This window comes from Rana temporaria, chromosome 9 (assembly GCF_905171775.1).
Source record: "Rana temporaria chromosome 9, aRanTem1.1, whole genome shotgun sequence".
Classification (NCBI taxonomy): Eukaryota; Metazoa; Chordata; class Amphibia; order Anura; family Ranidae; genus Rana; species Rana temporaria.
In genome coordinates, this window is record NC_053497.1 from 14,127,847 (window position 1) to 14,272,025 (window position 144,179).

Consider the following 144,179-nt stretch of genomic DNA (forward strand, 5'->3'; position numbering starts at 1 on the left):
CTAACTAATATTAGAAGACTACGGTAAGACATTCACCCATTGCCCTGGGGACTTTGAAGGATTTCAAGTGTATGTCAGGGTGCAATTAAGCCACACAAATCATTGTTTTACTCCGCTTTGGCCAGATGCACATGCAGAACAGATGTAGGTGTATATTGCAAACATAGCTGAATATTATAGAGCCATTAATTCCAAACTGCATACAGCTGTTTCAGGCTTTGTAGCCATCATCAGTGCAGCCCATGGAAACCATTTACAAAAAGTGGGAGGATGGGGCAGGGACCCTAGAGTTATCCTAATGATAAAGGAGTTGTACTTGAGTGACACATCTGGATTCTGGGCTGGCAGCTCCTCCACACCAAAAGATTTACAAAGTTTCAATGCGATCACAGGGCCAACATGTTTGGGGTCAGAGAACACCCCCCTTCAGCAGGGCTTTAGACTTGGAAAATAAAGTCTGCTGGACTGAGTTAGAAATACAAAATATAGGGTACTAATACCGGATAGTCAGCAGTAACCGAAACCAGCTCATAGTGACTGACCCCCGAAATGCATTGGATTTATAATAAGTACTTTTCACTTGAAACTTAAATTGGTGGGCAATCTCGGCCCTCCAGCTGTGGTGAAACTGCAAATCCCATCATGCCTCTGCCTCTAGGAGTCATGCCTGTGATTGTCAGGGTCTTGCAATGTCTCATGGGACTTGTAGTTTCAAAACAGGTGGTGGGTTGGTGATGGTCATGTCCATGAGGGACACACAGACCTCTACAGACTAGACAATGGCACCCTCACTGCCGTTAGGTATCAGGATGAAACCCTTGGACTCATTGTCAGACCCTACGCTGGTACAGTGGGTCCTGGGTTCCGCCTGGGGCAGGACAATGCATGGCCTCACGTGGCGAGAGTATACAGCCAGTACCTGGTGGATGAAGGAATTATTACCATTGAATGGCCCTCCACACTCACCTGGCCTAAATCCACTAGAACACCCTTGAAACATTATGCTTCAGTCCATCCGACCCTGCCAGGTTGCACCTCAGTCTGTTCAGAAGCTCAGTGATGCTCTGGTCCAGATCTGGGAGGAAATACCCCAGTACACCATCCGTCGTCTCATTAGGGGTATGCCCCGACATTGTCAGGCATGCATACAAGCACTTGGGGGCCATACAAACTACCGAGGGCCATTTTGAGTTGCTGCAAAATGAACTATTTGGATTTCAGCAAAATGGACTAGCCTGCTGCATATTTTTTTCACTTTGATTTTCGGGGGGGCTTTGAATTCAGCCCTGTAGGTGGATAATTTTAATTTCCATCAAATGATGTGCCATCCTTTCATTCCTAACACATTACCCCGTCCACATCAGTATAGATATCCAGCATCCAGATGTATCCCCATTGAGATCTGATGTGTTTTTAAAGTGTTCCTTTAATTTTAGTTTTTAATCAGTGTTTAAAAAAACATTTGGCCTTGCTACTTTCATAGCAGGTGCTGCTGTAAATTTGGAGGGGGGTCAGAGAGTTAGTTGCCTCTGATCATGTTTATTTGGCTAAATTTAGGGCCTCTGCTCTGGCTGTACTGTGTGTCCATGGTTGTTATCTGGGGAACCTTACACCCCCAGACAACAGGTGGCAGCAGTGAGGTCAGGGTCGTGTGGATGCTTCTCCTCGGCAGCCAATCAGGAGGGTTGGTCGCCTCGCTGTGCATGCTGGGGAGAGGTATTTAGGGGGCAGACGCCATTGGTTCGGGGTCGTCGTCCTCGCCGCCATCTGCCTGGGCAGTCGTCCCACCACCCCTACTTAAAATCCCGCTGGTGAAAGGGCCGAGAATGACACCCCTTTACTACCAGAGTAATCGTCACAATGCAATGTAACCCGTCTCCTGGCTGGTTGGCTGATTTAGCAAGTGACACATATACGGTATTCATTAGCAATGGCAATCTACCATATCTTCTTATGGCCAGCATACTGTTCCTTAGACTCTTTACTGTATCTTCTCTAACCCGTGCAGTCCCCTGATTTAAGCCCTGTTCTTTTGATAAGCCATGCACGCGCCCCTTTAGAGACTTCAGACCAGGCTTTTCAGATGAACAATAAAGATCTTTTATTGAGGTAGTTGCAGGTAACACACAAACAGGTCTTAAAGATATCTTCCACACATGTCCATAGCTCTCTGGTGCCCAATAAAGCTATCATACCTTAGGCAGTTGGCAAGATCATAAAAGCCATCCTTTCAAGGCAAGAGTCTATTTGGGCAGTAAATCTACACAAGGTAGCAAGCAATTCCTTAGAGCAGGGGTCCCCAACCCCCAGGCTGTGACCTGTTGAAGGCTGGGCCGCACAGCGGGAGGTGAGCAGCGACCGCGGCCCACGATATCACAGAACGTGGTGACCGCTCACCTCCCTCTGTGCGGTCATGCCTGTGTGTCTTCTTCTGCCCTGTCGATGATGTCATCCTATCAGCAGAGCAGGGGGACGGAAGTAGCTGGAGCTCTGCACAGAGAGCGGGAGTCTTCTCATATTAACCTACAGGTAATCACCTGCTTATAAATATGATAAGTTGGGCAGCTCCCACCCTCCATCCATATCTGCAGCTCCTCCCGCCTCCCGCCCTGCTGATAGTATGGCATCGTGTGTGACGGGAGACCCTGAAGAGAACACACAGGCTGAATCCTGCCTCAGCCCTGCGAAAGGTAGGACTATGCAAGGGAGGCAGAGAGTGAAAGGGGGCACTGTAAAGCCTCGTACACACGATAGGTTAACCAGAGGACAATGGTCTGAAGGACCGTGGTCATAGGTTAACCGATGAAGCTGACTGATGGTCCGTCACGCCTACACACCATCGGTTAAATAACCGATTGTGTCAGAACGCGGTGACGTAAAACACGACATGCTGAAAAAAACGAAGTTCAATGCTTCCAAGCATGCGTCGACTTAATTCTGAGCATGGGTGTTTAACCGATGGTCGTGCCTACTAACGATCGCTTTTGACCTATCGGTTAGGAATCCATAGGTTAATTTTAAAGCAAGTTGGCTTTTTTTTTAACCTATGGTTAAATAACCTATGGGGCCCACACACGATCGGTTTTGACCGATGAAAACGGTGTGTACGAGGCCTAATTAGAGGGAAAAAGGGTGGGGCATAACTGCAAGGGGCACTGTGATGGGGGCGGCTGTGATGTAAAGGGGCATTGTGATGGGGGGCGGCTGCCAGAGGCAGTTCTAGGTTTTGTGAGGCCTTAAGCAAAACTTGGACACAGGGACCATAATGGGTAAAAAAAATTCAAGCAGAGGCAAATTAGATGGTCGCGGGGCCCCTGTGAGTGCGAAGCCTTAGGCAACCCCTAATTTGCCTAATTAAAGAGCCACCTCTGGCGGCTGAAATGTAAAGGGGCATTGTGATGTAAACAGGACTGCAGTGAAATGCATATGTGCCCTTTAGAATGCAGTCCCCTTAACATCACAACCCCCTTTACTTTACAGTGCAAACCCCTTTACATCACAATGCCCCCCTTACAGTGCAATCCCCTTCCCAACACAGCCCCCCTTTACAGTGCGGTCCGTGTTACATTAATGTAAAGGGGATTGCACTGTAAAGGGGCACTATGTAAAGCGGGGCTGTGATGTGAAGGGTAACAGAGGACACTGTGGGACTGCCTTAAAGGGGGAACTGTGATGTAAAGGGGGACTGTGGAGACTGATATGAAGGGGAGACTGTGCTGTAAAGGGGGGGGGGGGATGTGGTGTGAAGGGGGGCTGAGGACCGACTCTGTGAATATCCCATCACCAACTGCCACTGCAGTTGACCTGAATAACCCCAGAGGATAAACATAGCAAAAGAAAAACTTTTATCCCTTTGGAGGCACCTGCTTACAGGCATGTTCCTTAAAAAAAAGAAAATCAATTGTGGCAAAAAAAAATCGGTATGGAGTGTCAGATTTCCAAAAATGGGTCATTTCGGGGGCCATACCTACTGTGCTGACATTTTTGATTAACCACTTCCCACCCAACGTCAAATGACGTCACAGATTTTGAGCAGTGATATCTGAATGACGTCTGCAGTTACAGGTGAGCTGGAGAAGGAACCGACCGGCACCGGATGATGACCATAGAGATTTCCAGTGGGCCAGATGGTCCCCGAAGTCTCTATGATCGTTCGGAGGCCGAGCGTGATGTTATGACGTCACGCCCGGCCTCTGCATTTGAAAAAATTCCGCTGCCTCGACTGGGAAGCTGAGATCTTTTTTATTTTTTTTATGTCAGGCTTCCCAGCCTAGAGGAGAGAGGTGGGGACTTATAGGTCCCATATCTCACCGTAAAGAGGACCTGTCGTGCCATATTCCTATTACAAGGGATATATAAATTTCTTGTAATAGGAATAAAAATGATAAAAAAAATAAAATTTTGTTTAAAAAGTAAGCAACTAAATATAAAAATAAAAGTAAAATGATCAATGAATTTTTTTTTTCTTTTAAAGTGCCCCTGTCCCCTGTGACGGTATCGGTATGATATCCCCGTCAACGTTCCCTTCTTCCCATAACGAAAATCACCCCAATATTCCACGAGGAGGGATATCCCTGGAATCGCCCAGAAAGCCACACATGAGACCAGCTTACTGCTTGAACAACACAGGCTTTAATGTTATAACACACACAGCTTATATGTGATTTCCAAAACTGTTACAATGACAAATCTCCGCCCCCCTCACACTGGGGCTTCCATACAGATTATAGGCAGACACGACGGGGCCGATGCTGAAAACACATTTTCTTTAGACAATGACATCAATGACGCTGAGCACTAGCTGTACTGAATACATCAACCAGACCGCTCGACCCCGCATATAGAGAGATAATTACCACAATGAAGCAATCAGAATAATTAACACAAGCCACTTAAACCCAGCTCTCCTTCACACAACACAATAGATCAATTAACCTTTCGAAATAGTGAGGGGACATTAGCACGTCAATAACCTGTCAGAGGAATGAATCACATGAAATTCCTTTCTACCTCTACCCATGGCTAGCAGGGAGCAGTACACTGAGACATATAGGCAAATGTATCACAATGGCCCCCCTTTTGCTCCCTGCTCCGGCAAACCCGGTTGGACCTTCCCTGGTCCAGTAGGGTTGACGGGTTCAGAGCTTTTAGTCCGAGGTTAACTCCGTTTGGCATGACTGACCTCCCTTGGCAACTGCTTCAGACTCAGGTATGTCACCGGGTCGTCAGATCACACGCCGGTCAGTCCCCAAGTCTTTGTGCGATCTGCAAAGTCACCAGAAGTCAGTGTGAAGACAGCGAATGGGTCTGTGCGCCGCCGTCTAGGTGTCCCACTATGGGAGGGGGCAGGTTATGGCTCTGAAGTGACAATCCCAGGAGATTCATAAAAAGAAAAAGTTATATTTGTTGAAATGCTGTAGCACTGGTGCTCAGAGTTGGGGGGGGGGGGAGGGGACTCAGAGCCCCATAAGGTCAGCCACCCCCTGCTCCCTCCGCAGCCGCCGGTTCTCCTCTTTGAGCTTCTCCAGCTCCATCTCCAGTTCATGGAGCCTGGGGGGGTCAGCCCGCTGTGACCTCAGGTGGTTGTTCTCCTCCTCCATGCGGCTTATGCACTCCTCCAGCTCTATGTACTCACGGATCAGATCCTGCTTGCTCATGTCCTGCAGGCTCTCCACGTGGTCCTTCATCATCAGGAACTGGGTAGTGGTGTAAGGGGCCACCGGTGGGCCCTTGGCGAACATCTCGGCCCGCATCTGGGGCGCCCGCTGCGATTCCATCTCCTCCAGTCGCTTCTTCTCCTCCCAGGTCCGCTGGTTATATGACTTCCAGGACCTCTTCTTCTTGGAGGGTAGCTGGCGGTGCCTCTTTCTGCCCAGCTCCCTCCAAGGCCCCTCCGGCTCATGGCTGTCGCCCATGACCAGCTGACAATGGTGTTCCCTGTTGTCCGTAATAACAGATTGTACCATGAGGGCTTCGTAAGGGGTGCCCAATGGTTCTTCCTGACCCAGCTCCTGGGGATCCCAAGCTGAGTCTACACAATGGGCTGCTGCTGGTGGGCGGTACCCAGGTTGAGACCAATTTGATCTGGTGTTGTCATTCATGGGGCAATTCTGCTTGAAGTGACCCAACTGTTTGCACCGGAAGCAGCGTTGTTCGTTGTCCTCCTGGCGTGGGTAGCGAGGGCTATATGTCATCGGTCTGTTAGGCGGTTGGTATCTAGCGGCTGGTGGGTGTGAGGGCGCCGTTGGTTGTGGGGGTTGTACCCGTGGTGTGACCTGGTTTGTCTTGCGAGTATCCGCATATTCATCCGCCAACTTCGCGGCCTCTGGTAGAGTCATGGGCCTGCGATCTCTCACCCAATCCTTGACGTCCGTCTGGATGTGATTGTAAAATTGCTCCAGGAGCATTAGTTGCAAAATGTCCTCTGCGGTGGTGGCCTGGCTGCTGTTAACCCAGTTAGAGGCCGACAGGGACAGCTGGCATGCCCATTCTGCGTAAGAGTCTTCCGTGGTTTTGCGTGAGTCCCTGAACTTCTGTCGGTGGGACTCTGGGGTTACTGCATAACGAGCCAGGAGCGCTTCTTTAACCCTGGCGTAGCTATGGATATCCTGATCTGGCACGGTCCGGAAAGCATCAGAAGCTTTGCCTGACAGTTTGCCTGACAATATTGCAACCCAGTCTCTTCTAGCTATTCGGTGCAGGTTACATTGTCGCTCAAAGTCTGCCAGGTAGTTATCAATCTCACAGTCCTTTTCATCAAAAGCTTTAAAAGCGCTAAACGGAATCTTCCTTGCGTCTGCTGTGCTGTACTCACTGTTCGTAGAAGGTGCGGCTGCTTGTTGGACTGCTGCCAGTTTTAACTGTAGCTCTGCGTCTCTTATTTGTTTATCCTTCTGTAGTTCTGCGTCCCTTATTTCTTTAGCCTCCTGTAGCTCTGCGTCTCTTATTTCTTTAGCCTTCTGTAGTTCTGCGTCTCTTATTTGTTTAGCCTCCTGTAGCTCTGCGTCTCTTATTTCTTTAGCCTTCTGTAGCTCTGCGTCTCTTATTTGTTTATCCTTCTGTAGCTCTGCGTTTACTAACATGTCCATCACTTTCAGCACCACATCCGGCGTTGGGTTCGGGCCGAACCACGCTAGCTTCTCTCTCATTAGCTTGTTGGTTGGTGACTCCTCCTGAATCACTGGTGTCTCCATCTCTTGTACTGCTGGCGTTGCTGCAATCACGTCCTCCTGGTCTAGCTCCATTAATTCTGCTATGATGACCCGCTTGGTTTTGTTGCTAGCAATCCTTCCACGAACTTCCAGTAGTTCTTTCAGTGTATTTCTTTTAAGCAGGGTGTAGCAGCCTTCCATTCACTGTTCCCAGTGTCTGCTTGGAATCCGGGTGTAAAGGAGAGTAGAAGGGAAGATCCCGCTGCTGCCAACCAATTTGTGACGGTATCGGTATGATATCCCCGTCAACGTTCCCTTCTTCCCATAACGAAAATCACCCCAATATTCCACGAGGAGGGATATCCCTGGAATCGCCCAGAAAGCCACACATGAGACCAGCTTACTGCTTGAACAACACAGGCTTTAATGTTATAACACACACAGCTTATATGTGATTTCCAAAACTGTTACAATGACAAATCTCCGCCCCCCTCACACTGGGGCTTCCATACAGATTATAGGCAGACACGACGGGGCCGATGCTGAAAACACATTTTCTTTAGACAATGACATCAATGACGCTGAGCACTAGCTGTACTGAATACATCAACCAGACCGCTCGACCCCGCATATAGAGAGATAATTACCACAATGAAGCAATCAGAATAATTAACACAAGCCACTTAAACCCAGCTCTCCTTCACACAACACAATAGATCAATTAACCTTTCGAAATAGTGAGGGGACATTAGCACGTCAATAACCTGTCAGAGGAATGAATCACATGAAATTCCTTTCTACCTCTACCCATGGCTAGCAGGGAGCAGTACACTGAGACATATAGGCAAATGTATCACATCCCCGCTTACAGAAGTGAACGTATACGTAGGTCGCTATGTAAACGGCGTTCAAACCACTGCTCACCCGGCATTACAGCGTCAAGTCAACATCGGAAGAAGAACAGAGGGAGAAGACAGCGGAGAAAACGGGCAAAGGAGCGTGCAAAAGAGCGTGAGGACAGCAGGAGGAGACCCAGCAGAAGACAGCGGACAGAGGGAGAGGAAACGGAGAGGGCAGAGAATACCCGTAGAGCGGAGAAGAACCGGAGAGGGCTAGAAGAAATCAGTGGAGGAGGCAGGAGAGCCGGAGAGGGGAGAAGACCCGCAGAGGGCTAGAAGAAATCAGTGGAGGAGGCAGAAGAGCCGGAGAGGGGAGAAGAACCGGAGAGGGGAGAAGACCCGGAGAGGGCTAGAAGAAATCAGTGGAGGAGGCAGAAGAGCCGGAGAGGGGAGAAGAACCGGAGAGGGGAGAAGACCAGGAGAGGGCTAGAAGAAATCAGTGGAGGAGGCAGAAGAGCTGGAGAGGGGAGAAGAACCGGAGAGGGCTAGAAGAAATCAGTGGAGGAGGCAGAAGAGCCGGAGAGGGGAGAAGAACCCTGAGAGGGGAGAAGAACCGGAGAGGGCTAGAAGAAATCAGTGGAGGAGGCAGAAGAGCCGGAGAGGGGAGAAGAACCCTGAGACGGGAGAAGAACTGGAGAGGGCTAGAAGACATCAGCGGAAGAGGCATAAGAACCGGAGAGGGGAGAAGAAGTCAGAAGAGACGACAGAGCTGCTTAATAAATTACTTTAAAAACCTGTGTACTGTGTTTTCTTTTTGACACTTTTTTTCCAGGTGAATGGGTAGGGGTACGATGGGTACGAGGGGTACCCCATACGCATTCACATAGGGGGGCCGGAATCTGGGGGCCTCCTTGTTAAAGGGGCTTCCAAATTCCGATAAGCCCCCCTCCCGCAGACCCTGACAACCAATGGCCAGGGTTGTCGGGAAGAGGCCCTTGTCCTCATCAACATGGGGGCAAGGTGCTTTGGGGTGGGGGGCGAGGGCCCCCCTGCCCCTAAGCACCCACGCCCCCATGTTGAGGGCATGCAGCCTGCTAAGGTACAGGAGGGGAGGCGATGGCTCGTCCCCACCCCCTTTCCTGACCTGCCGGGCTGTGTGCTCGGATAGGGGTCTGGTATGGGCTTTATGGGGGGCCCCCACACCGGTGTGGGGGGTTCCCCTTAAAATCCATACCAGACCAGAAGGGCCTGGTATGCTACTTGAGGGGGAACCTGTGCTGTTTTTGTTTTACATTTTGCGTGGAGTTCCCCCTAAAGATTCATACAAGACGCAGTGCCTGGTATTGTCGGGGGTTAGAAAGTCGGATCCCTGTTCATTGAAGTCGGACGCATGTCGCAGGGCAAGGTCGGATCCAAAGTGGTATGACTGTCGCGTTGTACCAGTGTGAACCTGGCCCTTCATCTATAGTTGATCATAAATTATTGATCACACCTCTCTTTCCAGTATGTAATCTCATAATCTGATTGATTGAAATACGATCATATTGATGAACAAAGTGCTGCTGATTGATGCAAAATAATTGATAATATTCTGCCCTGGCCAATCAACTCAGTTTGATCCAATCTGATTGGAAGGGAAGTTATGATTATTACATTCTTTACAGACTTGATCAGATTGCACATTGATCAGTGTTTTAAGCCTCTATGGGCACCATATATCAATCAAAGGGAAGTTATGACTATTCCATGATTTATGCATTAGATCATTTTGATTGAAACCTAAATCAATCGGATAAAAAAAAATAATAATAATTGATTTGATCGTATTTCAATCAATCAGATTATCAGATTACATACTGGAAAGAGAGGTGTGATCAATAAGGGAAGGTCTGGCTCTTTGACTATTTGGAAATTTGATAATTTTGATCGATTGGATAATAGGATCAAAGAGTGTGTGGTCACCATAATGAATGGACTTTGTGAAGACATCCCCTGTATTATATTACAGGATTGGATTGCATCAATGTGAAGGACGGGAAGAATTGCACAGGTTGGGGTTAACCCGGCCTGAGCTGTGCAGCTCTCTGGCTCCTCCGGAGTGCGGAATTCTGGAAGATGTAGTTTTATAAGCAATGAATAAAATGACTCGGCTTCAATCCCGACTACAATTCCCCGCATGCCGCAGGGCTCCGGGCTGTCAGAGGCCGTCTGCCTCCACTCAGTGCACACAAAAGGCCCCTCTGCAGCAGGTAGGGAGAGAGCCGGAGAGACATACAAGGAATATTGTATGTATCATATCCCGGGAATGCTGTATGGATTATATCCTGGGAATATTGTATGTATCATATCCCGGGAATATTGTATGTATCATATCCTGGGAATATTGTATTATCATATCCTGGGAATATTGTATGTATCATATCCCGGGAATGCTGAATGGATTGTATTCTGGAAATATTGTATGTATCATATCCTGGGAATATTGTATGTTTAATATCCTGAGAATATTGTATGTATCATATCCCGGGAACATTGTATGTATTATATCCCTGGAATATTGTATAATCATATTCTTTGAATATTCAATGTATAATTTCCCGGGAATATTGTATTATCATATCCTGGGAATATTGTATGTATTATATCCCCGGGAATATTGTATAATCATATTCTTTGAATATTGTATGTATCATTTCCAGGGAATATTGTATGTATCATTTCCAGGGAATATTGTATGTATCATATCCTGGGAATATTGTATGTATCATATCCTGGGAATATTGTATGTATTATATCCTGGGAATATTGTATGGATTATATCCTGGGAATATTGTATGGATTATATCCTGGGAATATTGTATGGATTATATCCTGGGAATATTGTATAATCATATTCTTTGAATATTGTATGTATCATATCCTGGGAATATTGTATGTATCATATCCTGGGAATATTGTATGTATCATATCCCAGGAATATTGTATGTATCATATCCCAGGAATATTGTATGTATCATATCCCAGGAATATTGTATGTATCATATCCCAGGAATATTTTATCATATCCTGGGAATATTGTATTATTATATCACTGGAATATTGTATGTATTATATACAATATACCCAGGATTCGTCACATACAATATTCCTGGGATATAATACATACAATATTCCCGGGAATATTGTATGTATCATATTGCTGGAAGTCACCCCATTTTCCCATTTTAGGAAAATACAGCATTATAGCCACTAGATGGGGATAACATCATAGAAAATACACATATTAGACACATTAAGGGGATTATTTACAACGACTGTGTGAATGCATAAGCTTCTGCATTTCTGATTTTTGTTTTGTTTTTAATAGACCCCAAGGTTTTTGTAAGACTAAAACTTTATCCTTTTGGGTGGAGTTGGCAATGATTAAGGTCTCCGTAAGTGGTGGTTAAGTCACAGTTAAGTCACGCTCTCCACCTCATCCAATCAGAGAACACTGCATTCATTCAGGGGAAATACACATATTGGACACATTAAGGGGATTATTCGCTCCGGCTGTGAGAAAGCTGAGGCATTTGCAATGTGATTTTTTTAGACTTCAAAGTGTTTGTAAAACCAAAACTTTTCTTTCCTTTGGGATGAAAGGAGTAGGGAATGGTAAAGGCCCTGTTAGCCAAAAAAAAAAAACAGAAACAAATAAATAAAAAGATCTTGGGCTAGATTCAGAGAGAATTTACGCCGGCGTATCTATAGATACGCCGCGTAAATTCAAATCTGCGCCGGCGTATCTTCTTTTTGTATTCAGAAAGCTAGATACGCCGACATTAGCCTAAGATACGACTGGCATAAGTCTCTTACGCCGTCGTATCTCAGGGTGCATTCTCACGCTGGTCGCTAGGTGGCGCTCCCGTCGTTTTCGGCGTAGAGTATGCAAATTACCTAGTTACGCCGATTCACAAACGTACGTGCGCCCGGCGGTAGTTTTTTACGTCGTTTGCGTAAGGCTTTTTCGGCGTAACGTTGCTCCTGCTATTAGGTGGCGCAGCCATTGTTAAGTATGGACGTCGTTCCCGCTTCGAAATTTGAATTTTTTGCGTCGCTTGCGCAAGTCGTTCGCGAATAGGGCTGGACGTAATTTACGTTCACGCCGAAACCAATACGTCGTTGCGGCGTACTTGAGAGCAATGCACACTGGGATATGTACACGGACGGCGCATGCGCCGTTCGTAAAACACGTCAATCACGTCAGGTCATCACACATTAGCATAAAACACGCCCCCCTTCCACATTTGAATTACGCGGGCTTACGCCGGCCCCATTTACGCTACGCCGCCGCAACTCACGGAGCAAGTGCTTTGTGAATACTGCACTTGCTCCTGTAAGTTGCGTCGGCGTAGCGTAAATACAATACGCTGCGCCGCCGTAACTAGGCGCGCAGGTACATGAATCCACCCCCTTTTTGTGATGTCTTGCCAACATATTAAAACTAATATATGTCTTCTGGTAGGTTGAACAAGCAAGACAGAATACTTCATGAATGTTCCAGATTATTCCAGAATATGGAGGAGGATGCGCCTTGGTGTTATCCTACCGATAAAGATGGGCTCAGTACCGGTGACTGGGGAACAAATGTACTGGATGCGTTGAAGAGCCATATTCAGGTTGAGAAGGACGGTCCCAATACCCATTTACAAGAGCAAGGGGAAAGGTTGGTATCAACGCATACTAGCGACACTGATGTAAAAAATGGAACCTATATGGCAGATAACATTTTACCCTCAAGGTATAACTACGGAGCTAACAGAGCTGGTAGGAGGATGAAGTACAGAGCCTGGTCGGGTCACCGGCAGTACGTGTGTCTGGACTGCGGTAAGTGTTTTACGCACAGTTCCACACTGGCGACACATCAAAGAACCCACACCGGTGAGAAACCATATCCATGTCCCGACTGTGGCAAGTGCTTTACTCGGAGTTCAACTTTGGCTACTCACCAAAGGATCCATAGTGGAGAGAGGCCCTACGCCTGTATAGACTGCGGGAAGAACTTCATCCAAAGCTCGCACCTCGTGCTACACCAGAGGATACACACGGGTCACAAGCCCTATTCCTGCCAGGAGTGCGGCAAATGTTTCAGTGACCGGTCCCATTTCGTCATTCACCAGAGAACTCATACCGGAGAGAGGCCGTATTGTTGCAACCAGTGCGGCAAAAGGTTTAGTAGCAACTCCAACCTGGTGGCCCACCATAAACTCCACACGGAAAGCACCATTTATATCTGTAACCAGTGTGGGAAAAGTTTGAGTAACCGTCTAACGTTTGCCAGCCACCAGAAGACTCATTTGGCCGAAAAGCCTTTTGTGTGCGTGGAGTGTGGGAGGGGATTCACCCGTAAGCTACAGTTGGTGCTCCACAAACGGATACACACGGGGGAGCGGCCCTTTGAGTGCCAGCAGTGCGGCAAACGTTATACTCGCAAGTCCTATCTGATTATTCACCAGAAGATCCATGTGGAGGAGGTTCTTTATGTATGCAGTGACTGTGGAGAGCGCTTCCCTGAGCATGCCAGTCTTAAGAACCACCAGATATCTCAACATGGAGCTCAGGTCAAAGTCTGATGAAATTGAGGACATAACGGTGCCTTATGTATCAAACTGTCAGCACTAAGGATGGTCTTGACTGCTGAGAAATAGGGATGAGTGGAGTAATTAGTATGAAATGAAAGTGTGTCTAAAACTAAAAACAAAAATATAATACAGTATATTGCAGCTAATGCCGCATACACACTATCACTTTATGTGATGAAAAAAAACGACATTTTCTGTGAAGTAAAAAACGACGTTTTTGAAACTTAAATTTTCAAAGACGAAGTTGCCTACACACCATCGTTTTTCACAATGCTCTAGCAAAGCGAGGTTACGTTCACCACATTTTTCCATTGAAGCTCCCTTCATAACTAGCTTCTGGGCATGCGTGGGTGTAAAAACGTCGTTTTAAACGTCGTTTTTTGCTACACACGGTTAATTTCTGTGACGTAAAAAATGACGTTTTGAAAAACGACACATAAAATTGAAGCATGCTTCAATTTTTTTTGGTCGTTTTTTACAAGACATAAAATGACGTTTTCCCCCACACACGGTCATTTAAAGTGACGTTTTTAAAAACGTCGTTTTTTTTCATCACATAAAGTGATGGCGTGTACGCGGCATTACAAGTTCTTAGATGTGGTAGCTGCTTTCATTTTTTAAAATGTTTTACTCTTTTCTTACCCTTTATTTTCACCTGGTAATCCTACAATTAACACCTTTTGGCCTTTGTAGCTATACTCACTCCTACACTATAGAGGGAGCCATATTTGTCACCCAGGCTGGGCATCAAACATGTCTTCTTCTCTTAGGCCCGTACCCATCCCTATCCCTATGTCCCTAACCCATGTAACTACATAAGGGCTATCTTGTATTGTAAGGCCAAGGTTAGAACTTACCAAAACTACCTTCATTTCCACAATGGCTCCAAAGCATTTAGCCAAAATGGCAAAATCTCAATTTTGCTTATCCTTACTAAGAAGCGTAGGCACAATTCTGTACCCCATCCCTATCCCAAAGGTATGGTCTTATCCCAAGTAACTACAAAAGTGCTATCTTGTGTTGGAAGGCCAAGGCCATAACTTTTTGAACTAAAACCACCTTAAATTTTCCTACTGGCTCCAAAGCATTTTGCTAAAATGGCTAAATCTCCATTTTGCAGTAAGAAGCATAGGCACAAAGCCATGACCCATCCCTATCCAAAAGGTATGGTCAGGGCCGGACTTACCATTGGCCTTGACTGGGCTCAAGCCCAGGGGCCCCACCCAATAGGGGGCCCCCTTTAAAAAAAAAAAAAAAATTTTTTTTTTTTTTTTTTTTTTTTTTTTTTACTGGTCCGGAGGTCCCCAGGGGCCCGGAGGCCCCCAGGGCCCCGGACGGCAACCCCCCTTTTTTTTATTTATTTTTTGTAAAAAAATGTTTTTTTTTATATATTTTTTATTTTTATATATATAATATTATATATATATATATATATATATATATTTAATTATTATTATTAAAGGGCCCAGGGGTCTCCAGGGCCCTGGATGGCAACCCCCCTTTTTTTTATTTATTTTTTGTAAAAAAATGTTTTTTTTATATATTTTTTATTTTTATATATATAATATATATATATGTATATATATATATATATATATATTATTATTATTATTAAAGGGCCCAGGGGTCTCCAGGGCCCCCGGATGGCAACCCACCTTTTTTATTTTTTTATAAAAAAAAATTACATTTTTTTTTATATATATATATATATATATATTTTTTTTTTTTTATTAAAGGGCTCAGAGGTCCCCAGGGCCCCATGTGGCAACCCCCCCTTTTTTATTTTTTTTATAAATGTTTATTTTTTTATTTTTGTTTATTTTTTTATTTTTTATTAAAAGGCCCAGAGGTTCCCAGGGCCCCCCGGATGGCAACCTCCCTTTTTTAATGTATTTTTTATAAATGTTTTTTTTTTTTATTATTAAAGGGCCCAGAGGTTTATTTTTTCTTTTTATTAAAAGGCCCAGAGGTCCCCAGGGCCCCGGATGGCTACATATATTTATATATATTTGTTTTCTTCTTTATTTCTTCTTTTTTTTGTAAAGGCCCCCCCGCTTCTCAATTTGCGGCAGCCCCCACGCTTCTCAATTTCAGGCGGCAGCACCCCCACCCCCCCTAGGTTCTCTGCTTCAGGGGGCCCATGCCTTAAGCTGTGCAAGGGGCCCCAAAATTCCTGATCGCGACCCTGCGCATACCTCCCAACACGCACGGATTCTGTGGGACTTTCCCGCACAGACAGCTTCTTCCCGCAGTCCGGCAAAAGGGTTAATTTTCCCACACTGCAAGAGGAGGCAGCACGGAAGCAGGAGGAACCGGAGTGGTGTGTGGAGGACTGTGGCTGCTGAAGGGAAGATAGCCGAGAGCCGGGCTAATGACAGTCTGTGGCCCCGGCTGTTGGCACAGGTGAGAGGCACTCCCCCCCTCAACAACTGCAAAATCCCCCCCCCGCTCAACAACTTTAATGCGCTCCCCCCCGCTCAACAACTTCAATTCGCCCCCCCCGCTCAACAACTTCGATCCCCCCCAATTCTCGGCTCCAGGGGGCCCCTTCAACACTCAAGCCCAGGGGCCCCCACCACCCTAAGTCCTGCCCTGGGTATGGTTCTATCTCAAATAACTACATAAGGGCTATTTTGTATTGGAAAGCCAAGGCCAGAACTTTGTTGGACTAAAACCTCCTTCATTTCTCCACTGACTCCAATATCCTCATTGTGTTCGTCCCTACTAGACCTTTCATTCTCCATTGACTCCAATTCATTTTTGCCATCAAAATCTCCATTTCACGCATCCCTACCAAGGAGCATAGGCACAAAGCCATAAACCATCCCAACTTCTTGGCTCTTGCTCCTGTAATTATAGTACACAGGCACTATCTTAACTCAACAGAAAATGGTGGAAGATGTCACCTGGTTCGTCACACAACCTTATGTTTGTCTTGGTGTCAAATAGACCAATTTTAAGAGTCCAAAGTCCTTTAATAATAATGAGTAACATGGAAACAAAGGCAGTCAAAGGATTTCAGGAGCCAGCAATCCCCTTTTTCAGGGCTTGAAAAAAATTGTCCTGATGAAGGACTAAAGGACTTTGAACTCATGAGATGATGATTCAAAGTTCTTGAGTTGAGTGGCTCCCACGATTTCTGGGTTCCTCAGTTTGCTGCCCAATGTGCACTGCCAAAAAATGTGTTCATTTTCGTTTTTATTCGTTTTTTAGCTTTTTTCGGAAATTTGGGAAATTAGAAAAATCGGAATTCGAAAATTAGAAAATTCTGAATTCAGGAATTCGGAAATTAAAAAATTCGGGAATTCGAAAATTCAGAAATTCAAAAATTCAGAAATTCAAAAATTCGGAATTCGTAAATTTGGCCCCCTTCCTGACGCTCTCCAGTGCTCTCCGCCATTTACCGGAGCCGTCGGCAGCGGTGGAGGCAATTGGGTCCTGTCCCTGGGCTGACATGGAGACGAGTGAGGGGAAGATGGCCCCACCCATCTCCATATCATTGCAGGGCAGAAGTGACGTCAAAACTTCACTTCCGCCCTTAGCTCTTAAAGGGACTTTTTTTTTTAATGACATTACATTTTTATTTTTTTTTGCATTTTAGTGCAATTATGAGACTTTTTGTCCCCCGATCTCATATTTAGGAGGACCTGTCATACTTTTTTCTATTACAAGGGATGTTTACATTCCTTTTAATAGGAACAAAAGTGACCCCAATTTTTTTTTTTTTTAACAGTCAAAATAAAAAATGTAAACCAAAATAAATACATTTTTTTTTTTTTTTTTTTTAAAGCACCCCATCCCGATGAGCTTGTGTGCAGAAGCGAATGCTTACATGAGCAGCGTCCGCATATGAAAACGGTGTTCAAACCACACACGTGAGGTATCGCCGTGATTGGTAGAGCGAGAGCAATAATTCTAGACCTCCTCTGTAACTCAAAACATGCAACCTGTAGAATTTTTTAAACTTTGCCTATGAAGATTTTTAAGGGTAAAAGTTTGTCGCCATTCCACGAGAGGACGCAACTTTGAAGCGTGACATGTTGGGTATCAATTTACGCGGCGTAACATTATCTTTCACAATCTAAAATAAAATTGGGCTAACTCTACTGTTGTCTTATTTTTTTATTCAAAAAAGTGATTTTTCCCCCAAAAAAAGTGCGCTTGTAAGACCGCTGCGCAAATACGATGTGACAAAAAGTATTGCAACGACTGCCATTTTATTCTCTAGGGTGTTAGAAAAAAATATATATAATGTTTGAGGGTTCCAAGTAATTTTCTAGCAAAAAAATAATCTTTTTAACTTGTAAACACCAAATCTCAGAAAGAGGCTCAGTCCTTAAGTGGTTAAAGGGACAGTGTAAAAATAAAAAATAAGTTAAATGATAATATATTTTTTTAAAGGGCCCCATCAGTCCATGTTTGCGCGCAGAAGTGAGCGCATACGTAAGTCGCGCCCGCATATCTATTTATTCTCTAGGTTCTCTGCTAAAAAAATAAATATATAATGTTTGGGGGTTTTAAGTGATATTCTAGCAAAAAATACAGAAAACAAATGTCAGAAAAAAACAGGGTCAGCAAGTGGAAAAAATGGCACCCCCATTTGTTTTCTATGCAGCACCATGCGGATGCAGGAATGTGTGCGATTTACACGCACTCCCGCATATATGTGAATGTAGCCTAATACTTCTGTGCAGAGATATATTACCAGGGATGGTGCAAAAAAAATAAAAAATACGGTTTCTGGGTGAAGGTTACATGGCAGGCGGGCAGTTTGACAAGTTTTTTTTTTATGAGGATTTCCTTCTTGTCTTCAGAAAATACCTTCCATGTATTCCTTCACTACACACTACTTACATCCTCACCTACACACAGGTGCCTGTCAATCCAACTCCTCCTCACCGCCTGTTAATACTACTTCTCCTCACCGCCTGTCAATACAACTCCTCCTCACCGCCTGTCAATACTACTCCTCCTCACCGCCTGTCAATACAACTCCTCCTCACCGCCTGTCAATACTACTCCTCCTCACCGCCTGTCAATCCAACTCCTCCTCACCGCCTGTTAATACTACTTCTCCTCACCGCCTGTCAATACAACTCCTCCTCACCGCCTGTCAATAGTACTCCTCCTCACTGCCTGTCAATACAACTCCTCCTCACCGCCTGTCAATACTACTCCTCCTCACCGCCTGTCAATACAACTCCTCCTCACCGCCTGTCAATACTACAACTCCTCACCGCCTGTCAATACAACTCCTCCTCACCGCCTGTCAATACAACTCCTCCTCACAGCCTGTCAATACAACTCCTCCTCACCGCCTGTCAATACAACTCCTCCTCACCGCCTGTCAATACAACTCCTCCTCACCGCCTGTCAGTACAACTCCTCCTCACCGCCTGTCAGTACAACTCCTCCTCACCGCCTGTCAATACTACTCCTCCTCACCGCCTGTCAGTACAACTCCTCCTCACCGCCTGTCAATACTACTCCTCCTCACCGACTGTCAGTACAACTCCTCCTCACCGCCTGTCAGTACAACTCCTCCTCACCGCCTGTCAGTACAACTCCTCCTCACCGCCTGTCAATACAACTCCTCCTCACTGCCTGCCAATTCAACTCCTCCTCACCGCCTGTCAGTACAACTCCTCCTCACCGCCTGTCAATACTACTCCTCCTCACCGCCTGTCAATACAACTCCTCCTCACTGCCTGTCAATACTACTCCTCCTCACAGCCTGTCAATACAACTCCTCCTCACCACCTGTCAATACAACTCCTCCTCACCGCCTGTCAATACTACTCCTCCTCACCGCCTGTCAATACAACTCCTCCTCACCGCCTGTCAATAGTACTCCTCCTCACTGCCTGTCAATATAACTCCTCCTCACCGCCTGTCAATACAACTCCTCCTCACCGCCTGTCAATACAACTTCTCCTCACCGCCTGTCAATACAACTCCTCCTCACCGCGTTGAGGAGGTGTTGTATTGACAGGCGGTGAGGAGGAGTAGTATTGACAGGCGATGAGGAGGAGTTGTATTGACAGGCAGTGAGGAGGAGTTGTATTGACAGGCGGTGAGGAGTTGTATTGACAGGCGGTGAGGAGGAGTTGTATTGACAGGCGGTGAGGAGGAGTTGTATTGACAGGCGGTGAGGAGGAGTTGTATTGGCAGGCGGTGAGGAGGAGTAGTACTGACAGGCGGTGAGGAGGGGTTGTATTGACAGGTGGTGAGGAGGAGTTGTATTGACAGGCGGTGAGGAGGAGTTGAATTGACAGGCGGTGAGGAGGAGTTGTATTGATAGGCGGTGAGGAGGAGTTGTACTGACAGGTGGTGAGGAGGAGTTGTATTGATAGGCGGTGAGGAGGAGTTGTACTGACAAGCGGTGAGGAGGAGTTGTATTGACAGGCGGTGAGGAGGAGTAGTATTGACAGGCGATGAGGAGGAGTTGTATTGACAGGCGGTGAGAAGGGGTTGTATTGACAGGCGGTGAGGAGGAGTTGTATTGGCAGGCGGTGAGGAGGAGTAGTATTGACAGGCGGTGAGGAGGAGTTGTATTGGCAGGCGGTGAGGAGGAGTAGTATTGACAGGCGGTGAGGAGGAGTAGTATTGACAGGCGGTGAGAAGGGGTTGTATTGACAGGCGGTGAGGAGGAGTAGTATTGACAGGCGGTGAGGAGGAGTAGTATTGACAGGCGGTGAGGAGGAGTTGTATTGACAGGCAGTGAGGAGGAGTTGTATTGACAGGCGGTGAGGAGTTGTATTGACAGGCGGTGAGGAGGAGTTGTATTGACAGGCGGTGAGGAGGAGTTGTATTGACAGGCGGTGAGGAGGAGTTGAATTGACAGGTGGTGAGGAGGAGTTGTATTGGCAGGCAGTGAGGAGGAGTAGTATTGACAGGCGGTGAGGAGGAGTTGTATTGACAGGCGGCGAGAAGGGGTTGTATTAACAGGCGGTGAGGAGGAGTTGTATTGACAGGCGGTGAGGAGGAGTAGTATTGACAGGCGGTGAGGAGGAGTTGTACTGACAGGTGGTGAGGAGGAGTTGTATTGATAGGCGGTGAGGAGGAGTTGTACTGACAAGCGGTGAGGAGGAGTTGTATTGACAGGCGGTGAGGAGGAGTAGTATTGACAGGCGATGAGGAGGAGTTGTATTGACAGGCGGTGAGAAGGGGTTGTATTGACAGGCGGTGAGGAGGAGTTGTATTGACAGGCGGTGAGGAGGAGTTGTATTGACAGGCGGTGAGGAGGAGTAGTATTGACGGGTGGTGAGGAGGAGTTGTATTGACAGGCGGTGAGGAGGAGTTGTATTGACAGGCTGTGAGGAGGAGTTGTATTGGCAGGCGGTGAGGAGGAGTAGTATTGACAGGCGGTGAGGAGGAGTAGTATTGACAGGCGGTGAGAAGGGGTTGTATTGACAGGCGGTGAGGAGGAGTAGTATTGACAGGCGGTGAGGAGGAGTAGTATTGACAGGCGGTGAGGAGGAGTAGTATTGACAGGCGGTGAGGAGGAGTAGTATTGACAGGCGGTGAGAAGGGGTTGTATTGACAGGCGGTGAGGAGGAGTTGTATTGACAGGCGATGAGGAGGAGTTGTATTGACAGGCGGTGAGGAGGAGTTGTATTGACAGGCGATGAGGAGGAGTTGTATTGACAGGCTGTGAGGAGGAGTTGTATTGACAGGCGGTGAGAAGGAGTATTGACAGGTTAGGTGGTGAGGAGGCCCCCATGCCGCCTTTCATATGCTCTATAAAGAGCGATCCGAATGCGATTCCTCTCACTGTTGCGACTGTGGGACAGGAAGTGAAGGGAAATCTCCTCAATGGGGACACAGATGGCAAACAAAGTTAAAGTCTTATGTTATCCTATTGAAAGTTCCTTCACTTCTACTCTACAGCTGACGCTCAGGCAAAAATATAAACACACATATGGAAGTTGTTTTATTTAGAAAATTATTTGTAATCCTGGTCATTACTGAGCTTTACACAACGACAGCCCAATCACATCAACACGGAGCCTAGCAACGCCAAAGCCCCGCCCACCACACAGCGGCGGCCATTTTGTCGGAGCTCCGTTACCTGCTGTAATAGCCCGGAGCGCCGCGGACACCATAGAAGGGGGCGGGCTCGGCCTCTAGCGAGCGGAACGCTGTTGACAATGTAACCGGATGAGGTGACGAAACGTGTGGGCGTGGCTCCGGAGGCTGCCAAGCTTGCTGTTGCTGGTTGGCCGGGCTCGGTCACATGCTTTCTTCTTAGAGAGTGAGGTAAGCAGAGAATGTATATAATGACATATAGCGATGTGATATGATATATATCGGGGTCTGGGGGAGGGGTATGGCTGGGAAGGAGTGATGGACATATCAGGACCACCTCTGAGCCCCTCCATACTGTCTATGTGACCGGCTCAATATGCCCACCCAGGACAGGGGCTGGGCTCAGTGTTGGGTGGAGTGAGGGCAGTTTGGAGCCCCTGTTAGGTTGTTAATGCCCTCTGGGACCCCAGGAGAGAGATTTCTGCTCACTTCCTGTCCTGGTGACAACAGTCCCATCAGACAGGAAGTGGGGGAGGTCTGTATTGGAGACACCAATGGCCGGGGGGGGGGGGGGGTGGTAGTGGGTGCGTTGTTGCTGAGTGTGTGGTCCTACAGGGGGCGCTCTGTATTTTGCCCCCCCCCAAAGAGGTTCCTATAAGGAAAGGAGCGTCACCCAGAAAATGCCCGTCCTGAGGAGTGCGATTTGTTGGTGGTTTAAAGGCGGCGGTGTGTCTGTGGGGCGTCCGAGGGGCTCATAGAGCGATTTATTGTGGGTGGAATGTTCTTTTATATTTCGCATATGGATGAAAATGGGTAAAAAAAAAAAAAAGCATAATAATAATAATAATAATAATAATTATTATTACTATTTATAATAATATTATTATTATTATTTGCTTTTATTATTATTATTATTATTATTATTTGCTTTTATTATTATTAATGCAATGGTCTTGCATTGAAGTCAGTTGGGGGGGGGGGGGGGTGGTTGTTCTTGCATTGAATAATAATAATAATTATTATTACTATTTATTATAATAATAATAATAATATTATTATTATTATTATTATTATTAATAACAACAATATATATTTTTTTTAAATCTAGCAATGAAATATGTTTTTTCATTTTTTTTTTTCCTTTTCTATATTTTTATATGCTGTATTTTCCTCTATAAATGAGGGGGGGGGAAATCTAGGTGTGTGTATATTAATTTTTGATATATATATATACACATATACTGTATATAATAATTTTATTTCTTGTATGGATAAAAATTGATTTATAGAATATTATAAAAACAAATCTATTTCTATTTTTATTACATAGAGATATATTAGATATATTAGTGGTGCACCGAAATGAAAATTCTGCACTAAAAATTCAGGATGCAAAAACCAGAACTGGAATGGACAGTTTAAAAAAAAAGAAAGAAAAAAGTCTTAAAGATTTAACCACTTCCCCACCGCGCCATAGACAAAAGACGTCTACAGCGCGGTGGAGTTATTCTGGGAGGACGTCCCTGGGACGTCCTCCCAGAATGCTTCACTCGCTCGCCCCCTGCGGCGCGCTCCCGGAATCATCTAGAAGACCCGGCGCATCACAGATCGCGGTAAATCGCCGCTGATAGCGGCGGTTTACCACGTGATCGCTCCGTCAAATGACAGAGCGATCACTTGTAAACAAACCGGCGTCATGTCATGACGCCGGTTCCTCCCTCTCCTCTCTGTACCGATCGGTACAGTGTGAGAGGAGAGGGGGGAGAGCGGGTGGCAGCAGCAGCTGCTGTGGGATGGATCTGTGACAAATGCAGTCACAGATCCAGCCGTCCATCCCTGCGCAATACTCTGCAATAAAATCAATACTCTGCATTTAACCCCCCATACTCTGCAATACTTCCATACCCCCCATACTCTGCAATAACCCCCCCCCCCATACTCTGCAATAACCCCCCCCCATACTCTGCAATAACCCCCCCCATACTCTGCAATAACCCCCCCCATATGCTGCAATAACCCCCCCCATATGCTGCAATAACCCCCCCATACGCTGCAATAACCCCCCCATATGCTGCAATAACCCCCCCCATATGCTGCAATAACCCCCCCCATATGCTGCAATAACCCCCCCCATACGCTGCAATAACCCCCCCCCCCCCATACGCTGCAATAACCCCCCCCCCATACGCTGCAATAACCCCCCCCATACGCTGCAATAACCCCCCCATACGCTGCAATAACCCCCCCATACTCTGCAATAACCCCCCCCCCATACTCTGCAATAACCCCCCCCCCATACTCTGCAATAACCCCCCCATACTCTGCAATAACCCCCCATATGCTGCAATAACCCCCCCCCCCCCATACGCTGCAATAACCCCCCCATACTCTGCAATAACCCCCCCATACACTGCAATAACCCCCCCATACTCTGCAATAACCCCCCCATACTCTGCAGCAACCCCCCCATACTCTGCAGCAACCCCCCCATACTCTGCAGCAACCCCCCCATACTCTGTGCAATAACCCCCCCCATACTCTGCAGCAACCCCCCCATACTCTGCAATAACCCCCCCATACTCTGCAATAACCCCCCCATACTCTGCAATACCGCCAATACTCTGCAATACCCGCTAATATGACAGAAACAAGATTTTTTTTTTTTTTACAGAATTGTCAGTGTTTTTTCTTTTTTAGCGCAAAAAATAAAAACCGCAGAGGCGATCAAATACCACCAAAAGAAAGCTCTATTTGTGGGTAAAAAAGGACAACAATTTCAGATGGGTACAATGTTGTATGACAGAGTAATTGTCATTCAAATTGTGAGAGCACCGAAAGCTGAAAATTGGTCTGGTTAGGAAGGGGGTTTAAGTGCCCAGTGGTCAAGAGTTTAATTAATATGGCTGGTGTTTTGGCATTGAAGTCAATGGGCCTCAATTTTGTCTTGAAGTCCATGGGGGTGTTCTTGCATTGAAGTCAATGGCAGGGTTTTTTGCATTGAAGTCAGTGGGGGGGGGGGGGGGTTGTTCTTGCATTGAAGTCAGTGGGGGGGGGGTTGTTCTTGCATTGAAGTCAGTGGGGGGGGGCGGGGGTTGTTCTTGCATTGAAGTCAGTGGGGGGGGCGGGGGTTGTTCTTGCATTGAAGTCAGTGGGGGGGGGGGGGGGTTGTTCTTGCATTGAAGTCAATGGGCCGTGATTTGGCATTGAAGTCAGTGGGATGCTGAATGCCATTATTGACACTTTTTTTATATCGGCAAAACGCTGATAACCGTATTTTCACCCGATAATTCACTTCCTGTTTGGTGAAACCATTGTCACCGGGACAGGAAGTGAGGGGAGATATTATCTAATGGAGCCACAGAGAACAGTAAAGGCCCAGCAGGTGTCCCATTGGGGAGATCTACCGTCACTTCCCGTCCTGCTGGCCCAACAGGAAGTGAGGGGGAGGTCCCATCTTAGGCAGTTGTCACCGGAAAGTGTTCCCAATGGAAGATTTGTTCATCTTCCACTCAAAACATTGGATTTTCCCTTCAGTGATGATGATGGTGATGAGAAGGAATCTCCCCAGCAGGGACACAGACAGGGGGTGTAACCCTTCTTCTTCTTCTTCTCCATCCAGAACTGAAGGATCCACTTTATCAGATTGTTGTCATTGTGGCTTTTCTATCTCTTCTTCCATGTACTTCTCTGATGTGTCACATTTAATGTTCCTCTGTTGTCACATTTCTGTACATTTTTAGGTCCCGGCGAGGAATACAAACGATGACATCATCAGAAGATTGAAGCTGTGGAACGTTCCAGCCAGGTACACTTTATAAGACGATCGCAAAACATTTCTTTCATCTGTATACAGATTATCTACTTAAAGGGGGAATACGCGCCATCTGAGCACCACAAACCAAAGACGCGAACCGCTTCTTGCATGCACTATAGCCGAATGACGGCTACAGAACGGGCTTACTTTGCCGGGAGGGGTGTACATGGACGTCCTCCCGTGATCATGCTGCCTGCACACCCAGTGATCGCCGAGTCCTTCGGACTTAACTGATCACAGATCAGGGTAAAGGGCCAATCACAGCGGTCCTTCACCACGTGATCAGCTGTCAGCCAATGAGAGCTGATCACAGGATGTAAACGCAAGTCTGTTATCCGCTTTTCTTTTCTCGCGCTGACCACCTGAGGAGAGAAGCAGAGAGATGATAACTGGCTTGTGTTAACGGGACATCGGCACTGATAATCAGGCAGCACTGATTGGCACCACACCATCAGTGCCCATCAATGCCGTCTATCAGTTAAATGAGTATTTTTTTCTCCTGCCATGGCGGGCCAGTGCCCGCCAGGGAAGGAGAAAAATATACTCATTTACAAAAATCTTGTAACTTTTTTTTTTTCAAAATTTTCGGTATTTTTTCAGCAAATGAAAAAAATAAAAAAACAGTAGCGATTAAATATCCCCAGAGAAAGCTCTGTCTCAAAAAAACAAACAAAAAAAAAACAATTAAAAAAAAAATGATAAAAATGTTGGAGGGCACTGGCGGGGCGGCACTGGCAGCGTGCAACTGATACTGGCAGGCGACACTGGGGTGGCACTGGTGGGGCAGCACTGATTGGCAGGACTGATGGGCACAGATAGGGAGGAACTGACAGGCATCGCTGATGGGCACTGGCACAACAGTTGGGCACAAGCGGGCATCACTGGTGGGCACTGGCAGGCATTTCTGATGGGGCTTCACTGATAATCAATGCATCCCTCCTGTCAGGGGAGTCTCTTATCTGCTCTCCTCACATCCTGTCAGCGTGAATAGATAAATGCTGGAACTGCCACTTCCTGTTTACACTGTGGTCAGCTTTGATTGGTCACAGCTGATCACATGGTAAATTGCCTCCGTCATAGGCTCTTTACTGTGATCAGAGTTGCAGTGTTTCCAGGAGACGCACAACGCCACAGATCACCGCGCACAAGCTGCATGTTGTGAAGGACGTCCGATGATGAAACCCCCACCTGGCCGTCATTCTACTATAGGCCGGGTGGGAAGGTGTTAATGCATAAAATGTATTCAGATCAAAAACCTTCTGCTTCTACTTTTTTTAAAAGAATGAAAATGACTTTTTGGATCCACGAATGAGTTAAGTGAGGGGGAGACACACGAGTAAGACGGAGGAGGAGTAATGTGATTCAGGATCACTGATATCGTCCTGTGACCCCTCCTGATTGGTGGACGGGGAGGACGATCTCTCTTCTTGTGAAGTTGTGTCAGCGTTTTCAGATGAAGCAGGAAACGTCTTTTCCTTCCTCTGGTCTTGTAATAAGTGGAGAGTGATGATAGATTTATTTTTTTCTAAAGAAAAAGAAGAAGGAACTTCAATATGGACAATATATAAGATGTACAAATGTATTCCCAACAATCATCCTGTGCAGGCTTGTGGCTTTCAGGTCTCCATACAATTCCTCTGTCGTGTACATGGAAGTCTGTGTCCTCTGGTAGAAACATTCAGACCTCAATGTGCGTTTACTGAGGTCAGTGCGCCATTCCCGGCAAGTGTCCGATGTGAAGAGATGCACGGCGTCCCCCGGAGGTTTTCACGTAAAGCCCAGACTCTCTGTGAAGGGTCTCCTATGGCTTTCCATGAATCTCCTGTCCAGGCAATCTCATTTATAACAATAGGGCAGGGGGTGTCCAAACTTTTTTCAAAGAGGGCCAGATTTGATCAAGTGAACATGCGCGAGGGCCCACCATTTTGCCTGAAACCATAAAAATTTGGTCTAAGTGTGTTCGTTCGAGCTCTGAGGCCCCGTACACACGAGAGGATCGATCCGCTGAAATTTATCCGCGGACCGGTTTCAGCGGATAGATCCCCTGGTGTGTACAACCCAGCGGATATTTATCCGCAGATTTTTTTCGGGCCGATGGATTTCCAGCGGATCAAAATTTCTTAGCATGCTAAGAAATCTATCCGCTGGAATCCAGTCCAGCGGATTGATCCCCTGGTCTGTACAGACACAGCGGATCAATCCGTCCGATTCCATCCCTCGCATGCGTGGAAGTCCTTATATTACAGCGTCGCGCACGTCGCCGCGGAGGGAATTCCGCGCGGATTTTGATCTCATGGTTAGTACAACCATGAGATCAAAATCCGCCAGAGGATTTATCCGCGGAAACGGACCTCCGGACCGTTTCCGCGGATCGATCCTCTCGTGTGTACTAGGCCTAATACACGGCCCAACAAGAATTCTCTTGACTTTGTGGCTGTGTGTGGTGAAGAGATGAGCTTGGCCATATTATTTGGATATACCGTATTTATTGGCGTATAACACGCACCTTCACTTTAAGAGGAAAGTTTCAGGATTTTTTATTTGTCATTTTAAATAAAGAACTGTGAAGCAAAATAAGGGTTAGTGCCCATCTGTAGCCTCACAGGTGCCCATCTGCGGATCCACCATTGCCATGAATGTATCCTCACCATTGCCGGGAATGCACCCATCATTGCCGGGAATGCACCCATCATTGCCAGGAATGCACCCACCATTGCCAGGAATGCACCCACCATTGCCAGGAATGCACCCACCATTGCCAGGAATGCCACACCATTGTGGCCCCGGCGCTGGGAGATCGTCAGGGGCCACAAAAGATATATAAGTCCAAACAACCAGGCGGGCCATTCAAAACCGTAACACGGGCTGCGATTGGCCATGCCTGCAAAAGGGACTTCATTCACACGCTTATGCGACTTGTCATGCGACTTTGGACACATAGCGGGTTGATTTACTAAAACTGGAGAGTACAAGATCTTGGTGCAGCTGTGCTTTAACCAATCGGCTTCTAACTTTAGCTTGTTCAATTAACTTTAACAATAAGACCCCTTTTTACACTGAGCCGCCCATAGTGTCAGCGGAAAAACGCTGTGCATTTAACCCCCGCTAGCGGCCGAGAAAGGGCTGAAGCAGCGCATTGCCAGCAGTATAGCCAAAGTGCCCATTGATTTCAATGGACAGGAGCGGTATACACACCGCTCTTTCACCGCTCCAAAAATGCGGCTAGCAGGACTTTTTTTTTTTTTTTTACCGTCTTTAGATAGATTTTTTACTCCAAAAGCATTTTATTAAAATAAAATTAATAAAAAAATAAAGTGTTTTTTTTTTTTAATCATTGATTTATATCCACCCTGATATCCACAGACAGGCAGGGCTGGTCTGGAGAGTCTGTGTGTGTGTCCTCTCCCCTGTGTCCTCTCCCCTGTGTGACAATAGATGTGAGCCTAAATGTCGTTTTGTGTTTGTTGGCCAACAATTCTTTGCCGTTTTGTATGCAAGACAAGTTCCTGGCCAACGCCGTTCGGACAAAAGTCCTACGCTTTGTCCGATGAAAATCCGATCGTGTGTACAGGCCTTAAAGCGTTGTAAAGGTTTTTTTCTTTTTTTTTTCTAAATGGGTTCCTTTAACCACTTAAGCCCCGGACCAATATGCTGCTAAATGCCCAGGGGCGTTTTTACAATTCTGCACTGCGTCGCTTTAACAGACAATTGCGCGGTCGTGCGACGTGGCTCCCAAACAAAATTTGCGTCCTTTTCTTCCCACAAAAAGAGCTTTCTTTTGATGCTATTTGATTGCCTCTGCGATTTTTTATTTTTTGCGCTATAAACAAAAATAGAGCGACATTTTTGAAAAAAAGACAATATTTTTTTACTTTTTGTTATAAGAAAAATTGAATAAACTAAATTTTAGTCAAACATTTAGGCCAAAATTTATTCAGCCACATGTCTTTAGTAAAAAAAAATCGCAATAAAAAAAAAAGTAGCTTCCTAGCGGCAACAGAAAAAAATGATCGCTTAGTGACACTGGCAATAGGGGGTGAAAGGGTTAACTAGGGCGGTGATCAAGGGGTTAAAACTTTATTAGGGGGGGTACGGGGCTACACTGGTCCTAACACTAACTGCCTGTCACAGTAACTGTCACACTGACACTAAATGCAGTGATCAGTACCTATATGATCACTGCTATTAGTGACAGTGTGATAGGCACATTAACCCCTTGCGATCACCCCCCTATGTGTACTGGTGTCAGTGTAGTGTTGGTGCGACTTACTGTGACTCTTCTCTCATCTCGGCGGTTTGAAAATACTGCTGAGAGGAGAGCTGCATCACTTCCTCTGCCTATGTTTACATTTTACAGGCAGAGGAAGTGACACGGCGGCGGCTCACAGGATTGGCTGGGAGCGATCACGAGGGGGCGGACAGAAACGAACAGCCGCCCCCTCAAGACGGATCGCTCCCGGAGGTAAGCCGCACGCAGCGGAGGGGGTCCCGATCTGACCCCCGACCCGCTAGAAGGCAGGGACGTATATATACGCCCATCTGCCTGTACGTGCCATTCTGTGGACGTATATAGGCGTGCGGCGGGCGTTAAGTTAGTGCATTGTTGGTTCACTTACCTTTTCTTTCCATTTCCCTTCTAAATGTTTTTTTTTTCTGAAGTGCTGCGAGACGGCACAAGATAAAATTTTTTCTGAATCGGTCACCTGGGCTAAAATCTTAATTTCTTTTGTTAACTTTATCACATCCAGTAACTAATGCAAAGGTAATGCTAATAATGGAATAGTTTTGCATTCTGTTGTAAACCTGTTTTTTTATCTTAATGCGTCCTATGCATTAAGGTGAAAAAACACCTTGCAGTGTCAGGGCCCCCAGCCCCCCGTTTTACTTACCTGAGCCCCGAATTTCCGTATGCGCGATCCCGCCATTGCTCTCTCCACAGGTTCTCGGGTCATAGATTGATGGCAGCGCAGCCATTGGCTCCTGCTGCTGTCAATCAAATCCAATGATACGGGGGGGCGGGGCCGAGTCATGCTGGACACGGGAGAACACCCGCAAGGTAACCCCCTTGGGAGAGAGCTTCCCAGAGGGGGGTTAGCTGATGTGGGGAGGAGCCAAGAGCCGCCATGGGACCCCAGAAGAGGATGTTCGGGGCCACTTTGTGCAAAACAAACTGTACAGTTGAGGCAAGTATGAGAGACGTGTGTGTGTGGTGTGTTTTTTTTTTTTTTTTTTTTTTTTTTTATCGCACCTATAGTATAATTTTTAAAGTGAACCTGAACTCAAAACGTGATGTTAAAGCGGAGCTCCACCCTAAAACTCCCGCTGATCGGAACCTTCCCCCCCTCCGGTGTCACATTTGACACCTTTCAGGGGGGTGCAGATACCTGTCTAAAGACAGGTATTTGCACCCACTTCCAGCCACACAGTCTCGGCCAGACTGCGGGCATGACGTCACCCCCCCGTTGTGTTCTGGGAACACTCGGCTCCCAGTCCACAGCGGGAGCCAATCAGCAGGCTTAGCACGACTCACACATGCGCCGTAGAAAACTGGGCAGTGAAGCCGGAGCGCTTCACTTCCTGGTTCCCTCACCGAGGATGGCGAGGGGGGGGGGGGCAGCAGAGTCCTACGTAGAGGTCGACCGATATATCGGCCGATATTTGGCCGTTTTTTATCCAAATTAGGCCGATATTTTACATGGCCACTAGCATTGCCGCGGCTCCGGAGCTAGGCCGAAGCCGCGGCCTTTCCTGATGCTGTGACCACGGCGGCAATCTGCGGATTGCCGCCGTGGTCACAGCATCAGGAAAGGCCGCGGCTTCGGCCTAGCTCCGGAGCCGCGGCCATCTTGGTACACCCAGCGCGGCGGCCCTCCTCTCTGTTTACACCCACAGAGGAGGAGGGGCCTGCACTCTTGGGACACACACCACTCTCTGGTGTCTGTACTACGGGGGCAGGGGGGGGGGTGTCTATACTGGAGGGAGAGGGGGTCTGACACCATTTTCTTTTTTTTTTTTTTTTTTTTTTGCACCAGTGCCACCTGCCGGTACCAATTAGTGCCACTTGCCATCCAGTGCCATCTGCCAGTGCCAATACCAGTGCCACCTGCCAGTACCAATTAGTGCCGCTTGCCATCCAGTGCCATCTGCCAGTGCCAATACCAGTGCCACCATCCAGTGCCAATTAGTGCCACCTTCCATAGAGTGCCATCTGCCAATGCCACCTGCCAGTGCCAATACCAGTGCCCCCATCCAGTGACACCTTACAAGGCTTTAATATTAACATATCTCATATCAGAGTAGAAAAGTTTGATCCAATCACGCTTGCTCGTCGACAGGTTTCACTAGAAATTAGCTTCCTCAGGACAATACTGGGTAGGTACTGGTATATTTTGAAAAACGGAGACAAAAGATTGTGTATAAGTATTACATATAGTATATATTTGTATAAGCACAACAGTGATTATTTCACTGTATATCAAAGAAAGACACACAAACACCACACAGAACGTATACACGGACACACACATGCTTGCCTGGTAGGTCTGTGTCCAAGGATAGGGGAGACGCCACAAAACTGGACAAACATTGAAAAGTCTATAGTTTCGAGTATAGTACAATGATACAAGGGCATGAAAGATTGTTTATGATGAACCCAGGAAATAAGGTGCCACTATGGAGCCAGGTTCAGACATGTATATCTGGAAAAAGCAGAAAATGATATGGATAATATTTCCCAAACATTAAAAGGGAGTCGTGTGCATATACAGTGGCACCTTGGTTTATGAGTAACGTGGTTATAAACACTTTACAACCACTTTATGCTACAGGTAAGCCTATATTAACCACTTGACAACCGCGCCTATTCTGGCACTTCTCTCCTTCATGTAAAAATCACTTTTTTTTTTTTTTGCTAGAAAATTAATCAGAACCCCCAAACATTATATATGTTTTTTTTTGTTTTTTTTTAGCAGACACCCTAGGGAATAAAATGGCGGTCATTGCTACTTTTTCCCGCACAGTATTTGCGCAATCATTTTTCAAACGCCTTTTTTTTTTTAGGGAAAAAAAAAAACATTCATGAATTAAAAAATAACAAAACAGTAAAGTTAGCCCAATTTTTTGGGATAATGTGAAAGATGATGTTACGCCGAGTGAATAGATACCTGACAAGTCACGCTTTAAAATTGCGCACACTCATGGAATAGCGCCAAACTTTGGTACTTAAAAATCTCCATAGGCGACGCAATACATTTTTTTTTACAGGTTACTATTTTCGAGTTGCAGAGAAGGTCTAGTGCTAGAATTGTTGCACACGCTCTAACGCACGCGACGATACCTCACATGTGGGGTTTGAACTGCGTTTACATATGTGGGCGGGACTTGCATGCGTGTTCGCTTCTGCGCGCGAGCTACCAGGGACAGGGGCGTTTAAAAAAAAAATTAAAACATTTTCTTTTTTTTATCACTTTTATTCCTATTACAAGGAATGTAAACATCCCTTGTAATAGGAATCACTGTGACAGGTCCTCTTTATGGAGAGAGGCGGGGTCAGTAAGACCTCACATCTCTCCTCCAGGCTTACAAGCACGAGATTGTGAAAAAAAATTAACGTCGTGCCCGGGCCTCCAACAGTCATCTCTATGCTTCCCAGCCAACGCCGGACGATTTTGCTCTCCGGGCCCCTGATGGCACGGGAGAGCCCGGAGAAGCATCGGATGGCGGCAGGAGGGGGGGTTGTCCCCTCCCGCTGCCTATAAGAACGATCAAGCGGCAGGACTGCTTCTTCTTCTTTTTTTTTTTTTTTTTTTTTTTTTTTTTTTAGAATCCTGACTGAGTGTCTCGCAAAATGAGCAGAATTCAAGCTAATGGGATGTGCAGTACCGCATTTGGCCAGAGATGTGGGGGCGCCGATGACACTCAAAACGGTTCAGAGCCATTCGGAAATACTCAAATTCTCTGTTTCTGAGATCAGCCGAGCTGTCCCCAAGTATTTCTGAGGCTCTCCAGCACCCCCCCCCCCCCCCCTCCTGGCCACATGCGGTATTGCATGCCATAGAAGTCAATGCGGAACGAATTATGTTAGTTTCCATTGACTTCTATGGGAAAACTTGATTTGATATGCGAGTGCTTTGGATTATAAGCATTCTCCTGGAACGGATTATACTCGTAATCCAAGGTTCCGCTGTATATGGTCCACTCAGGATCGAACGATGCTAGAAGTAGTTTTTATTTACTATATAGTAGTAACTATACCAATTGCGTATCAGAGAGCAGGATTCAAGCCCGTGATGGAAATGTATACTTCCATACACTGTGGCATAACCCATCGGCCAAGGAAGATGTCTGGAAATATAGATATGTATTTTCCTCTCATGTGTGCCCTCAAAGTCCACAGATTTTTTTGAGTTTCTCAATCTATATACCGTATATACTCGAGTATAAGGCGAGTTTTTCAGCACATTTTTTGGTGCTGAAAATGCCCCCCTCGTCTTATACTCGAGTCACCTTTTTGCGCCTGATCTCTCAGATTTTGGGGACCCGGTACCAACTGGCCGTAGGTCCCCTGGACCCCAAAGTTGGCACACATATAGCCCCACTCTTCCTCTACAAGTGTGCAAAGTTTGTTGGCCGGGCAGCACAGATTTTTTTCAAAGCTGGGCACCCCTTCTATATACTCCCATGTTAAACGTAAATCTAGTCATGGGCACAGTGGGGCATGCACATGGGCACAGTGGGGCATGCACATGGGCACAGTGGGGCATGGGCACAGTGGGGCATGCACATGGGCACAGTGGGGCATGCACATGGACACAGTGAGGCATGGGCACAGTGGGGCATGCACATGGGCACAGTGGGGCATGCACATGGACACAGTGAGGCATGGGCACAGTGGGGCATGCACATGGGCACAGTGGGGCATGCACATGGACACAGTGAGGCATGGGCACAGTGGGGCATGCACATGGGCACAGTGGGGCATGCACATGGGCGCAGTGGGGCATGCACATGGACACAGTGAGGCATGGGCACAGTGGGGCATGCACATGGGCACAGTGGGGCATGCACATGGACACAGTGAGGCATGGGCACAGTTGGGCATGCACATGGGCACAGTGGCGCATGCACATGGACACCCTAGGCTTACACTCGAGTCAATAAGTTTTCCCATTTTTTGGTGGTAAAATTAGGTGCCTCGGCTTATATTCGGGTCGGCTTATACTCGAGTGTGTGTGTGTGTGTGTGTGTGTGTGTGTGTGTGTGTATATATATATATATATATATATAATAATTTTGGATGTTGGCATGGTGAAGGTCCTCTTCTTATGGTAAGTTAATAATGGAGATCAGCTGAGGGGAAGCGCGGGGAATACCGGTGACTTTTTTTGGATACGGTCTCCAGAATTCAATGCCAAGCTGTAAACATTCCACACCCTCCTTCTATCTCAATGTCTTTATTATACGAGTGTGAGTTTCCTGTGTGCCTCTCGGAATGCTCTCAAGCAGGGATACAGATGTATATGACAATGAGTGGACTTTGTTCATCTACAGCAGGTGTACATTCATGTTTTTCTGTTCCTACATTTTTATAGTAAAAAAAAAAAAGTTGACTCGTCTTCTTCAAGGCTGTGCTTGTTTTGTAGATTGCCAGCTCTGTGGGTCAATTTTGGGGTACGATTAGAATGGATAACAAGGGCTTCTCCCGGGCCAGCCTCAACAGTTTCCAGAGCAGCACCAGTGATGAAGACATGGTGGAGATTACAGAAGGATCCCTCGATTTTAACTTATCCGATGATGTCCCACCGATCGATCGAGAGCTGTCTCAAGGTAAGGAATGCTGCACAATGTATAAGGTAATGGTAAACAATGTGTGTGCTTTTCTGGTGAAGGAACTCTTCTGTCTAGTTTATTTTTTCTGCTGCTTGCATCAGAGCTGAGATCTCTTGAGAGGAGTACTGAGGAAGGTGCTGTGATTCTGAATGCTGTTCCTGAAGCCTTGGACGCTCTCTTGAATTTTTAAGGGTACTGTGATTTTTTCAGGAAGCCATAGGGCAGGGTTCGACAAAATCCGGGCGCCCGGTCGCAATTGCGGCAAGAAATAGCAACCTGGCACCCGGGGAGCTTAGGCCAGCAGAAGGCCGCAGAAGGCCGCAAAGCCACGGCCTCAATTACCAGCCAGGGAGGTGAGGGCGCACAGAGACACATGATACCCCATCCTGTGTCTCTGTGCTCCCCCACCGTGCCAGCCGGTAATTGAGGTCTAGCCTTTGCGGCCTTCTGCAGGCCTAAACTAATCGGGGCACCCAGGCGCAATTGCGACAAGAAATAGCAACCTGGCACCCGGGGAAGCTTAGGCCAGCAGAAGGCCGCAAAGCCGCGGCCTCAATTACCAGCCAGGGAGGTGGGGGCGCACAGAGACGCAGGATACCCCATCCTGTGTCTCTGTGCTCCCCCACCGTGCCAGCCGGTAATTGAGGTTGTGGCTTTGCGGCCTTCTGCAGGCCTTAACTAATCGGGGCACCCAGGCGCAATTGCGACAAATAGCAACCTGGCACCCGGGGAAGCTTAGGCCAGCAGAAGGCCGCAAAGCTGCGGCCTCAATTACCAGCCGGGGAGGTGGGGGCGCACAGAGACACAGGATACCCCATCCTGTATCTCTGTGCCCCCCCAGCCGTGCCAGCCGGTAATTGAAGCCGCGGCTTTGCGGCCTTCTGCAGGCCTAAGCTTCCTTCTGTGATCTGGCGCCATCTTGTGGTGGCCGTTGGCATGACAAGTAAACCTAATTCTAATGTGTTTTTTTACTGCCATCTCCTTCCCTCTAATTAAAGCCCCCAAACATTATATATATTTTTTATTCTAACACCCTAGAGAATAAAATGGCGGTTGTTGCAATACTTTCTGTCACATTTGCGCAGCGATCTTACAAGCACTTTTTTGGAGAAAAAATACACTTTTTTTATTTAAACAATAAGACAACAGTAAAGTTAGCCCATTTTTATTTTTTTTATATTGTGAAAGATAATGTTACGCCAAGTAAATTGATACCCAACATGTCACGCTTCAAAATTGCGTCCGCTCGTGGAATGGCGACAAACTTTTACCCTTTAAAATCTCCATAGGCGACGTTTAAAAAATTCTACAGGTTGCATGTTTTCAGTTACAGAGGAGGTCTAGGGCTAGAATTATTGCTCTCGCTCTACCAATTGCGGCGATACCTCACATGTGTGGTTTGAATACATTTGTGGGGGCTACTCACGGATGCGTTCGCTTCTACGCGCAAGCTCGTCGGGACGGGGTGCGTTCTCTGGCTCCTAACTTTTTTAGCTGGCTCCTAGATTCCAAGCAAATTTGTCAAAACCTGCCATAGGGCATACCGGGCATATGCCTGGTGGGCCGCGACGGCCCGCAGTGGCCCGTGGGCCGTATGTCACATCTCCCCCCAGTGTAACATGCAGGGGGTCCAGAACTGTTAGGGGGGTGTCTGTGTAAAAAAACTGTGGGGATCTGTGTAATGTAAAAGGGTCCAGAGGTGCACGGTGCTGTGTAAAGTAAACGGGTCCAGAGGTGTGGTGCTGTGTAATGTAAAGGGGTCCAGAGGTACAAGGTGCTGTGTAATGTAAAGGGGTCCAGGGTGCTGTGTAATGTAAAGGGGTCCAGGGGTACAAGGTGCTGGAACCCCACATCCCATCGTTAACCCCCGTGCACTGGTAGGCACTACACAGGCACTGGTGGGCACAGATGAGGCGGCGGCAGCTCTCCCTGTTTGGGACCGATGTCCCTCTGACAGAAGCCGGTATTTGGCCTTTTTTTCCCCGTCTCATGCTGACAGCACAAGGGGGGGGAAGCTGATTACGATCTTCTGTTTACATCATGTGATCAGCTGTCATTGACTGACAGCTGATCACGTGGTAAGGGGCCAGGATCGGCCCCTTACTCTGATCTGTGATCAGTCGAGTCTCATTGACTCTGTGTTCAGGGGGGGCACGCAGGCGGCGCAATCTCGGGAGGACGTACATGGACATCCACCTCACAATTAAGACCCGTGCTGTAGCCGGTCTTTCGGGGGCTAAAGCGCCCCATCCCCTCGTTTTCGCACGCAGAAGCAACCCCTTACATAAGTCGTACCCGCATATATAAATGGCGTTTAAACCACACATGTGAGGTATTGCTGTGATCGTTCGAGTGAGAACAATATTTCTAGCAATAAACCTCCCCTGTTACTCTAAACTGGTAACCTGTAAAAATCTTTGAAGCGTCGCCTATGGAGATTTTTCAGTACTGGTTCCATTCCACGAGTGTGCACAAATTTATTATTAGTTTTTTTTCTAGTACTGTTTGTCTAAAGGCAGCCATACACGGTTCAAATTTCGAAAATCGTATCAAAGAATTTTTCATACGAATTTCGCACCGTTAGTGGGGGCTGCAGCAACAGCCGATTTTCGTGCGGCAAACAAATTTGAGAAATCTGACATGTTGGAAATTTTTTGAAAAACAAACGATTTTCTGATCAATGATGGGAGAATCGTGCGAGAAATGTAATAGAAAAAAAAACGCGAGAAAATGTGCGAGAAACGAATATTCCCCGGAGAGAAACAAATATTCCCCGGAGAGAAACTAATATTTTGTCTGCTGAATTTCGAGAATCAATGGTGGCATTCATTGGATCACAAAAAAAATAAAACTTTCTGATTTTGAAAAGAAAATTTGTTCGAAATTCGACCGTGTATGGCCTGCTTAAGGATTAGTTCCTGTGACGCCACTTTTCTCGTACCCAAAGGCAGCAGCCCAGCCCCCCCCCCCCCAAAAGACAGGGGGTCACCACCTTCTACCGGTGTAGTGGGGCAGAAAGCATCGGAATAGAACTCTTCCAATCTGCCCACACCATCACCCAACCATTGCCCCACAACCAACTGAGTCAGTACAGCATCATCTTCAACCCTACAGAAGTTCACTTTTTCCACACCAGTCTTCCCCCGCCATTTTACAAAAGAGTCCTCCGCTGGCCCGTCTGCATCATGCAAATGCATGATCATGTTCAAAAATATGGGATGCAGTGCTGCACCCCTGACAAGCCCATAAGGCACCCCAAGGTTCTGCAGCTGGTTGAGAAATGCTGGCTTAAAGGAGTTGTAAAGGCAGAAGGTTTATTTATCTTAAAGCGGAGTTCCGGCCACAATTTTAAAAATAAAAACTTTTTATATATAAATACCCCTGTAATACACAAGCTTAATGTATTCTACTACAGTTAGTCTGTAAACTAAGGTCCGTTTTGTTAGGTTGTTACAGCATTTAGACACTTTATAAAATACAAATTGACTGGGGCCATCTTAAGTGTGGGCATCATGAAGCCAGACTGTATGACTTCCTGGATTTCAGCCTTGATCTCGCACATGCTCAGTGCTGCACAAGCATGTAATAGTTTCAGGTCAGGTTTCCATAGCAACGGGAGGAACTTGCTGCCCCTTGTCTATGCAAAACTCTCCTCCCCTCCTTCCTCCAGGAACCAGTAAATATACTAAATCATTTGTTATGTAGATATATCTGCACAGAAACAAGATTATATATATATATATATATATATATATATATATATATATATATATATATATATATATATATATATATATATATATACACACATACATATACTAGACATTTGCGCCGTCAATAAATTCATTTTGTTTAGTTCCGTTTCGCATTAGCCGTTATTTTCGTATTTCGTGCCCGAAACTCAATTCAGATTCGTACGAAATACGAATTTTCGTTAGATTCGTTCACTTTTCGTAACAATTACCCACATTCGTTATGATGAATTTTTAAAAAACTGGACTAATAGTATCTGCTGTGCTCATTATGAGGGGTTCCCACCATCCCTGTGCTGTGCTGACTTCCTGGCGCTGTAGGGATTATGGGAACCCCTCATGAGCACAGCAGGGGTACAAACCCAGGAAGTCAGCACAGCACAGGGATGGTGGGAACCCCTCATAATGAGCACAGCACGAATACAGCCCGGGAACTCAGCACAGGGATGGTGGGAACCCCTCATGAGCACAGTACAGGGATGGTGGGAACCCCTCATGAGCACAGTACAGGGATGGTGGGAACCCCTCATGAGCACAGTACAGGGATGGTGGGAACCCCTCATGAGCACAGCAGGAGTACAGACCCGGGTACTCAGCACAGCAGAGGGATGGTGGGAACCCCTCATGAGCACAGCAGGAGTACAGCCCCGGGAACTCAGCACAGTACAGGGATGGTGGGAACCCCTCATGAGCACAGCACAGGGATGGTGGGAACCCCTCATGAGCACAGTACATGGATGGTGGGAACCCCTCATAATGAGCACAGCAGGAGTACAGCCCCGGGGACTCAGCACAGCACAGGGATGGTGGGAACCCCTCATGAGCACAGCACAGGCATGGTGGGAACCTCTCATAATGAGCACAGAAGGAGTACAGCCCCGGGAACTCAGCACAGTACAGGGATGGTGGGAACCCCTCATGAGCACAGCACAGGGATGGTGGGAACCTCTCATAATGAGCACAGAAGGAGTACAGACCCAGGAACTCAGCACAGTACAGGGATGGTGGGAACCCCTCATGAGCACAGTACAGGGATGGTGGGAACCTCTCATGAGCACAGTACAGGGATGGTGGGAACCCCTCATGAGCACAGTACAGGGATGGTGAGAACCCCTCATGAGCACAGCACAGGCATGGTGGGAACCTCTCATAATGAGCACAGAAGGAGTACAGCCCCAGGAACTCAGCACAGTACAGGGATGGTGGGAACCCCTCATGAGCACAGCACAGGGATGGTGGGAACCCCTCATGAGCACAGTACATGGATGGTGGGAACCCCTCATAATGAGCACAGCAGGAGTACAGCCCCGGGGACTCAGCACAGCACAGGGATGGTGGGAACCCCTCATGAGCACAGTACAGGGATGGTGGGAACCTCTCATGAGCACAGTACAGGGATGGTGGGAACCCCTCATGAGCACAGCACAGGGATGGTGGGAACCTCTCATAATGAGCACAGAAGGAGTACAGCCCCAGGAACTCAGCACAGTACAGGGATGGTGGGAACCCCTCATGAGCACAGTACAGGGATGGTGGGAACCCCTCATGAGCACAGTACAGGGATGGTGGGAACCTCTCATGAGCACAGTACAGGGATGGTGGGAACCCCTCATGAGCACAGTACAGGGATGGTGAGAACCCCTCATGAGCACAGCACAGGCATGGTGGGAACCTCTCATAATGAGCACAGAAGGAGTACAGCCCCAGGAACTCAGCACAGTACAGGGATGGTGGGAACCCCTCATGAGCACAGTACAGGGATGGTGGGAACCCCTCATGAGCACAGTACAGGGATGGTGAGAACCCCTCATGAACACAGCACAGGGATGGTGGGAACCTCTCATAATGAGCACAGAAGGAGTACAGCCCCGGGAACTCAGCCAGCATCTCTTTGAATCAGGGGTGGGGGAAAGGGTACAGCATGTGTTAGTAGGCACTTTGGGAGGAGAGAGGACATGTGCTGGGGGAGGGGTGGGGGCAGATTTTCCTAAAACGCCCCCTAGCACATACCCTCTCCCCCCACATAGATCACTGCAGGAATTCATTTATATCAGCTCCCCCACGCAAGTGTCATCTATAGTCTGTCTGTTTACTTGCACACAGACCTTTAGCACAGCAGCATCCCACCTCCTGCCTGGCTCCTCCTCCTGTCTGTGTACTCAGAAGGTGTCAGATCGGAGGAGGCGTGGTAGGGGCGGGGTCATCGGCATACACAGTGTATGCCGATGACCCCGCCCCTACCACGCCTCCTCCGATCTGACACCTTCGTCTGCATTGCTAGTGAGAGAGGCAGCTGACGGGAAGCAATGTCGGCTGCCATGAAGAGCTGGGCTAAGATCGTGTGGGACAGCAAACACCCTGCACAAACTGCGGGGGGGGGGGGGGGGGTTGTGCCCACATTAGCCCGCCCCTCCTAAGCAAGTGCACCACCCCCCTGAAGCAGGACATACATAGAGCGGTGGGCGGGGCTTTAACCATCTCTCCGCCTACGCCCGCCCACCGCTCGCTCGAGATTTCTTTCAATTGCGGTGGAAGTACCGCGATACTTCTGAGGAATAGCAGAGCTGGGGATGACGCTGCGAGGCCTCTGCCGCCGCGGCGGGAGAAATAAACGAAAAACAATAGCACAGTGAGTATTTAGAAATAAAAAAAAAAACATGCCAAATATATTTAAGGGGGCAGTATTACATCATATGATACAAACTTAAAAAATAGGGTGGAACTCCGCTTTAATGCATTCTATGCATTAGGATAAAAAGCCTTCTGTGTGCAGCAGCCCCCTAATACTTACCTGAGCCCCATCTCTATCCAGCGATGTCCATGAGTTTCTCCTCCCATCATAGATTTTCCTTCCTTATTGGCTGAGATGCAGCAGTGGCGCCATTGGCTCGCGCTGCTGTCAATCAGTCAGATAGCCAATCAGGGGAGTGAAGGGCCAGGGCTCTGTGTCTGAATGGACACAGGGAGCTGTGACTTGGCTCAGGTGCCCCCCATAGCAAACTCCTTGCTGTGGGGGCACTCAACGGGAGCAAGGGACTGTGCAAAACTACTGAAACAGAGGAGGCAAGTATAACATGTTTCGTTTTTTTTTTTCTTATAAAAATAACAGACTTTACAATCACTTTAGAACACAGAGCATGAGTGCGCCTTCCTTGGTAAAGTTTGTTGATAGAGAAGTACAGAGGTTTTTTTTTTTTTTTTTTCAATCATACTTACCTAGGCAGATTCCCGATTCAAACGCTGAGAAGCAAGCGATCAAACGCAGCCATTCGTTCGGGTTCTCATGGCTTCCTGAGCAGAGAGCTGGTGACTGTCAGTCACCACTGTCTGCTCTCCCCCGCTCCACTCACTGGAGTGCTGGACTGTGGAGGGGGCGGGGGGTGGGAATGTGCGCCTCGGGCTCTCAATGGCTCGTGAAGAGGCTGAGAAAGGTGCCTGTCCAGGCATGTAGGCAGATCCCGACTCCATTCTTGCGATCTTGCCCGAGTATGGGCAGGTTCTGCGACGGTTGATGACAGTGGGCTTCAGCCCGCTGTCTGCTGAAGACGGGTCATAGGAGTGCAGAATGAACTGCACTGCTGTCATCCACAGGAAAACTACAGCCATACGAGCTTTTAACAATACAATTGTTCGAGTGTTCTAAGAAATGTTCCAAAAAAAATGCTGATCTTTCTTTTTTTCTTTTTCCTTCCTTTCCCTTCCTTCCTTTTTTTATTTTTTCCTTCCTTTTTCTTTTTTCTTTTTCCTTCCTTTTTTTTTTCTTTTTCCTTCCTTTTTTTCTTTTTCCTTTTTCCTTCTTTTTTCTTTTTCCTTCTTTTTTCTTTTTCCTTCTTTTTTCTTTTTCCTTTTTTTTCCTTCTTTTTTCTTTTTTCTTTTTTTCTTTTTCCTTCTTTTTTCTTTTTTCTTTTTCCTTCTTTTTTCTTTTTTCTTCTTCCTTCTTTTTTCTTTTTTCTTCTTCTTTCTTTTTCCTTTTTCTTTTTACTTTTTCCTTCTTTTTTTCTTTTTCCTTCCTTCCTTCCTTTTTTCCCTTTTCCTTCCTTCCTTTTTTCCCTTTTCCTTCCTTCCTTTTTTCCCTTTTCCTTCCTTCCTTTTTTCCCTTTTCCTTCCTTCCTTTTTTCCCTTTTCCTTCCTTCCTTCCTTTTTTCCCTTTTCCTTCCTTCCTTCCTTTTTTCCCTTTTCCTTCCTTCCTTCCTTTTTTCCCTTTTCCTTCCTTCCTTCCTTTTTTCCCTTTTCCTTCCTTCCTTTTTTCCCTTTTCCTTCCTTCCTTTTTTCTTTTTCCTTCCTCCTTCTTTTTTCTTTTTCCTTCCTCCTTCTTTTTTCCTTTTCCTTCCTCCTTCTTTTTTCTTTTTCCTTCCTCCTTCTTTTTTCTTTTTCCTTCCTCCTTCTTTTTTCTTTTTCCTTCCTCCTTCTTTTTTCTTTTTCCTTCCTCCTTCTTTTTTCTTTTTCCTTCCTCCTTCTTTTTTCTTTTTTCCTTCTTTTTTTTCTTTTTCCTTCCTTCCTTCCTTCCTTCCTTTTTTTTTCTTTTTTCTTTTTCCTTCTTTTTTTCTTTTTTCCTTCTTTTTTTTTCATATACTGTATGTGAGAAATGTTAGAATTGGCCTGGGGGTCAGGTGGCTAAAGAAAAAAATAGTGCGTTTGCTGTCACTTTAAATCTGTTGGCTAATTGAGGATTGGTCGGTACAGAGAAGCATGGCTCAGGTTATACAATATAAAGGAAACCGGCACAGGGCAGTTCTATCAGATTACAGTTCTTTTTTCCGCAGACCTGATCACTGGACCGTAGCCGTTTTACTCCGACCTTTATCATGACTTGGGTAAAGCAAAGTATGGAAAGGATAAGAAAAGAGAAGCTGAACTCCAGGTGAATATAAAATACACAAAGCAGAACTAAAGTCCCGCTGTCAGAAACTGCGAGCAGGCAGCTGTTTATTGCAGAAGACATATACAACGTGTCTCTTGTAATAAAATGCACCTACCTTCCTGTCTTCTACCCAGGAGCAGCTCAGGTTACATCGCTGGCACATTCCCTGGGTGTCAGGGTAACTGCGCATGCACAGGAGTGACGTCATCGTGCCAGCTAATGAAAACGGCGCCAAAGACCGTCACCCAGCAGAAGATTGAAGAAGGGAAGGTCTGGACAGCCGCACTCCAATCAAAACGCATTTATTGTGCAAAAATAACAAAAGTACTAACCCAGGGTTTGACAAATTTGCTTGGAATCTAGGAGCCAGCTATAAAAGTTAGGAGCCAGAAAACGCACCCCGTCCCGACGAGCTTGCGCGCAGAAGCGAACACATACGTGAGCAGCGCCCGCATATGTAAACGGTGTTCAAACCACACATGTGAGGTATCGCCGAGATTGGTAGAGCGAGAGCAATAATTCTAGCCCTAGACCTCCTCTGTAACTCAAAACATGCAACCTGTAGATTTTTTTAAACATCGCCTATGAAGATTTTAAAGGGTAAAAGTTTGTCGGCATTCCACGAGCGGACGCAATTTTGAAGCGTGACATGTTGGGTATGAATTTACTCGGCGTAACATTATCTTTCATAATATAAAAAAAAAAAAATGGGGATAACTTTACTGTTGTCTTATTTTTTAATTAAAAAAAGTGTAATTTTTTCCCAAAAAAGTGCGCTTGTAAGACCGCTGCGCAAATACGGCGTGACAGAAAGTATTGCAATGATCGCCATTTTATTCTCTAGGGTGGTAGGATAAAAAATATATATGTTTGGGGCTTCTAATTAGAGGGAAGAAGATGGCAGTGAAAATAGTGAAAAATGACATTAGAATTGCTGTTTAACTTGTAATGCTTAACTTGTAATACCAACGGCCACCACCAGATGGCGCCGGCTCACAAAAAAGTCGCCATGATGCCATTTCTAGTCGCCATGGCGACCTGGCGCCCGGGATTTGTCGAGCCCTGTACTAACCACAGCAGGGTACAGTATAAACTGACGCGTTTCACACTCTCAACAGCGCTTGGTCAAAGCTGTACTTTTGTTATTTTTGCACAATAAAGGCGTTTTTATTGGAGTGCGGCTGTCCAGACCTTGCCTTCTTCAATTCCTATATGCATGGCCTGCACCTGCTGCTTCCACCTTGAAGAGAGTGCTATCTCTATACACCTACCTGGAGCGGTGGTCCCTTCCCCCACCCAGCAGAAGATGCGAGCGCTGACGAGGGACGGGGACCGTTGAAGGAAAGGTAAGTTTAGCTTCACTTTTACCCAGGGCTCGACAAATCCCGGTCGCCAGGTCGACTAGAAATAGGGTCCTGGCGACTTGGCTTGTGAGCTGGCGCCATCTGGTGGTGGCCGTTGGTATTACAAGTTAAGCATTACAAGTTAAACAGCAATTCTAATGTAATTTTTCACTATTTTCACTGCCATCTTCTTCCCTCTAATTAGAACCCCCAAACATTATATATATTTTTTATCCTAACACCCTAGAGAATAAAATGGCGATCGTTGCAATACTTTCTGTCACGCCGTATTTGCGCAGCGGTCTTACAAGCACACTTTTTTTGGGAAAAAATTACACTTTTTTTAATAAAAAAATAAGACAACAGTAAAGTTATCCCCATTTTTTTTTAATATTATGAAAGATAATGTTACGCCGAGTAAATTGATACCCAACATGTCACGCTTCAAAATACGTCCGCTCGTGGAATGGCGACAAACTTTTACCCTTTAAAATCTCCATAGGCGACGTTTAAAAAACTCTACAGGTTGCATGTTTTGAGTTACAGAGGAGGTCTAGGGCTAGAATTATTGCTCTCACTCTACCAATCGCGGCGATACCTCACATGTGTGGTTTGAACACCGTTTACATATGCGGTCGCTGCTCACGTATGTGTTCGCGCGAGCTCGTCGGGACGGGGCACGTTTTCTGGCTCCTAACTTTTTTAGCTGGCTCCTAGATTCCAAGCAAATTTGTCAACCCCTGCTTTTACCGCTTCCCGACCATCCGCCGTCATTTATACGTAGCTGTACGTCGTCACGGAAACTCGCTTTTGCAGGTTCTCCCATTGGCCGGCGGGGGAGCCAATCAGCGGGTCCGGCAGAATCGATGTCTGCCGGCCACCCGTGATCGTTCCCCACAGTGACAGAACGGGGATCTGCCTGTGTAAAGAAGGAAAATCTCCGTTCCGACAGGAGATCACACAGATCCTGTCTTTGTGCTATGCAGGAAGAAGGATCTCTGTGTTGTTCCAGTGAGCCCATCCCCCTACAGTTAGAACACACAACCAGGGAACACATTTAACCCCTTGATCGCCCCTGATGTTAACCCCTTCCCTGCCAGTGTCATTAGTACAGTGGCGGTGCATATTTTTTAGCACTAACTGTAATAATGTCACTGGTTCCCAAAAAAGTGTCAAAAATGTCAGGTGTCTGATCACAATGTCGTAGTCCTGCTAAAAATCGCTGTTCGCTGCCATTACTAGTAAAAAAAAAAGAAAGAATAATAAAAATGCCATTAATCTATCCTATAGTTTGTAGACGCTATAACTTTTGCGCAAACCAATCAATATACGCTTATTGGGCTAGATCCAGGTAGGGGCGCGCATTGTTAACGGCGGCGCAGCGTATCGTATTTACGCTACGCCGCCGTAAGTTAGAGAGGCAAGTGCTGTATTCACAAAAGCACTTGCCTCCTAAGTTACGGCGGCGTAGCGTAAATGGGGCCGGCGTAAGCGCGCGTAATTCAAATGAGGATGAGGGGGCGTGTTTTATGTTAATTCTTGGTGACTCTACGTGATTTAAGTTTTTCCCGAACGCCGCATTCGCCGTCCGTGGAATTTCCCAGTGTGCATTGCTCCAAAGTACACGGCAAGGACGTCATTGGTTTCGACGTGAACGTAAATTACGTCGAGCCCCATTCACGGACGAGTTACGCAAACAACGTAAACGGGAACGACGGCCATACTTAACATTGCGTGCGCCTCCTAATAGCAGGAGTAACCTTACGCCGAAAAAGCCGAACGTAAACGACGTAAAAAAATAGCGCCAGGCGTACGTAAATTTGTGAATCGGGGTATCTAGGTCATTTGCATATTCTACGACGGAAGCGCCACCTAGCGGCCAGCGTAAATATGCATCCTAAGATACGACGGTGTAAGAGACTTACGCCAGTCGTATCTTAGGCTAATGTCGGCGTATCTTGCTTTCTGAATACAGAAAAAAGATACGCCGGCGCAGCTTTGAATTTACGTGGCGTATCTATAGATATACGCCGGCGTAATTCAATGCTGAATCTAGCCCATTGTGTTTTTTTTTTTTTATAAATAACAAATATGTTATTTTCCTGCTCTGTGTAATGGTTTTGCTGACTTCGGCCCCTATCCTCTTCTTGGTCGGCCCTCCTGGCTCCTCCTTCTTAAGAAATGCCCCCATTTGCTCTGGGGGCACTCGTGTGCTCGCTCCTGAGCCCCGCTCTGAGCATCCATAGGAGACACAGAATGGGACTTGGCTCCGCCCCACACTTCCTCCTCACTGGCTGTGATTGACCGACACGGTAGCCAATGGCTCCTGCTGCTGTTTTTCAGCCAATGGGGAGGCAGAGACCCGAGACAGCAGTTGCTCTCCTGCACATTGCTGGATTGGGTAAGTATTGGGAAGGGGGGGGGGGGGGCTGTTGGTGGGGGGGCTGCATGCTGAAGGCACAGAATGCATGAAGTTAAAGCGGAGTTCCGGCCACAATTTCACTTTTTATATATAAATACCCCAGTAATACACAAGCTTAATGTATTCTAGTAAAGTTAGTCTGTAAACTAAGGTCCGTTTTGTTAGGTTGTTACAGCATTTAGACACTTTATAAAATAGAAATTGACTGGGGCCATCTTAAGTGTGGGCATCATGAAGCCAGACTGTATGACTTCCTGGATTTCAGCCTTGCAGATCTCGCACATGCTCAGTGCTGCACAAGCAGTGTCAGATCAGGTTTCAGCACCTGTGCTGTCCAAGTCACATGATTCTTCGAGACTGGGGAGTGCACAGACTCCTGGAAAGTTACACCCACTACATTCCCAGGAGTCTGTGCGGTGCGGTGTAGGTTAGGAAGCATTAAGCACCTAGGTGCAGGAAGAGGGAAGATTAACTATTCTGCCTAGCAACAACACTTTGAAGGCATCTAAAAAATATATTTTTTTTTCTTAAAGGACTAATGACATTTTTTTAAAACTACTGATGTAATGTTATATTTATGGGTGGAACTCCACTTTAAGAAAACCTTCAGCCTTCACATCTCTTTTAAAGGAGCCAATGAGGTGCGCTTTAGCGCTTGTATGCTAACACGGAACATGCTAACAGGAGAAGAGAGCCGAGTGACAGTGAGAGGAGCTCATCAGTCTGCTGCTTCTCATTTCACTATCCAATCACAGGTTGGGGGAGGGAAAAGACCTGTAAATGTTACATAACTGCAGCAGAGAAAACCAGGTCTCCCGTGCTACCAGACAGAGCTGTGTCACTTTCAGGACTGGCTGGACAAGATCCAAATCCTTTTGGCAGGCAAAGCGGATCACATACGTATTTTATTTGTGGATTTGGCTTTTTGCCCGGAGTTGGGCTTTAGGACACTTTGAAGACATTTGTTTGTGCTTAAGTGAATGGCAGAGGATGAATGATTAATGAAGTGGAGGAGGGGGAGGGGACTGAGATTTAACCTTTAGTCGGACGGGATGTTGTGGATGTGATGGTGCAGGATGAAGACGGGACAGTATGGAGAAATGCTGGGGGTGGCTGCAGACATTAATGGTGAGCTTTGAGATCTGGCCATATAGATATGAGATCTGGCGGTGTGTAGATATGAGATCTGGCGGTGTGTAGATATGAGATCTGGCGGCGGCGTAGATATGAGATCAGGCGGGGCGTAGATATGAGATCTGGCGGTGTATAGATATGAGATCTGGCGGCGGCGTAGATATGAGATCTGGCGGTGTGTAGATATGAGATCTGGCGGGGCGTAGATATGAGATCTGGCGGTGTGTAGATATGAGATCTGGCGGCGGCGTAGATATGAGATCTGGCGGTGCGTAGATATGAGATCTGGCGGCGGCGTAGATATGAGATCTGGCGGTGTATAGATATGAGATCTGGCGGCGGTGTGTAGATATGAGATCTGGCGGTGTGTAGATATGAGATCTGGCGGTGTGTAGATATGAGATCTGGCGGTGTGTAGATATGAGATCTGGCGGCGGCGTAGATATGAGATCTGGCGGTGCGTAGATATGAGATCTGGCGGCGGCGTAGATATGAGATCTGGCGGCGGCGTAGATATGAGATCTGGCGGCGGCGTAGATATGAGATCTGGCGGCGGCGTAGATATGAGATCTGGCGGCGGCGTAGATATGAGATCTGGCGGCGGCGTAGATATGAGATCTGGCGGCGGTGTGTAGATATGAGATCTGGCGGTGTGTAGATATGAGATCTGGCGGTGTGTAGATATGAGATCTGGCGGTGTGTAGATATGAGATCTGGCGGTGTGTAGATATGAGATCTGGCGGCGGTGTGTAGATATGAGATCTGGCGGCGGTGTGTAGATATGAGATCTGGCGGCGGTGTGTAGATATGAGATCTGGCGGCGGTGTGTAGATATGAGATCTGGCGGCGGTGTGTAGATATGAGATCTGGCGGTGTGTAGATATGAGATCTGGCGGTGTGTAGATATGAGATCTGGCGGTGTGTAGATATGAGATCTGGCGGCGGCGTAGATATGAGATCTGGCGGTGCGTAGATATGAGATCTGGCGGCGGCGTAGATATGAGATCTGGCGGTGTGTAGATATGAGATCTGGCGGTGTGTAGATATGAGATCTGGCGGTGTGTAGATATGAGATCTGGCGGTGTGTAGATATGAGATCTGGCGGTGTGTAGATATGGGATCTGGCGGTGTGTAGATATGAGATCTGGCGGTGTGTAGATATGAGATCTGGCGGTGTGTAGATATGAGATCTGGCCATATAGATATGAGATCTGGCGGTGCGTAGATATGAGATCTGGCGGTGTGTAGATATGAGATCTGGCGGTGTGTAGATATGAGATCTGGCCATATAGATATGAGATCTGGCGGTGCGTAGATATGAGATCTGGCGGTGTGTAGATATGAGATCTGGCGGTGTGTAGATATGAGATCTGGCGGCGGCGTAGATATGAGATCTGGCGGCGGCGTAGATATGAGATCTGGCGGCGGCGTAGATATGAGATCTGGCGGCGGCGTAGATATGAGATCTGGCGGCGGTGTAGATATGAGATCTGGCGGTGTGTAGATATGAGATCTGGCGGTGTGTAGATATGAGATCTGGCGGTGTGTAGATATGAGATCTGGCGGTGTGTAGATATGAGATCTGGCGGCGGTGTGTAGATATGAGATCTGGCGGCGGTGTGTAGATATGAGATCTGGCGGCGGTGTGTAGATATGAGATCTGGCGGCGGTGTGTAGATATGAGATCTGGCGGCGGTGTGTAGATATGAGATCTGGCGGTGTGTAGATATGAGATCTGGCGGTGTGTAGATATGAGATCTGGCGGTGTGTAGATATGAGATCTGGCGGCGGCGTAGATATGAGATCTGGCGGTGCGTAGATATGAGATCTGGCGGCGGCGTAGATATGAGATCTGGCGGTGTGTAGATATGAGATCTGGCGGTGTGTAGATATGAGATCTGGCGGTGTGTAGATATGAGATCTGGCGGTGTGTAGATATGAGATCTGGCGGTGTGTAGATATGGGATCTGGCGGTGTGTAGATATGAGATCTGGCGGTGTGTAGATATGAGATCTGGCGGTGTGTAGATATGAGATCTGGCCATATAGATATGAGATCTGGCGGTGCGTAGATATGAGATCTGGCGGTGTGTAGATATGAGATCTGGCGGTGTGTAGATATGAGATCTGGCCATATAGATATGAGATCTGGCGGTGCGTAGATATGAGATCTGGCGGTGTGTAGATATGAGATCTGGCGGTGTGTAGATATGAGATCTGGCCATATAGATATGAGATCTGGCGGTGCGTAGATATGAGATCTGGCGGTGTGTAGATATGAGATCTGGCGGCGTGTAGATATGAGATCTGGCGGCGTGTAGATATGAGATCTGGCGGCGTGTAGATATGAGATCTGGCGGGGCGTAGATATGAGATCTGGCGGGGCGTAGATATGAGATCTGGCGGTGTGTAGATATGAGATCTGGCGGGGCGTAGATATGAGATCTGGCGGTGCGTAGATATGAGATCTGGCGGCGGTGTGGAGATATGAGATCTGGCGGCGGTGTGGAGATATGAGATCTGGCGGCGGTGTGGAGATATGAGATCTGGCGGCGGTGTGGAGATATGAGATCTGGCGGCGGTGTGGAGATATGAGATCTGGCGGCGGTGTGTAGATATGAGATCTGGCGGCGTGGAGATATGAGATCTGGCGGCGGTGTGGAGATATGAGATCTGGCGGCGGTGTGGAGATCTGGCGGCGGTGTGGAGATATGAGATCTGGCGGCGGTGTGGAGATATGAGATCTGGCGGCGGTGTGGAGATCTGGCGGCGGTGTGGAGATATGAGATCTGGCGGCGGTGTGGAGATATGAGATCTGGCGGCGTGGAGATATGAGATCTGGCGGCGGTGTGGAGATATGAGATCTGGCGGCGGTGTGGAGATCTGGCGGCGGTGTGGAGATCTGGCGGCGGTGTGGAGATATGAGATCTGGCGGCGGTGTGGAGATATGAGATCTGGCGGCGGTGTGGAGATATGAGATCTGGCGGCGTGGAGATATGAGATCTGGCGGCGGTGTGGAGATATGAGATCTGGCGGCGGTGTGGAGATCTGGCGGCGGTGTGGAGATCTGGCGGCGGTGTGGAGATATGAGATCTGGCGGCGGTGTGGAGATATGAGATCTGGCGGCGGTGTGGAGATATGAGATCTGGCGGCGTGGAGATATGAGATCTGGCGGCGGTGTGGAGATATGAGATCTGGCGGCGGTGTGGAGATCTGGCGGCGGTGTGGAGATATGAGATCTGGCGGCGGTGTGGAGATATGAGATCTGGCGGTGGTGTGGAGATATGAGATCTGGCGGCGGTGTGGAGATATGAGATCTGGCGGCGGTGTGTAGATATGAGATCTGGCGGCGGTGTGTAGATATGAGATCTGGCGGCGGCGTAGATATGAGATCTGGCGGCGGCGTAGATATGAGATCTGGCGGCGGCGTAGATATGAGATCTGGCGGCGGCGTAGATATGAGATCTGGCGGTGGTGCGTAGATATGAGATCTCTCGTCGGCAAGATATGATTCTTACTTCACCAAGAGAAGGGGGATTAGAACAAAAAGTGGGGGAGGGGGTTTATGGTGCGGCATAAATAATGATCTGTTACTATACTCAAAAAATTCTTACAGGGATTCTAAAGGCATTTTTTTTAAATAACAAACATGTTCTACTGCCCAGATCCTCCTCTTCTTCTGGGGTCCCCCCGCCAGTGTTCATGGCTGCTTCTCCTAGCCAAGTGCCCCCCCTGCAAAGCAAGCCTCTTGTTCTGGGGACACTTGTGCATGCTTGCTCCCGAGCCGGCTGTGTGTGTCCATTGCCTTACACAGCAAGGGTCAACCCTGCCCTCTGCTCTCTCCTCACTGGTTGTGATTGACAGCAGCAAGTCAATGGCTTTCTGTCCAGTAAGGAGAGAGTGAGTGAGTTGAAAGAGCTGCTGCTCTCCCACCATATCACTGGATCAAGATCGGCTCAGGTAAGTATTTAGGGGCGGCTGGTGGGGGGTTGGGGGGGATCTGCATACAGGTTTTTTTTTTTTTTTTACTAGAGATGCATTAAATGAAAATTTTGGGGCTGAAACCAAAAATTACAGTTATTTTTTTATTTTATTTTTTTTAACACCAGGAAACCTCAATGCAGGCTGTAAAGTTGATCCAAGATTTACTTTATAATACTGTATGTGTAATATATATTAATATCATTTGTGCTCATAAGTTTACATACCCTGGGGCAGAATTTATGATTTCTTGTCCATTTTTCAGAGAATATGAATAATAACACAAAAAACTTTTTTTTCACTCATGGTTAGTGTTTGGCTGAAGCCATTTATTCTCCATCAACTGGGATTACCGTATTTATTGGCATATACTGCGCGCCGGCGTATAGCGTGCACCCCAAGCTCTGGAGGGAAGTTTAGGGAAAAACTTACATTTTGGATGTCTTGCCCGGCGTCCAACGGCGGCCTTGTGCGGGTCCGTCCAGCCTTGTGCGGGGTCTGTCTGCTGTCTTGCCCGGCGTCCATCGGCAGCCTTGTCCGGCGTCCGTCTGCGGCCTTGCGCGGGGTCCGTCGAGCCTTGTGGGTGTCCGTCTGCGGCCGGGTCTGTCGAGGGGTTGCAGCGTCCTGTGTTCGAATTTGGCGCGCTGTGAAGAGCCGGATTTCCTGCGCACTCGGCTTTTCTCGGCTTCTCTCGCGTGGCTGCGGGCGGAGCCGAGCCTAGCCCAGGGCGCAGTACACTCAGCTCGGACAATGTCGGAGATAGCGGGGATCCGCAGAGTATCGGCGTATATCGCGCACCCATGATTTTCTTCTGATTTTAAGGGGAAAAAAGTGCGCGGTATACGCCGATAAATACGGTTCTCTTTTTATATCATAATGGCAACAGAAACTACCCAGATAACCCTGAACAAAAGTTTACATACCCCGGTGATTTTGGCCTGATAACATGTGTGGTTTTATTGCCAAAGCTGAAGTTAGAAGCTGATTGGTTGCCACGTGTAGCTGTCGCAGATTCCGAGTGCTCCTGTACCAAGAGTTGAACCCCAATGTTTTCATTCTGTAATGACTGTGTCTGTCTGCAGGCTTTCCATCCTATAATGGGAATGGAGTCCACGGCTCAAGCAAGGTGGCGACGGATTTTCTGGAGGTACCTGGGGTGGGAACGTATGAGGACTTTAATACGATCGATTGGGTGCGGGAGAAGTCTAGAGACCGAGATCGACACAGAGAGGTAAGATAGGTGTGTGTGTGTGTGTGTACAGTATATACAATTCTAATGTAATTCCTAGACCAGTAATGACCTGTAACACTTTCTTCTACAGATCCTTAGTAAGAGTAAAGAATCCACGTGGGCACTCTTGCACAGTGTTAGCGATGCTTTCTCGGGATGGTTGTTGATGCTGCTGATCGGTTTGTTTGCAGGTAAAGGACTTGTCCCCAATAGATGCACAACCTTTTGGATGATTGTAAACAATCGCCTTGTGAAACAACCCATTTTCAAATTGAAACGAAAGGCAAAACATTTATGTATAGCTATAAAAATGTGTGTATATATATATATATATATATATATATATATATATAAATTCACATTCCCTCTGTTCTCAACTGCATAAGAGCTGGGGGGAGGAGAAGCAGCGGCACAATGGTTTTCCTAGTGAATCGCTGTTGGGGGGGTCATTTGGAGTGCAGGCTAATGGGCGCGTACACACGATCATTTTTCGGCATGAAAAAAACGTTTTTAACCACTTAAGACCCGGACCAAATGGCAGCTAAAGGACCCGGCCAGGTTTTGCGATTTGGCACTGCGTCGCTTTAACAGACAATTGCGCGGTCGTGCGACGTGGCTCCCAAACAAAATTGGCGTCCTTTTTTCCCCCACAAATAGAGCGTTCTTTTGGTGGTATTTGATCACCTCTGCGTTTTTTTTATTTTTTGCGCTATAAACAAAAATAGAGCGACAATTTTAAAAAAAAAACTATATTTTTAACTTTTTGCTATAATAAATATCCCCCAAAAATATATAAAAAAAAACTTTTTTTTTCCTCAGTTTAGGCCGATACGTATTCTTCTACCTATTTTTGGTATAAAAAAAAAATCGCAATAAGCGTTAATCAGTTGGTTTGCGCAAAATGTTATAGCGTTTACAAAATAGGGGATAGTTTTATTGCATTTTTATAATTTTTTTTTTTTTTTTTTAATACTTATGGCGGCGATCAGCGATTTTTTTTTCGTGACTGCGACATTATGGCGGACACTTCGGACAATTTTGACACATTTTTGGGACCATTGTCATTTTCACAGCAAAAAGTGCATTTAAAATGCATTGTTTGTTTATTGTGAAAACGACAATTGCAGTTTGGGAGTTAACCACAAGGGGGCGCTAATGGGGTTATGTGTGACCTCATGTGTGTTTACAACTGTAGGGGGGTGTGGCTGTAGGTGTGACATCATCGATTATGTATCCCTATAAAAGGGGTCACACGATCGATGACGCCGCCACAGTGAAGAACGGGGAAGCCGTGTTTACACACAGCTCTCCCCGTTCTTCAGCTCCGGGGACCGATCGCGGGACTCCAGCGGCAATCAGGTCCCGCAGTCCCAGTCACGGAGCTTGGGACCGGGTCGCGGGCGCGCGCTTGCGACCCACGGCTGGACAATAGCACAGCACGTACCTGTACGTACATGTGCCCAGCCATGCCATTCTGCCGATGTAAATGTGCAGGAGGTGGTCCTTAAGTGGTTAAAAAATGTAATTTAAAATGATGGTGTGTGGGCTTCACATCATTTTTCGGCTTCTAAAAAACGACAAAAAAAAAAATTCGAATATGCTGCAATTTTTAAAGCTGTTTCAAAGGATGTAGTTTTTCGGGTTGTAAAAAATGATCGTGTGTGGGCTAAAATGACGTTAAAAACCTGCGCATGCTCAGAAGCAAGTTATGAGACGGGAGCGCTCGTTCTGGTAAAACTACCGTTCGTAATGGAGTAAGCACATTCATCACGCTGTAACAGACAGAAAAGCGCAAATCGTCTTACTAACACAGAATCAACTAAAGCAGCCCAAAGGTGAATGGAACTTCCCCTTTATAGTGCCGTCATACGTGTTGTACGTCACCGCGCTTTGCTAGATAATTTTTTTAAACCGATGGTGTGTAGGCAACGTCGTTTTAATGATGAAGTTGGAAAAACTTCGTTTTTTGGACGTGCTGAAAAACAAAGTTTTTTTTTTTTTTTTTTTTTTTCATGCTGAAAAATGATCGTGTGTACGCGGCATTACACTTTCATAATATGAATATGACAGAAGTGGTAGATAGTCACCAGTATGATCTGCTTTGATTTCAGGTTCTTTAGCTGGTCTGATTGACATTTCCTCGCATTGGATGACGGACCTGAAGGAGGGGATTTGTATGTCTGGCTTCTGGTTTAACCATGAGCAGTGTTGCTGGAAATCGGTGAATGTGGAATTCGCAGACAGGAATAACTGTCCGGAATGGAGAAGTTGGTCCGAGTTAATCCTTGGAGGGTCAGAGGTGAGAGCTTAGAAGGATATTTGATTTGTATTCTTGGCATTGGCATGTACCTGTGTTCTACTGGGGGGGGGGGGGCGGCTGCCTTATCCAAAAGGTTCTAAAATTAAAGAATTACAGGGAAAGCTTTTTTGGCTGTATGTCTCCTATGGATCACAGAAGTACAGTTTGCGCTGCACTCCTGTGACCCATTTTCAGCAGACTGCGGGCTGAAGCCCGCTGTCAGCTGACGTCACAGAGCCGGTCCAGGCTTGGGCAAGACTGCAACCATATAGTCGGGATCCGCCCACATGCCTGGACTGGCACCCGGCTCAGGCTCTCGGCAAGCTGCTGAGAGCCTGAGCCAGCTGCCCCCGCCACAGCCCAGCGCTCCAGTGAGCATGGGGGAGGGGGGCAGAGCATAGAGCCAGTGAATAACATTCACCAGCTCTCTGCTTAGGGAGCTCTGAGAACCAAGCGATCAGCAGTGTTTTATCGCTCGGTTCTCATTCTTAGAGGCGCCAGGGGACAGATGCAGCATCCACCTGGGTAAGTATGATTCTTGAAAAAAAGAAAAATCCCATAGTTCTTTTTTTAGTCCCCAGTTTATATTAAAGGAGTTGTAAACCCTCGTGTTTTTTTCACCTTAATGCATCCTATACATTAAGGTGAAAAAACGTCTTCTAGTGATTGGCTACCTAGCTCACCCCCCATTTTTACTCACCTAAGCCCTTGAATTTTCCACGGCGGAGACGCGCTCTTCCTCTGCCAGGGCTCCTGATTGGATAGATTGATGGCAGCGCAGCTATTGGCTCCCGCTGCTGTCAAAACCAATGACGTGGGGGGCAGGGGCGAGTCTTACATTCAGGGACTATGGATGTCGAATGCTGGACATGGGAGCGCACCCTGCAAGGTAACCCCCCAGGAGAGCGCTTCTTCTAGGGGTCATAGGATGCGGGAAGGAGCCGCCGAGGGACCCCAGAAGTCGATCTTTGGGGCCACTCTGTGCAAAACGAACTGCACAGTGGAGGTAAGTATGACCTTATTTGGGGGAAAAAAAGGTTTGTGTGGTCAAGCTTGTTTTTGGTCATACTTCTCATTTGGGTCACTTGTGTAATTTCATCATAAAGCTGCTCCAGGCGCTGTAAGCATCCTGATCATATTGTCAGGATCCACACAGTGACCTGTTTGAAAGCTGGCTCAGGTTCTCGGAGCTCGGCTGAGAGCCAAACTCAGCTGCCACCAGCCCCCTTTTCCAGCCTGGCACTCCAGTAAACACTGTAGGGGCAGAGCAGAGAACAATGACTGACAGTCACTGCTCTCCGCTCCAAGCTGACCAAGAACTCATCAATCAGGGGTCATGTGATCAGTCCATTCTCTGGCTTGGAGCCTACAGAGACAGCTGCAGTTGACACGTGATATCGCACACCTCTACAACGCAGGTGTGTGAACTATCAAAAACATAATAATAATATAGTCTTGTCTTTGTGTTGGGACTGCTCTAGGCATAGCTGCCCAATGTAGCCCAACACAGCAGGTGTAAGCGGGATCTAAGAGGGAAAAGGATTATATTTATGTAAAAAATGGGGTTGGGACTTTATATGAGGCATGTGGTTTGGGTCACCACAGGCCTCCATCCCTGTAAGGATAAAATATGGACGGTTGGGACTTTAAATGAGATGCGATTAGCAATATGCGATTAAGTATAAATATATATATATATAATGGCAAATGTAAAAATTCTTACCATAAAGACCAGGCTCAAAAATACCAAACCAAAGAAGCACAAAACCAAATTAGTCTGTCTAACTGTATGTAATTAAAACAGAGGTTCAGTTGCAGTCATTTGCAAATGTCTGGGAAGCTGCAGGCCACGTCACGGCACTCTGTGTAACTGCAGTCCTAACTGTGATTTTTAAGGCCTCCAAAGGAGGAACCCAGGTGTGCTAATTAATAGACAGGGAGCAGAAAGCAACATAGAACCGCCCCTATCTATGGTTGGTCTGGCAAATGAGAGCACTGAAAAAACAAAATACAAAAAACAGGGGTGAAACCAAAAACATGCCTACCAAACCAAAATACCACCAAACTGGGTGCGGACCACATCAAACTGGGTCAGCTAGTCAAAAAACGACAATGCATGAATTAACTTGTTGGTGGTAGATCTGTGGAGGCAATGTGTGACACTCCTGGAATCGCATCTCCATCCCTGGTTATTTTTGAGCCTGGTCTTTATGGTAAGAATTTTTACATTTGCCATTATATATATATATATTTATACTTAATCGCATATTGCTAATCGCATCTCATTTAAAGTCCCAACCGTCCATATTTTATCCTTACAAGGATTATATTTATTTCCTGTTGTGTCTCCAGGACAGGAAGTGGAAAAGCAGATTAACCAACATGCCACAACTGCATGCATATGAGTTGTGTTCGGTGGTGGTAGTGCCCACCGAATGTGACAGGGAACATAGTCTTTGCTGAGGACATGCAGGAGTGGACTGTGGAGTGTGAACCTTTGCAGCTTAAAAGCGGAGTTCCACCCAAAAGTGGAACTTCCGCTGATTTGTCGCCTCTCCCCCTCTGGTGCCACAATTGGTACCTATCGGGGGTTCCCACTTCCGGTAAACCTGCGTCACAGGCCATGACGTCACCGTGGGGCTCCCTCCTCCTCCCCCTGTCGCCGTGTCAGTAGGAGAGAGGAGCGGGGGCCTCGCGCATGCGCAATAGGGTTCCCGGCGTGAAGCCGTAAGGCTACACTGCTAGGTTCCCTAACCAGCAAATGGCTTCTTGTTATAAAGTTATTTTTTTTTTTTTTAGTTTTAGGTTAAAATTGTATGCATTTCTTTTTACACTCTTCTGTAAATTTGTTGGGTGATTATCGGTCTCCTTTATTACTTTTGTCATCTAATAATTTTTCTTTTTTTGGTGTTTGTAGGGGGCGTTCCCTTACATCTTGAATTATGTAATGTACATCCTGTGGGCTCTCCTCTTCGCCCTCCTTGCGGTCTTGTTGGTCCGCAACTTTGCGCCGTATGCCTGCGGGTCCGGTATCCCTGAGGTAGGTCTCTCTGAAGCTCAGCTGTTGTTCTTGGGTGTTCCCTCTCTTCTAGTTGCATTCCTCACAGTGAAATAAAACAGGAATTGGACACTCTTATATGCCATCTTGACGTTTTTAAAGGATCAGCTCATCCTTTACAAAAAATAAATAAAATAAATGCAATTTTTTTGCAGGTAAAAAGATGTGATTTCTTTATCGTACATCACGGGACACAGAGCGGCATTCATTACTATATGGGTTATATGGAGTACCTTCAGGTGTAGACACTGGCAATCTCAAACAGGAAATGCCCCTCCCTATATAACCCCCTCCCATAGGAGGAGTACCTCAGTTTTTCCGCCAGTGTCTTAGGTGTTAGTCATGGTTTAGCTTGCCTCCACATCCTTGGGATTAGGTGAGCTAACCGGTTCTGTCCAAAAAAGCCTCAGCGCTAAAGTGGTCAGTAACCGGACCCCAAACCCTTGGGGTATAGCCCATAATGCTTTTCTTTTTAGAGAGCTGGACCCTGGGCCCAGAACTTAGAAACCTTTGGGTGCCTAATGTTTCTGTTGCCAGAGTGCTATATGGGCCCAGGACAGTGGATCCTTCATAGGAACCCAGGGCCTGAAGGTCTAGACATCCCCACCGAGATGGGGGAAGATTGGGCCTCTTGCTTGGCAAAGTCCTGCGGCATGGAGCAGGTAAGTGAGGGGAAAACTTGCGGAACTTGGTTCTTAGCAGGTTTTTTCTGGGGGGTCACAGGGGACATGCCTAAAGTTATGCACTGCATCTGGCAAACTAGTCACATATCATAAAGATAGGATGGCTCTATATGTATTATTCCCCATAAGATGTGACCTCCCTTGTAGTGTTGGAAAAGCATTGAGTGGGGCCTGTGTGATATAAAAGTATATGTGTGTGTCAGAGAGCTGTGCTTACCTGCAAGGCGATGCTCCATTCAGTCTTCCTCCTCACGGCCTGCAAAGCAGGCAAAACGCTGACCTCCTCATGGTTCCAGGCTGCAGTTTGCTGGAGCAGAGAGGTCCCTTCCTCCCAACCCCACCCCCCCCCTGTCGGGAGGGGCATTTCCTGTTTGAGATTGCTGGGGGGGAAGGGCGGGTCAGTGGCTTAAGGAAGGGGCGGCCCTTCCTTGTTTGTTCCATATAGCTCATTCAATACTTTGGAACTGAGGAGGAAAGACCAGAACGGCAAGCACGGGGCGCCGAGGACACACAGTGGCCAGAAAGAATATTGCAGTCTTCAGAAAGACTGTTTTCAAGCCTAGGAATAGGCTGTTTCTTTTCCATCTCATAGTTTTTCTTGCAATACTACTCAGGGGGACAGAATGTTTTTTCTTTCCTAGATTTGAAAAAAAAAAAAAAAAAAAAAATTTTTTTTTTGAAAAAAAAAAAAAAAAAAAAAAGTGTCATCTAGGGGAGAGGAAGCATTTTTTTATCCCCCAAACAGGTGTTTGGGCATTTAACTATTTATAAGTCCCAGGTACCAATAAGTAGCAGGTGTACCTCGGTATTGTACCATGGCATCAAAAAACAAGGGTACAAGAGGTGGGGATTCCCCCAGAGAGTCTGAGGTCTCGGACAAAGCTATGCCGCTGCTTTCCCCACAGGGAGCCTTGGGGCCATCGGGATCTGGGGCTGGAGCTGACGCGGGTCAGTCCAGCCCTAAGATGGTCACGGAGGAGGTATTACTCACCTCTTTAAAAGAGATGCAGAAAAGCATGGGTAAAATGATAGCCGCAGCTATGCGGGGCAGTAAGCGGAATAGATCTCCGTCGCCCGAGCGCGGACCCTCAGAAGAGGAGGTCCTTTCCTCAGGGGAATTGGACGACCTCTTGGACAAGGACCAAGTAGGTTCAGGGATCGAGGATCCGGATACAGAGGAGTCTGGGGCAGTCTCCCTGAGGGAGAGCTGGTGGATTCAAGGATTGTCGGACTTGGTCCATAGGACATTCAACTTGCCAGTACCAGATCTCCAGGTATCGACGGTTTCAGCTTTGGGCTCACTGAGGGCGCCTCAAAGCAATGCTGTGTTTCCGATCCATCCTCTATTAGAGGGAGTTTTGTTCCAAGATTGGAACAAGCCAGATAAGATCTTCTTACCACCTAAGAAGTTCTCTGTCCTATATCCTATGGAAGAAAAATTTTCCAAAAGATGGGCTACTCCTGCAGTGGACGCAGCCATCTCATGTGTTAACAAATCGTTAACATGCCCTGTAGAAAACATACAGGTGTTCAAGGATCCAGTTGATAAGCGCTTGGAAGCACTACTTAAGAACTCCTTCACTACTGCAGGGGCAGTAGTACAGCCAGCTGTGGCTGCGATTGGGGTCGCTCAAGCATTATCGGATCAATTTAAGCAGATGCTTAAACTTATTCCTGCCCAGCAGGCAGAAGAATTTTCGGATGTCCCTAAGGCCATATGTTTTACGGTAGACGCAATCAAGGATTCTATCCAGCAAGCGTCACGTTTATCGTTATCCCTTATCCATATGAGAAGACTCTTATGGTTAAAAAGCTGGGAGGCTGAGCCCCCATGCAAGAAGCTCCTGGTAGGGTTCCCCTTCCATGGAGGACGACTCTTCGGAGAAGACCTAGATAAATACATTCAGACCATTTCAAACGGCAAGAGTACTCTCTTGCCAACTAAGAAGAAGGTTCAGGGGCCTGCGTTTTAAACGACAGTATTCCCCTGGGCAGGGGCCCTCTAATGCCAAGCAGTATCGACGGCCTCCTGCAAAAGCAAACTTCGGCTTCAACAGCAAATCACAAGGACAGGCTGTTAGAGGCAAAAGGCAGTGGTTTCGCAAACCAGCAAAACCAGCCCCCAAGCCAACCTTATGAAGGGGCGCCCCCACCCACGAAGGTGGGGGGAAGGCTGCGACTCTTTTCAGAGATTTGGGAAGCCAGCATTCCCGACGAGTGGGTACGGTCTTCCGTGGCCACAGGCTACAAATTAGATTTCCTAAGGTTTCCTCCTCCTCATTTCCAGAAGTCGAGGATTCCAAACGATCCGGAAAAGGGAGCCGCATTAAGATCGGCATTAGATCATCTACTTTCCCAGGAAGTAATAGTAGAGGTACCAGTCCTGGAACAGGGGCTGGGTTTCTACTCCAACCTATTCATCATCCCAAAATCCAATGGAGATGTCAGGCCAATTTTGGACCTAAAGATGGTAAATGCATATCTAAAGATCCGCTCATTTCGGATGGAATCCGTGCGGTCAGCAGCTGCCACACTCCAGAAGGACGACTTCATGGCGTCCATAGACATAAAGGATGCCTACCTTCATGTTCCAATTTATCAGCCACATCAAAGATATCTACGCTTCATGGTGGCTTCGCGTCACTTCCAATTCGTGGCGCTTCCCTTCGGGTTGGCTACGGCCCCCCGGGTGTTCACGAAGGTCCTAGCTCCGATCCTAGCCAAGCTAAGGATCCAAGGGGTCACGATCCTAGCATACCTGGACGACCTCCTAGTCATAGACCACTCGTCTCCCGGCTTGGAGCGAGCAGTGGCCCTCACGGTCCAATACCTCGAGAGGTTCGGCTGGGTCCTAAATCGAGAAAAGTCAGCTTTCCAGCCCACAAGGCAGTTGGAATATCTCGGCATGAGATTAGACACAGAACAACAAGGAGTGTTCCTACCTCTGAGGAAGGTAAAAGCCATCAAGGAATTAATCCTACTGGTTCTAAGCACTCGCATCCTACAGGCAGCCATCCTGTCAGCATGGAGCAGAAGGCCACAGGCCTTGGATATCCCGTTGCCGCTCTTATCAAGAGTCCGACAAAGTCTGTGTTGGTGGTTAGACCCTCAGAATCTACTGAAGGGGAAGTCTTTCAGCCCAGTGGCTTGGAAGATAGTGACCACAGATGCCAGCCTGACGGGCTGGGGAGCAATTTTGGATGGTTGCACTCGCCAAGGTACTTGGGCAAAGCCAGAGAAGCAGTTGCCCATCAACATCTTGGAGCTCAGAGCTGCTCGACTAGCCCTCAGGGCTTGGACGTCAAAATTGCAGGGGTTCCCGGTGAGAATTCAATCAGACAATGCCACGGCCGTGGCATACATAAATCACCAAGGGGGAACCAGGAGTCAAGCCGCTCAGAGAGAGGTGAGCTTGATTCTCCTATGGGCAGAGGCGCATGTGCCCTGCATATCGGCAATATTCATTCCAGGAGTGGACAACTTTCAGGCGGACTTCTTAAGCCGCCAGACTCTATGGCCGGGGGAATGGTCTCTGCATCCACAAGTCTTTCAAGCACTCTGCCAAAGATGGGGAGTGCCGGACGTGGATATCATGGCATCGAGACTCAACAAGAAACTAGACAGGTTCATATCCCGCTCAAGGGATCCGATGGCCTGCGGAACCGATGCGTTGGTTTGCCCTTGGCATCAGTTCAAACTTCTTTATGCGTTTCCCCCGCTCCAGTTACTACCCCGCCTGCTGCGCAGGATCCGGGTGGAACACATACCAGTCATCCTGGTAGCTCCAGCATGGCCCAGAAGGGCATGGTACTCACTCATCCTAAAGATGGTAGTGGGAGACCCTTGGACTCTTCCTCTACGGCCAGACCTGCTATCGCAAGGTCCGATCCTCCACCCTGCCTTACGGCATCTAAATTTGACGGCCTGGAAGCTGAATCCCTGATTCTCAGGGGTAGAGGTCTGTCTCAGAAAGTAGTCTCTACCCTAATCAGAGCCAGGAAACCGGTCTCTAGGGTGATTTATTACAGGGTCTGGAAGGCCTATGTAGGCTGGTGTGAGTCCAAGCGATGGCTTTCTCGCAAATTTACCATCGATAGAGTATTAAGTTTTCTCCAGCTAGGAGTGGATAAAGGATTGGCATTAAGCACAATCAAAGGACAGATTTCTGCTCTGTCAGTGTGGTTTCAGCGGCCGCTGGCCACCCACTCGCTGGTTAAGACCTTCCTTCAAGGGGTCTTACGTATTAGACCTCCAGTTAAATCCCCGCTTTGTCCGTGGGATTTAAATCTTGTTCTGTCAAGTTTACAGAAACAACCGTTTGAGCCGTTGGCTGAAATTCCTTTGGTTCTACTGACAAGGAAGTTAGTATTTTTGGTTGCCATAGTTTCCGCAAGAAGAGTTTCGGAGCTAGCGGCCTTATCCTGTAAGGAACCATATCTTGTTTTTCATAAGGACAGGGTCGTTCTCCGCCCTCATCCTTCCTTCCTACCGAAGGTTGTATCCAGTTTTCATTTGAACCAGGATTTGGTATTACCATCCTTCTTCCCTAAACCTACTTCCAGAAAGGAAGGGTTGCTGCATACCTTGGATATTGTCAGGGCCATGAAGGCCTATCTTAAAGCTACAAAGAAGATCCGGAAAACAGATGTGCTGTTCATTCTACCGGATGGGCCCAAGAAGGGGCAGGCAGCTGCAAAGTCCACCATTTCTAGGTGGATTAAGCAATTAATCACTCAGGCCTACGGCTTGAAAGGGTTGCCTCCTCCAGTATCATTAAAGGCTCATTCTACTAGAGCCATGGGCGCCTCCTGGGCAGCACACCACCAGATCTCTATGGCTCAAGTTTGCAAGGCGGCAACCTGGTCTTCTGTCCACACGTTTACAAAATTCTACAAGTTGGACGTAAGAAGGAATACTGATACTGCCTTCGGGCAGGCAGTGCTGCAGGCTGCAGTTTGAGACCCTCGGATTCCGGGGGCTCCTCTTTTTTGAGTTAAATTTAAAATTTAAAATTATTTTTCTCAACTAAGTTGGATTTATTATGATTTGAGTATATCTCTAAATTAAATCCTTTTGTCTTGGAGATGTTCTCCCTCCCCTCATTGTAAGCATTGCTTTGGGACATCCCATATAGTAATGAATGCCGCTCTGTGTCCCGTGATGTACGATAAAGAAAAAGAGATTTTTAATACAGCTTACCTGTAAAATCTTTTTCTTGGAGTACATCACGGGACACAGAGCTCCCACCCCTCTTTTTTGAGGACCATTTTGGGAGGCATACTGCTTGCTACAAAACTGAGGTACTCCTCCTATGGGAGGGGGTTATATAGGGAGGGGCATTTCCTGTTTGAGATTGCCAGTGTCTACACCTGAAGGTACTCCATATAACCCATATAGTAATGAATGCCGCTCTGTGTCCCGTGATGTACTCCAAGAAAAAGATTTTACAGGTAAGCTGTATTAAAAATCTCTTTTTTTACCATTTTATTTATTTTTTTGTTGGGGACCTGTAAAGCATTGCACTTGCAATCAGCAGTTCCACGGGTGCAATGTCGGGCTCCTGCAGACTTTCAATGTAGCTGTCTGCCTAAACCTCCGATACAGGCCGGCGGCTACTTCCATTCAGGAAGAGTCAATGAACTATGAGGCTGCTCACCATCGCCCTGGTAGTTTATTGAGGGCTATTAGCTGTCAGACACAAAGGCTGTTGTTACTTGTAGTCTATTCGTTCAAAGAAATCTGTGAATGAATGACACAGCCATTTGGGCGGGGAGGTGTAGAGCTGCAGAAGCAGGAACATGTTTCACCCTAAATAATAGTGGTGCCCCAATACTGGTATCAATGGGAAGAATTGTGTCCCATCATTGGTGTCAGTGGGAGGAATTGTGTCCCATCATTAGTATCAGTGGCAGGAATAGAGCCCCGTCAGTGGAAGGAATTGTGTCCCATCATTGGTGTCAGTGGGAGGAATAGTGTCTATTTGTTGTTGTCAGTGGGAGGAATAGAGCCCCATCATTGGTATCAGTGGGAGAAATAGATCCCCATCATTGGTATTGGTGGGAGCACTAGAGCTCCGTCATTGGTATCATTGGTACGAATAGTGTCCCATCATTGGTGTCAGTGGGAGGAATAGTGTCCCATCATTGGTGTCAGTGGGAGAATAAGTGTCCCATCATTGGTGTCAGTGGGAGGAATAGTGTCCCATCATTGGTGTCAGTGGGAGGAATAGTGTCCCATCATTGGTGTCAGTGGGAGGAATAGAGCCCCATCATTGGTGTCAGTGGGAAGAATGGTGTCCCATTGTTGGTGTCAGTGGGAGGAATAGAGCCCTGTCATTGGTATCATTGGTACGAATAGTGTCCCATCATTGATGTCAGTGGGAGGAATAGTGTCCCATCGTTGGTGTCAGTGGGAGGAATAGTGTCCCATTGTTGGTGTCAGTGGGAGGAATAGTGTCCCATCATTGGTGTCAGAGGGAGAAGTAGTGTCCGATTGTTGGTATCAGTGGGAGCGACGTATTGCAAAAAATAGCTTGGTCATGAAGGGGGGGGGGTAAATCTTCCGGAGGTCAAGTGGTTAAAGTCAAGGAAATGAGGTCTGTAGGACTTTGGGACATGTGGATCTTTTGCCCATAAGATTTTTAAATATGTCTTTAGTTCTGCTTTAGGTTCCTATCCTTTGGGAATAAGCCCCAACCATTGCCTCCTTATCCAATGAGTGGCCAGTAATGGTGCTCTTCTTGTCAGGAGAATAGTGGGCGGGGCTTCAACCCAAAGCCAACAAGTTGCCGCTCTGATTTGTTTGCATGTTCTTTGCCTTTTTAGATTAAGACAATATTGAGCGGTTTTATAATCCGAGGATACTTGGGCAAGTGGACGCTGATGATCAAGACCATGACCCTGGTGCTGGCTGTATCATCCGGCCTGAGCCTGGGGAAGGAAGGACCCCTTATTCACGTGGCCTGCTGCTGTGGGAACATCCTGTGCCACCTTTTCACCAAGTACCGTAAAAATGAAGCCAAGAGAAGAGAGGTAAACCTTGCAACGTTTGAATTTTTTTTTTTTTTTCATGCTTCCCCATGTCCATCGTTAAATATGGACCTCAAATTGTGACGATTTTGTAGACAGGAGAGAGTTTACTATCTACATCTTGAACTGACTGATCTCAGCTCAGGGATGACACCGTCATATAAATCCTGATGCTTGCGCAGTCCTTGGAAGTTGCAGTCTGATCATTGGAGGAGAAGAGACTGAGGAAATCCCTGCTCCTGCATGCAGCAGACTGATGACATCATCTCAGCCTAATTGCGACCGCGCAATTGTCAAAAGCGACGCAGTGGCGAATCGCAAAAACTGGCCAGGTCCTTTTACCTGCATAAAGGTCCGGGTTCTAAGTGGTTAAACAAATGTCAGAAAAAGATTTGTACTTTAAGTGGTTAAACTTCCTGCATTTACAAACAGAAGTTTCCTCTAAGAAGGAAGTTGGTAACAACGTTTCATGTTGTTACAAACTTTGCAGACTGCCCGAATTTTTTTTCTTTACACACAGAAGTTTATCCCTTTTCAAGGGCTCTTTCACACATGCGAACCGTATGTCCGTTTTTCATCCATCCATTTTCAGATGAAAAACGGACAAACATTTATCCCTATGGGATTGTGGATGAACATCCGATCTCCTAGGTGTCCGCTATGCTCTGTTTCTGCAGACGGAGGAAAATCCTATTTTTCCATCTGTCATCGGATCGGATGAACACGGACAGACGGTCCATGTTCATCCCTCACAGGATCCGTACGTGTGAAAGGTCCCTAAGCATTGGTTACAATGTTTCCTGTTTAACCACTTAATCCCCGGACCAATATGCAGCTAAAGGCCCAGGCCAGGTTTTGCGATTCGGCACTGCATCGCTTTAACAGACAATTGCGCGGTCGTGCGACGTGGCTCCCAAACAAAATTGACGTCCTTTTTTTCCTACAAATAGAGCTTTCTTTTGGTGGTATTTGATCACCTCTGCGGTTTCTATTGTTTGCGCTATAAACAAAAATAGAGTGACAGTTTTGAAAAAAATTCAATATTTTTTACTTTTTTCTATAATAAATACCCCCCAAAAATATATAAAAAAACATTTTTTTTCCTCAGTTTAGGCCGATACGTATTCTTCTACATATTTTTAGTAAAAAAAATCGCAATAATCGTTTATCGGTTGGTTTGCACAAAATGTATAGCGTTTACAAAATAGGGGATAGTTTTATTGCATTTTTATTGTTTAAATTTTTTTTTACTACTAATGGCGGCGATCAGCGTTTTTTTTTTTTTTCGTGACTGCGACATAATGGCGGACACTTCGGACAATTTTGACACATTTTTGGGACCATTGTCATTTTCACAGCAAAAAATGCATTTAAATTGCATTGTTTACTGTGAAAATGATAGTTGCAGTTTGGGAGTTAACCACAGGGGGCGCTGAAGGAGTTATGTTTCACCTAGTGTGTGTTTACAACTGTAGGGGGATGTGGCTGTAGGTCTGACGTCATCGATTGTGTCTCCCTATAAAAGGGATCACACGATCGATGCAGCGCCACAGTGAAGCACGGGGAAGCCATGTTTACATACGGCTCTCCCCATTCTTCAGCTCCGGGGAGCGATCGCGAGGCGGCAGCTCATCCCCGATCGCTCCCACGGAAGAACCGACCGCCGCATGTACCGGGGGGGGGGGGGGGGGCCCGATCGGACCCCCGACCCGCGGAAAGGCAGGGACGTACAGGTACGCCCATATGCCTGTACGTGCCATTCTGTGGACGTATATATACATGCGGCGGTCGTTAAGTGGTTAAAAACTTGACAGACTGTCCGGATATTTTCTTTTGACAGCTGAGTGAGCAGATAAGTCTCTCCACTTGTTATATGAAAGAATCGACAAACTCTGCATTGGAGATCGTCGGGGGGGTTGAATCGCGATCACGATTTTTTAACGATTAATTGTGCAGCTCAACTCTGGCAGAGCTCATCCTGTTCCTCCTTGCACAAAGGAACAGATAGATACCAGTCCTGCTGATGGGTTAAGGACCTTCTACGGCTCTGTCCAGCTCTCCTAGAGTAACTGCCTGTCTCCTGGAATCTCCTCCATGCTCCTGAGACTGTGGTGGGAGACACGGCAAACCTTCTGCCATTGGCAGGTACTGATGTGCCATCCTGAAGGAGGTGGACTTCCTGTGCAACCTTTTATAGGGTCCAGGTATAGCCTCGTGCTACCAGTAGTTACACTGACCCTAGCCAAATGCAAAACTATCGAAAAACAGTCAGAAAAGAGGAGTAGGCGGAAAAAATTGTCAGTGGCCTCCACCTATAAAACCATTCCTGTTTTGGAGGTCGTCTCATTGCCCATCTAGTGCACCTGTTGTTCATTTTATTAAAACCAAAGCAGCTGAAACTCATTTACAACCCCCTCTGTGTACACCCCTCTCCCCCCTCTGTGTACACCCCTCCCCCGATCTGTGTACACCCCTCCCCCGATCTGTGTACACCCCTCCCCCTCTGTGTACACCCCTCCCCCGCTATATACTCCCCTCCCCCTCTGTTACCAGATCAATTTCCCAGGAGTTTCATAAACTTGATGCTATACTCTAATTAAAAAGTGTTCCTTAACTATTATTTTTTGAGCAGTGTATATAATTCTGTGTCTGAAGATCTTCAACTGCTATACACGGTTAGTACATTTGCCTTTTGTACATTTTGATTATTGGTGACACTTTTTTATTTTTTCTTAAAAACCAGGTGCTATCTGCTGCAGCTGCTGCCGGAGTGTCGGTGGCCTTTGGTGCTCCCATCGGAGGAGTCCTTTTCAGTCTGGAGGAGGTAATTTCATTTTTAAAGTGTGAAATAAAAAAAACAAACATATTTTGCCCATTGTCTGCAATATATGCACATTTCCCCATTTTATTTCATCCCTTGAACTATGCTGCAGGTACAGAAAAAACTTTTGATGGGCCAGAAATACTGTGTGCTCCTACCTACCTCTATGACGTGACAACACAGCTTTGAATTCCTAAGTATGTGGTGTCAGCCCTGCCTACATCATTTCTGATGGATTACAGAGAACACAGACCTCTCCTCCCCCTCCTCATTGAGATAACTACTCCTCTTATTACCATAACCTTTTTTCACTTCCATAAGCCCCCTCTCCTCATTTTCATAAATCCATCAATCCCTCCTCATCAGCATAACTCCTCCCCCTAAACAACCCCCACAACAACTCCTCCGCTTAAAAAAAAAAAAACTCAAACTCCTTCTAGCCTCCTCCCCTCTCCATTGCCCCACCTTATCATCTACTTCCCATTTCTCACCTCCATAACCTATTCCTCATTATCTCCTCCTTCCTCGCATTCATAACCCCTCCTCCTCACCTCCAAAACCCCTCCTCCTTCAAAACTGCTCCTCCTCACCTCCATAACCCCTCCTCCTCACCTCCAAAACCCCTCCTCCTTCAAAACTGCTCCTCCTCACCTCCATAACCCCTCCTCGCCTCCAAAACGGCTCCTCGCCTTCATAACCCCTCCTCTACAACACCACTATATATCATTTTTTTTTTTTTTTTTTTTTTTTATTATCAAAGGGAAAACTGGTCCAAAATAGTAAAAAAATAAATAAAAAAATGTAATTAAAATTTAGCTGTATATTTCTTGCTTCTACCATAACCTATCATTGGATTCCCCTACTCCTGATGAACGCAGTGATACCACACGTCGTGTATGTTGTTGCTTGTACCTGTAGTACAGCCCAAAAAACAATACTGCACATTTTGCTTTTGCTTTTTTTCCCTACCGAAAACACACGGATACTAAAAACATACTACAAAAAAAAGTACTGACCCCGACCTCTTCCCAAACACAAACCCTGGCACTGACCTAGATCAAACCTTGATCTAGGTATTTTTTCATTTTTATCTACATACCTTTTTTTTTGGTCTGCAAAATTTCAAGGGGTATGAATACTTTTTCAAGGCACTGTAACACAAGTTTAAAGAGACCCTATCGCCAACATAAAAACTTGCAGGTAAAAGCACATAAAAATCAAATTATATTAAATTCCTTTGCATTGTTTTTTCTTTCCACAAATTCTTTTTGTTCATTTGCAATGTCCCTGTGGACTTGTCATGAAATTTGACAGCTTCAAAAGAGTCGGATCCCTAGCACCGCCCCCTCCTTCCGTGCACATCATAACTTTCTTTTCTTTTGGGAGTATCTAATTACTGACTGTGTTGGCCCAGCTCCTCCACCCCCCCCTCCCTACATAACCTTTTATGTAAACCATAAAAAAAAACTCCTGCGCACAGATGTGGTGTCCAGACCCCGATGATTCTCACTCGCTTTAAGTCTGAAAGGAGATCGCCATGGTTTGCTGCCCTCTTAGGTCTCTTTTACACGGAGCGGATCCTTAATTGATCTGCTCCGCTAGCCCGTTTGGCTCAGCGGGGATCCTCCGTAAATCCCCGGTGAGCTGTCGGCGGACCCCACACACTGTGCAGAGACCGCCCTGTCTTTCCTCCGCTCTCCCCTATGGGGATTCGGATGAATACGGGCCGGACAGAAGAAAAATAGGGTTTTCTTCCGTCCACAAAAGCGGATCTTTGCGGACGCGGATGGTTGCTGACGTTAGCGGATGCATCATCCGCTAACGTCTGCAATCCCATAGGGATACATTACAAGTCCGTAAACGGACTTGTAATAAACGGACCGTTTGTCCCTACGTGTGAAAGGGCTGGGGATGCTCTGATATCATAGTACAAATGCAAAAAACACAGAGGGTCCCCCAGCCTTGCACATTACCTTAGTAAAACATTTATTGATAAAAAAACATAATGGATGTATACGCACCACTGTGAATCAAAAACTCATCAAAGACAATGTTGCTGGATCTACTGCACACGTGCTCCTAGGCTCTGGAAAACACCACCTGGTTCTATTTGGCTTACGAGTTTCCAAGGGCCTCCCCTCTTCATCAGCCAGATGAAAGCTTACATGGTTCCAAGGGTATCACCTCTGCATCAGAGCCAGGGGAAGCTTACACGTTACTGTTGTAATATATGTTGTAATATATGTGGAATGTTGAGAGATATATATATATATATATATATATATATATATATATATATATAGGGGAGGGCTGGCAGGGGGGGCAGGGTGGAAATCTCCTCCCGGGCTGGTGACACTATGCACAGCCACCGGCCGCCACTACCAAATGCTGTTTTTGCAGAGCAGGAATATGCCTGCTGGAGCTCTGTTAACACAGGTCATGGCCGCTGCTCACCTCCCACTGTGCAGCCGTGCCTGTGTCAGCTCCGAGGTAGATGGCTGCAGAGCTGAGCTATGTCTCGTCTTACACATAGCTCAGCCTCCATCCCCTGACATCCTTCTCTCTCTACACAGACACGAGGACTCTGATGTAAGGGGAGGCTCTGTGCGGACTCTAATATAAGGGGGGCCTCTGTGCGGACTCTGATGTAAGGGGGGCCTCTGTGCGGACTCTGATGTAAGGGGGGCCTCTGTGCGGACTCTGATGTAAGGGGGGCCTCTGTGCGGACTCTGATGTAAGGGGGGCCTCTGTGCGGACTCTTGTGATCATGAAAAATCTTAGACTGTTTTCCTCGATCCATCACTTTTCCACACTCTATGGGCCATTTGACTGGACTTGCCCCCCAGGCCTAAGGCTGCCAGCCCTCCCCTGTGTGTATATATATATATATGTGTGTGTGTGTGTGTGTGTGTGTGTGTGTATTGTATTATATATTGTAAGTCCAAAATTGACCAGGCCAGATTTCAGTAACCTGTAATTACATGTTGCACATCAAAATAGGCTTGTCTATTGTCAATATGCAAAAAGACAGGATGGGTCCATTTTTACACATCAAACCAATCAAACAATTACTCAGGCCACATGTAATCTAATTACTTATTAGAGGGAGCTTATTAGTATGCAAGGATGCATACTAATTAGTGACTCCGGCTGGAGTGACAATTACCTGTCACTCTGAAAGACGGGATGTAGATCAGAGACGACCAATCAAATTATATCACTACAGTTACCAGGGGTATCTCCTCTATATCAGAGCCAGGTCAAGCTTACGTGTTTCAAAGGGTATCCCCTATTCATTACAGCCAAGTGAAACGTGTTTCAAAGAGTATATCTCCCTTTATCAGAGCAAGGTGAAGCTTGCATGTTTCGAGAGGTCCCCCCCTTCATCAGAGCCAGGTGAAGCGTACATATTTTCAGGGGTATCCCCCTTCATCAGGGCCTGGTGAAAATTACATTTTGTTCCAAAGGGTATCCCCTCTTAATCAGAGTCAGGTGAAGCTTGCGTGTTTCCAGGGGTATCCCCTATTTATCAGAGCCAGGTGAAGCTTGCATGTTTCCAGGGGTGTCCCCTCTTCATCAGAGCCAGGTAAAGCTTACGGGTTTTGAGGGATTTTTCCTCTTGACCAAAACCAGGTGAAGCTTACATGTTTCCAGGGGTTTCCCTTCTTCATCAGAACCAGGTGAAGCATACGTGTTTTTAGGGGTATCCCCCTCTTGTATACTCAAAAATGACTGAATTACAAGATCCTCCAAAATCATCTACTGCATGTGCTCCTAGCCTTAGGAAGACCCCAGCTAGATCTATTCAGCTTACAAGTTTTAAGGGGTATCACCTCTTCATCAGAGCCAGGTGAATCTTATGGGTTTCAAAGGGTATCCCCTATTCATCAGAGCCAGGTGAAGCTTGCGTGATTCAAGGAGTATATCTCCCTTTATCAGAGCCATGTGAAGCTAATGTGTTTTGAGGGGTTTCCCCCTTCATTAGATCGACCTGAAGCTTGCATGTTTTCAGGGGTATCCCCTCTTCATCAGAGCCAGGGGAAGCTTTATATGTTTTCAGGGGGCTATCCGCCCTTCATCAGAGCCAGATACAGCTTGTGTGTTTCCAGGGGTATCCCCTTTTTCATCAGAGCCAGGTGAAGCTTGTGTGTTGCAAAGGGGTATTTCCCTTCATTGGAGCCAGGTGAATTATACATGTTTCGAGGGGCATCCCCTATTTATCAGAGCCAGGTGACGCCTGAGTTTTTCGAGGGTATGTCCACTTCATCAGAGCCTGATACCTCTCGGAACGTGTAAGCCAGTATAGATTCAGGTGGCATCTTCCTGAGCTAAGGAGCACGTGCAGTGGATCAAGCAATATTGCCTTTGATGAGTTGTGATTTCCAATTGTTTGTGAGTTTTACCAGTAATTGGTTTACCAAGGTAAGGTTGGTGCTCCCTCTCTTTTTTTTTTTTTATATATAAACTCTGAGTTTGCTGCAGCTGCTGACATCACTTCCAAGAAGGTGGTGCACAGCAGCAGTCTCTTGGCTTTTGGATATGTACACAAGGGAGGCTTCTACAGGTAAATAATATGCCTAGGAAAATGTGTGTATCCAGGACGCTCCAAGCATTTGAATCCTGACAGATAAAGTCTGTGTTTGGAGAGGGTAGAAAATCTTCACACCCTAAATTTAGGCAACACTCGGGGAGACGAGCAATCTCTAATGGAAACCGAAAAACAAAACAAGGCGCCTAAGTGCAGAAATATAAAACTTTTAATATCCCCTAAAGGGGTTAAAAACACTTACAAGATAGTGGATGAAACAGGCATGTAGCAGGTAAGTGCGTCCAGGAGATGTTCCAGTGGCAGGGCAGTCCCAGTCTGTGATAGTAAAGCTTCCAGGGAAGTCCACGAGATAACAGCCGACTTGTGCTGTGAATGTTCAGAGGACGCAATAACGCTGGAGCCTGGGGATGACATCGGAGGAAGTGAGACAGAAACCAGCATGGAACACAAACAGGAAGTGTGTCATAGAGGCGGGACGCGTTTCGGAACAGCTCATTGGTTTCGTCTGTGTTGTAATGGGGGCGGCACTTGTGGACAGCAATCAAATAGAAAGCAACACAGTGTTTTAGCAGCAGAGCGCTGCCAAATGACTATACACGGTTTACACACACAGATAAAAATAATAACTGATAATAATTCCCCTGTTTTAACTGTAATTTATATGGATTTTAACCACTTAAGGACCCCTTCACGCCGATATACGTCGGCAGAATGGCACGGCTGGGCACATCCACGTACATGTACGTGGCTCTTTAAGCCCAGCCGTTGGGTCGCGGGCGCGTGCACGCGACCCGTTCCGAAGCCGCGGGACTCGCGGACCCGATCGCCGCTGGAGTCCCGCGATCGGTCCCCGGAGCTGAAGAAAGGGGAGAGGTGTGTGTGTAAACACAGCTTTCCCGTTCTTCACTGTGGCGCCATCATCGATCGTGTGTTCCCTAATATAGGGACACACAATCAATGATGTCACACCTACAGCCACACCCCCCTACAGTTAAAAACACAGATGAGGTCATACTGCAATTGTCATTTTCACAGTAAACAATGCATTTTTAATGCATTTTTTGCTGTGAAAATGACAGTGGTCCCAAAAATGTGTCAATTGTCCGAAGTGTCCGCCATAATGTCGCAGTCACGAAAAAAATCACTGATCGCCGCCATTAGTAGTAAAAATAATAATAATAATAAAAATGCAATAAAACTATCCCCTTTTTTGTAAACGCTATAAATTTTGCGCAAACCAATCGATAAATGCTTATTGCGATTTTTTTTTTTTACCAAAAATAGGTAGAAGAATACGTATCGGCCTAAACTGAGGAAAAAAAAATGTTTTATAGATTTTTGGGGGATATTTATTATAGAAAAAAGTAAAAAATATTGCATTTTTTTCAAAATGGTCGCTCTATTTTTGTTTATAGCGAAAAAAATAGAAACCGCAAAGGTGATCAAATACCACCAAAAGAAAGCTCTATTTGTGGGAAAAAAAGGAGGCCAATTTTGTTTGGGAGCCACGTCGCACGACCGCGCAATTGTCAGTTAAATCGACGCAGTGCCGAATCGCAAAAACTGGCCGGGTCCTTTAGCTGCCAAAAGGTCCGGGTCTTAAGTGGTTAATATTGTCAAAAATAGATTATGTTTATTATTTATGCCATACATCAGTTTTTCCCCAACAAAAAATGAGTATGCAGACTGAGCAAAAAGTAGTATACAGATTCTGTCTCATTATTCTGTCCAGTTATGGTCCTCCTTCTTTCCTTTTTTTTTTTTTGTTCCATTGTTATTTTTATTTTTATTTTTTTATTATTTTTTATTTAAATTTGTATCTGTGTGTGTAAACAGTGTATCGTCATTTGGCAGCGCTCTGCTGCTAAAACACTGTGTTGCTTTCTATTCGATTGCTGTCCACAAGTCCCGCCCCCATTACAACACATAGACTAGAAGTCTAGCTCTTATGGAACCATCGTCACTGGCTGAAGAAGGAACCAATGAGCTGTTCCGAAACGCGTCCCGCCTCTGACACACTTCCTGTCTACTTCCTGTTTGTGTTCCATGCTGGTTTCTGTCTCGCTTCCTCTGACGTCATCCCCAGGCTCCAGCACTATTGTGTCCTCTGAACATTCACAGCACAAGTCGGCTGTTATCTCGTGGACTTCCCTGGAAGCTTTACCATCACAGACTGGGACTGCCCTGCCACTGGAACATCTCCTGGACACACTTACCTGCTACGTGCCTGTTTCATCCACTATCTTGTAAATAATATGCCCAATCTACCTTAAATGCTCATATAATGTTATTGGAAGATTGATGTTGAATAGTCTTGCAACGGCATCCCTTTACATGTTTGTCCACATTGACTTTACTGTGTTTACAGCCTTTATTTTTCTTGTAGGTGAGCTATTATTTTCCCCTGAAGACACTTTGGAGGTCGTTCTTCGCTGCGTTGGTAGCAGCTTTCACGTTGCGCTCCATTAATCCCTTCGGAAACAGCCGCCTAGTCCTGTTTTATGTGGAGTTTCACACTCCCTGGCATCTGGTTGAACTTGTCCCGTTCATCCTCCTTGGGATATTTGGAGGTCTGTGGGGCGCCTTCTTCATCAGGGGGAACATCGCTTGGTGCCGTCGAAGGAAGACCACGAAGCTGGGCCACTATCCGGTGACGGAGGTCTTGGCGGTCACGGCCATCACAGCGGTTATAGCGTTTCCCAACGAGTACACTCGAACGAGTTCTAGCGAACTGATCTCTGAGCTTTTCAATGACTGCGGGTTGCTGGACTCATCCAAACTTTGCGATTACCGTAATGACTTCAATAGTACGAATGTCGGGAACCTGCCTGACCGATCAGCCGGTAGCGGAGTCTACACTGCCTTGTGGCAGCTGTCGTTGGCATTAATATTTAAAGCCGTCATCACCATCTTCACATTCGGTATCAAGGTAAGGGGTGGTGGGGTGGTATGCTATTTGTATGTGACTTTCTAACAGCTGTTCTTTCATCTGTTGCCACCCATGTAACACACATGCGGGGGGGGGGGGGGGCAGAAGGGTGGGCTTTACCACGCATATGCGTTGCTGGGTGGCCTATGTTTCTGTGTTGAGTGCCAACGATCAGTATCCTAAGGGACCAGCTCCTGATCATTTGATCACTGTGTCAGCCAATTACAGTGATCATATGATTGATACTCCTCCTGCCCCCTCCCAGGGCTTCAGAACTTTGAACCATTCCCCCCCCCCCCCCCCCCCCAGGCTACAGCGAAATGATGGCTGGGCGGGACGCTCGTCGATCCAGGTGGACGTTATATGATGCACGGCAGCTCGATCTGTCACCGGTTGACACAGCCGATGACTGATCACTGTACCGGCCCGCTGCCGGGGCCATGTCACCGCTGTAACCAATTGCAACAGGTCACATGTTGTAAACAATGGATGGCTTCCTTTCATCGGATCTATTGTGTACAATTGTGTTGCTAGCTGTGATTGGTTACAGTGATCACATGGTACTGACTGGGCCAATCACAGCACATCTGTGCCATGTGATCAGCTGTGGCCAATCACAGCTAATCACAACAAAACAAACCTGAATGAATCAGTTTTGTCTGCCTTATGCCTTGTCTTAGGGCTCTTTCACACGGAGGGGATCCGTATTGATCCGCTCCGTTAGCCCGTTTGGCTCAGCGGGGATTCCTCCGTAATCCCCGCTGAGCTGTCGGCGGACAGGGCGGTCCCCGCACACAGTGCAGGGACCGCCCTGTCTCTCCTCCGCTCTCCCCTATGGGGAATCGGATGAAGACGGACCGTCTGTCCGTATTCATCCGATCCGTTCCGCCGGACGGAAGAAAAATAGGGTTTTCTTCCGTCCGCAAAAGCGGATCTTTGCGGACGCGGATGGTTGCGGACGTTAGCGGATGCATCATCCGCTAACGTCTGCAATCCCATAGGGATACATTACAAGTCCGTAAACGGACTTGTAATAAACGGACCGTTTGTCCGTACGTGTGAAAAGGCCCTAACATTGAACATTATGGGGCTCTCCCCCTCTCTCTGTTTTTCATTCAGTAAAATGCTTGCTTATAGCAATATAATTCACTGCTCTAAGCAAACATAATGTGTAAAAAATAAAAATACTGATGTCCTCACCCGAGGCGATTCTTCAATCGCAGGCATCGGCAAGTAAAGGGAAATAGGAAGTACAGTCTCCTACTGCACATGACCGAGCCGCGCTGCCTCTTGTCCTGCTGCTTTGTGGGACCTGTGATGTGTCCTAGAAGACTGCGGGTGGGGGGCAACCTCTGGCTCAGATCACCATGCAAATTCAAGCAGGAAGTTGAAGTGGGTACCTGTCAAAACCAGGGACCCACTGCCCCCCCCCCCCCCCAAAAAAAGGGCCAAATGTGGTAGTGGAGATCTTTGGGTGGAGCTCCGCTTTAAAACAAATTTTCACTCTCCATGAGAAGTTGCCCGCCCATCCACCCCTCCTGCCCTTCTTTGCATAAATCGGGTAATATTAGTGGTAGTCAGTGGTGTGTGCCCCCCCCCCAAATGCTGGCGATTTGTTGGTGAGTGCCCCATAACGTTGGTGCTTGGTAATTATGATCAGTATTTATACAGTGCTGACAATTTATGCAGGGCTTTACATACTGCACATTCACATCAGTTCCTTCCCTCATGGTAATTACAATCTAAGGTCCCTAACTCCTATTCATACATACTAGGGGCCAGTTTAGAAAGGAGCCATTTAACCTACCAGCATGTCTTAGGAGTGTGGGGGTAAACCAGAGAACCCAGAAGAATCTCCAACAGACTATCAGGTTTCAGTGGTAGTGAGACCTTGTAGAAACGCCATTCCGGGGTTCCCCAGGATGCAGAGTCTTAAAGCGGAGTTCCGCCAAAAAATAAATACATTTGTAGCTGCTGACTTTTGATAATCAGACACTTGCCTGTCCCATGGTCCAGCGATGCGGGCGTACGCAGCCCCGCTCCTCTCCACGGCGCCGGCATTCTTACTGTGGGCGCCCGGCTGTGGCTTCACAGCTAGGCATGCACTGCGCATGCACAAGCCGTGAATGTTGCGGCAATCTTCTGGGACCTGCGACGTGTCCGAGAAGATTGCAGGGATGGAGTGGGAAAAGTGAACTTACTTCCGGAGCCCGGAGAGGAAGTGGGAGCTGGATGCCTCTAAAAAGATGGTACCCCCCCCCCCCAAAAAAAATGACAAATGTGGCATGTCAGGGGGTCACCTTCACTTAAAGCATAAGTTCCATTTTTGGGTGGAACTCCGCTTTAAGCCCCAGCCTGCTTTTTCACCAGGGCCCCTGATGGTGGTGAAACCCATGACCCTAATGATGATGGGTAGAAGTGCTAACCTCAAAGCCACTGTGTAACCCTGTAAGCCCCCTTTCCTTCTCAGTGTGTACCCTCTTGATGCTCAGTGTGCCCCTTCTGTTGTTAGTGGGAGCAGTGTTACTTGCACTGAAGGATCGGGGGAGAAGCGAACTGCAGCAGAGGTGTAAGGGGAAGAACTATTGACATTTTATTGTTTTCATTTGTGATCACTGTGGCTGGTTCACAACAATCACAAGGTACAGAGCTACTCTGAAAGGCTCTTTACGGTTTACCTACCTTGTCTAATGACAGAACTATCATAAGGAATTGTGTGCACATCTGCCACACGCACAAGTTCTAAATAGAGTGTCATAAACGGCGCTCCAGAAATAAAGCACACAACTACCCGCTAGAACTGAGCAAGACACTTGGATAAGCTATATATAAGAAATATCTTCAGGATAACAGATCAAAAGTCTAGTTGACTTTGTCCAACTACTACTAGTTATTGCTCAGAGAAGTGTAATAGCTCCCTATACTTATTGGCATTGTACAGATCTCCTCCTTCCCCCTCTCTCCATAGAACTGTACTGGTGGTATATTCTATTATTTATCTGTTCTGGTGGTAAGGGGTCATTTGTTGAATAGATGGCGGCTTTCTACTAGCGGTGATCAGATGAATCCGCTTTGTGTTTTGATTTCTGTTTGTAAAACGATATGGTTACGTCATCGATTTCTTTGTATGTAGGTGCCTTCAGGTCTCTTCATCCCGAGTATGGCTGTGGGGGCCATAATGGGAAGAATCATGGGGGTCAGTATGGAGCAGCTGGCGTTCCACCACCGTGATTGGTTCCTCTTCAAGGGATGGTGTAGCCAAGGAGCCGACTGCATTACTCCGGGACTATACGCCATGGTGGGAGCAGCTGCTTGTCTAGGTAAGTGCTGTTCTCAACTTGCCCTATTCGTCCTATTGGGAGTGTTGCAAAGAGTACTAACTGGTCGTAAGTTTGGTTTGCCACCAAAGTTAAAGGAAGAAGCATCATAAAACTGCTGCAGGTATAAGGTAGGTTCAAGAAGGCTGTAGATATGGCCATTCTGGTAGTCACTTCTTCATAGTACTGAATCTTGCCCACCCATTCTTGCCTTCTGCACATTCCCAATGGTTAGCCTATCAGTGTGGTTATTGGAATGCAAGTGGGGGACGTGGCAGCAAGATCTGACACTACCTGGATGTCTCAGAGCTATGCCCATCAGAACAGAGCTGAGTCTCTGTTGGGAGTAGGATGAGCTGAGCTGCTGGGAGTGGGGAGCAGGGTGAGCTGAGCTGCTGGGAGTGGGGAGCAGGGTGAGCTGAGATGCTGAGTCACTGCTGGGAGTGGGGAGCAGGGTGAGCTGAGATGCTGAGTCACTGCTGGGAGTGGGGAGCAGGGTGAGCTGAGCTGCTGGGAATGTGGAGCAGGATAAGCTGAGCTTCTGAGTCGCTGCAGAGAATGGGGAGCAGGGTGAGCTGAGCTGCAGAGTTGCTGCAGAGAATGGGGAGCAGGGTGAGCTGAGCTGCAGAGTTGCTGCAGAGATTGGGGAGCAGTGTTGGCTGAGCTGCTGGGAATTGGGAGTAGGGTGAGCTTAGCTGCTGAGTCACTGAGGGTGAAGCAGGGGTAGTTGAGAATTAATTACTCCGCAATGCCTGCAACTGCAAAGGTCAGTGAGGACTTGTTGTAAAGGTCACTTAGTTTGTTCTGAAAATCTAAATACTTGCATGTTCATATTCTGGCCAAGGCTTCCCTTAAGCAGTGATATATATTGGATCTTTACCCTCTTAAAGTAGTTCTAAAGCCTTAAGGTTTTTCTCCTTCATGCAATCTAAGAATTGGGGGGGGGGGGGGGCTATTCTGCTGCAGCTCCCCCCCCTTTTTCTTTCCTGCAGTGATGTGCACTACAGCAGAGGCTCCAGCCACTGTCTGCCTCCTCACTTGGGCAGCATGTTAGCAGCGGGAGCCATTGGCTTCTGTCAATCAAATGCTATGACACTGGATCAGGGATCGGGACCAATTCCCACTTTCTTGTGTTGAGGGACTCATCAACAGGACTCGGGAGGGAGCAAGCAAGGGTTCCTCCATGGAAAGTTGCTTTCCATGGGGGCACCTGCCGATAAAAGGGGGCCTGGAGCGCCGGCGGGGGACCTCAGAAAAAAAAGAATTGGGGCTGCTCTGTGCAAAAGAGTGAATTGCCCACTGTGCCTCCTGGGATATACACGTCACATATCCCAGGAGGCATAGCATTTCATTCAGAAAAGGAGAAGGGGGCGGGTCTATCAGTGCATCTTTGGGAGGCCTGCCCACTGAACCCAGAAGAGACGGCAGGCCTCTCACTAATGTCAGAAAGAACATGTCGGTGCGGGACAGACTGGTGGCAGGAGGATCTCAGCGGGACAATGCTGGATCCGCTTCATGGGTGAGTATCTAAAATGTGTAGAGGGGGTAGAATTAAAAAAGTGGAAATCCATTTTAATAAAAAAAATCCTTGTTTGTTCTGACGCCTAGCAATCGCATTTTTTTGCCATGTTGATTTGTAGGGAAGCGTGGACTCGGTAGAACTATTTTGCCAATGTTTGTGCATTTTAGTTCCAAAAGTTCCTCCTTGGGTTAGTGCAGGGAACCTTTTTTCTTTGCTGCTTTTTATTTTATTTATATGAATATTTGTGATAGAAGCTTCTAACGTTCAACTTATACTTTTATCCATTGCAGGAGGAGCCACACGCATGACCGTCTCCCTGGTAGTAATCATGTTTGAATTAACCGGTGGACTGGAATACATTGTGCCTTTAATGGCTGCGGCCATGACTAGTAAATGGGTGGCAGATGCCTTGGGAAGGGAAAGTATTTACGATGCCCACATCCATTTGAATGGGTATCCTTTTCTGGAAGCCAAAGAAGAATTTAGCCATAAGACATTAGCAATGGATGTCATGCGTCCAAGGCGTAACGACCCGTCTCTGACGGTCATCACTCAGGACAGTATGACGGTGGCCGATATCGAGGCGGCAGTCAACGAAACGACATACAGCGGCTTTCCCGTTGTGGTTTCCCGAGAGTCCCAAAGGCTCATGGGCTTTGTGCTGAGACGGGATCTGATCATCTCCGTTGGTAAGTCACTGGTTTTCATTTGGGTTTTGAATCCATTGGGCAGCATTACTACTTTTTTAGGCCCGGATTCAGATAGAATTGCCTATCTATCGGCGGGCGTAACGTATCGCAGATACGTTACGCCGCCGTAAGTTAGGGCGCAAGTTCCGTATTCAGAAAGAACTTGCGCCCTAAGTTAAGGCGGCGTAGCGTATGTGGTCCGGCGTAAGCCTGCGGAATTCAAATTCTCCATGCAGTGGGCATGTTGTATGGTAATGAAGGCTGACCCCACGTAAATTACGTTTTTGGCTAACGGCGCATGCGCCGTCCGTGAACGTATCCCAGTGCGCATGCTCCAAATTAACCTGCAAAAAGCCAATGCTTTCGACGTGAACGTAAATTACGCCCAGCCCTATTCGCAAACGACTTACGCAAACAACGTAATCGACGGAAAATTCAATGCTGGCCCGACGTCCATACTTAAAGCGGTGGTTCACCCTGTTTAACAACATCCTGTCTATGCAAATGCGCTGCAAATAGAATGACTAAACGATTTTTTTTTTTTTTTTTTTTTAGTCCTCCTTACCCGTTTGCAGGTCGTATTTACGACCTGTCAATCAAAATCCCCCGCGGGGAATGGGCGTGTAAGGCCATTCTCCCCCGTCCTGTCAATCTATTTCAGAGACTCCTCTGGAGACGCGCTGCGCTCAAGTCGCGCGAGATCTCGCCGGTCACGTGAGTACGCTGGCCGTTATGGCAATCGTGTAGTGTTGACGGCGACGCTCGCCGTCAACACTGCACATGCGCGGGATCGAGCGGTGAATGCTGGGAGGCCAGCATTCGCCCTATCCCGGAAGAAAACCCTGTCGGCTTCACTATGCCCACAGGTAAGATGGAAACGTCCATCTCCTCAGGATCTAAAATATAATTTACCGGATTACAGCGCATAGGACGGCTTAATGACTGGGACACTCTGTTAGTGCGGGAGTAAAGGTAAGAGCTGTGGATTAGAGTAAAAAAAAAAAATCGATATCCCGCGGAACCACCGCTTTAACATAGGATGCTCCTCATATAGCAGGGGTAACTTTACGCCGGAAAAAGCCTAACGTAAACGTCGTAAAAAAATGCGCCGGCCGGACGTACGTTTCTGAATCGCCGTATCTACCTAATTAGCATATTTCTCGCGTAAATCTACGGAAGCGCCACCTAGCGGCCAGCGTAAATATGCAGCCTAAGATACGACGGTGTAAGACACTTACGCCGGTCGGATCTTAGGGAAATCTATGCGTAACTGATTCTTTGAATCAGGCGCATAGATACGACCCCGCACACCCAGAGTTACGACGGCGTTACGCTGTCGAAACTCGTTTCTGAATCCGGGCCAGTATGTTTAAAATGTATATAGAGCCTTGAAAAAAGTATTCATACCCCTTGAAATTTTCCACATTTTGTCATTTAACAACCAAAAACGTAAATGTATTTTATTGGGATTTTATGTGATAGACCAACACAAAGTGACACATAATTGTGAAGTGGAAGGAAAATTATACATTTTTTTACAAATAAAATTTGTATGGTGTTAATACTTTGTAGAACCGCCTTTCTCTACAATTACAGCTGCAAGTCTTTTTGGGGGTGTCTCTACCAGCTTTGCACATCTAGAGAGGGACGTTTCTCCCCATTCTTCTTTGTAAAATATCTCAAGTTCTGTCAGATTGGATGGAGAGCGTCTGTGATCAGCAATTTTCAAGTCTCCCCACAGATTTTCAATTAGATTTAGGTCTGGACTGTGACTGGGCCATTCTAACACATGAATATGCTTTGATCTAAACCATTCCATTGTAGCTCTGGCTGTATGTTTAGGGTCGTTGTCCTGCTGGAAGGTGAACCTCCGCCCCAGTCTCAGGTCTTTTGCAGACTCTAACAGGTTTCCTTCTAAGATTGTCCTGTATTTGTCTCCATCCATCTTCCCATCAACTCTGACCAGCTTCCCTGTCCCTGCTGAAGAAAATCATCCCCACCACATGATGCTGCCACCACCATGTTTCACGGTGGGGATGGGGTGTTCAGGATGATGTGCAGTGTTAGTTTTCTGCCACACATAGCGTTTTGCTTTTAGGTCAAAAAGTTAAATTTCTCTATCGTACATCACGGGACACAGAGCGGCATATTCATTACTATGTGGGTTATATGGAGTACCTTCAGGTGATGGACACTGGCAATCTTAAACAGGAAGTGCCCCTCCCTATATAACCCCCTCCCATAGGAGGAGTACCTCAGTTTTTTCGCCAGTGTCTTAGGTGTTGGTCATGGAATAGCTTTGCCTCCGCATCCTTGGGATCAAGGCAGGCTAACCGGATCTGTCCAACGGCCTCAGTGCTAAAGTGGACAGTACCCGGGCCCCCAAGCGGGGGGTGTTTGCCTATAATGCTTCTCTTCTAGAGAGCTGGACCCTGGGCCCAGGACTTAGAGCCTTTTTAGTGCCTAAAGAAACCTGTTTGCCAGGGTGCTGTATGGGCCCAGGACAGTGGGTACCTTCCAGGACCCCAGGGCCTGAAGGTCTAGTACGCTACCCACGGAGATGGGAGAAGATTGGACCACTTGCTGTGCAATGTCCTGCGGCATGGAGCAGGTAAGAGGGGGGCCTGCGGAACTTGGTTCGCAGCAGGCTCCCCAGGGGATTTCTGTGGGGGAGTTAGCCTGTGTATGCTCTAGCATTGGCAGTTAGGCCACTATGTCTATTTAAGGGACAGGATGGTCTGTGAATGTGCTCCCCAAATATTAGATCTCCCTGGTCTGTTGCTGTATACATCTGGCTGCGCGCTAGGTTGGCAAAGGGGGGCTGTGGACCCATACCTTGCCAGAACTAAGGAAGTGTCTTGAACCTACCTAGTGTTCATACCTGGCTGGGTGTCACAGGCAGCTGGGAAGGGCTTCAGAAAGCCTCAAAACGCTCTCCTCTAGGAGGTCCCACGGCGTCCTCATGGCTCCTGCCTGGCCCCCCCTGTAAACGGGTGCGCGTGCACGAGTTATAAGAAAATTTTCGCGCCGTTGCGAGGGGGGGGGGCGGGGTTGCACGCTCATAGGAGGAAGGGGCGTTCTCCTCCTCCATGCTATGCAGCTCATTCAAGAGCTGAGCTCGGACCAGGAGGACACAGAGCGGCAGCGTCTGTGGCTGTTACACAGTGACACCCAGTGGCGCAGGGAAGTATTGCAGTTCTGGAAATCAGAACTAGCTATTTTTGTCTAGCCTAGAAATTCCCTATGCAGCAGGTGGATACTAGCAATTTTTGTGTGGGTGAACAGTAGTGCTTTCAAAAAAAAAAAAAAAAAAGAAAGAGGTTTTTCTTTGAAAAAAAAAAAAAAAGAAAAAAGATAAATAAAAATAAATAAATACTGGCACATACTGGGTTCCCCACCAGGTTTTTGGACATCAGTAGTACTGCTGTTCCCTAAACCCCTAAATTATCTCCTGGCTGCGCCTGTCAGTTGGTGTAGCAGGGATACCTCGGTATTGTACCATGGCTCCCAAAGGCTCAGGATCGAGAGGTACAAAAGGGGTCAAAAAACAAAAGGGTTCCCCCTCGGATTCTGAGGAGACAAGTCAGGCTATGCCAGTACTTTCCCCACCTGTTAACCCAGTGGTGGCTGCCTTGGTTGAGCCAGTAGGGGGGTCTGGTGCGGAGGCTAGCCCAGATCCACCCAACCCTGTGTTTGTCACGGAGGACATGCTAGCAGGCTTCCAGGCAAGAAGCGGACTAGATCCCCTTCACCTAAATGTGTATCCTCAGATGCGGAAGTTCTCTCTTCAGAGGAAGTAGAATTTCAGGAGGATCTATTGGACCGGAACCTAGAAGGTTCAGAGATTGAGGAGTCTACGGTGGACGAACCTTTTTCAGCCTCCCAAGCAGAGAGTCTGTGGGTTCAGTCTTTGACAGACATGGTCCGCTTGGCGTTTAACTTGCCCCTACCAGAAACTCAGGCTAGGGCAGTTTCCTCTTTGGGCTCTTTAAAAGCGCCTTTGAGCAACGCAGTTTTTCCGGTCCATCCTCTATTGGAGGAATTGATTTTTCAAGATTGGGTACGGCCAGATAGAATTTTTCTGCCGCCTAAAAGATTTTCTGTGATTTACCCTATGGAAGAGAAGTTTTCCAAGAAGTGGGCGCTCCCAGCTGTGGACGCAGCCATCTCATGTGTAAATAAGTCATTAACTTGCCCAGTGGAAAACATACAAATGTTTAAAGACCCGGTCGATAAACGGTTAGAGACACTTTTGAAGGCTTCCTTTGCTACGGCAGGAGCAGTGGTTCAGCCGGCTGTGGCTGCTATCGGAGTCTGTCAAGCTTTGAAAGACCAGACAAAGCAGATGCTTAAAGACATCCCTGCCCAGCAGGCAGAGGAGTTATCTGATATTCCTAGAGCTCTATGCTTTGCGGTAGATGCTATAAAGGATTCTATCCAGCAGGCGTCTCGTTTGTCGCTAATTTTAGTGCATATGAGGAGACTCTTATGGTTAAAAAACTGGGCGGCCGAGCCCCCATGCAAAAAACTCCTGGCAGGTTTTCCCTTCCATGGGGGGCGTCTCTTCGGAGAGGATCTGGATAAATACATTCAGACTATTTCAAGTGGCAAAAGTACCCTTTTACCAGTCAAGAGGAAATTCCGGGGTCCTGCATTCAAAAGACAGCTTTCTCCTGTTCCGGGACCCTCAAATCCCAGGCAGTATCGACGGCCTGCTGCGCGATCAAATTTTAACATTAAGTCGCAGGGACAGGCCCCTGGGGGCAAGAAACCATGGTATCGCAAACCAACGAAGCCAGCCCCTAAGTCTGCTTTATGAAGGGGCGCCCCCACTCACTCGGGTGGGGGGAAGGCTTCGTCTCTTTGCAGAGGTTTGGGAAGCCAACATCCCCGACAAATGGGTCCAGTCATCTGTGGCCACAGGCTACAGATTAGAGTTTCAAAAGTTTCCTCCACCTCATTTCCAGGAATCAAGGGTTCCGAACGATCCAGCAAAAAAGGCCTTGTTGCTAGCGGCATTGGATCGTCTGCTTCGCCAGGGCGTGATAGTAGAGGTACCAGCCCAAGAGAAAGGGCTAGGTTTCTACTCCAATTTGTTTGTCATACCAAAACCCAACGGCGATGTCAGACCAATTTTGGACCTAAAGAGTCTAAATGTTTACCTAAAGGTCCAGTCATTTCGGATGGAATCCGTTCGGTCAGCAGCCGCCGCGCTCCAGAAGGACGACTTTCTGGCGTCTATAGACATAAAGGACGCTTACCTTCATATACCGATCTTTCAGCCACATCAAAGATTTTTACGCTTCACGGTGGCTCAGCGTCACTTCCAATTTGTGGCGCTCCCCTTCGGGCTGGCTACGGCCCACCGGGTATTCACGAAGGTCCTAGCTCCAATTCTAGCCAATCTAAGAATCCAAGGGGTCACAGTCCTAGCATACTTGGACGACCTCTTAATCATAGATCACTCGCCTCCTTGCTTGGAGCGAGCAGTAGCCCTAACGGTTCAGTACCTGGAGAGGTTCGGTTGGGTCCTAAACCAAGAAAAGTCAGCATTTCAACCCTCAAAACAGTTGGAATATCTCGGCATGAGGTTAGACACGGCTCAGCAGAAGGTATTTTTGCCCCTGGTAAAGGTCAAAGCTATCACGGAATTGATTCGATTGGTTCTAAGCAAAAAAGAACCAACTGTTCGCCTATGTATGCGTTTACTAGGCAAGCTAGTGGCCACTATCGAGGAGGTACCTTACGCACAGAGCCATACTCGCGTCCTACAGGCAGCCATTCTCACAGCTTGGGGCAAGAAGGCCCAGGCCTTGGAGTGTCCTTTAACTCTATCATCAAGAGTCCGGCAAAGTCTGGGTTGGTGGTTAAACCCTCAGAATCTGCTAAAGGGAAAATCTTTCACCCCCATAGCTTGGAAGATAGTGACCACAGATGCCAGCCTGATAGGCTGGGGAGCGGTCTTGGATGGGTACACTCGCCAAGGTACTTGGGCAGAGGCGGACAAGCAGCTGCCCATCAATATCCTGGAGCTCAGAGCGGCTCGGCTAGCCCTCCTGGCATGGACATCCAAATTGCAGGGGTCCCCGGTGAGGATACAATCAGACAATGCCACAGCTGTGGCATATATAAACCACCAAGGGGGAACCAGGAGTCGCGCCGCTCAGAGAGAAGTGAGCTTAATTTTTCTATGGGCAGAAGCTCATGTACCCTGCATATCGGCAATATTCATTCCCGGAGTGGACAACCGGCAGGCAGACTTCCTAAGTCGCCAAACTCTGTCGCCGGGGGAATGGTCTCTACATCCCCAGGTCTTTCGGACAATCTGCCAGAAGTGGGGTGTGCCAGACGTAGATGTCATGGCATCAAGGTTCAACAAGAGACTAGATAGGTTCATGTCCCGGACAAGGGACCCGATGGCCTGCGGAACCGATGCGTTGGTGTGCCCCTGGCATCAGTTCAAACTTCTGTATGCCTTTCCCCCACTACAGTTACTACCCCGCCTGTTACGCAGGATCAGGGTGGAGCACAAACCCGTCATCCTGGTAGCTCCAGCATGGCCCAGGAGGGCATGGTACTCACTAATCCTAAAGATGGCAGTGGGAGACCCTTGGACGCTTCCTCTACGGCCAGACCTACTATCGCAAGGCCCGATCCTTCACCCTGCATTACGGCGTCTAAAATTGACGGCCTGGCGGCTGAATCCCTGACTCTCAGGGGTAGAGGGCTGTCTAGGCAGGTAATCTCTACCCTGATCAGGGCTACAAAGGCCGGTCTCCAGGGTGATTTATTACAGGGTCTGAAAGGCCTACGTAGGCTGGTGTGAGTCCAAGAAATGGCTTTCCTGCAAGTATACCAGTGATCGAGTGTTAAGTTTTCTCCAGCTAGGAGTGGATAAAGGCCTGGCATTAAAACACAATCAAAGGACAGATTTCAGCTTTGTCAGTGTGGTTTCAGAGGCCGCTGGCCACCCACTCGCTGGTTAAGACCTTCATACAGGAGGTCTTACGTATTGTTTTCCTCCGGTTAAGTAACCACTTTGTCTGTGGGACTTGAATCTAGTTCGGTCAACTCTGCAGAAATAACCCTTTGAGCCGTTGGCTGAGTTTCCTTTGGTTTTTCTGACAAGGAAGTTAGTAATTCTGGTCGCAATTGTTTCCGCCAGAAAAGTGTCAAAGTTGGCAGCCTTATCGTGTAAGGAGCCATATCTTATTCTGCATAAGCACAGGGTGGTTTTCCGTCCTCATCCTTCCTTCCTACCAAAGGTTATATCCAGTGTTCGTCTAAAACCAGGATTGGATACTACCATCCTTCTTTCCTAAACCTACGTCCAGAAAGGAAGGGTTGCGGCATACCTTGGATATTGTCAGGGCCATGAAGGCCTATCTTAAAGCTATAGAGAAGATTCAAGAAACAGATGTGTTGTTCATTTGTCCGGATGGGCCCAAGAGAGGGCAGGCAGCTGCAAAATCTACCATTGAGGTGGATAAAACAGTGAATCACTCAGGCCTACGGCTTGAAGAGGTTGCCTCCTCCTTTATCAGTAAAGACTAATTCTACTAGGGCCATGGGCGCCTCCTGGGCAGCACACCATCAGATCTCTATGGCTCAAGTTTGCAAGGCGGCAACCGGGTCTTCAGTCCACACGTTACTAAATTTTACCAGGTGGACGTTAGAAGGAATACTGATACAGCCTTTGGGCAGGCAGTGCTGCAGGCTGCGATTAAGACCCTCGGAATCGGGGGCACCCTTGAGTTAAAAATTAAGTTTAAGTTTAATTTTTCTCGACTAAGTTGGATTTATTATTATTATTTGAGTATACCTCTAAATTAAATCCTTTGTCTTGGGAAGATGTCTCCCTCCCCTCATTAAAAGCATTGCTTTGGGACATCCCACATAGTAATGAATATGCCGCTCTGTTTCCCGTGATGTACGATAGAGAAAAAGGGATTTTTAATACAGCTTACCTGTAAAATCCTTTTCTTGGAGTACATCACGGGACACAGAGCTCCCACCCCTCTTATGGGGAACATTTTGGGAGGCATACTGCTTGCTACAAAACTGAGGTACTCCTCCTATGGGAGGGGGTTATATAGGGAGGGGCACTTCCTGTTTAAGATTGCCAGTGTCCATCACCTGAAGGTACTCCATATAACCCACATAGTAATGAATATGCCGCTCTATGTCCCGTGATGTACTCCAAGAAAAGGATTTTACAGGTAAGCTGTATTAAAAATCCCTTTTTCTCAAGTCGTCTTCCAGGACGGCACCTTGAGAGTAGACTGGCTCCACCTGACAGGAAACACAATCAGAAAGAGGTTTAAAAGCCCCGCCCCTCCCCGTGCAACTCAGTTATTGATTGTGTTTCCCACCAGCGAAACAGTTTGTTATTTTTTGTCAGACCTAAGGCCTGGGGCTGGTGGTCCCCCTCCGGGTACTGAGCAGTGGGTCCTGGGAGGCCGTCCCTGCCTCAGCTAAAGGTGTAATGCCTGTCCCGGGGGGTTTTCCCCGTGTGATAGGGGGGGGGAGGAAGATTGCAAACAATACCCCCCTTCTTTCCTTTCTATAGGAATCCCTGGGATAGTGGCTATCCCAGTACTCCTATTTGGCCATGTTCCCTCTCCTCCAGGACCCCTTACCTGCTGGGCGGGTGTGAGGGCTTCCTCAGCGTGGCTCCGGTGTACTGTCCTCCCGGGGACATTTTCGAATGGAGCCAGCAGTCGACGCCGCGTCACAGGCGGCGCGCGGTGATGACGAAGCTTCCGGTCTTCACCAAAATGGCGGCCGCCAGCGGCGTCGACTCCTCGCTGTTCTCACTGCAGCAAGGAGGAGAGTGGTGCCTGCACGACTTCGCTATGGAGCGCGAGGATCGTTCGCTAGCAGCCGCTGCCGAGGACACCACCAAGGGTGAGTCTGCCTCAGAATGTCAGGGGGGCATATTGGACTGGGTCCTCTCCTTCCCCCCCCCCCCCTCCTCTCACACTTGTATGTATGGACTGTGATATTTTGTTTTCTCTCCCCTTACAGGGGAGGAGGTTTCTGCCCAGGGGGAAGCTGCTAATCTCTCCCTAAAACACACTTCCAAAACCAAGAGGTGTGGTAACTGTAGCGTTAAGCTGGCTGCAGATTACTCCAAACTTCTTTGTGCCAAATGCATACAAAAGCTGGCAGGAAAGGAAACTTCCCTGATTATGAAAGAATTCCTAACTGTCCAATCCCAAATGCTCTCCACATTAAAGGAATTTAAGGACGCCTTAAAAAATAGGGATCCTGAGCCCTTAGCAGCCGGCCCCTCTTCCCAAGAGAGCTCATCCACCCCAGTGCCACGAGTTTCCAGGGCCAGGGAGTCTCTCTCCTATCTGACACCGAAGATTCAGAGGCCCCAGAAGATGGGGTAATTGATAGCCATTCTGAGGATGAGGATGAGGATGCCAGATCAGGCAAATATATTTTTTCTGCAGATGACATGGGGGGTCTGCTGTCTGCTGTCTATGCCTCTGAAGGGGTCCAGCAGCCAGCAGAGCTGGTGTCGCCTCAGGACAGAATGTACCAGGGTCTAGCTAAACCCCAGCCAAAGGTTATCCCAGTCCATCAGTCACTCAAAGATATAGTTCTGAGGGAATGGGCTGAGCCTGAAAATAAACTGCTAAGGTACAAGACCTGGAAAAAGCGCTGTCCCTTTAAGGAGGAGTTAGAAAATACTTTGTTTAAAACTCCTAAACTGGATGCATCTCTAGCCCAACTCTCCAGGCAGTCTGACCTCTCGTTTGAGGATGCAGGAAACTTAAAGGATTCCTTAGACAGGCGGGCAGACACCTCCCTTCGCAGGGCCTGGGAGGCTAATGCGGCCGCCCTTGGACCCGCTTTGGCCTCTTCCTGCATCGCTAGGAATGCAGATACCTGGTTAACCAGACTTCTGGAGCATGTACCTCAGACCTCCAAGTTTAAAGAAATTAGAGATTCTCTTAGTCATAGGCAGTGCGGTAGCCTATCTTGCAGATGCATCGATTGAAACAGTCCGATCCTCTGCTAAGACGGGTGCTCTCGTCAACGCCGCCAGAAGGGCGGTATGGCTCAAGACGTGGGAAGGTGATCTTGCCTCCAAGACCCGTCTATGTGCCCTGCCCTTTGAAGGCACTCTTCTCTTTGGGGCAGGACTTGATCAAGCTCTAACTAGGGCCTCAGAAAAGGGGAAACGGTTTCCCCCAAAACCCAGACCTAACGGGAGAAGATTTTTTCGAGGCCCCCAGAATAAAAACCGACCTTCTGACCGAAGATCGGCCTTTAATAAGCGATGGATCACAGGAAAGGATAAGCCTAAAGGGGGTATCCTTTTCCCCGATCCCAAACCCGCAGGTAAGGACTCCAAGTGACTTAAGAGTCGGGGGAAGACTCTCCCAATTTTTTTCCAAGCCTGGGAGAGTATAACACGGAGTCCTCACATTTTGCAAATAGTGAGGGAAGGTTACAGATTGGAATTCCGCCAACTTCCCCCCCAATATTTCTCCTCACTCATCTACCCCAAGATCCCCTCAAGGCAGCTGCCCTTCTGGGAAATGTGACAGATCTAGCTCAGCAGGGAGTCATAATCCCAGTTCCGCCAGGACAACAGGGTCAGGGGGTGTACTCACATATTTTCATGGTGCCCAAACCTTCGGGGAAATTCCGATTGATCATAAATTTAAAACCTTTAAATACCTTTCTCCTCTACAAGAAGTTCCGCATGGAAAACATTTACAGTCTCAAGGGACTGTTGTTAGAAGGAGTCTTTATGGTAACCATAGACTTGAGGGACGCCTACCTCCATGTCCCAATCTTCAGGGACCATCAAAGGTTCCTCCGATTTGCCATTGCCTCCCCTCAGGGGATTCAGCACTGGCAGTTCACCGCACTCCCCTTTGGTCTGGCCTCCAGCCCAAGGGTTTTCACGAAGGTCCTGGCAGAGGTGGTCGCCTTTCTACATCTGAAAGGGATCTCCCTTGTCCCCTACCTGGACAACCTACTGCTTTTTAACCCCAGCCGAGAGCTTCTTCTCTCGAATCTGGCCACCGTCCTGACTACTCTGGAATCTTTGGGATGGATTGTAAACAGAGAAAAATCTTCTCTCCTCCCAGAACAGAGAAAAATGTATCTGGGGTTCCTAATAGATTCTGTAGAGAAAAAGCTGGTCCTTCCAGAGGACAAGATCCGGAGACTCGGGTCAGTGGTCAGGTCCGTCATGGGTTCAATAGAAATTTCCCTCAGGCAGATCATGAGGTTACTGGGACTGATGACCTCATGCATCCCAGCGGTCCCATGGGCCCAGCTTCATTACAGAACCCTGCAGGCCTTCCTGCTCTCCTCCTGGGACGGGAAGGACTCATCCCTAGACTCCAGGGTCAGCATCCCGGAGTCTGTAAAATGCACACTGGGGTGGTGGCTCATTCCTCAGAATTTGGAGGAAGGCCTCCCATGGAACCAGACAAATCCTCTCAGGATAACCACGGATGCCAGCTCCTGGGGGTGGGGAGCCCACATGTCGGGTCTCCAGGCCCAGGGGCCCTGGGATCGACAACAAAGCAGGTCCTCTTCCAACTTCCGCGAATTATTAGCGGTCGGGAAGGCCTTGGAGGCATTCGAGGAGAGAGTCATGAACCAAGAAATACAGATTCTCTCCGACAACGCAACCACGGTGGCGTTCATAAATCACCAGGGAGGCACCAGGTCCCGTTCTCTCCTAAGGCTGTCCTTAGAAATTCTAGGTTGGGCAGAACAGAGAGTCCTCTCCCTTTCAGCAATTCACATCAGGGGAGTCTTAAACCTAGAAGCGGACTTTCTAAGCCGCCAACCCATCCTCCAGGGGGAGTGGGAATTAAATCGAGAAGTCTTCGACTGGGTTCGACATCGTTTCGGCAACCCAGAAATAGACCTCTTCGCGAACAGGAAGAACAGGAAGGTAGAAAGATTCTTCTCCCTCTCCCGGGATCAGGGATCGGAGGGTGTGGACGCGTTGGCCCAGGCCTGGACATTTCATCTGGCCTATGCCTTCCCTCCCCTGAGTCTGATCCCAAGGGTCCTACAGAAACTGAGTCGCTCACGAGGGAAGCTGATCCTGATCGCTCCCCAGTGGCCCAAAAGAGCTTGGTTCCCAATGTTAGAACGTTGGTCAGTTCTTTCCCCCCCTTCTTCTTCCGGTCCGAGTGGACCTTCTGCGGCAGTGACCGATCTTTCACCCAGAGCCCGACTTTTTCAGTCTGACGGCCTGGTACTTGAGAGGTGGAACCTGCAGCGGAGAGGATGTTCGGAGAAGGTAATAAATACCCTTTTTGGCTAGTCATAAGGAGGTCACTAGAAAGATCTATGCTAAGACCTGGGGGGTGTTTTCACGCTGGTGTGCAGCCAGGCAAGCCCCACTACCTGAAATATCTGTCATCCTGGAATTTCTCCAGGAAGGAGTTGATCTAGGACTAGCCACAAGAACCTTAAGAGTACAAGTAGCCGCCTTGTCCTACTTTTTAGACAAGAGGCTGGCCCTGGATCGGCTGATCAAGAGGTTCCTGTCGGCTAGGGATAGGTTATGCCCTATTCAGATCTCCAGGGTTCCCCCCTGGGACCTCACCTTGGTACTAGACCATTTATCCAAACCTACGTTTGAACCGATAGACAGCATTCCGGTTAGGCTGTTGACATTTAAATTCTCCTTTCTTCTGGCTATTACTACGGCCAAAAGAATAGGAGACATGCAGGCGCTCTCAATCAAAGAGCCTTATTTTTGTCTTTTTGAAGACAGGGTAGTCCTAAGTCAGGATCCCCTGTACCTACCTAAGGTGGTAACGAAATTTCATAGGTCACAAGAAATTATTCTTCCTTCATTTTGCGCAAATCCACAGAACGAAAGGGGAAAGACCTTCCACTGTTTGGATGTAAGACGCTGTTTGTTAAGTTATTTGGAAAGGGTGAGCGAGTTCAGACGCTCATCTCACTTGCTAATTAATTTTTCAGGACAGAAAAAGGGTTGCCAAGCATCTAGAGCCTCTATATCTAGGTGGATAAGACAGGCAATTTCATTAGCATACATTAAGGCTGGCAAAACAGTACCTAAAGTCAAGGCACATTCCACGAGATCTATAGCAACCTCCTGGGCAGAGAGAGCAGGAGTTTCAGTGGAACAAATCTGTAGATCAGCAACGTGGTCAAGCCAGAACACCTTTCTCAAACACTACCGAGTGGAACTTCTGTCACCCCAAGACTTGACGTTTGGCAGAAGAATCCTGCAGGCAGTTGTCCCGCCCTAAAGTAGGCCTGAGGGTTACTTGCTTATCTCTCAAGGTGCCGTCCTGGAAGACGACTTGAGAAAATACCAGTTACACTTACGGTAGCTGTTTTTCTGTAAGTCTTACAGGACGGCAGGCCTATTTCCCACCCTGAGGAATTTATATGGTTTGTATTTTTATATACTGGTTCCCGTGCTCTAATGGTGGTTACTTTATCACTAACTGAGTTGCACGGGGAGGGGCGGGGCTTTTAAACCTCTTTCTGATTGTGTTTCCTGTCAGGTGGAGCCAGTCTACTCTCAAGGTGCCGTCCTGTAAGACTTACAGAAAAACAGCTACCGTAAGTGTAACTGGTATTTTTGGTCTCATCTGACCAGAGCACCTTCTTCCACATGTTTGCTGTGTCCCCTCCCCCACATGGCTTCTCACAAACTGCAAACAGGACTTCTTATGTCTTTCTTTCACCAATGTCTTTCTTCTTGTCACTCTTCCATAAAGGGCAGATTTGTGGAGAGACCACTAATAGTTGTCCTGTGGACAGATTCTCCCCCCTGAGCTGTGGATCTCTGCAGCTCCTCCAGAGTTACCATGGGCCTCTTGGCTGCTTCTCTGATGAATTCTCTCCTTGCCCGGCCCGGTCAGTTTAGGTGGGCGGCCATATCTTGGTAGGTTTGCAGTTGTGCCATACTCTTTCCATTTTCGGATGATGGATTGAACAGAGCTCTGTGAGATGTTCAAAGCTTGGGATATTTTTTTTTAACCTAACCCTGCTTTACACTTCTCCACAACTTTATCCCTGAACTGTCTGGTGTGTTCCTTGGCCTTCATGATGCTGTTTATTCACTGAGGTTCTCTAACAAACCTCTGGGGGCTTCACAGAACAGCTGTATTTATATTGAGATTAAATTACACACATGTGGACTCTATTTACTAATTAGGTGACTTCTGAAGGCATTTTGTTCCACTAGATTTTAGTTATGGGGTATCAGAGTAAAGAGGGGCTGAATACAAATGCATGCCACACTTTTTTCACATATTTATTTGTAAAACAAAATTGAAAAGCATTTATCATTTTCCTTCCACTTCACAATTATGTGTCTCTTTGTGTTGGTCCATCACATGAAATCCCAATAAAATACATTTACGTTTTTGGCTGTAACATGCCAACATGTGGAAAATTTCAAGGGGTATGAATACTTTTTCTAGGCACTGTATAAGGGAGATGTTTTACCTGCCAAAGAATTTATGTCCATCCAGTCTTGAGATTTACAGCTGCAGCTTTTGATGCATATTGCGGGAAGCTCACAGTGTGCAGTGAATTCAGAGTAATTTCAGTACAGGAAAGGAGCCTGTATAAATGGGCAAGACTGAAGAAAAAGTCAGAATTCACAGTCAGCAGAGACAAGTCTAATGAAACATTTTCCTTCTTTTACTTTACAGAGAGCGCCAGGAAGAAACAAGACGGAATAGTGAGTTCATCGCGGATATACTTCACTGAACACACCCCTCCCCAACCTCCCACGTCGCCTCCAAGCCTAAAGCTCCGCGCCATTATGGACCTCAGTCCTTTCACCATCACTGACCAGACGCCAATGGAAATCGTGGTAGACATTTTCCGCAAGTTGGGATTGCGTCAGTGTCTGGTGACGCATAATGGGTGAGTTATGTTATAGTAAGAATAGCCAAAACCTTCTTCCCTTTTTATTTGAATTTTCTTAGGCAATATCCTCTGTCCTTTTAACCACTTAAGGACCACCTCCTGCACATATACGTCGGCAGAATGGCACGGCTGGGCACAAGCACGTACCTGTACGTCCTCTTTAAATGCCCAGCCGTGGGTAGCGGGCGCGTGCCTGTGACCCGGTCCAAAGCTCCGCGGCAGCGCGACCGGCGGACCCGATCGCCGCTGGAGTCCCGCGATCGGTCCCCGGAGCTGTAAACACCGCTTCCCCGTTCTTCACTGTGGCAGTGTCATTGATCGTGTGTTCCCTGTTATAGGAAAACACGATCAATGACGTCCAGCCCCGCCCCCCTACAGTTAGAAACACAGATGAGGTCACACTTAACCCCTTCAGCGCCCCCTAGTGGTTAACTCCCAAAACTGCAATTGTCATTTTCACAGTAAACAATGCATTTTTTGCTGTGAAAATGACAATGGTCCCAAAAATGTGTCAAAATTGTCCGAAGTGTCCACCATAATGTCGCAGTCACAAAAAAAAACGCTGATCGCCGCCATTAGTAGTAAAAAAATAAAAATAATAAAAATGCAATAAAACTATCCCCTATTTTGTAAACGCTATAAATGTTGTGCAAACCAATCGATAAACGCTTATTGCGATTTTACCAAGAATACGTATCGGCCTAAACTGAGGAAAATTTTTTTTTTTTATATATTTTTGGGGGATATTTATTATAGCAAAAAGTAAAAAATATTGAATTTTTTTCAAAATTGTCGCTCTATTTTTGTTTATAGCACCAAAAAAAAAAAAAAACGCAGAGGAGATCAAATACCACCAAAAGAAAGCTCTATTTGTGGGGAAAAAAGGACGCCAATTTTGTTTGGGAGCCACGTCGCACGACCGCACAATTGTCAGTTAAAGCGACGCAGTGCCGAATCGCAAAAACTGTCCGGGTCCTTTACCTGCCTAAAGGTCCGGGTCTTAAGTGGTTAACCACTTGCCGATCGGGCCATAGACAAACGACATCCTGGTCGGGAAGTGGAATACCGAGGTTATGGCTGCAGCAACATGCCATGTCGGCCGGTAATTCTCTACAAGAATGTAGAGTAGCAAGTTCTCCACTGGATCACTTTTGAGATGCAGCAGGAGGGGTGTCGATTACACCACCCCCCCCCCCACCGCTTCCCAGTGGTTCCCAAAGTTACCTGATCGATCAGTGAAGCTCTGGACCCATCCGGCGCCAGTAGTGGATTGGCATAGAGATGAGTGAAGGCAAGATGGCCTCCACTCATCTCTACGGCCTTGGAGGACTGGAGCGACATCATGACATCACTTCCGGTTCCTCCGGCATGTAAACAAGGCTTTTTTATTTTATTTTTTTAACCACTTAATGACCGCCGCATGTACATATACGTCCACAGAATGGCACGTACAGGCAGATGGGCGTACATGTACATCCCTGTCTTTCTGCGGGTCGGGGGTCTGATCGGGAAGCCCCCCCACCCCCCCCCCGCTACATGCGGCGGTCGGTAAGCCTCTGGGAGCGATCCGGGATGAGGGGGCGGCTATTTGTTTCTAGCCACCCCCTCGCGATCGCTCCCTGGAGCTGAAGAACGGGGAGAGCCGTATGTAAACAGGGCTTCCTTGTGCTTCACTGTGGCGGCGCATCGATCGTGTCATCCCCTTTATAGGGGAGACTCGATCGATGACCTACAGCCACACCCCCCTACAGTTGTAAACACACACTAGGTGAAACATAACTCCTTCAGCGCCCCCTTGTGGTTAACTCCCAAACTGCAACTGTCATTTTCACAGTAAACAATGCATTTTTAATTCATTTTTTGCTGTGAAAATGACAGGGGTCCCAAAAATGTGTCAAAATTGTCCGAAGTGTCCGCCATAATGTCGCAGTCATGAAAAAAATCCCTGATCGCCGCCATTAGTAGTAAAAAATAAATAATTTAATAAAAATGCAATAAAACTATCCCCTATTTTGTAAACTCTATAAATGTTGCGCAAACCAATCGATAAACGCTTATTGCGATTTTTTTTTTTTAATACCAAAAATAGGTAGAAGAATACGTATCGGCCTAAACTGAGGAAAAAAAATGTTATATATGTTTTTGGGGGATATTTATTATAGCAAAAAGTAAAAAATATTGCATTTTTTTTTCAAAATTGTCGCTCTATTTTTGTTTATAGCGCAAAAAATAAAAACCGCAGGGGTGATAAACCACCAAAAGAAAGCTCTGTTTGTGGGGAAAAAAGGACGCCAATTTTGTTTGGGAGCCACGTCGCACGACCGTGCAATTGTCTGTTAAAGCGACGTCGTGCCGAATCGCAAAAACTGGCCTGGGCCTTTAGCTGCATTTTTGTCCGGGGCTGAAGTGGTTAAACTAGGGCTGTTACTGATCAAAATTTTTGTGTTGAATTAATTGTTTTTTTTTTTTATCGATTAATTCGACTAATTTCGATTAAAGTGGAGCTTCACCCGGAAATGACAATTTTTAACATTAGATTGAGGCTCATTTTGTGAAGGGGAATCGGGTGTTTTTTTTTTTTTAAATCGAAGCTGTACTTACCGTTTTAGAGAGCGATCTTCTCTGCCACTTCCGGGTATGGTCTTCGGGACTGGGCGTTCCTTCTTGATTGACAGGCTTCGGATGGTCGCATCTATCGCGTCACGATTTTCCGAAAGTAGCCGAATGTCGGTGCGCAGGCGCCTTATAGAGCCGCACCGACGTTCGGCTTCTTTCGGCTACTCGTGATGCGATAGATGCGACCGTCGGAAGACTGTCAATCAAGAAGTCAAGAAGAAACGCCCAAACGACCATACCCGGAAGCGGCGGAGAAGATCGCTCTCTAAAACGGTAAGTACTGCTTCGTTTTTAAAAAAAACACCCGATTCCCCTAGACAAAATGAGCATCAATCTAATCTTAAATTTTTTTTTTAGGGTGAACTCCCGCTTTAATTATAACGCACATACAGATCCAACTACTTTTAGCTGATCTCTTTGCAGGCCGATTCCCAGTGCAGCTACCAACCACTGGAAAAATGGATAAAAAGTATTACCAAACGCTAGCAAAAGCAGTCATAAAAACATGTAGCCAAGTATGATACTGGTAAAAAAATGTGTACAATGATACCACTGCTGAATCCAGATGAGGAGAGGTTAACATTAGTCCGTCGGCATGTAGATGTCCCATGAAGGGAACTATCACAACTCCCAGTGGATGGTTGTAGAATCCCAGGTTGATAGAGGGAAGTGATAGAGGGAAGTGTAACAGCCCTTGCGTGTGGCAGATAGTAAGGTCCCGCCGGCATACAGATATGAAGACACAGCAAAGGAGCCCTTCAGATGGACACGGCAAGCCCCGCCGGTGTTCCGTGACGTCACCGGATCTCCGACGGAACTCCCTGAAGGCCCGGAAGCCGGTGGAGAGGTGAGTACCAATCAAAAAAGAAAGATCGATCAAAAAAATGAAAGATTAATAGTTAATTTCCACAGCCCTATTTTAAACACTTGAATACCGGGCATTTTCACCCCCTTCCTTCCACCCCCTGTCCAGTTTTCAGCTTTCAGCGCTGTAACATTTTGATTCACAATTGCGCGGTCATGCAACACTGTACCCAAATGATTTCTTTGCGCTATAAACGGACAATTTAAAAAAAAAAACACCATATTTTTTGCTACAATAAATATACCAAATAAAAAAAATAATAATAATGTCTTCCTAGTTTAGGCTGATATGTATTCTTCTACATATTTTTGCCCAAAATATCACAATAGGCGTATATTGATTGGTTTGCACAAAAGTTATAGGGCTAGATTCAGATAGAATCGTCTATCTTTATGACCGGCGTAACGTATCTCAGATACGTTACGCCGCCGTAATTCAGGGCGCAAGTTTTGTATTCAGAAAGAACTTGCGCCCTTAGTTACGGCGGCGTAATGTATCTGTGTCGGCGTAAGCCCGCATAATTCAAATGTGGATGATGTGGGCGTGTTTTATGTATATTAACTGTGACCCCGCGTATTTTACTTTTTTTACGAACGGCGCATGCGCCGTTCCTGAAAAATCCCAGTGCGCATGCTCGAAATTCCGCCGCAAAACGTCATTGCTTTCGACGTGAACGTAAATTACGTACATCCCTATTCGCGAACGACTTACGCAAACAACGTAAAATTTTCAAAACTCGACGCAGGAACGACGGCCATACTTAACATAGGATACGCCTCATATAGCAGGGCTAACTATACGCCGAAAAAAGCCTAACGTAAACGACGTAAAAAAATGCGCCGGACGTACGTTTCTGAATCGGCGTATCTAGCTCATTTGCATATTCCTCGCTTAGCTATACGGAAGCGCCACCTAGCGGCCAGCGTAAATATGCAACCTAATATACGACGGTGTAAAACACTTACGCCGGTCGTATCTTAGGGAAATCTAGGCGTAACTGATTCTATGAATCAGGCGCATAGATACGACCGGCCGGACTCAGAGATACGCCGGCGTATCTCCTCTCTGAATCTAGCCCATAGTGTCTACAAAATAGGGGATAGATTTATGGCATTTTTATTATTCATTTTTTTTTTTTTTACTAGTAATGACGGTGATCTGCAATTTTTATAGTGACTGTGACATTGCGGCAGACAGATCAGACACTTTTGACACAGCGCTCAGTGCTATAAATATGCACTGATTACTGTATAAATATCACTGGCAGGGAAGGGGCTAACACTAGGACGATCAAAGGGTTAAATGTGTTACCTAGGGAGTGATTCTAGCTGTTGGGGGAGGGGACTGACTGGGGGAGGTGAACGATCAGTGTTCCTATATACTAGGAACACACAATCTCCTCTCCCCTGACACGACACGTGGATCTTTGTGTTTACACCAGTGTTTCTCAACTCCAGTCCCCAAGGCCCCCAACAGGTCATGTTTTCAGGATTTCCCTCAGATGAAACGGCCGTGGTCATTACTAAGGCAGTGAAACTGATCAAATCACCTGTGCAAAATAATGGAAATCCTGAAAACATGACCTGTTGGGGCACCTTGAGGACTGGAGTTGAGAAACGCTGGTTTACACACACAGATCCACGTTGCTACTCTGTGACCAGCAATCGCGGGTACCCGGCCGACATCGCGGCCGCCAGGCACGCACATCGGCTCCCGAGTGACACGGCGAGGTCACCCCCTAGACCGCCCGGAAGCCGAGGATGTCATATGATGCCCGCCTGGGATGGCAGAGCCACCTTGCGGCCGTCATATCACTATACGCGGGATGGAAAGTGGTTAAAGCACGTAAAAAAAAAAACATTGTTTGATATTTGGCTTTTAAAAGTAGAGACATCTGGGGTCTTATAGACCCCCAGATCTCTCCATAAAGAGGACCTGTCATGCTGTATTGCTATCGCAAATGATGTTGATATCTTGTGAAAGCAATAAAAGTGTAAAAATAAAAGATGGAATAAAAAGATTAAGTACTGTAGTTTGGCACCATTCCACGAGCGGGCGCAATTTTAAAGCGTGACATTTTGGGTATCTATTTACTCGGTGTAACATCATCTTTCATATTTTACAAAAAAAAATTGGTTATATATTGTGTTTTCTAATTTTTTATTAGTTGAAGTGTATTTTTTCCCCAAAAAAAAAATTATTTGAAAAAATTGCTGCGCAAATATCGTGTGATGTAATGTTTTGGCGTTCTAAGTAATTTTCTAGTAAAAAAAAAACACAGATTTTTACATATGAGAGAAGTGTCAGAATTGGCCTGGTAGGCAATGCTGTCTGTGTCCCATTTAGGGAGATTTTGTTTGGGTGTAACTCCTAATTTTATACACTTTTTTTTTATTTATTTTTTTACCTAACTTTATTATAATCACATAGGGGAACAAACACATTTTTCTATGACAGGTTCTTTTTAATGAGATATCAGGGGTCTATTATACCCCTGATGTCTCACCTGCCTTCCCCTGAAGCTAATGGACTGCTGTGGCTGGAGAAAATGACAGCCAAACCCAGAAGTGATGTAATGCATTCTCGCTAGGGAAGATTAGTGAACAGATGTTTGCTGGTCTTATCCCTTCTACCGGCGGCACCCGCCATGAGGGTACCGGGTACTCAGGTGGGGCAGTGGAGCCAGGGAATCATGGCAGAGGCGGGGAGCCACACTACCGGGTGTACGTAGAAGCACAGCTGTCCCAACACTTTCCCCAGACAGCCGACAGTCGGCCACATATATGCTCACCGGACACTTTATTAGGTATACCTGTTCAATTGCTTGGTAACACAAATTGGTGAAGACGACTTGCTAAAGTTCAAACCAAGTATCAGAATGGGGACAAAGGTTTTTTTTAAACCCATCCGTAACACGTGTGCCGGAAATGTAACCCTCCCATTGGTTGTGCTCTCAACTAGAGTTGAGCGGACACCTGGATGTTCGGGTTCGGGTCCGAACCCGAACTTAAAAAAAAAAGTTCGGGTTCGGGAACCCGAACCCGAACTCCGAACCCCATTGTAGTCAATGGGACACGGACTTTTAGAAAAAAAATGCGCGGAGGTCCCCGCAAATTCAATAACCAGACCCTTCAGGTCTGGTATGGATATTCAGGGGAACCCCGCCGTAAATTTAAAACAAAAATGACGTGCGGTTCCCCCTAAATATCCATAACCAGACCCGTTATCCGAGCACGTTGACCTGGCCAGCCGCAGAAAAGAGGGGGGGACAGAGTGCGGGCCCCCTCTCCTGAACCGCACCAGGCCACATGCCCTCAACATGGGGAGGATGTCCCCATGTTGATGGGGACAAGGGTCTCATCCCCACAACCCTTGCCCGGTGGTTGTGGGGGTCTGCGGGCGGGAGGCTTATCAGAATCTGGAAGACCCCTTTAACAAAGGGGACCCCCAGATCCTGACCCCCCCCCCCTGTGTGAAATGGTAATGGGGTACACTGTACCCCTACCATTTCACGAAGGAAGTGTGAAGTCTTGTAAAAAAAAACACACACACACACACACACACACCGTAGAATAAAGTCCTTTATTAATAAAAAAAAAAAAAACTCCAGCGGTGATAATCCACTCGTTCTCGGCTTCCTGCTCCAACGTTGTCCCGATCCTGCGACGGCTGCGGGTGATCTCCAGCGATGAGAAGATCGAGCGACGGCCGGGTGATCTCCGCTCCAGCGATGAGAAGATCCATCCGGAGCGCAGCATCCCCGACCTCCTCTCAGCGCTGGACACAGCCCAGCGAATGACACGCTGGAGCTGTGACATTACTTATATAGAGGAGGCAGGGCCACCCGTCACGTGACCCCGCACCCTCTGACGTACCCTCTGCCGGGCTTCCCCAGATTTTTTTTTTATTAATAAAGACTTTATTCTACAGTGTGTGTGTGTGTGTGTGTGTGTGTGCATACCCCCACAACCACCGGGCAAGGGTTGTGGGGATGAGACCCTTGTCCCCATCAACATGGGGACATCCTCCCCATGTTGAGGGCATGTGGCCTGGTGCGGTTCAGGAGAGGGGGGGGGCCCGCACTCTGTCCCCCCCTCTTTTCTGGGGCTGGCCAGGTCAACGTGCTCGGATAACGGGTCTGGTTATGGATATTTAAGGGGAACCGCACGTCATTTTTGTTTTAAATTGACGGCGGGGTTCCCCTTAATATCCATACCAGACCTAAAGGGTCTGGTTATTGAATTTGCGGGGACCTCCTCGCAATTTTTTTTTCCCGGACCCGAACTTTTTCCAATTATTCGGGTCCGGGTTCGGGAAAAACCCAAAGTCCGTACCGAACCCGAACTTTACAGTTCGGGTTCGCTCAACCCTACCCTCAACCAAACTGTCAAACCATCCAATGGCTGGTGTCATAACCGATCGCATGTGCAGCATCATAGCAGTGGAAATAATAAATTGTACAAATAAATATGTGAAAAGTGTGGCGGTATGAATACTTTTTCAAGGCACTGCAAGTTTGTTTTTTAACTGGCCTTTTGATTTCTATTCCAGGAGACTGCTGGGAATTATCACAAAGAAGGACGTCCTGAAGCATATAGCACAGATGGCCAACCAGGATCCAGACTCTATATTGTTTAACTGACCCCGCATCCTCGTAACATGAACTTTTGGATCCTGTGAAGCCATACTCAGTATCACTTTATGGTGTTTTTGACACCTTCATATTACTGTGAAGAGAAGTGCCTCGCTTCATGCCATCGGAGCCCCCCCCTCCCCCCCCCCCCCGGCACTGTATTTTCTCAGCTCTGCCCAACTGCCCAAGCGACATGGAGTGAAGGCCACTTTCTCACGTCCATGTCTGCAGCAAACGACCCGCGCGTCTTACCTGGAGTCTTCATATAACCTTTGATTTGGTGGAGATTCCGATCCAACAACGGGAGGAGTGGGCCTAAAAACATATAAGGAAAGGTTATGGGTGGCCATGCACCTTTAATAGGAAAAATGAATAAATTATATATTTAAATTGATATATTTTCCTGTCTTAAAAAGGTCAACCATTACCACTGTATGCAGCAAAGGAGGACTCTGTTAGAGACAGAATTTTGTTTTTTCTGTGCCAAGAATTGCATTTAAAGCCCAAAGGAATCCAAGCAAGGTGTGCAAAATCTGACAGTGACCTTAGAAAGCAGCCACAGCTTGAGTAGAAAAGTCCATCCCCTGTCAGTGTGGTGTAGAGGAGGACACTTGGGGGTTAATTTACTAAAACTGGAAAAGTGCAAAATCTGGTGCACCTTTTTTTTTGGTCAAAGCTTAATTGAACAAGCTGACTTTAGAAGCTGATAGCAAAATCTGGTGCAGCTGTACATAGTAGCCAATCAAAACAGTGGATGCTAGCGCTCAGGATATAAATACAATAGGCTTTCACAACATAAAGGGTCAAGGTGAATAATAATAAAACGGCTAAAAAGCAGGACTTAAATTGTGACAAGTCCACAAGAAAAAAGTCCAATCCGTTATAGATAGTGGATCTTAAAGAGGAAGTAAACCGCCCCGTGAAAAACCTAATCCTGCAAGAGAAAGGCATAGCATACTAGCTCATTATGTGCCACTTACTTGAAATTGAAGCCCCCGTAGTTCTCCTTGTTCGCTGCTTCCGCCGCTATGTCTCCTCGCAGATATTTCCTTGTTTCGCCGCTCCGGCGCTGTGATTGGCCGGAGTGGCGATGACGTCACTCCCGTGCAGGACTGGCAGATCCCCGCGCATGCGCGAAAACACGGCATTAACCCTGGTTATGCCATTGTGAAAAACGTCACTTTCAGTGCGCCTGCGCTGTTGTCTACGACGCACATGCGCCGTAGACATCGGCACCTGTAATTAATGTAAATATCTCCTAAACTGTGTAGGTTTAGGACAGGGGTCTCCAAACTTTTCAAACAAAGGGCTAGTTTATTGTCCTTCAGACTTTAGGAGGGCCGAATTGTGGCCAGCGGGGGCAGAAAATGTCCTGGGCCCAGCACCAGTGAGAATAAATATGGCCTCAGGGTTGGTGGTCTGTAGGAGGAGTAGTATCCCATCGTTAATATCAGTAGTAGAAATATTTCCCCCTTGGTGTCATTGGAAGGAATAGTGCCTCATATCAGTTGGAGGAATAGTGCCACAAGGGCCGGATAAAGGCTAGCAAAGGGCCACATCTGGCCCTCGGGCCACAGTTTGGAGACCCCTGATTTAGGAGATATTTCTTGCACCTACAGGTAAGCCTTAATATAGGCTTACCTGTAGGTGCAAGTTGTGTGGTTGAGTTTACAACCACTTTAAAGGCTGGAGAAAATATGGCAAAGTCTTTTTCCATGTAAAAACAAGCACAAAGGGCAGCTCTTCTCAGGAGTGCAGCCACATTACAGTATTGACATAGAAAAACAGAAAAGCGCCTCTAAGTATATTGTTTAATGACCTAAAATAGAGATTGGTTTGTTGGGACTTTTAAAGCGCACATACAACAAAATTACAAAAATAGAAAAATGTATTGATAAAAGTAGGGTTGTCCAGATACCGATACTGGTATCGGTATCGGGACCGATACTGAGTATTTGCGGGAGTACTCGTACTCGCGCAAATGCTCCCGATACCTAAATAGAATACTTTTTTTGTATTTATCAACATGTTCTATGGAAATTCTTTGAGTTTTTTACTACTGCGTGACAAGCAAATAAAACATTTTTATTCATTTTTACTCATTTTTATTCTTTTATAATGTCTTGAGTTAGAGTTCTTCATAATTCTAAAGAAAATATCCTTAGTCTGTATTGTGGTTTGAAAACTGTCACATGACATTTAAAAAAAGTATCGGTATTCGGTATCGGCGACTACATGAAAAAAAGTATCGGTACTTGTACTCGGTCCTAAAAAAGTGGTATCGGGACAACCCTAGATAAAAGTTTATAATTTGAATACATAAAATATTCACAGGCGAAATATACCAACAATAAGTGCATATCTGATTTATCTCTACATGTTTCGCCTTTTACGGCTTCTTCAGGAGATCTACAGGCACTGTAAATGAACTGATCACTACAATAGAAAAACATGTGTTATAAATCAATAACAGATGAGAAACAAAACATATAAAACAAAATATTCAATTACATGACGGACTTAAATGAAAAAGATACAACCCATGCACTGATCATAGCACCAACCTGTGTGTTCAAGGATAAAGCCACTATTATGGAAGGATGCGTAGGATCATTTGGGTGTATCATAGAGAGGGGAAGCAAACTGGGAGGATCTGTAAGTCCATAGATACAGTCCATGATACTCCCAAATGATCCTACACATCCTTCCATAATTAATGGCTTTATCCTTGAACATTCAGGTTGGTGCGATGATCAGTGCATGGGTTGTATCTTTTTTCCTTCAAGTCCTTCATGTAATGGAATATTTTGTTTTATATGTTTTTGTTTCTCACTTGTTATTGATTTACTGTATAACATGTATTTTTCTATTGTAGTGATCAGTTCATATACAGTGCCTGTTGTAAAAGATCTGAAGAAGTCGTAAAAGGCGAAACATGTAGAGATAATTCAGGTTCAGCACTTATTGTTGGTATACTTCACTGATCTATCTGTGAATATTTTATGTATTCAAATTATGAACTTTTATAAATACATTTTCTATTTTTGTTGTATGTGCGCTTTTAAAAGTCCCAACAAACCTATCTATATTTTATGTATTTAATAGGGATGTGGCGCTTTTAAATTACGTTTTTCAACCATTCAGCCCACAAACCCTTTTCTTCTCCTTTTGTGATATATTGTTTAATGATTGTACAATAATAATTTCCAACACTTGCATATCAGTAAGTTGAGATGAGCTCCTAAGGAATCATCAAGTCTTGGTAATTTTATCCAATGTCTCCAAGCATGTCCAGAGCAGTCTCGTAGTCCGGGCTGTGAAGCCGCAAGGTGCCAGGGGAAAAACCGGCTGTTTTCCTTCGGTGTAGAAATTTGTGGACTGGCGTGTGACATCAGCAGGGTCACAACGCGTTTCAGAGCATGCCCGGACTACGAGACTGCTCTGGACACGCTTGGAGACATTGGATAAAATTACTATGACTTGATGATTCCTTAGGCGCTCATCTGAACTTACCGATATGTAAGCGTTGGAATTTTTTATTGTACAATCGTTAAACAATATACTTGGGCCCCTTTCACACTGGGGCGGCGTCAGCGGTAAAGCGGCGCTTTACCGTCGATTTAGCAGCGCTATTTAGCCGCTAGTGCCAGAGAAAGGGTTAAAAAGGCACCACAACGCACCTCTGGGGTATAGCCGCAGTGCCCCATTGATTTCAATGGGCGGGAGCGGCGGAGGATCGGTATACGCACCGCTCCAAAGATGCGGTTGGCAGAACTTTTTTTACCATCCTGCTGGCCCTCCTGTGAAGGCCCTCGGGGGTTTCACACTGGAGAGACGGCAGCGGCTGTTTCAAGTCGGTTTGCAGGCGCTATTTTTAGCGTTATAGCACCGGCAAACCGCTCCAGTGTGAAAGGGGTCTTAGAGGCGCTTTTCTGTTCTCTTTTTTTTCCATAGTAGCCAATCGGCTTTTAAATACCATTTTGTTCAATTAAGCTTTGACAAAAAAAGAAAAAAAGAAACCGATTGGTTTCTATGCAGAGCTGCAGATTTTCCCCTCTCCGGTTTAAGTAAATCAACCCCATGGTGTATGTATGGAAAGAGAGGTATTGCTGAAGGGGTCCGATTTACCCCCTGCTGGGTCAGAGCTTAGAGTTCTTTAATCAGTAAGAATGCTTTCAGGCTGAAAGCGCCCCGGGCGTCGTCGGTTGCTAGCGGGGCGCTTTTAACCCACGCCAGCGGCCGAAAAAGGGTTAAAAGCGCCGCTGCATTGATTTTAATGGTCAGGGGCGCTTTAGGAGCGCTGCAAAGAAGCTGCTGGCAGGACTTCTTTTTGACGCCCTGCCAGTGCATCGCCTCAGTGTGAAAGCACTCAGGATTGCAGCTGAGGCTTTTTACAGGTGCCTGAAAAATGCCTCCAGTGTGAAAGGGGTCTCCAAAGTCATGTTCCCTGCTGATTGGAAAGCTCCAGCTGTGTCTGACCTTTTGCAGAGAGGCCACTGCCTCCCCACAGAGAGCAAGGGTCCCTCTCTGCAGCATGTTGGTTTTGCTTTAGAAAGCAGCCACAGCCCACGTGAAAAGGCCTGTCCCCTGCCAACATGCTTCAATGAAGTACCCGTGTTCTCTGTGTAGAAGCCGCAGTCTCTCTGCAAAGGTCAGACGTGCCGCATGCTGAGTCATAGCTGGAACTCGCCATTCAGCAGGGAGCTTGATCTTTGCAGAATGGAGAGATCTAGCAGTGACCCAGCGCGGGGGTATATCGGACCTCTGCAGAGATACTTACTGCTTCTGTATATACACCAAGGTCAGACATGCTACATGCCGAGTCACAGCTGGAACTTGCCAGCATAACCTTTACAGAATGGAGAGATCTACCTCTGACCCAGCATGGGTTATATCGGACCTCTGCAGAGATACTACTGCTTCTGTATATACACCCAGGTCATATACGCCCCATGCCGAGTCACAGCTGGAACTCGCCAATCAGCAGGGAGCTTGATCTTTGCAGAACAGCGAAATCTAGCAATGACCTAGCAAGGGGTGTATCAGACCTCTGCAGAAATACTACTGCTCCTGTATATACACCATGGTCAAACATGCCCAATGCGTCAGAGCTGGAAACCGCCAGTCAGCAGGGAGCATGAGCTCGGCAGGATTGAGAGGTCTTGCTCTGCCCCAACAGGGGATAAATCAAACCTCTGCAGAGATACTACTGCTTCTGTGTATATACACCAAGGTCAGACACACCCAATGCGGAGTCACAGTGGGAACTTGCCAATTGGTAGGGAGCATGGCTGTTACAGAATGTTGAGATCTAGCTCTGGCCCAGCCTGGGGGGGGGGGGGGGGGGTATATCAGACCTCTGCACAGATACCACTGCTTCTGTATATACACCACAGGTCTTTCTCTACAGCATGCTGTCAGGGAACAGGCTTTTGTTTCCCCTTCAGGCTGTTGCTACTTTTTAAAGAGAACCAATTGTAAGACTTTGAAGACCTTTTTTGTTTTGATGGACCTGGAAAGTATTTTAGCCGATTTAAAGTGTACATTTTATTTGGGCTTTAAATGCTAATAAACGATACCACTTACTCAGCCTTATTTTTACTGGTCTCTCCTAGGGTGCAGCATCTTTAATTATGAGATATTGGCTGTATAAATCAGTATGTATTGCAGTTTGATTTGCGCATGCACTGGGTGAAGTTCTGCACCGGAGGAATTTGTATCCTTAGTAATTATGGAAAGCTTTGATCTGCACACTTTAAAAATGATTCCACATGCGGAGGCTAGCTTCATTCTGTGTATTATTTTTCTTTTTTTTTTTTACCATTTAGGTGATTCTGTATTTAAAATTGCGACTTCCTTTCTAAATTACATTTGGTCCCAAATTATGGAAGTGGATTATAAGTTCCATTAACCTTACTGGGAAATAAACATTGACCTTTTTCATATTTCTTTATGAATTTTTCTTTAAACAATCCAAATTTGAGTTGCCAAATAAAAACTTTGCGGAGTGTCCTGTTGGTGTGAGCAGTATCTCGCATGAGGAAAAAAATAGCATGTAGGATGCACAGGGAATTTTGGGGCCCAGCTTACACAGCTTCCAGGCATAGGCCCCCTTGAACAGAGAACTGGGGGGGGGGGGGGGTTGCTGCTGATAATTACAGTGCCATCTCAGCTCCTCTTCTCTCTCCTGCTGCTGAAAATTACAGTGCAGTGCCATCTGACTTCTTCCTCCTCCGACCGGGTCCCTGGGAACGTTTGGGCCCCTGACAGGTGTAATGCCTGTACCCCCCTGATGGCGACACTGAGGATACGGCCAGTTTGTGGACACCTGACCATCACACAACTGTAAGATTTTTTTTTTTTTTTGAACATCCCATTCTGAAACCATGGACCTCTTTTATGGCTTCAACAGCCTCCACTCTTCTGGGACGGCTTTCAGTATTTTGTACCCGGTGAGCTAAAAGAGCCTTTGCGAGGTCATGTACTGATGTTAGATGAAAAGACCTGGCTCCCAATTGGTGTTCCAGTTCATTCCAAAGGTGTTCAGTAGGGTTGAGGTCAGGGCACTGTGTAGAACAACATTTCTCAGTCTGGGTTCCATGAAACCATTGGGTTCCACCTAAGGTTGCTAGGGGTTCCTTTTTAGCAGTGAGCAATGATGGATTGATCTCCCACCTTCACTGAACATCAATGCAAGGGGACAATTTTCCACGAACCACCAATGTCACTTATACAATGACCATTAATTTTGGAGGATACCTGACCTGGCTCAAAATAAGAATTTCAATTCATCCCAAAGGTGCTCAATAGAGTTGAGGTCGGGTACCCGATGTTGTATAAGCAGACCTGATCCCATAGGTGTTCAGTAGGGTTGAGGTAAGGTGCTGATGTCCAGACGAGAAGACCTGGTCCCAAAGGTTTAGTAGGGTTGAGGTCAGGTACCGATGTTGGATCGAGAAGACCTGAACCCAAAGGTGTTCAATAGGGTTGAGGTCAGGTACTCATTTTGGATCAGAAGACCTGATCCCAGAGGTGTTCTGTAGGGTTGAGGTCGGGTACTAATGTTGGATCAGAAGACCCCCATCCCAAAGGAGTTCAGTAGGGTTGAGGTCAGGTACTGATGTCAGATGAGAAGACCTGATCCCAAAGGTTCAGTAGTTGTGAGGTCAGGTACTGATGTTGGAACGAGAAGACCTAAACCCAAAGGTGTTCAGTAGGGTTGAGGTCAGGTACTGATGTTGGAACGAGAAGACCTAAACCCAAAGGTGTTCAGTAGGGTTGAGGTCAGGTACTAATGTTGGATGAGATGACCTGATCCCAAAGGTGTAGGTGTTCAGTAGGGTTGAGATCCGGTACTAAGGTTGGATCAGAAGACCTGATCCCAAAGGTGTTCAGTAGAGTTGAGGTCAGGTACTGATGTTGGATGAGAAGACATGGCTCGCATCGACATTCCAATTCTTCCCAGAGGTGTTCAGTAGGGTTGAGGTCAGGTACCCGATGTATAAGCAGACCTGATCCCAGAGGTGTTCAGTAGGGTCAAAGTCAGGTACCAATGTTGGATCAGAAGACCTGATGCTAGAGGTGTTCAGTAGGGTTAAGGTCAGGTACTGGTGTTGGATGAGATAACCTGATCCCAGAGCTGTTCAGTAGGGTTGAGGCCAGGTACCAGATGTTGGATCAGAAGACCTGACACCAGAGGTGTTCATTAGGGTTGAGATCAGGTAGTGATATTGGATCAGAAGACCCTCCTCCCAAAGGAGTTCAGTAGGGTTGAGGTCAGGTACTGATCTTGGATGAGAAGACATAGCTTGATTCAACATTCCAATTCTTCCCAGAGGTGTTCTGTAGGGTTGAGGTCAGGGCTCTGTGCAGGACACTCTCTAGTTCCTCCACACCAAACTGGTTAAACCATGTCTTTATGGAGCTGGCTTTGTACACAGGGGGACAGTTGTGCTGGAACAGAAAAGGGCCTTCACCAAACTGTTGCTACAAAGTTAAAAGAGCACAATTGTCTCCAATGTGCTGTAGTATGAACAGTACCCTTTACTGGTAACACCTGAACTCAGTTATTTGCTAAATAGTGTACTGTATGTTATGGTCAGATATTTAAACACCTTTGGCCTTTTATAGTTTTGTGTGTGTGTGTGTGTGTGTGTGTGTGTGTGTGTGTGTGTGTGTGTGTGTATACATATATATAAATAAGAATGTTTCCAACAATTTTTATAGTGCAATAAACTATCAAATGTTACATTGTAATCATAAAGAGGTAAAGAATGCAAATAGGTGGTAATGGATCCAATGTGTTTGGTAAGATCCATACAGTTTATAGTAAGCTTCATTTGAATTTGTTTTTATAAAACCATCACAGAAGATTTCTTTTAGCCCACAGGTACCAGGATGGTGGTGTTTGGATCTTCAGGAGTGATCATAAAAGAAAAGGAGATAGAGCGCCCAAAGAATAGCCGTTGGGAGTTAAAGTATGTTATAGATCTACTTTATTGATTCTGGGGCAATTCTAAAATAAATGCAAGGTAAAATAAGAATAGTAAAAGTATAGGATGGTATAGAATCACCACACCTGGGTTCAGGTCAACCCTGCCCCCTCCTCCTCCCCAATTACTTAAACTTGCTTAGATCCAGGGCCAGATCCTCAAAAGAGATACGCAGGCGGATCTGCTGTTCCGCCTGCGTATCCCTGTTTCTATCTTTGGAACTGATCCACAGAATCAGTTTCCAAGAGATAGACAGAAGATCTGACATGTGTAAGGGACTTACACTGCCGGATCTTAGGATGCAGTACCGCAGCCGCCGCTGTGGGCATTTCGCGGTGGAAATGCCGCTTCGGGTATGCAAATTAGCACTTATGGAGATCCACGAAGCTTTTCAGCTTCGTTTGTTCTCCGTAAGTTTTAGTTTGCAATCGTAACATTAGGGCTGCTTTTACAAAGTGTAAAGTTAGTACACCATGTAAAAGCAGACCCTTCTTTCCAGCGACGCTGTCTTTTTTTTTTTTTTCGCCGCAACTTTTTTGACCCGGCGCGATTCACGAAGCTCGGCGTAACATAATTTCACGTTATGCACGTCGGGAAAATGACGTCACGAGCATGCGCAGTACGTCCGGCGCGGGAGCGCGCCTAATTTAAATGGGACTCGCCCCCATTTGAATAGGAACGCCTTGCGCCGGCGGAATTTAAGTTACACACCCGAAAATTTCTAGGTAAGTGCTTTGTGGATCGGGCACTTAGGTAGAAATTTTCCGGCAGTGTAACTTAAATGGGAAAAGATAAGTTACGGCGGCTGGCTGTGGATCTGGCCCATAGTTCCTCCCGCACAGTTTGGCACATTGGAACAGTAAGTGCTTTATATCGAATTCTGTGAGCTGCGGTTGATTCTTCCTCCTACCATTGGAACTTGATGGCTTTCAGGACTGTGTTGAATGAGGACTGCCAGGTGGTTGGCTTTCTTCCTTGTCCATTTTCTCCTAGGTCAGCGGTCATCAACCATGTCCTCAGGGCCCACTAACAGGCCAGATTTTATGTATTACCTTGGGGAGATGCAGTCTAGAATACTGCAATCACTGAGCAGCAAATGATATCACCTGTGATGTATTTCAGTTATCTTGCAAACCTGGCCTGTTAGTGGGCCCTAAGGACAAAGTTGATGACCACTGTCCTAGGTCACATGTGTCAAACAAAAGGCCCAGGGGCTGAATCCAGTCCTTCAGGCCATTTCATGTGGGCCCCCGCACCTCTACTGTAGCTGCGACAACCCCTTTTATTGTTGCCCTCACCTTGTCTCAGCGGTCAGCAGCAGAGAGAAGGACAGAACTCCTCCACCAGATCCATGCAGCCACAGAGAGGCTTGTATCTGCCCCCACCCTCCCTGTCTCAGATGTCGGCAGCAGAGAGGAAGACAGAACTTCTACAGATCCTGCTCCTCTCTGTGCAGCCGCAGCCCCCCGCCTCTCGGCCACCCCAGGTCTCAGCATTCAGCAGACTCTGGTTCTCCTCCAGGCCCTGCACTTTCTGCTCCCCAGCTACACCCCCAGCTTCTTCTCGGCAACAGCACATGGTAAGGGGGTGGTGCACTGTGATGTAAGGGAGGGTGGGGGACTCTTGGCTTCTGATGATGGGCAATGGTGTTCTTGACATCAGATGTAAGGGAGGGGTGGGGGTGATCTGGACATCTAGTCTTACCGATACAACCAGCCCTTTGAGGGCAACAAGAATGATGCGGCCCGCAATGAAATTGAGTTTGACACCCCTGTTCTAGATGGTGGCATCCAGCCCGTTGAGATGGATATGCAGTGGTTGGGTAGGCGTAGGATATGTCCATCCGGCCGTAGCCTCCAATCAATATCTTCTAGCTTCTGCATACCACTGCGATTTAGTTATTTCCTTGTTTGTGATACGATCTCTGTATGCCATGCCCAGAAATTCACTGTAGTCATCTCTGGTGAAAAGAGTTCAGTTTTGCATGGTGTTTATTTAATTTTTTTTTTTAATAATCTTCAATGTATCGTTGGTGTATGGGGCAGTAGGAATAACCGTTGTAGCCTAAAGGCTCACCTTCACGGTTGTAGCGAGGGAAGGTGTAGCTCCCTAATGCTCCCTCTGGGAAAAAATAAATAAAAATACAATTGGCAGAGGTGTCCTAAGCCAAATGTATTATTTGCTTTTTTGTTTTTGTTCAGCCCAGTCAAGCATGCAACGTCCTTTTTTGGATCCTTGCCTGGTGGTGGGCGGTCCTTAACCACTTAAGGACCGAGCCTCTTTTTCAGATTTGGTGTTTACAAGTTAATAACAATTTTTTTTTTTTTTTGCTAGAAAATTACTTAGAACCCCCAAACATTATATATTTTTTTCTAACACCCTGGAGAATAAAATGACGGTCATTACAGTACTTTTTGTCGCACTGTATTTGCGCAGCGGTCTTACAAAAAATTGGGAAAAAATTCACTTTTTTGAATAAAAAAATAGGACAACAGTAAAGTTAGCCCAATTTGTATTTATTTTGTGAAAAATAATGTTACGCCGAGTAAATTCATACCCAACATGTCACGCTGCAAAGTTGCGCCCGCTCGTGGAATGGGGTAAAACTATTAGCCTTAAATATCTCCATAGGCGAGGTTTAACATTTTTTACAGGTTGCATGTTTTGAGTTACAGAGGAGATTTGGGGCTAGAATTATTGCTCTTGCTCTAACGATCGTAGCGATACCTCACATGTGTGGTTTTAACACCGTTTTCATATGCGGGCGCTACTCACATATGCGTTCACTTCTGCGTATGAGCTTGTCAGGGCGGGGCACTTTAAAAAAAATATATATATATTTATTTTACTTTTATTTTATTTCTTTTTGCACTGTTTTTAAAAAAAAAATTGGGTCACTTTTATTCCTATTACAAGGAATGTAGAGGCTCCCTTGTAATAGAAAAAAGTATGACAGGTCCTCTTAAATATGAAAACTGGGGGTAAAAAAGACCTCCCATTTCATATTTAGACTAAAATGCAATAAAACAAAAAAAAAGGAGCTATGGGCGAAAGTGAAGTTTTGGTGTCGCTTCTGCCCTGCTATGGTATGGAGACGGGTGGGGGCCATCTTCCCCTCACTCGTATCCATATCCAGCAGGAGACAGGACCTGATCGCCTCCGCCGCTACCGATGGCTCCGGTAAGCGGTGGGAGTTGTGGCCCATTCCCGCCGCTGATAACGGTGATCTCGCAACGAATCCGCCGCAGAGACCGCCATTATCGTAAAACGGACTGCCCTCTGAAGAGATAGATACCTTGGTTATGGTAGCTGGCTGCTACCATAACAGAGATCTCCCTCTTCAAAGTCAGGACCTATATAGTCGTGCGGCGGTCCGGATTTGGTTAATAATGCAGAGTGTGCCACTCTCTGCATCATTACAGTGCAAGTTCATTGTGCCATGGTGACACCCCTCAGGGGTGGGTCCATGCTGCCCTGCACTCACAGTATGTACTCAGTCTTTCAGACAAAGTAATGCTGGGTGTCTTATGACCAAGAAGACATCTAGTGGTGGTAGTGGATTACTGCAGGGGACAATACAAAAGAGGAAATGCATACTGTAGCCTTAGCTGACCTAAAAAATGCCCAAATTAAGGGTTAGTTCACCTAAAAGCATTCCTTTATTATATAGATAATGTTCAAAGGGATAAGCCAACCAGACTTTTTTTTATATTTCTCAAAGACTGCACATGTAGGATGCTGTCGGCATGTTTTGTACTCCTTGCCTGGTTGCCCTGAGTAGAGCAGGGAAGCGGTGTGCATGTTTTATCTCATCCCTGGGAGTCCCCGTAGCTTTGGCTGAGCTCCATTATGGCCCCCGAAACAAGCTCCTTAAAATGAGTACAGCTTTTTAGCTCAAGGCAATATCGCAATTTTCTAAATGAGGTGTATTGTCTAAGTCAGCCTTTCTCAACCTTTTTACCCGGGAGGAACTTTGAAATCATTTTTTCATCTGCAGCGCATGGAATGTTTGCTCATGAATGTGTGATCAGTGAATATAACAAATATGTGCAGATTTAACTACAAATAAAGCAATAAATACAACATTTTACCACTCAGCGCACAACTCTAACTTTCCATAGGTTTTCATTGTAAAGCTCATTTTGCATTGATGTTCAGTGCAAGCCTCCACCATTGATGTTCAGTGCAAGCCTCCACCATTGATGTTCAGTGCAAGCCTCCACCATTGATGTTCAGTGCAAGCCTCCACCATTGATGTTCAGTGCAAGCCTCCACCATTGATGTTCAGTGCAAGCCTCCACCATTGATGTTCAGTGCAAGCCTCCACCATTGATGTTCAGTGCAAGCCTCCACCATTGATGTTCAGTGCAAGCCTCCACCATTGATGATCAGTGCAAGCCTCCACCATTGATGATCAGTGCAAGCCTCCACCATTGATGATCAGTGCAAGCCTCCACCATTGATGTTCAGTGCAAGCCTCCACCATTGATGTTCAGTGCAAGCCTCCACCATTGATGTTCAGTGTAAACCTCACTTTGTGTTGGTATGCATTGTAAACCTTGATCTACATCGGTGTTCAGTGCAAACTTCACTCTGCGTTGGTGCACTGCATACCTAATTTGGTATTGGTGTTCAGTTCAAAACCCACTCTGAGTTGATGTTCATCGTAGACCTCACTCTACATTGGAGTTCAGTGAAAGGTTGACTTTGCATTGGTGTTCATTGTAAAAACCACTCTGCATTGTTGATCAGCGTAAAACCCACTCTACATTGATGTGCATTATGTACCTCACTCTGCACTGGTGTTCACCGTAAACCTCACTCTGTATTTGTGTTCATCAGCGAACACACGTGACTCTGCATTGAGGTTTATGGTAGACCTCGGTCTGCATTGAGGTTTATGGTAGACCTCAGTCTGCATTGAGGTTCATGGTAGACCTCGGTCTGCATTGAGGTTCATGGTAGACCTCGCTCTGCATTAAAGTTCATGGTAGACCTCGCTCTGCATTGAGGTTCATAGTAGACCTCGCTCTGCATTGAGGTTCATGGTACTCCTCGCTCTGCATTGAGGTTCATGGTAGACCTCGCTCTGCATTGAGGTTCATGGTAGACCTCGCTCTGCATTGAGGTTCAGGGTAGACCTCGCTCTGCATTGAAGTTCACGGTAGACCTCGCTCTGCATTGAGGTTCAGGGTAGACCTCGCTCTGCATTGAAGTTCACGGTAGACCTCGCTCTGCATTTGTGTTCATGGTAGACCTCGCTCTCCATTGAGGTTCATGGTAGACCTCGCTCTGCATTGAGGTTCACGGTAGACCTCGCTCTGCATTGAGGTTCATGGTAGACCTCGCTCTGCATTGAGGTTCATGGTAGACCTCGCTCTGCATTGAGGTTCATGGTAGACCTCGCTCTGCATTGAGGTTCATGGTAGACCTCGCTCTGCATTGAGGTTCAGGGTAGACCTCGCTCTGCATTGAAGTTCACGGTAGACCTCGCTCTGCATTTGTGTTCATGGTAAACCTCGCTCTCCATTGAGGTTCATGGTAGATCTCGCTCTGCATTTGTGTTCATGGTAGACCTCGCTCTGCATTTGTGTTCATGGTAGACCTCACTTTGCATCGATGTTCATCCTAAACCTTGATCTGCATTGGTTTTCAGTGCTAGCTTCACTCTGCATTGATCAGTGCAGATCACACTCTGTATAGTTGTTCAGACCCTGTAAATGCCATGTACCCCATTTGAAGACATATTGCCTGTGTGCAATTACCAAAAGGCAGCCAACAAAGATAACAGCAATGTAGCCTGTGACTCCTGAAGCTCTGCCAGTGATGCATGGGGTGATTAGGGTGTGCCCAGGCACATTCGGCACACCCTGTGCCCACTCCTATGTTGAGGAGCCAGCCCCGCTGCAGACAGGCTCTCCTAGGGGATGCATAAACAGAAAGCAGAAGCAACATTTGAAAATGAGGGGCTCTTGTATGTACTATTCGGGGGATCTGGAGTTGCATAGGGGTCTTTTTGTAAAATGTTCCTAAAGGTGAACTTACACTTTAAGGAATACAGGGCCAGATTTAAGAAATGACACTCCATTAGCATTTTAATTAACATGTGTCACTGATATTTTCTTAATCGGCGTATGCATTTCTCATATAAAACTAGCCTGATGACATCCCGCTGTATTTCCAGCAGATGGCACTAAAGCGTTTAAAATGCTACTTAATAAACAAGTCACATAAAATGTAAATCTGTAATTCTACGATGGCAGACAATGCAACTCATTTCAAATATCATTGCCATTCAAACAATCAACTTTTTATTCAGCTAGTTAATCATTTCCGGCGTATATTCTGTAGCCTTTAACACAAAGGGTATTGTTACGCTTTGCTTTCCTTGTTCCCGATCTTGGCTAATCATGTGAACTAGTGCTGCTTAAAGGCTTATGCAGGTACTGTTAATGCTACAGCGTAAAATACATTTTAGATAACCTTGTGGTAACTGTTTGGGGTTTACTGCAATACACGGGGGTCTGCAGGTACAGGAGACCTGGGATCACTGAAGACGCAGAAGTACACAGTGGTAACTGGAGACATGTGGGTCACAGGGTTTCTGGAGGTACGGGAGCCCTGGGGCCACTGGAGAAATGAGGGTCACACAGTGTGTGCGGAGGTACAGGAGCTCTGGGGACATGGGAGTCACAGGGGTCACAGAGTCTCGGAGGTCGCTGGAGACGCAGGAGTCACATAGTTTCTGGAGGCATGGGAGTCCTAGGGTCACCAGAGACATGTGGGTCACAGGAGTGTGCAGAGGTCACACAATCTCTGGAGGTACAGGAGACCTGGCATCACTGGAGACATGGGGATCACAGAGCTTCTGGAGGTACAGCAGCTCTGGTGTCACTGGGGACATGAGAGTCACACAGTCTCTGGAGGTACAGGAGCTCTGGTGTCACTGGGGACATGGGAGTCACACAGTCTCTGGAGGTACAGGAGCTCTGGTGTCACTGGGGACATGGGAGTCACACAGTCTCTGGAGGTACAGGAGCTCTGGTGTCACTGGGGACATGGGAGTCACACAGTCTCTGGAGGTACAGGAGCTCTGGTGTCACTGGGGACAGAGGCGGCTCTTTAATTGGGCAAATTAGTCAGTCGCCTAAGGCCTCGCACTCACAAAATTTGCTTGATTTTTTTTTACCCATTATTGGCATTAAGGGGACCCCGTGTCTAAGTTTTGCTTAAGGCCTCACAAAGCCTAGAGCCGCCTTTGACTGGGGACATGTGGGTCACAGAGGCTCTGGATGTACAGGAGCTCCTGGGTCACTGGAGACACGGGAGTGCACATGGGTTAAGTCTCTGGAGACATGGGAGTCCTACGGTCACCAGAGACATGTGGGTCACAGGAGTGTGCAGAGGTCACACAATCTCTGGAGGTACAAGAGACCTGGCATCACTGGAGACATGGGGGTCACAGAGTCGCTGCAGGTAGGGGAGCCCTGGGGTCACACAGTCTCTGGAGGTACAGGAGCCCTGGGTCACACAGTCTCTGATGGTATAGGAGCCCTGGGTCACAGAAGTGAACAGGGGTCACACAGTCTCTGGAGGCATGGGAATCAGTCTCAGGAGGCATGGGAGTGCACAGGGGTCACTAGAGACATGTGGGTTACAGGAGTGTGCAGATGTCACACAATCTCTGGAGGTAGAGGAGACCTGGCATCAGTGGAGACATGGGGGGTCACAGAGTCTCTGGAGGTATGGGAGCCCTGGGGGTCACTGGAGTCATGGGGGGGGGGGTCACATGAGTGCATAGGGATCACACAGTCTCTGGAGGTAAAGGAGCTCTGGTGTCACTGGGGACATGGGAGTCACAGGGGTTAGAGAGTCTCTGGAGGTACAGGAGTCCTAGGGTCACCAGAAACACAGGAGTGCACTGGGGTCACTGGAGACATGTGTCACAGGAGTGTGCAGATTACACAATCTGTGGAGGTACAGGAGCCCTGGCATCACTGGAGACATTGGGGTCATAGAGTCTCTGGAGGTACAGGAGCTCTGGGTCACAGAAGTGAACAGGGTTCACACAGTCTCTGGAGGCACAGGAGTGAACAGGGTTCACACAGTCTCTGGAGGCACAGGAGTCCTGGGGTCACTGGAGACACAGAGGTAACTGGAGACATAGGGGTTACAGGAGTGTGCAGAGGTCACAGAGTCTCTGTAATTACAGGAGCCCCGGGGTCACTGGAGACACGGGAGTGCACTGGGGGTGGCTTTAACACACATATTCATCCATGGACAGCTAAGGTTTCTGTGCTGAAAGTGCGCCCACTTCACTCTACCAGCACAGACTGCCTTGGACAGCTACCAATCTCTAGTAATGATCAGGAACTGGAGGAACAGGCTCCTGATCATGTGTCCACTGTGACAGCCAAGTCACTGTCACAATTGTCAGGTGATCGGGCAGTCCGTCCCGCCCCATGGGTATTAAGACCCAGTAAAGGGGATGCCAGGACAGGGCATAATAATGGGAAAAAAAGGTGCAGCACATTTAACCTCTTTGCCACCTGCCCCAGCATCCCTTTAAAAAGTTCTGAATGCCGGGGGCGGTGACGGGTGTCTGTGCACTGTCTGTCACACAGGCGTGAATGTCTGTCACACAGGCGAGAATGTCTGTCTCACAGGTGTGAATGTCTGTCACACAGGTGTGAATGTCTGTCACACAGCTGAGAATGTGGCGTGAATGTCTGTCGCACAGGCGAGAATGTCTGTCGCACAGGCGAGAATGTCTGTCGCACAGCTGAGACTGTCTGTCACACAGGCGTGAATGTCTGTCGCACAGGCGTGAATGTCTGTCGCACAGGCGTGAATGTCTGTCGCACAGGCGTGAATGTCTGTCGCACAGGCGAGAATGTCTGTCACACAGGCGTGAATGTCTGTCACACAGGCGTGAATGTCTGTCACACAGGCGAGAATGTCTGTCACACAGGCGTGAATGTCTGTCACAGAGGCGTGAATGTCTGTCACAGAGGTGTGAATGTCTGTCACAGAGGCGTGAATGTCTGTCACAGAGGTGTGAATGTCTGTCAGAGGCGTGAATGTCTGTCACAGAGGTGTGAATGTCTGTCAGAGGCGTGAATGTCTGTCACAGAGGTGTGAATGTCTGTCACAGAGGCGTGAATGTCTGTCACAGAGGCGTGAATGTCTGTCACAGAGGCGTGAATGTCTGTCTGTCACAGAGGTGTGAATGTCTGTCACACGGGCGTGAATGTCTGTCACACGGGCGTGAATGTCTGTCACAGAGGCGTGAATGTCTGTCACACAGGTGTGAACCCGGCTTAATGCGTCCAACAACCTAATCTCTGATGTTGCAAACGACTGGACGTTCGTTCTCCATCGTGTATGATAGTCATGTGCTTTCTTCCTTGTCTCTTATTTATTTTCATCCCGCAAGATGAAAACTTTCACGCGTTTTGAGCATATTTTATGTATCTTTCTAAAGGCGAATCCTCAGCCGGCGAGGAGCGGAGAGAAGATGAAAGGATCCCAGACAGAAGTGCGTTTCATTTATTGACGAGTAGCTGTGAGAGAGAATCAACAATTGCTCCTTGGTTTGCAGCACCTCGGCCTTCCCTCCCCGGGAAATTCCTTTCTACATTCTAAAAGCAAGATTTGGACGTGATCGGCTTCTGGATCGCACTTCAGAGGCTACCGACAGGCGGTGAGGAAGTGATGTAATGCCCCCTCACCGCCGGCTTTAACCCCTATTTTTGACAGCAAAGGAGCTGCAGCCACCCTCTTGCCGTAATGTGTCCAAGTCGTGTTCCATGAGCTTGCTGCCTGCCGACCAACCACTACATTTTCGGGTAGACTTTGCTGCGGGGGCGACTACAGCATGTAAACAGACCAACAGACCCCCCCCCCCCCATCCGCTGCCCATTGAAGCTTAACCACTTGCCCACCGACCCATAGCAGGTTTATTGCTACAGGGCAGAATCATGTATACAGTGCCTTGAAAAAGTATTCATACCCTTTGAAATGTTCCACATTTTGTCATGTTACAACCAAAAATTTAAATATATTTTATGTGATAGACCCAAACTGCGGCCCGGGGGCCGGATGCAGCCCTTTGCTTGTTTTTATTTGGCCCTTGGGTGCTGACGCCAACAGTGGGGAAATATTCCTCCCACTGACACCATCAATGGGGAAATATTCCTCCCACTGACACCAACAATGGGGAAATATTCCTCCCACTGACACCAATGATGGGACACTATTCCTCCCACTGACACCAATGATGGGACACTATTCCTCCCACTGACACCAATGATGGGACACTATTCCTCCCACTGACACCAACAATGGGGAAATATTCCACCCACTGACACCAACAATGGGCAAATATTCCTCCCACTGACACCAACAATGGGGAAATATTCCTCCCACTGACACCAACGATGGGGAAATATTCCTCCCACTGACACCAGCAATGGGGAAATATTCCTCCCACTGACACCAGCAATGGGGAAATATTCCTCCCACTGACACCAACAATGGGGAAATATTCCTCCCACTGACACCAGCAATGGGGAAATATTCCTTTCACTGACACCAACAATGGGGAAATATTCCTCCCACTGACACCAGCAATGGGGAAATATTCCTTTCACTGACACCAACAATGGGGAAATATTCCTCCCACTGACACCAATGATGGGGCACTATTCCTCCCACTGACACCAATGATAGGGAAATATTCCTCCCACTGACACCAGCAATGGGGAAATATTCCTCCCACTGACACCAATGATGGGGAAATATTCCTCCCACTGACACCAATGATGGGGCGCTATTCCTCCCACTATTACCAAAGATGTAGGCCCGGATTCACAAAGCACTTGCGCCGACGTATCTCGAGATACGCCGCGTAAGTGCAAATATGCGCCGTCGTATCTGTGCGCCGTGCCCAGAAAACTAGATACGCCTGAAAATAGGCTTCATCCGACCGACGTAACTTGCCTACGCTGGCGTATCGTAGGCGCATATTTACGCTGGGCGCATTTGCTCCCATGGATTTTCTATGCACATGTGCAAATAAGGGAGATGCGCCGATTCATAAACGTACTTGCGCCCGGCGCATAATATACGCGGTTTGCATAAGTCGTACGTCTGGCGTAAAGTTATATATATATATATATATATATATATATATATATATATATATATATATATGAGGCGCAACCCATGCAAAGGTATGGACCAGGGAATACAGCCGTCGTATTTTACGTCGTTTACATTGTACGTGAATATGGCTGGGCGTGGGTTACGTTCACGCCGTAGGCAGTGATCCGTCGTATCTTAGGCATTCGTTCCGACGTGATTCTGAGCATGCGCACTGGGATGCGTCCACGGGACGGCGCATGCGCCGTTCATTATTCGTATCTGTCTGGCGCTCGGCCCATCATTTGCATGGGGTCACGCCTCATTAGCATGGCTCACGCCCACTTCCTCCTACGCCGGATTACGCCGAGGAAACCCAGCGCAGTTTGTCTCTCTAAGTTTTTTACCAAAGATATGTATAAGAATACGTATCGGCCTAAACTGAGGGAAAAACATTTTTTTTATATATTTTTAGTGTATGGGTGAGCATTAGAGAACCCAGGACACACTTCTCCTGTTTTCAGTACTACATATAGATCTATCCACATAGGCCGAATCTGATCTTTCATCTCCTGCACACTCCAAAATACCAAAATGAACAATCGATGCGAGATGAAATTAAGAAAAAAATAATGGATGTCTGTGTATTTAGTGAGAAGAGTGATCATTGGTTAATTGTATTGGAAAAGCGTGCACCTGGAGGTGGGTGGTGGTGATCTGGAAGGGGAGGGGGGGCAGCCACAGGTGTGTGCTTATGAGGTCATCTGATGGATCCCTTCCTGTGTCTTATGGCTTCTCTGTCTGATGTGATGAAGCGTTCCTAGAAATATCGCAATAGCTCAGGTAAGGCCTTTTTCTCTAAATTAACCCCTTCAATACAGGGCTTTTATACCCACCTACATACCGGGCCTATTCTGGCACTTCTCCAAATCATCATTCTTTTGCTAGAAAATTACTCAGAGCTCCCAAACATCCCTTGTAATAGGAATAAGCATGACAGGTCCTCTTTACAGTGAGAAATGGGTGTCAATAAGACCTCACATCTCACCACTAGGTTGGGAAGCCTGAAATAAAAAAATTAAAAAAGCGATCACCGCTTCACAGCCGAGGCGGCGGCGTTTTTTTTTTAATGCGGAGGCCGCACGTGATGTCATAACATCGCGCCCGGCCTCCGAACGATCATAGAGACTCCGGCGACCATCCGGTCTGCCAAAAATCTCTATGGTAGGCAGCCGCTGCTGGCGGATCTGTTCTCCGACTCACAGATTGCACAGGTGATTTGGTAGAAGCACCGGAGGGAGGGGGGGCGTGTCCCCTCTCGCCACCTGTAAGAATGATTAAGCGGCAGAACAGCCGCTATGATCATGCTTACGGTGCACAGAATCGCCAGCTCTAAAAGATGATATCCGAACGATGCCTGTAGCTGCACCCATCATTCAGATAATATCCCGGCTCAAAGTCAAGGACGTCCATCTGGTACGAAGTGGTTACCGTATTTTCCGGCGTATAAGACGACTGGGCATATAAGACGACCCCCTAATTTTCCAGGAAAATTTTTTGTTTTGGCATATAATCACCTTATAAGACTACCCCCTTCTTACTAGTCTTTCTGGAAGCTGAGGGGTAGCCAGAACCGCTGACAGAAACAGGCTTTTTCATATCTCACTGCACTGTGCCATTACATTACATTCCTCACTGTGCCATTACATTGCATGCCCCTCACTGTGCCATCACTTGCCCCTCACTGTACCATCACTTGCCCCTCACTGTGCCATCACTTGCCCCTCACTGTGCCATCACTTGCCCCTCACTGTGCCATCACTTGCCCCTCACTGTGCCATCACTTGCCCCTCACTGTGCCATCACTTTCCCCTCACTGTGTCATCACTTGCCCCTCACTGTGCCATCACTTGCCCCTCTCTGTGCCATCACTTGCCCCTCTCTGTGCCATCACTTGCCCCTCTCTGTGCCATCACTTGCCCCTCTCTGTGCCATCACTTGCCCCCACTGTGCCTGAACTTGCCCCCCAGTGCAATCACTGCAAACACTCACTTTTTTTGCAGCGGTGACAGTCTCCGTGCTGCGAGCGTCAATGATTTGAAAGCCGCGCCTTCTCCTCAGAGTGTTCTGTGATAGGCGGAACGCAAATTTTCCCAGCAGCGCCTCTGTTCTGTGTTCCGCCTATCACGGACGTCTTCTCATCTCGTCCGAGGATGAGAAGGCATCTGTGATAGGAGGAACACAGAACAGAGGCGCTGCTGGGAAGATTTGTGTTCCGCCTATCACAGAACACACTGAGGAGAAGGATCGTCTTTTAAATCATTGACGCTCGCAGCAGCACGGAGACCGTACCCAGCGTACAAGACGACCCCCGACTTTGGATGCATGTTTTTGCATCCAGAAAGTCGTCTTATACGGTAACTTTATTGCAAGAGGGCTACCAATGATCCTATGACATCTAGTGGTCAAATGCAGTATTTTTCTATTTTAAAATCAATGAAAAACATTCAACCAGCACAAAAAGCAGTCTAATAACATTGACCGAGAACGAATGTGCACGCACTTTCACAGGTTGAATTGCTGTGTAAAATGTATAAATAGACCCCCCTTTTTTAACGCTCCAGTATGTAGCAAAAATAGAAATATTACGGTGGACTGATCCTTTAACTTGCTATTGGCATTTTAAGTCTGTAAATGGATTGTTTATGTAAACAATTACTTAGTTCTCTTTTCATACACCTTTAGCGGCTGTAAAATAAAAAGAACATTTATGCTTCTGCTGTGCAAGCACTTTGTCTGATGGAGGCTCCTGCTGGCCCCTGGCCCCGGCGTCGGCTGCAGCAGCTGTGCTTTATAGATTGAATACATTATTCTGCAGATTCACAACTAAATCCTACACTTTACCGAGAATTATTATTATTTTTTTTTATTTTTTTTGCAATTATACTATTTTTAGCACTCACTTAACATTTTCAAGTCTTAAAGAATATGCTGAGATTACATATGGAAATCGCCGTGCTTTAAATAATGAGAAAATCTTTGTTTTCAAATAAGTTGCAAAAGGTCAAAAGATTTTTTTTTTCTTGCCTAGCTGGACTTTTTTTCTTTTTCCTTTTGGTATCTGTTACATCTTTTCTCTGTAACATTGATCCTATACAATGGAAAGAGAAACAGGAACTTCCTGTCTGGATTTGCAGGAGAATTTCTTACCCATGAGTGGCACCAGGGCCGTCTTAATAGCATCATGGGTCCCTGGGCAAAGTAATGCTCTGGGGCCCCTACAATGATGACAGTGCAGGTAAACAGACAACAAGTAGGTAGGAGGCAGACGGCCTCCCCTGTGTATCTATCACTCTCAGTGCCATCACGGGGCCCCCAATTTTGGGGCAGCGTGGGCTCAAGGACCAGCTGCTTTGGGGAAAAATACAGGGGCCCTCCGTGCAGCTGGGGCCCCTGGGCAGTGCCCAGGTGTGCCCTTCAGTGAGTGGCACTGAAGATACTGTGGTAGCCCTCTATACACGGCTTTCAATATGAAACCAAGATCAAGAACACGGGGACATGACCTCAAACTAACAGGCGGAAAGTTCAAAACAAATATTATTAACCACTTGCTTACTGGGCACATATACCCCCTTCCTGCCCAGGTGAAATTTTAGCTTTCAGCACTGTGTCGCTTTAACTGACAATTGCGCGGTCGTGCGACGTGGCTCCCAAAAAAAATGGACGTCCTTTTTTCTTTTTTTCCACAAATAGAGAGTGGTATTTGATCACCTCTACGGTTTTTATTTTTTGCGCTATTAACAAAAAAAACAGCGACAAATGGAAAAAAACACAATATTTTTTACTTTTTGCTATAATAAATATCCAATTTTTTTTAAAAAAATACTTTTTTTTTCTCAGTTCAGGCCGATACGTATTCTTCTACATATTTTTGGTAAAAAAAAATCCCAATAAGCATATAGTGATTGGTTTGCGCAAAAGTTACAGCGCCTACAACATTTTTTTTTTTTACTAGTAATGGTGGTTATCTGCGATTTTAGTCAGGACTGCGATATTACGGCGGACACTTTTGACACATTTTTGGGACCATTTGCATTTATTCAGCGATTAGTGCTATAAATATGCACTGATTACTGTATAAATGTGACTGGCAGGGAAGATGTTAACACTAGGGGGCGATCAAGGGGTTGATGTGTTCCCTGGGAGTGATTCTTACTGTGGGAGGAGGGGACTGACTGGGGGAGGTGACCAATGGTTGTCCCTATGTACAAGGGACACACCATCGGTCTCCTCTCCCTGACAGGACATGGATCTCAGAGATCCACGTCCCTGGCTCTGTGACTGCCGATCCCGGGTACCTGACGGACATTGCGGCCTCCAGGCCACGAGCATCGGCACCTAAGTGACACGGTGGGCACACGCGCCCCCCAGTGGCCGGGAGGAGACAAGGACGTCAATAGACGGCCTCCCAGCATTGTAGAGCCACCTTGTGGCTGTTATTTTACAATGGCCAAGATGGCAAGTGGGTAAAGTAAATTATTTTACTGAAAGGGTAGTTTTATAGTTGCCAACAGTCCTTATTTGCCTGGGACATTCCTGGAGATCCGACCAATGTCTCGGTCTGAGAATGTCCCGGGCAAAATCCCGAAAATCTGCCTCTTAGCAAACATATGTAGCAGAATATATTTTGGCCTAAACTGATGAAGAAATTCGATTTTTTTTTATTATTATTATTGGATGTTTTATAGCAGAAAGTATGAAATACAGTGTATATATTTTTTTCAAAATTGTTAGTCTTTTTTTGTTTATAGAGCAAAAAATAAAAACCTCAGAGGTGATTAAATACCACCAATGGAAAGCTCTATTTGTGGGAAAAATAGGACATTAATTTTATTTTGGTACGGCATTGCACGACCGCGCAATTGTCAACTAAAGTAGCGCAGTGCCGTATGTCAAAAAATGGCCTAGTTGTGAAGGAGGTGGAACCTTCCGGGGCTGAAGTGGTGAAAATCGTTCGATCTGGTGTCTTACGTAAACATTTTTCGTGTTTGTCCCTTCGGATATTATTGGATGAACTGTCGTGATCGGCTCTCGGAAGCTGTTTACTAATAATCCGATTATTGTACGATCTGTGATTTTCATGCGATTTTCTAAATGTGTGTATGGGTGTCCAGGCATCGTCAGAAACAGCCTTTGGGTGGCCTGCTGGAGGTGATTTTGTAGGGCTCATCCTGTTCCTCCTTGCATAAAGGAGCAGATACCGCTCCTGCTGATGGGTTAAGGACCTTCTACGGCTCTGTCCAGCTCTCCTAGAGGAACTGCCTGTCTCCTGGAATCTCCTCCATGCTCCTGAGACTGTCCCGGGAGACACGGCAAACCTTCTGGCAATGGCACGTATTGATGTGCCATCCTGGAGGAGTTGGACTGCCTGTGCAACCTCTATGGGGTCCAAGTATCGCCTCGTGCTACCAGTAGTAACACTGACCCTAGCCAAATGCAAAACTAGTGAAAAACAGCCAGAAAAGGGGAGTAGGGAAAAAAAATTCAGACACCTCCACCTGAGAAAACATTCCTGTTTTGGAGGTCGTCTCATTGTTGCCCATCTAGTGCACCTGTTGTTAATCAGTTTCAGCTGCTTTGCTTTTAATTGAAATTAACAACCTCCTCTGTATACATCCCTCCCCCTCTGCGATCAGATCAATATCCCAGGAGTTCTGAATTCAAAAGTGTTCCTTTAATTTTTTTGAGCAGTGTGTGTGTGTATATATATAAAAATTAACCACTTCCCATCCGGGCCAATTCCGGAACTTCGCTCCTAAAATCATATTTTTTTGCTAGAAAATTACATAGAACCCTCAAACATTATGTATGTTTTTTTATTGGCGGTAGTTGCAACTTTTTTATCTCACACGGTATTTGCGCAGAATTTTTTCAAACCCGTTTTTTTGGAAGTTTCATGCTGTTAAAAAAAAAACATTAAAGTTAGCCCAATTTTTTTGCATAATGTGAAAGATGAAGTTGAGCTGAGTTAATAGATACCTAACATTCTCATCTGCAAGGCTTACATTTTTTTTACTGGTTACAAGTTTTGAGTTACAGAGGAGGTCTATGGCTAGAATTATTGCTCTCGCTCTAACGTTCGCAGCGATACCTCACGTGTGGTCCGAAAACCGTTTTCATATGTGGGCGGGACTTGCGTACGCGTTCGCTTCTGCGAGCGAGCTACCGGGGACAGGGGCACTTTAAAAAATAAAATAAAAATTATTTTAATTTTACTTTAAACTTTTTACTTTGACACTTTAAAAAAATTATAATTTTGATCACTTTTATTCTTATTGCAAGGAATGTAAACATCCCTTGTAATAGGAATAAGCACGACAGGTCCTCTTTACAGTGAGATATGGGGTCAATAAGACCCCACATCTCACCTCCTACGTTGGAAGCCTGAAATCCCCCCCCAAAAAAACGACCTCAGCTTCCCAGCCATGAATAAGCACTGATTTTGTGCGAAACGTCGGCTGTCCACTGTTTCTGTTGCTGTGATCTGGTAATGCTTTTGCTGTTCATTTAATAAAAGACAACCTGTACGGTTTTTGGAGTGCGGCCATCCATCCTTCATTCAACCTTTATGCTTCCCAGCCGAGGGGGCGCCGTTTTTTTTAAAATACAGAGCCCGGGCGTGATGTCATAACATCACACCCAGCCTCTGACGATCATAGAGACTTCCGGCGACCATCTGGTCCGCTGGAAATCTCTATGGTAAGCCTCCGGGGGCCTGCGAATCCATTCACCGACTCACCGATCGCAGAGGTGAGTCGCTAGAAGCACTGGCGGGAGCGGGAGGACGTCCCCTCTCACCGCTCGTAAGAACAATCAAGCGGCAGAAGAGCCGCTATGATCGTTCTTACGCTGCACAGAATCGCCAGCTCTAAAAGACGATATCTGAATGATGCTTGTAGCTGCACCCATCATTCAGATATCACTGCTCAAAGTCAAGGATGTCCATATACGTACCTTGGGCGGGGAGTATTTAGCGTACAATAAACATGCAGAAATATATGGTAAATTATATAATCGAAATAAAGTTATTTAACCACTTAAGGACCGCCTCCTGCACATATACGTCGGCAGAATGGCATGGCTGGGCACAAGCACGTACAGGTACGTCCTCTTTAAGTGCCCAGCCATGGGTCGCGGGCGCGCCCGCGACCTGGTCCAAAGCTCCGTGACCGCGGGACCCGGTCGCCGCTGGAGTCCCGCGATCGCTCCCCAGAGCAGAAGAACGGGGAGAGCTGTGTGTAAACACAGCTTCCCCGTTCTTCACTGTGGCGCCGTCATCGACCGTGTGTTCCCTTATATAGGGAATCACAATCAATGATGTCACACCTACAGCCACACCCCCCTACAGTTAGAAACACAGATGAGGTCATACATAACCCCTTCAGCGCTCCCTTGTGGTTAACTCCCAAACTGCAATTGTCATTTTCACAATAAACAATGCATTTTAAATGCATTTTTTGCTGTGAAAATGACAATGGTCCCAAAATGTGTCAAAATTGTCCGAAGTGTCCGCCATAATGTCGCAGTCACGAAAAAAATCGCTGATCGCCGCCATTAGTAGTAAAAAAATAATAATTAATAAAAATGCAATAAAACTATCCCCATTTTGTAAACGCTATACATTTTGCGCAAACCAACCGATAAACGCTTATTGCGATTTTTTTTTTTTTTTTTTACCAAAAATAGGTAGAAGAATACGTATCGGCCTAAACTGAGGAAAAAAATATATTTTTTATATATTTTCGGGGAATATTTATTATAGAAAAAAGTAAAAAATATTGAATTTCTTTCTAAATTGACGCTCTATTTTTGTTTATAGCGCAAAAAATAAAAACCGCAGAGGTGATCAAATACCACCAAAAGAAAGCTCTATTTGTGGGAAAAAAAGGACGCCAATTTTGTTTGGGAGCCACGTCGCACGACCGCGCAATTGTCAGTTAAAGCGACGCAGTGCCGAATCGCAAAAAGTACTCTGGTCTTTGACCAGCAATATGGTCCGGGGGTTAAGTGGTTAATTAAATAATAATAAAAAAATTCAACTATATAGATCAAACCAAAATGAGGAGGAAAGAGGGACAGCGGGACTTTGTTCCAAATCAGGGACAGCCCCACCAAATCAGGGACAGTTGGGAGCTATGTTATTGCATCTAACAAATAGATAATATATTGATGATGGGTGTACTATAAGCTATGTACTAAGCCAAGAGGTGTTAAATAAAATATTGCAAGCATTTTTTGTATTTATTTTTTTGCTGTGTACAGATGGGTTATACAACATTGGACGCTCTTATGTGAATTGCTGGAGGAAACATTCTGCATTAAGAAACATTGACTGTACTAAGCTGTAACAACCCTCTGCTAATTACCCCGGGGCTCTACATGTAATGCAAATAATGGAAAAAGGAAGCCAATTATGTCACAACGTGTCAGGTCAGTATATATATATATTCGTATGTATAAGGTTACATCGCACTTCATAAAGCATCCAATGTAGCCTTTTAATATTAAAGTATACCTTTTATGACATACTATAAAAAGTGTGCCTGTTCACTGACCTGTCTGCAATCACAGAATAGAGAAATATGACATTTACTATGACAAATCACAGTGCAGATTTGTATTAATAGAAACATTCTATATAAATATATTATATACGGCAATTCAGCAACATTTTATAAACTGGAATATAATATACAGTGTGTATAATTATTATTATTTTTTTTAAATATATCATTTATTAAATGAATGTATGTATATATTTATTAAATTGATTACATTTAACTTAAAAATACATTGAATTACATTGTGCATTAAAAAACGAGAAAAGTCAGATGCAACAAAACAAGCGACAAACTGCAAACCACATTTTTTTTAAAAAGATAACATTTTTGATTTTATTAATTCTTTTATCGTGAGTTCAGTGCTAGGGATTGCCTATGGAGAACCGCTGGTTCCGAGGACACATCAGCACAGGAAGAGGCCACAGAGGAAGAAGAAAAGGAGGGGGTGGAGGAGAGAGGTGTGTTACAACCAGTAGTAGCATTTTGGAGGCGTGGTGGCGGAACAACCTCCAACACTACTGTACCTTGTCCTGCGTCCTTCCCAGCTGCCAGCAGAGTCACCCAATGCGGGTGTATGTGGTTACTGCTGGATTTTTGCCTCTTTCGCTGCGTTACCTGCGTTTGCCTCTTTCGCTGCGTTACGCTGCTACACACATTAAAAAATGTTCCTGAAAAAAAAGTTTCATAACTGGTGCGATAAACCAGTGGCCCTCCAAAACTGCATATTGAAGCGGGGTGTTATATACCTTCTTCCACATTTACTGCGTCACGTACGAGAGATTGGGAGATGAGTCGTATTTAGTCGACGCTCCCAAACGAGGCTTGAAGCCTCGAGAGGAGATGCGCGCGTGCGTCCCCTCGGAACGAGGCTTGGTTTTAATTGTTGGTACTATTTGAGGGGATGACGCGGTACGCCGCCCGTGCCCCGAGACGACGTGACCTTTCATTAAACGTGTCGGGCGGAACGAGCAGCTTGCTGACGTCATCACCCTCATCTGCAGGTTTTCCTGTTTGCGTCCGGCCGGCGCAACAGATTTAAGACTGGTCTTATACTTACTAAATATGTCCTTGCTGTGGAGTTTGTCATACTACCACGTTGTATTACAACGTCACGGATGCAGTGTCCGTCCTGATTGCCGGGTCTAACATCCATGCTGGTCTAGGTCCTAATTACACAGGACCATTGGCTCTGGTAAGCAGTTTTTCATTATGGTGGTGGAATTCACTTGAAGCGGTTGATCCAAGGAAGAAAGCATAGCTGATATCTTGGAACATCACTGGGTGTTTATTCACAGCAGTTTTATGGACTTTTATGAGATATATATATATATATATTTCTATGCAATTTTGGTTGTTCTCTTGGACTTTACCTTGTACATTTTTTCATATCCTTACAAGTTTACTGTCACTTAACTGATGTCATTAGCTTATGCTTTATGATTTGTTATCATCCAATTTATGATTTTAATTTGGTATTATTTGTGCACTTTAATCATTTATAATAAGTTCACGGTTTATGCTCATTTAATTTAAAGGTATGATGGTCAGGTGTCCACAAAGTAATAACTTCATTGGTGAGGAATTCCTGTAGTTGGCATGAGGATGGTATTGAAAGGGTGCCTCTCGCACAAACTTGGACAATAATGTATGTTAATATTTTGTAGGGATCACTATTAATGTAAAACGAAATTGGATAGTAATAATGAAAAACACATGTAGAGCGTTTTATGATATACCATGGGGAGTATTGTGCCACAGAGCGGGCTGTACCGGTTAAAACCATTAGAGAATTGCATTGCAGATCCAGGTCATACTAATCTCTTCTCAAAGAGCAACTTCTGCCTTTCAGCTCAGCCCAGAGTGTCAAAAAAAATTGACCAATAAATTGAAAAATGAAAAATACCTTTTGGCTACTGTTCCGATATTCAGACAAAAACTACTGACTTATGAAACTGATGTGATCTCAAAAATACTCCCACCCCCCCCCAATACCATGCTTGCCTCTATATATATCTGTGCCACATAACAGAACCCCCACTTCATTGTGAGCTACTAGTGCATGGGTGCTTAACCTGTGGCCCTCTAGCTGTTGCAGAACTACAAGGCCTATGAGGCATTGCAAGGCTGTTAGTTGAACAAGCACAACTCCCAAAGGCAAAGGCATCATGATACTTGTAGTTCCACAACAACTGGAGGGCCACAGGTTGAGCACTAGTGGGATTTCACAATGCATTTTAACTAATAATGTCCTGGTTGGAAATCAAGCCTATGCTGTATATGTGCCATCTGTTACCTCGGTATTGTCTAATTGGAAAACATTCAGCAAGTCTTTGAATACAAAAAAAATTCTCATACATAATATGGGGTGGTCCATGCCATAGGCGTGCGCACAGGGTTTGCCCAGGCACACACAAATCACCCTTTACAGCACAGATTCCCCCTACTGCCCTGGCTCCCCCTTCCCCCTGCAGCGCTACCAGCTTCCCTCCTCCCCCGCCAGCTGTAGCTGCGAGGATGTTTTAGGATGAGTAGAGGAAGGGGTCGGTAAATATGTAGTTGACCATCCCCTTCCCTTTCTGAATGAACATTGTGAGTGATCAGTAGTGTGTGTTTGAGCTTTGGGGTGCACACCATAATGCAATACGCTGTGTACACCTATGGTCCCTACATAATTAGAGCTGGGTTTTGGCAGGCCACTTGGTTGAGTGGGCACAACTCCACTCACTGAGTAGTGTCGGGGCCTGGATCTGTGCCACCTGGAATGCTGGACAGCTCCCTGGGCAATTTCTTGAAAGATATTGCATTGAAACTTGTTTGTCTTGAGCCTTGCACTTTTTGCTCCTACCATGAACTTCCTGATTTACTGCACTCTCTTCAGCCAATATCTCACTCTTGTCAGTCCTGCTGCCGTTCATATCTTTTCTACAACTTGTTACCAACCCTTGGCTTGTTCCTCAACTGTGCTTCTGCTTAATCCCAACCTGAAACCATTCTGATTCATTACTGACCTTTGGCTTGTTTCCTGACTACGCTCCTACATATCCCTAACTGCTCTATCTACTATTGGACCCCGGCTTGCTTACCTCCTGGTGGAGTGATCTTGAGGTCTACAACCTGGCAAAACCCATCTCCACCATCAGGAGCTCTGGTGAAGACCGGTTAGTACTTTGAGTCTGCACCTCAGGAAAGCTTGTGTCATCCGCCAGGGTGACTTGCTTGTGTTCTTATCCAGCTGGTCGGTGGGTGCCTCGCTACTGCGATAGCTCCTGGCCTCTGAGCCTGACTCCAGATCGTGACAGGTAGGCTTGAGGCAGATGAGGTTAAGTGTTTTTTTAGGGACCAGGACTGAAATGCTGGTATGTTTTTAGCAGTTCAGATTCTCAAAACTCTTCTCTGAAAAGGAGACTAAAGGGTGCTCAAAAAGGCTGTTTCTGCCTTATATCTGCTTCTGCTTTTTCCTAAGTACTTTTAGCATGACTGCCAGAGCCAGCAGATTGATTGTAACAGCAATCAAGTCTAAGAATCACAACTCCTGATGGTGGGGATGGGACATAAACCCTAAAGCAGGGATCCTTAAACTACAGCCCTCCAGCTGTGGTAGAACTACACATCCCATGAGGCATTGTAACACACTGACATTCACAGACATGTCTAGGCATGATGGGAATTGTAGTTCCTGAACAACTGGAGGGCCGCAGTTTGAAGACCCATGCCCTAAAGCCTCGTACACGCGATCGGTCCATCCGATGAAGCTGACTGTCAGTCGCGCCTACACACCATCGGTTATTTAACCGATTGTGTCAGAACGCGGTGACGTTAAACACAACGACGTGCTGAAAAAACGAAGTTCAATGCTTCCGAGCATGCGTCAAATTGATTCTGAGCATGCGTGGGTTTTTAACCGATGCTTTTGCATACCAACGATCGGATTTGACCTATCGTTTAGGCGTCCATCGGTTAAATTTTAAAGCAAGTTCTCATTTTTTTGACCTAAGGTTAAATAACCTATGGGGCCTACACGCGATCGGTTTGGCCTGATGAAAACGCACCTTGAATGAATGAATGAAAAATTTATAGAGCGCAACACATGCGAACTGAATCGCTTCTGGGCGCTAGTTGTTTGTGACTCATGACCTCAAAAGAGCAGAGTTTTGATCCGTCTTCTGAAAGTCAGGTGGTTTTCCTCCAACCGAATGCTGGTTGGTAAAGCGTTCCATAGTCTAGGACCCTGGAAAGCAAACCTTCTTTCTCCTTTGGATTTGTATTTAGTTTTTGGTACCCTGACCAGATTTTGGTCGGTGGATCGCAGAACGCGATTCGAATTGTGGGGTTCTATCTTGTCGCAAAGATATTGCGGAGCCTTCCCATGGATGCACTTATGTGTAAGGCAGAGTGCTTTAAATGCAATTCTGTCCTTTACTGGCAGCCAGTGAAGGGTTCTCAACGAAGGTGAGATTGATTCCCATTTTTTTTTCCCAGTCACCAGTCTGGCGGCCGTATTCTGTACGACTTGCAGACGGGAGATTTGGTACTTTGGGAGTCCGAGGTACAGTGCATTGGCATAGTCCAGTCTGGAATTTACGATTGTTCCCACCACGACTGCTACGTCTTCTTTAGGGATAAATGGAATAAGTCTGCGTAGTAGGCGCAACAGATAGTGCGCTCCGCTGACTACTGACCCTATTTGTGCGTCCATTGTCATGAAGGTGTCGAAGATGACCCCGAGACTTTTGACTTTGGAGCTAGGGTTGATGATTTGGCCCAGAATGGGCGGTGGTGTCCAAGTTGTTACCACTTGACTCTTTCGGCTGGCCTGAAACACAAGGAGTTCTGTTTTAGAACTGTTGAGTTTAAGATAGCTGTTGGTCATCCAGTTGTCAATCAAAGAGAGACATTTCTCTAAACTGGGATGATGATTCTTTTTGTTGCCGATGCGCAAGTACAGTTGCGTATCGTCTGCATAAGAGTGATAGAGTAGTTCTTGGCTACTGATAATGTCAAAGAGAGGGCGAAGATAGATGTTGAAAAGCACCGGTGACAGGGGGGATCCTTGGGGGACTCCACATGACACCGTGCGCCTCTCTGACGTGAAGGCACCCAATTTGACTGTTTGTGATCGGTTTTCCAGAAAGGAAGAAAACCATGGTAAATCTCCTTCTGCGACTCCTGCTACCGAAGCTAGTCGCATCAGTAACAGTTTGTGGTCTACCGTGTCAAAGGCTGCGCTTAGGTCCAGCAGAATCAGGAGACAAGATTCTCCTTCGTCTGCGGCCTCGAGGGCGTCGTCCCATATTTTAAGTAAGGCCGTTTCTGTCCCGTGTCCAGGACGGAAGCCTGATTGTAATGGATCCAGTAGGTTATGGGTATCTAGATGCTGTTGCAGCTGTTGTACCACTACTTTCTCCATTATCTTAGAGAGAACGTTTAGGCCTGTTATGGGACGGCGGTGAATTGGGTCCTTGGGATCCAGGTTCGGTTTTTTCAGGATGGGCTGGATTGTGCCCTCTTTCAGCATGGATGGCACTATGCCTTCCTTAAAAGACTGGTTTATAAGCTGTGTGATGGGTGGTGCCAGAATGTCGGCACAATCCTTCAACAGTTTAGTGGGGATGATATCATTGGGCGATGTGCTGTTCCGCAAGGCACCGATGATATTTTTTGTGGTATCACTGGAAATAGGTTCCAGAGTGAACTTTGTTGATTGCAGAAAGTTTCTGCGGGAATTTTGTGGCTGATTGGCCTTCAGCCCGTTGTCCTCTAGCGATCCTATTGTGTGTACGCGGCCTAAAAGAGTTATTTTGCTGGTACCAGATCGCTTGTCCCCACCAATAGGACAGGAAAGCTATAGTGTGGTGACTGTACACTGGGTTATCAACAAGAGAGTAGTCAGGACGTAAATAAGATGGTTGTTCCGGCAATGGAGGACCTGATGTCTTCAGCAACTTGAAGCTGGGCAAGACTTTGCAGCCCCCTGAGGACTGGGGAAAACCCAAAAAGAACATATGGGAAAAACAGAGGGCACCCCAGCCCCCAGCACATTACTTTATAAACTCTTGTAGCACCCGAAGGAGCTGCTAGATATTTTTGGGCGGCATGTTACCTCTATTTCCTCGCCATCCAGAGTGATGGATGAGAGTAGAGAAAGTTCAATGTCCACACTTCACACTTCCTTTTTAAAGATTTATTTGCTGAACTTGGTAAAAGAATAATATAAGTGGTTGAAGGGGTGGAAGGGTAACAGGTAAATAGGTTCATGTGCAATATTCCAATCGGGAAACACTCCTGCTTCCTGCGACACAGCTTTCGTCGCCACTCTAGCCAGAGTGGGTATTGCGCACCCGGATAGGTTTCTCTCACTAGCCTAGCAACCGGAATGGTGCACGGAATATGGTACAGTTATTGCCACAGACCTTCCCACAAATGGAGACACCTTCGGCCCAAAATCCTCGTAGCACAGGATTCAGCACCCGGATCTCTCCAGATTAACTTCTTGCAGAACTTGGAACTGACAGGGGATCACCATCAAGCCTTTCAGTAAACGGTGCATCCTTCGATGAAGTTCAAGGCCTCTCTTGAGATGCCAGCCTTGTGCTCAGTCCTCTCCAAGGTAGGTCCTTCATCAAGCGGCTTCCTCCCTCCAGGACGGACAGCATAGGAACACCCTTGAAAACATAGACCCAATCTGCTTACTGGGCCTACTTAACAGATCACAACCCCAGACCAATGTGATCTAGAGCCAGGATTACAGGAACACGCACCCACCCGGCCAGGAGGGCCACACACGGGGTGGTGGGAAGTCAGACCCAGGATTGACGACCCCCGTCCAATAACGTCTGTCACTTACGTACCCCCCAGCATACACAGCGGGGCGATCATCCCCCACTGATTGGCTGTCGAGGGGAAATACCCAAATCACCTTGACCTAGCTGCTGCCAACCTTGGCCTGGAGTAGCAACGACACCCCAGGCGAACGATAGTGGTCACTCACAGCAGCACAGCCACGGCTGGAACAGAAGCCAAATTTGCTCAAAATTATACATGTCAATTAACTCTCAGACTTCCCCCTAAATTTAAAACAGTGCCAGCCCAACAGGAGCAGGCCACTACACTCTTTTTATTGAATAAATGAAACAGATGTGTACTCACAATTGGCACATGGCATTAATCTCATCAATATCCACAGTGACCCAAACACCCTGGTCCACGGCGCCAATCTCAACTTAGGGAAAACACTTCCAATGGCTGACACAGGCTCTGAAAAAGAGGGTACCCCCCCCCCCCCCCCCCCCCCCCCCCCCCCAAACGTGTCAGAATTGAAAGTGTCTTCCCTACGCTGGGATTGGTGAAGTGGACCAGGGTGTGTGGGTCACTGTGGATATTGATCCCCTTGATCTCCTGTGCTGTTTGTGAGTACAGAGCTGTTTAATTTCTTCAATTACATTTTTTTAAGGTAATGCGCAAAGCTGGTGCACCCTCTTAGGTATTTTTTGTCGAACAGATATAACGAAACAATTTCAGTGGTCTGTTTAATAGACAAAAATGGAGCATATAAGAGATGTTCATTGTTAAGATTTTTTTACACTTAGTGTTTCGAGGCGTTGCGCAGGAAGCTTGTTGCGGCATGGCTTCCATGTGCAGATATGACACAGGCCGCCTCAATCCCTGTAAATGCTCTTTTATTAGACTTTCACAGCCTGCAGCTATTGAAAGAGCTCTGATTATCTCCACAGGACTCGTAATCCAACGGGAAATTTATGATCACAATTGCTGTCATTTGCTTATTTGCCATTTATGCTTTTTGTGTTATTCTGACGGTATAGCGTTTTTTTTCAGTGACCTGTAGAGATATCTCTAGTTCCAGCAATGGGGAAGATGAAAATCTGGAACAGAATGATCTAGAATGATCAGTTAATGATTGTAAATGTAGGTATATCCCTGAGACGCAGCTTTTTTTTTTTTTTTTACTAGGGTGGCACAGAGAGAAATGGGAATCGGGCACAGCTCTCAGACATTCTGATTCTGTTGCAATTTTTTTTATTTATTTTAAAGTAAAATTTTATGTTGTAAAAGAACAATCCCCCCCAAAAAATTCCCCCACACCTGCCTTCTATGACACGTCGAGATGAATCAGATACCGCATTACCGCACCCAACTCCCATCTCTTCATCTCATCCTGCACCCAACTCCCAGCTGTTCATCTCACCCTGCACCCAACTCCCAGCTGTTCATCTCATCCCGCACCCAACTCCCAGCTGTTCATCTCATCCCGCACCCAACTCCCAGCTGTTCATCTCATCCCGCACCCAACTCCCAGCTGTTCATCTCATCCCGCACCCAACTCCCAGCTGTTCATCTCATCCTGCACCCAACTCCCAGCTGTTCATCTCATCCTGCACCCAACTCCCAGCTGTTCATCTCATCCTGCACCCAACTCCCAGCTGTTCATCTCATCCTGCACCCAACTCCCAGCTGTTCATCTCATCCCGCACCCAACTCCCAGCTGTTCATCTCATCCTGCACCCAACTCCCAGCTGTTCATCTCACCCTGCACCCAACTCCCAGCTGTTCATCTTATCCCGCACCCAACTCCCATCTCTTCATCTCATCCCGCACCCAACTCCCAGCTGTTCATCTTATCCCGCACCCAACTCCCATCTCTTCATCTCATCCCGCACCCAACTCCCAGCTGTTCATCTCACCCTGCACCCAACTCCCAGCTGTTCATCTCACCCTGCACCCAACTCCCATCTCTTCATCTCATCCTGCACCCAACTCCCATCTCTTCATCTCATCCTGCACCCAACTCCCAGCTGTTCATCTCACCCTGCACCCAACTCCCAGCTGTTCATCTCACCCTGCACCCAACTCCCAGCTGTTCATCTCACCCTGCACCCAACTCCCAGCAGTTCATCTCACCCTGCACCCAACTCCCAGCAGTTCATCTCACCCTGCACCCAACTCCCAGCTGTTCATCTCATCCCGCACCCAACTCCCAGCTGTTCATCTCATCCCGCACCCAACTCCCAGCTGTTCATCTCATCCCGCACCCAACTCCCAGCTGTTCATCTCATCCCGCACCCAACTCCCAGCTGTTCATCTCATCCCGCACCCAACTCCCAGCTGTTCATCTCATCCCGCACCCAACTCCCAGCTGTTCATCTCATCCCGCACCCAACTCCCAGCTGTTCATCTCATCCCGCACCCAACTCCCAGCTGTTCATCTCATCCCGCACCCAACTCCCAGCTGTTCATCTCATCCCGCACCCAACTCCCAGCTGTTCATCTCATCCCGCACCCAACTCCCAGCTGTTCATCTCATCCCGCACCCAACTCCCAGCTGTTCATCTCATCCCTCACCCAACTCCCAGCTGTTCATCTCATCCCGCACCCAACTCCCAGCTGTTCATCTCACCCTGCACCCAACTCCCAGCTGTTCATCTCATCCCGCACCCAACTCCCAGCTGTTCATCTCATCCCTCACCCAACTCCCAGCTGTTCATCTCATCCCGCACCCAACTCCCAGCTGTTCATCTCACCCTTTACCCAACTCCCAGCTGTTCATCTCACCCTTTACCCAACTCCCAGCTGTTCATCTCATCCCGCACCCAACTCCCAGCTGTTCATCTTATCCCGCACCCAACTCCCATCTCTTCATCTCACCCTGCACCCAACTCCCAGCAGTTCATCTCACCCTGCACCCAACTCCCAGCTGTTCATCTCATCCCGCACCCAACTCCCAGCTGTTCATCTCATCCCGCACTCCTCAACAGCCAACACATTTCAGGAATAACAGAGCTTTGCAGATCCTGCAAACCAAAACACATGTTTGCAGTGCTCACCCCCACATGGGCTGCTGATTTGATACAGGTTCCTCTCCTAAATTAGTGCAGCGGTAGCCAATCACACAGCAACAGTCACTCTTTCTGGCTCAATCAACAGTCTTGGGGGTTGCTTTTTCTGAAATGTATTGCTGAATAAACTTGGATAGGGCACCAGGA

At 46.8% G+C, this 144,179-nt stretch overlaps 2 protein-coding genes across 4 annotated transcripts; both read left to right on the forward strand.

Annotated features, from left to right (window-relative positions):
- The first annotated feature begins 9,937 nt into the window (after nt 1-9,937).
- Nucleotides 9,938-13,778, forward strand: LOC120914408 (zinc finger protein 239-like). The gene is made up of 2 exons (XM_040325106.1): nt 9,938-10,239; nt 12,495-13,778. Exon 2 carries the CDS (start codon nt 12,547-12,549, stop codon nt 13,600-13,602), a length of 1,056 nt encoding a protein of 351 aa, XP_040181040.1. The 5' UTR covers nt 9,938-10,239; nt 12,495-12,546; the 3' UTR covers nt 13,603-13,778.
- Nucleotides 13,779-21,762: 7,984 nt separating this feature from the next.
- On the forward strand, nt 21,763-106,320 carry CLCN5 (chloride voltage-gated channel 5). 3 transcript variants are annotated; one of them, XM_040322833.1, is made up of 15 exons: nt 21,763-21,870; nt 25,380-25,444; nt 32,132-32,135; nt 35,095-35,278; nt 53,856-54,004; nt 54,096-54,195; nt 56,116-56,303; nt 59,221-59,343; nt 66,869-67,075; nt 69,816-69,896; nt 76,829-77,371; nt 80,505-80,691; nt 82,501-82,899; nt 97,593-97,809; nt 105,845-106,320. In XM_040322833.1, the coding sequence occupies exons 4-15, from the start codon at nt 35,134-35,136 to the stop codon at nt 105,933-105,935; spliced, it is 2,430 nt and encodes an 809-aa protein (XP_040178767.1). In that variant the 5' UTR covers nt 21,763-21,870; nt 25,380-25,444; nt 32,132-32,135; nt 35,095-35,133; the 3' UTR covers nt 105,936-106,320. The 3 variants fall into 3 exon arrangements, with proteins under 3 accessions (XP_040178767.1, XP_040178768.1, XP_040178769.1); XM_040322834.1 differs by lacking the exon at nt 32,132-32,135; XM_040322835.1 differs by lacking the exons at nt 21,763-21,870; nt 25,380-25,444; nt 32,132-32,135; nt 35,095-35,278 and adding an exon at nt 48,690-48,787.
- Nucleotides 106,321-144,179: the final 37,859 nt, after the last annotated feature.

What these genes read in the sequence shown, in the direction of transcription:
- LOC120914408 (XM_040325106.1), top strand. Translation starts at nt 12,547, where the DNA reads ATGGAGGAGGATGCGCCTTGGTGTTATCCTACCGATAAAGATGGGCTC.
- CLCN5 (XM_040322833.1), top strand. Translation starts at nt 35,134, where the DNA reads ATGGATAACAAGGGCTTCTCCCGGGCCAGCCTCAACAGTTTCCAGAGC. An exon ending in GGATCTGATCATCTCCGTTG is followed by an intron (nt 82,900 to 97,592) that starts GTAAGTCACTGG and finishes TTTACTTTACAG; the next exon opens with AGAGCGCCAGGAAGAAACAA. An exon ending in TGTCTGGTGACGCATAATGG is followed by an intron (nt 97,810 to 105,844) that starts GTGAGTTATGTT and finishes TTTCTATTCCAG; the next exon opens with GAGACTGCTGGGAATTATCA.